General features: G+C 44.7%; 2 protein-coding genes and 1 non-coding gene across 3 annotated transcripts; 2 read left to right on the top strand and 1 right to left on the bottom strand.

Moving 5' to 3' along the window:
* The first annotated feature begins 7,874 nt into the window (after positions 1 to 7,874).
* NIPAL4 (NIPA like domain containing 4) lies at positions 7,875 to 22,373 on the top strand. The gene is made up of 6 exons (XM_023260156.2): positions 7,875 to 8,053; positions 11,421 to 11,660; positions 14,849 to 14,905; positions 16,072 to 16,162; positions 18,759 to 18,919; positions 19,945 to 22,373. The coding sequence occupies exons 1-6, from the start codon at positions 8,017 to 8,019 to the stop codon at positions 20,571 to 20,573; spliced, it is 1,215 nt and encodes a 404-aa protein (XP_023115924.1). The 5' UTR covers positions 7,875 to 8,016; the 3' UTR covers positions 20,574 to 22,373.
* A 1,961-nt stretch (positions 22,374 to 24,334) lies between these two features.
* On the bottom strand, positions 24,335 to 105,052 carry ADAM19 (ADAM metallopeptidase domain 19). The gene is made up of 23 exons (XM_011286766.3): positions 104,850 to 105,052; positions 101,765 to 101,850; positions 97,347 to 97,417; positions 72,742 to 72,820; positions 66,786 to 66,862; positions 57,634 to 57,826; positions 56,807 to 56,872; positions 52,216 to 52,287; positions 48,510 to 48,676; positions 46,052 to 46,136; positions 44,786 to 44,925; positions 42,854 to 43,031; positions 40,302 to 40,391; positions 37,955 to 38,150; positions 36,654 to 36,762; positions 35,130 to 35,334; positions 34,312 to 34,389; positions 34,068 to 34,176; positions 32,858 to 33,002; positions 31,940 to 32,024; positions 31,394 to 31,618; positions 28,743 to 28,895; positions 24,335 to 27,974 (listed from the first exon to the last, which is right to left on the bottom strand). Exons 1-23 carry the CDS (start codon positions 104,914 to 104,916, stop codon positions 27,921 to 27,923), a joined length of 2,730 nt encoding a protein of 909 aa, XP_011285068.2. The 5' UTR covers positions 104,917 to 105,052; the 3' UTR covers positions 24,335 to 27,920.
* Positions 105,053 to 120,693: 15,641 nt separating this feature from the next.
* On the top strand, positions 120,694 to 120,800 carry LOC111556735. Its single transcript, XR_002736454.2, has one exon. It is a non-coding gene; the product is annotated as a U6 spliceosomal RNA (small nuclear RNA).
* Positions 120,801 to 121,896: the final 1,096 nt, after the last annotated feature.

Here is a 121,896-nt window from a genome sequence, read left to right as displayed (position 1 = left end):
TCTCAAGATAAATAATTTTTTTTTTAAAGGCAGTATAATGTTGCAAGTGAAAATGTTGGCTTTGGGCTTGGATAAACAAGAGTTTGTGTCTTAGCTCTGCCACTTGATAGCTGGAGCTGTGCAAACTTGTGCAAGCCACCTACCTTTTCTGTGCCTCACTTTCTGTAGCTGTAAAACAGATAATACAGCACCTACCTCATATAGTAAAGTGAAGATCTGCTGTTATAGCATACAGAAGCACTTACATAGCATCTGCACGTAGCAAGTATTCAGTAGGAGGTAATTTTATTATCATTGTCATCATCATTATCCCTGTTTCACAAATAAGACAGATGAGGCCCAGGATAGGTAAGTAACTTGCTTAAGGCCACACAACCATTGTGTGTGGGGAAGTTGAGACCCATATGCAGCCCAAATCTGCTTTTCCTCCCCAGAAGCCCTGAAAGAGGCTGAGCTAGTCACAGGCTTGCAAATAAAACACTCTCCCGCCAGCCGTCTCACGTGGAGTGCCACTCGGGAGTGTGTGGGAGTTTCCCCCTTGGACACAGATGGTGTCACCATGCAGGAGTATTCAGACCCACTTGCAACAGTGTGACTGTGCCTCAGGACCCTTACAAAGGAGCCTGGAGAACTAGGGTCCTGGAGCCCACAGGCATCCCTTCAACAGCCTCCCCATACAAGAGCCTCTTCTGGCCTTTCTTCTGAACCCCAAACCAGTTCTGTGGGAGCATCCGTGAGAAGAATGACTGATGTGACCATTGTGTGCTCAAGAGGCCACACAGCCACCCCTCCCCCCCCCCCCCCCCCATCAACCTGGGATCTTCCAAGTCCTATCGTGGGTGGAGGATGTCTCAGTGGCTGCTACAGGGGAGGGGGCAGCAGGGAGACAACACGGAGGCCAAGGTGACAAGTTTCCAGGCTCCTGCCCTGAATCAATGAAAGAAACACCTCTTGAGAGACATTTTTATATTGTCCTTCCATGTAACTTTCTGTTGGGGAAAAAAGTTTGGTACCCACCCCATCTCATTTAAAAAAAAATAAGCTTTTAAATAAAAGCTTTACTTTTTTTTTTATTTTTTTAAGTTTATTTATTTATTTCGGGAGAGAGAGCGCAAGCACAAGTGGGGAAGGGACAGAGAGAGAGGGAGACACAGAATCCGAAGCAGGCTCCAGGCTCTGAGCTGTCAGCACAGAGCCTGATGCAGGGCTCAGACTCAGATCATGACCTGAGCCAAATTTGGACACTTAACCGACTGAGTCACCCAGGCACCCCTAAATGAAAGCTTTAAAAACCACTGATCTAGTCCATCATTTTCATTGCACATATTGGGGAAACGGAGACCCAGATTGGAAGGACCTGCCTCTGGTCCCAGTGTATTCATGGCAGAATGGGGTCTAGAACTCACATCACCTGACCCTTTAATCCTAACCTCTCAGATATCAAAGTCTGAGATGGGTTAATTTATTAAAACTCAAAAGGAAAAACAGAGGCTGTCTGTCCTTCCTTTTCAAGTTGGCTCTTCCCACTTTAAAAGCAGTTTTCCCTCTGTGCCCTTGTCCTCCCTGTTCCCTCATACCGAACGCTGCGGTTCCAAACAGGCACAGGAGAGGAGCATCACTACAGTCCCCCTGCCCCCATCCCCTACCTTGAGTTGCTGGCCTGAGCAGTGACTCAGAGGATCAAAAGGCAGAGAACGAGGAAGAGACTGAAGTAGAGCTTTGAGGACCTGCTCAAATCCCAGCCTAGCCACTTATTATCTGCATGACCTTGAGCAAGTTACCAAACCTCCCAGTGTCTCACTGTCATCAGGTGCAAAACTACAATAGCTCCATTGCCTCGTGGGGCTGCCATGAGGATTAGACTTAATTTGTACAACAGATGTTGGTGAGGATGTGGAGAAGTGGGAATCCTCTTGCACTGTTGGTGGGAATGCAAACTGGTACAGCCACTCTGCAAAACAGTGTGGAGGTTCCTCAAAAAATTAAAAATAGATCTACCCTACAACCCAGCAATTGCATTACTAAGAATTTACCCAAGGGATACAGGAGTGCTGATGCATAGGGGCACTTGTACCCCAATGTTTATAGCAGCACTATCAACAATAGCCAAATTATGGAAAGAGCCCAAATGTCCATCAACTGATGAATGTATAAAGAAGATGTGCTTTATACGTGCAATGGAATTCTACTTGGCAATGGAAACAATGAAATTCTGTCATTTGCAACAATGTGGATGGAACTGGAGGGTATTATGCTAAATGAAATAAGTCAGTCAGAGAAAGACAGACACCATATGTTTTCACTCATATGTGGAACTTGAGAAACTTAACAGAAGACCATGGGGGAAGGGAAGGGGAAAAAATAGTTTCAAACAAAGAGGGAGGCAAACCATAAGAGACTCTTAAATGCAGAGAACAAACTGAGGGTTGATGGGGAATGAGGGAAAGGGGAAAATGGGTGATGGGCATTGAGGAGGGCACTTGTTGGGATGAGCACTGGGTGTTGCAGGTAAGCAATGAATCACAGGAATCTACCCCTGAAACCAAGAGCACACTGTATACACTGTATGTTGGCTAACTTGACAATAAATTACATTATAAATAAACAAACAAACAAATAAATAAAAATAAAATCAAGGTGTAACATTAAAAAAATACGTGAAAAGAACCTGCAACATAGAAGTTGTGCAGCAAGTAATAGTTCATTTCAGTATTATTATGTTAACTATATTTTGATAAGATCTGCAGTTCTTTGCCATGAATTAAGTGCAGTAGGCTCTCTGCGCACCCACACTAAGGCCAAGCAATGCTGCACTTCGACATATATTCTTCATGGGGAGCTCTGCCCTATATAGGAATTTGAAACCTCTTCCACCTGTAGGCATACGCTGAGAGGGAATCCCATAAACACAGTATGACCAGCCTTGACTGAGAAGAGCAGTCAAGAAATGGCCCTAGAATCAGCATGCTGGGTTTTATCTTGGCCCCACTGTTTAACTGCAGACAACTTAGCCTTTCTGAGCCTCAATTTTTTCATCTCTAAAACAGGAATCATATCAGCACCTGACTCATAGGCTTATTGAGAGGAGCAAATGGGACAATGTATATGAAATCCTGGCTTGTCCTTAAAAAGTGGCCAAAAAATAATAGCTCTTATTATATTCCCTAGGCTTAGCTTTTTCTGCTCATGAAGAAAGTGTTGTAGGAGATAAAAGTGGTGATTCTGCCACAGAAAAAAGTTCTGATTCTGCCACAAGTTAGCACCTTTCCCCTATTCAGGCCTCAGTTTCTCCACCTGCAGACTAAGAGGGTTGGATTAGTTCAGCTCTAACTCCGAAGGAGAGCTGATGAGAAGGTGGCATGGCTGTCCATGTGGTTTCTGGATGGCCTCAGTCTTCCAAGCTACCCATATGGAGAAGGGCCAAGAAGACTACTGGAAAGAATGCTCTATCCTTCCTAAACCAGGGCCTTGGTTATGAGAGCTGCTCTGGGGACACACAAGCCCAGCTTGAAGTTCTGTCCTTACCATGGTGTGTGACCTTGGTAAAGTCACTTCACTCTCTGAGCTTTAGTTCCTTCATCTGTAAAATGGGACCTGAAATGGTACCCAGAGTAAGGGACTGCAATGACCATGTGAGCCAAAGCTTACAAAGTGCTTGACACACAAGAAGTCAGTAATGGTGTGTTGTTTAATAATCATTATTGATGCCAGTTGCATCAATTGGACTCATCCCTGGGCATGGCGCTCTTCTTAGAGCCAGTCTGAGTGCACCTGTGTCCATTCCAAGTATTATTTCTAGTGGCATTAAAGCTTTTTATGAGAATAGAAGCCATCCTGGGGACCCACCTAAAGAAGAGGAGTTGGCCGGTTTCTGCATGACGACACTTGAGATTCCCATGATTCCAGGTCAGCCTGAAGGAAGCGACAGCCATCAGTCCTTCCCCACCCTGCCAAGAAGACCAGCTCTGCAGGGTTGGAAAGGACCACAAGCTACATCTTGCCCAACCCTTCTACCTGGGGTAAGATGCCAGGAGGGGAAGTGACCTACCCAAGTGTCATGGCATGTTACTAAACCTAAGGCACTTAGTATATGCAGTATTGAAAAGCGTATCTGTGTTTGATTCTTGGCTTCTTGACTTACAGGCTCAGTGACCTCACTGAACTTCATTCCTCATCTGGAAAATGGGGATAATAATAAAACCTGTTTCCCAGAATTGCTGCAAAGATTAAATGAGCATGCATATACATATATGCATATAGGTAACTAACATGCATATAACATATAGCAAGCCCTCTATAAATCACAATGTCCAGCAGAAATATAATGTGAGCCACTACGTTTTAAATCGTTTTGTAGCCACCTTTACAAAAAGTAAAAAGAGGTAGAGAAAATTAATTTTGATAACGTATTTTATTTAACCCAATGTATCCAAGATATTATCATTTCAACATGTAACTAATAATAAAAGTTATTAATAGTTTACATTTTTTTCTTACTGAGTCTTTGAAATCTGGATGGGGTGCAACCTGGGGAGATTTGGGCAACCGGTTGTCACAACTAGGGGAGCCTGGAGATGGGCAGCAGTGTATACAACTGACATGAGACCAAGGATACTACCAAAAATCCTACAGTGCATAGGACAGCCTCCCCTGCCAAACAATTATGTGTCCCGAAATGTTAACAGTGTCTGTTTTACGTGTCTACTTCATGACTACTTCACATTAGCCCCTTTCCACATTCTCAATAGTCACATGGAGCTGGGGCCTACCACACTGGACAGTGCAGCTCTGTAACAGAACATTTGGACATGCACTTAGAAGGTCCAAATTTTTAGGGATTTGGGTTTTTGTAAATTAGTCTTCCTGTTCATCCTGGAATAACTGGCCAAATGAGATGTGACTGGTTCACTAGTGCCTGGCTGGCTAAGGACAGAGCCCATCTGTCTCTGGCTGGTCAGACCCTTCCAAAGTCACCGCCCTCCCCTGGTAGACGAGCCTGGGACAGACAGTGAGCCCTGTTGTTCTTTTCTGGGGAGACAATGCTACAGGCCCTGCTACCTGCCTGACAGTGCTATTGTGGCTCAGGGAGAAAAGGGCTTTGTCAGGAAAGCAGGCGGGGAGACTGCGGTTCAATGGGGCTCATTATATCTGCACTCCCGGGATGCTGATGCCAGCCCTGGGGAAGCCACGCCTCCTTCTAGAACAAATGGGGAGCCTGAGGCCCTGAGAGGGTTTAGAAGAACCATCAGTAGATCCCAGCTCCCTCCACCTCAGCCCACTGCCCTAAAACATGAAACTCACCTAACTCTGAAAAGCCTTGTCTCAAAGCACAGGGTGAACACAGGGCAAGGGAGTCCCTGCCCTGGACCACAAAATTTAGCAGCTCCACAAATCACAAACATATCCAAAAATATATGTATTAGGGAACATATGTGTGTACCTACCTCTCAAGATCTGGGTTCAGCTCTGGCACAATGAGACCATAACTGAAATATCCGCTCTTGTGATTAAAAAAGCCCTGGTCAGAAAGAAAGACCACAAATCTCTTGTTCCATGTCCTCGGAACAAATGCAATCAGGGTTTGAAGGCAGTGAGAGTTCGAGGGTCTTATTTCCACCAGCCTCAGAAATGGGCATTGTTTAGTAGCACACATTAAATCTAAGCAGCAGAAATGCTTAGCTAAGAGAAAAGACCAGTTAAATTTTCTTGTTCAATCCTCCCTCTCAGGTAGTGTAGATGCTGCTATAATGAACTATCATTTCCTAGTAGGACCAATCATCCAGTTTCCAGCTTCTCTGTGTTCCAATTTATACTGGACTTGGAGGTAATCACCTCCATTTGAACTCTGATGCTGCATCCCTCCAAGGTGAGGGGTAGGTCTGGGTGCATTACCTTGAACTCGGATGTGTAATGTTACCAATACCTGTGATTTCCCACTCCCTTCTACACTCTACCTTAACCACCTTGCCCCCAACCCCATGGTGATACAGACATACACACACACACACACACACACACACACACACAGAAAGCTGGAAGGACTGTCTTATTTGACAGATGAGGAAACCATTTCTCCTCAAGAGTAAGTGATTTGTTTAAAATCACCTGAAAGTTAGGGGAAGCCACATGCTGGGAGAACCCATCCCTTGGGGCCCAGCTAGAAGGTCACGTGTAGAAGGTAGAGAGTGATGTTGGAGAGGACAGGCTGGGGGGCAGCTCTGTTTACTCCTGGTGCCTTCACTAGTTGTGGGACCTTGGGGGCAAGTTTCTCACAGTATTTAAAATATGGCTTCTTCTATTCCTATACAAAATATTAACATTAAGGGAAGCTGGTGACAGGTATATGGGAACTTTCTGGGCTATTTTTGTAATTCTTCTGTAAATCTAAAATTATCTTATAACCAAAAAAAAATTTTTTTAAGTACAGTTTTCTCTCATCTGTACCATGGAGATAGTAATGATACCTGCCTTACAGGAGGCTCAAATAAGATAATATCTGGATAGGGATTAGCCCGGGGTCTGTCCCATAGCGAAGACTCCATAACTATTTTTAAAAGCTACCTCCTCCAGGAGGCCAGTGACCAACATTGCCAGAACTGACCACCTGCTTTCTTGGAGGTCCCACGTCTTCAGTTCTCAGGAGCCAGAGTGTATTTGAGTCTAAAATGCCAAGCATGTCCGTGCAGCCACTGGGAGCATGGGCTCTTCCACTTTCTAGCTGGGAACCCCAGCAAGTTCCTTGATCACTCTGTGCTTCAGTTTCCTTTCTGAAAATGATAAAAGTATGTCCTGTATATAGCTGTCATGAGGACTGAATGAACAGGAGTTTTTCAGCATTAACATTGCCTGCCCTGCGGCAAACACTGCACAAGTGTTCTTATGGTTCAAATCAGTGTTTCTCTAATTTATGTTTACTATTACCCATGGATGACAAACATACTTTCCATAACCACAGTTTTTTGAGTTTTGTTTTTTTTTTTAAGCTTATTTATTTATTCTGAGGGAGAGAGAATTCCAGGCAGACTCTGCACTGCCAGCACAGAGCCCAGCTTGGAGCCCCAACTCAGGAGCAGGGAGATCATGACCTGAGCAAAATCGAAAACCAGACACTCAACCGAATAAGCTACCCCAGGCACCCCATCCAGCTTTTTTTTTTTTTTAATGCTGATTTGGAAGACACCAGTTTCTAGGTAGTAGTAGATCCCATTTTGTTTCTCTCATTAATACATAAGGTTCTCCAGGGACAGAGAATATATCTGCCTCCTTCTGGTCTCCAGTCACTTGGAAGAAGAAATATACTTCTTTCACTGAATTTACCAAGCTTCTATCATCCATTCATTCCACAGACAAGTATGGACCATTTATCGGGCACCTACTTACTGTGTGCCTGTTGTGTGCGAGTGCCCAGCACAGATCAGACCTATGTTGAATGAATGAACCAGGCAGGGAGGCAGGGAAGGAGGAAGCCAAGAAGGCAGACAGGAAGGGAGAAACCCAGGGTCTTGGACCCCCTCCCGACCCGGGAGGACTCCATCTGGCAGCCGTGCCTCTTCCAACCTCCACTTTCCCCACTTCTTCCTCCGCCGGAAAAAACTCCCCCTCTCCCACCGTCTGAGGATCCATCATCTCTCTGACACTGGGGACACAACCGGGTGCAGTCCCGGCGTCGCGGAGGGGCGGCGCCCGGGGACCCGCCCCCCTTGCCTCCCGCCGGGGGCGCGACGCGGTGACTCTCTCTCCGGGAGCGCTGCAGCCTCCGCACCCCGGGAGGGCGTGCGCCCCTCTGCCGGCTGCTCGAGCGCTGGGCCCCCGGCCCAGCGAGTTGCCCAAGACTCTGGGTGACTCCTCCCCGAGGACCGTCCCCCTCTGGGGCGCGTCATTCTCTCCACCCCTGGGGCCGACCCCGGCAGCCTCTGGCACGCCGGCCACGCGGGGGACGAGTCTCGGCCACCTGCTCCGGCACCGGGGAACCCGGGGCGCCAGCAGCCCGCGCGTCGGTCCGTGCGCGCAGGGCCCATGGAGCTGCGGGCCAGCAACACCAGCTGCCAGAACGGTGCGTGCGGGCCGCGCTTCGCGCCTTCCCTTCGCCGCCGCTCCTTTCCTTCGCGTCTTCTCTGGCCGGGGCCCAAACCGAGGAGGGGTGGATCGCGCTCTGGCCAGTCTTGGTGAGAAGCGGGGTTCCGGCCGACTTCCCCCGTCTTCGGAGCTGGTAGCTGAGAGGGGGGTTGGGAGGAAAGGGACGCGTGGGGACGGAGGCGGCGGAGGCGGGCAGCACTGATTGCAACTGGTCAACCAGAGGGGGAGGGGGGGCTCGTGGTTGTTTCTCATATACAGTTGCTTCAGATTCTACTACCTGCCCGGGTCTGCCTGTCTCCCTGGGGCAAGGGAGAGGGGCGCAGAGACGCTTCACCCCCAAACCCACACACACCTTTTAGGGAAAGGAGGGAAAGAGCAACCCAGGAAGGGATAGGAAAGACCTTTAGCTTTATGTTAAGTTCTTGCTGGGAACTTGCTGGGTGGTAGACTAGGCCCTTTAGCTGCATTACTTCATTTATCCTTAACTCTAGAGGGCAGGTAGATATTATCACCTCGCCGTCTCCTTTCTGGAGAGAAAGAAACTGAAGTTCTGAAAAGCCTGATGATTTGCTCAAACTAATCCGCTGGGGGAAGTGGAATATAAAGCTAGAGCCCTTGGATCCTACAACCTGTACTCAGACTACTGTGCTCTCTTCCCGCTATGTCTCCATTTTCCTACAGCCTCTTGCAATTGTAACTGGTCCGATAGCCCTGTTTCTCTAATTTCTCTTCTCCAGCGAGTGTTTAAAGCCAGCTCTTTGGGTGTTGGCTGGCTTTGGTCTCCTGACCAACAATGCAGTCCATTTTCAGCCTCACCTTCCCCTGGGGAAGAATATGTTCCCCAGCCCTAGCATATTCTGGAAAAGAAGCCGGAATCACTGGGCCCAGCACCCGCTTGTCTAATGAGCATCCTTCTCAGAACTGGATGTCCTTTGGCCTTCAGCCTCTCTCATTTTCTTTTTGTCCCCCTGGGAAAACTTCATTCAGCGGAGGGTGCTTCCCAGAACAGGCAAGCTCACCCCGTGGCTCCACCTCCTGGAGATGCATCTTCAGGAGGGCAGGTGAAGGGCGTGGGGATGGGCTTGGCCTTCCTCTTGGGAGTCACCTTCCTTGGCCCATGTCCTCCCAGGTTCTGGCTCATTTCCTGAGTTCAGGGAACTCTCCAAACTAGACTGAGCTGAGGAACAGGAGCAAGAGGTCACACCAAATTTCATGAAGGATGGAAATGGCTTCATGTCTCATCTTCTCTTGATTGTGACACAGGTGTCAGGAAGAGAGATCTCCCACTGTGAAAGACACATGGATGTCCCCTGGTGGGTTCCAGGCCCAGCTCTGCCACTAGGTTTTTGTGAGACTCAAGCAAGTCCTTCCCCTTCTCTAGGCCCCAGTTTTCCCAGCTGCAAGTAAGAGGGTTAGACAGGCCATTCTGTGCCATGGAAGAAAGATCAGCATTGCCCTTATTTTATTCCACCAAGATGCTGCTCTATCCTCCAGATACACCAAAGCCAGAGCTGCATGACCTTGGGCTTTGGGGCCCGTCTAGTGGCTCGCCTGTAGTTGTAATTGGTATGAGGAGAAACCGGCCCAGGCTTACATCCTTGGCACAGCAGCCTGGAGCTTTGTGACCCACGGTTTGAAAAAGACCTTTGACCACCAGAGGTCACAAACTCAGATGCCTACAGGGGCTGAGCACATAACCAGAATGACTGAAGGGAGCCAGGTATGGACTCTGAGGAATTGCAAGGTGCATTTCCTAAGGGGGAACCACTCTCAACTGCAGCCAGTTGTCGGTTGGGATGGTGTACTCAACAAGGTGAACACAGGCAGCTCAAAAGCTGAATTTTCTTGGGAAATCAGATTTTTATTAAAAATTTTTAATGTTTATTTACTTTTGAGAAACAGAGAGAGAGAGAAAAAACAGGCAGGAGAGGGGCAGAGAGAGAGAGAGAGAGGGAGTCACAGAATCCAAAGGAGACTCCAGGTTCTGAGCTGTCAGCACAGAGCCTGACGCGGGGCTCGAACCCATGGACCGTGAGATCATGACCTGAGTGGAAGTCAGACGCTTAACTGACTGAGCCACCCAGGCACCCGGGGAAATTGGGTTTTTAAATGTTAGTAATAAGTTCATATTTTAAAATAACCCTCAAGAGGCCAAAGGAAACCCCACCCCACCCTTGCTGCCTGCTCTGTGGGGTACATGTGGCGGTTAAGAGCATGGTTTTGGCATTACACGGACTTGGGGAACAATTTGGCTTCTCTTCTTACCACGAGTGTAGTCTTACTCAGGTTACCAAACTTATCAGGGTCCCAGTTTCTCCAGCCAACACCCTGCACATGATCACTGTGCCATTTCTGTGGTAGGAATGTTCCTGAAAAGCCTCAGAGTAGAGGACCATGTGGGCACTGGAACTGGAGGATTATTGGCTGTGCTTTATATTGTTTCACTGAACTTAGGCAGCTTAGCTCTTCTGACTGAGGGTCTGCCCCTCACCCAAGTTTGTCGTATTGTCCTTGGTGTTTGTGCCAGAAAGGCGAGCAAGGGTTGGCCGGTTCTGGGGCATGAGGGCTGATTCAGACTCTCAGGATCTCAAGGACTTGGAAAGCAAACTGAAGATTCCACATGGAGTGACAGGGACACCAATGTCTCTGAGGCCTGAAGGAGGCCCAAGCCACTGACTGTCAGCACCAGAGGTCTTAAAATCTGGCTTAGGAATGGGCCATTTTAACAAACGGGATGCTTATATTTAGTCATCTTCAGGCCTAGAAGGGGCTATGGACCCGCAGGCCTCACTCCCTCATGTTACCTGTCAGAAGTCTCTGCTGCGGCTGGAGGTAGGGATATGGAAGTGACGAGGCCTCTTGGAGGAGAAAATCCCTGTGTGATCCTGAGCTATTGGAAGTCCAGAGACTGGGAGGAGATTCCTGTGGAGGGTGGGAAGTTGGAGTCAATGACACCTAAGACTTTGAGAGCCTGAGAACCCTGCTGGGTGTGGGGAGCATCAGTACACCTTAGGGGTTATGTGCTGGAGTTCTGGAGTCAGACAGTCTGTGTTCTTAGGTAAGGTGCCTGACCTCTCATGGCCTCCATTTCTACATCTATGAAATGGGAATTCAAAGCAGCACTTACCTGACAGATGGTTATGAAAATTGAATGAGTTCATGCAAATAAAGCCCCTAGCCTGGAGTAAGCACTTGGTGAATGTTAATTATTATTGTTAGGTTCAGGCCCATTGTGTGGGCCTTGGAAGCTGAAGTATGGGGTCTGAAAGAGCCGCCAATTCCAGTATCTTGAAAGCACCCAAGTGTACCCGGCATGACTCACTTACCATGGTCTTCCTGTCCAGGTTCCCTGATCAGCCTTTACTGCTCCTCCCAACAAGTCCTGTGCCAGATCGTCAGTGACCTCAGCCCCCAGGTGCCCAGCAATGTCACCTCTACCAGCTGGAAGGAGAGGTTCAGGCAGAGCTATGGCTTCTACATTGGTCTGGGCCTGGCCTTCTTGTCCAGCTTCCTCATCGGCAGCAGTGTCATCCTCAAGAAGAAAGGCCTTCAACGACTGGTGGCCTCGGGGGCCACACGGGCTGGTAGGGTCCTGAGGGAGAGGGTGGGCATGGGGTGCCGGGCAACTGGACCCTGGGCCAGGCCTGTGCACCTCCCTTCATAGGGGGGGCCACTGTAGCAGTTTCAGAGCCTGGCCTAAATGGTCACAAAAGACTCATTGTCAACTCCACCGGGAATCCAGTCCACCAGCAGGAGACGTTCCTTTAAAATCCAACATTTCTGGAGAATTTCAAGATAAGTTAATTGGGGGTACAGATAAGGAAAATCTCACAGCCGAGAATCAGAAACCCCAGATCTAGTCCAGTTTTATTTCTTACCAGCTAGGTCATCATAGGCAAGTCTCAACTTCCCTGCAAAATGGGCATACAAATACCTCTGCCCAGAGCATTGCCGCACACTAGTGTGCCCTATTAACTTCACACTGAAGCCGCTACAGGCTACAGAAAAATTACTGGGTCTCTGTCCACAAGGGACTTACTGTGAAAACATTCTGGAGAAAAGGAATCATGTGTAAAGGAATTCATTTATTTGCTCATGATTCACCGCAAGCCTGCTGGGTGCCAGATACCATGCTGGACACGGGGACACAGTGCCCTGTGGGACATTGAGGTGAGTGGGAGACACAGGCAAGTCAATAGGCAATCGTTCCATAGTAGGTTACTTGCTATCTGTCATGGCGAAAATACAGAATCCCTTGGGACTATTTTGGAGGAGCATGTAAAGCCCAGGCTTGGAAGGTTAGGGGAGGTTTTCTACAAAAGGTGATCTGGAAGCTGGGGCCTAAACGATGAGGTGGCAAGGTGGAGGAGAAGAGAAGAAGACATGGTGATGCAGGCAGAAAGGACAGCAAGTGCAAAGGCTCAGAGGCAAGAGAGGATGAGAGACATTGGAAGCCGAAAGTAGTTCAGGATGGCTGGAGCACCGAGGGGTAAGAGACGGGGGAAGGGCCAGATCGCGAAGGGTCTTGCAAACCGGGCTACGGAGTTTGGGTGCAATTGTAAGTGACAAAGGTTTTGGGCAGAGGAGTGGCATAGTTCGATTTACGATTTGAAAAAATTCCTGGTTGCTGGGTGGACGGTGGATTAGGGACAAGACTGGTGCCCAGGAGACCAGTTAGGGGAGAGGGACAGCATAACTTGGGCCTGGGAATGGAGACAGTGGTAGAGTCCCAAGAGAGCTTTCTGGGTTTGGTGTCGACTGGCTCCCAGGGGATGGTGAAAACAGAGTCGAGGCTGACTCAGCTTTCTGACTTGAGCAACTGAGGAGATGAGGGTGCTGTTTTCTTTGATAAAGAAGGCAGGAAGAGCGGGTTTATGGGAAGACGATGGTTCAAGTCTGGGCATGTTCAGTTTAGTGTTCTGTGGGACACTGTGCTTTGGAAGCAGACTCCTGGGGCTCTAATTCCAGCTCTTCAGTTCCTGGTGATGTGATCCTGGGCAAGGAAAGTGCTTTCTCTGTGCCTCAGTTTCCTCATCTGTAAAATGGGGATAAGACCAGTTCCAACCTCTAGTATTGTTGTGAAGATAGGTAGTGTCTTTACAAAAATGCTTGGCTCGAGTGTTGGTATCACTCTTCTCTAAGTGGGACGGCCCGGCAGACAGTTGGATATCCAGGGCTAGAGCCAGGTGCCCTCTGAAATGGAAAGCTGTGAGATGTGGGGAGGAAGTCAGGAGCAATGGTCTTTGTTGCTCTCTCCTTCACGTCCTGACAAGTGTTCAGAAGACCAGAGACCTCCCAAAGTGCCAGGAAAAGATTTGCTTGTGCCAGGAGAAAGCAGGGTAAATATCACTGATACCATTCAGAAAGGCAGCTTCTCTGGAATCCTTTTTTCCCTCCAATCTGCTGTTTCCTTATCTAATGAGATTTCAACCCTTAGCATAAAATGCTCTCAGTGCTCCTTTTATGGAAGATCCTAAGTCCTTTAGGAACCTGATGAGATCTAAAGACCTTCTTAGAAAAATAGACATTTACAAAAAGCGATACACAATCTCTGGATTTTCACATAACTGTCTAAAACCCATCTATTACCATCATAACCATCATCATCATAACTATTATTATTGAGTATTGACTGTGTGCCAGGCTCTGAGTCCACCATGTGAACAAGGCAGACACAATTCCTGACTTCCTGGGGTTTCCATTTTAGTGGGAGATATGCCAGAAAATAAATACATTAATTCAATTTATAAATAAATGTCATGAAGGAGAAAAGCTGGGTGTGATGAACGAGAATCCCAAGGAGAAATAATAGAGATAAGGGGGTCACAGAGGACATCTTAGGGGAAGAAACATTCAAGCAACGTCCTGTAGAGTGAGCAAATATATGTAAGCAAATATCGTTAAGACGACTGTTTCCAACATGGAAAAGCACATGCAAAGTTTTTAAAGCCAAAAAGAGCTCGTCATTTTGGACGAACTAAAAGAAAGCCTGAGTGAGTAGATACTAGTAAGAAGAGTGGTAGGAGATGCCTTTGGAGAGGTGAACAGGGACAAAACCACAAACTGGCTTATTTAGGATTTGGGGCTTTATCCTCTGAGTATTTGGAAGCTATTGGCCTGCTGCAAGCTTGAGGGGTGACTGTATGATTTACATTCTTAAAATTCATTGGCTGCTATGAAGGCAGTGGGTTATAAAGGGATGATGAGAGTGGAATCAGATGAACATAGAGGGCTATTGCCTCAGCCCAGGCCAGAGGTGGTAGTGCCTTGGAGTTGAGTGGTGGCAGTGGAGTGGACATATGTGTGATGCTCTTTGGAGAGGGAATTAGCAGAATGGATGGAATGCAGAAGGTGGAGGAATGGGAGGGTCAAGGGTGATTCTCTGGTTTGGGGCTTAAGCAACTGGGTGCATAGAGGTGCCATTTACTGACTTTCATTTGGTAGGTGGGTGGGTGGGGAGCATTTAAAATTAAGAGTTCTATTTAAGACAGAGTTTGGGACGCCTATAGGAGATCCAAGAGATGTCAACTAAGCAATTGAACATACATCTGGGCTCCAAAGAAAGGATCAGTATACACGTATGAAATAAGGATGCCTGCATAAAGATGGTATTTAAAACTTGGGGAATGGATAAGTTCACCCAGAAGCAAGCCCAGAGGACTAACCAGCTAACATATATTGAATCCTTCAAGACTGGGGAGTGAAGGTAGAGATAGGAAAGGTGCCTGAAAGAGCATGGCCAAGCTAACTTTGTGTCCATTCCTTTCTACAGTGGACGGAGGGTATGGCTACCTGAAGGATGCCATGTGGTGGGCTGGATTTCTCACCAGTAAGTGGGTTCTTTCTTACTAACAACAGTGACCCTTTGATGGCAGAGGTGGAGATGAAAGGAGGGGCGGAGGGGGGCCTTTCTGTCTCCATTGTGCCAAGTGTGAATCTGAGACCCAGATTCCCAAGGGGAACCTCTTGACCATCTTTGCAGGTTGAACATTTTACCTGTATTTCATATCTCTTTCTCAGCCCAAAGTCAGTCCTTCATCCATGAAACATTTAAGCCGAGAGAGGTTTGTAGAGAGCTGGTAATGATAAAGATGTCTTTTCTCAACTTCCCTTGAAACATAGAGAGTTATCACTCCTGGTTGGAGTCTCTTGGATCTCTACATGGGAGGCTGGGGTTCCTCAGCCAATTTTCCCATTCCACAGGCCATGTGTTGGCTCACTTTAGAACATGGCTGGTCTGCCACTTGCAGTTTGCCCAGATTTGCACATTCACACATTTCCCCCGCTTTCCACCCACCCTCTCTGGCTTTCAAACCCTAATTCTTTTGAATGGAAAATTATCCAGCTTTCCATTTATAAGTCAGGTTTTGACCCTAGTCATAGCCAGGGCTATAACATTCATCATCTACTTTCAAAGGGCAGACCCAGGTCATTCTCTACCAGCAGAGACAGAAAGGGCACTTTCAGGAGTCTGCAAACTAGAAACTCAAATGCAGAGAACTAGGCCCTTTGGGAATGTCAGACTTTCTAACCACCTGCCTGTCAATCTGGGAGAGATGGCCTCATGACCAACTGGTACCTGGAGAACCAATAATTAAATGTTTCTTTATTTGATAAATTAACATTTTCTAGAACTCAACTCATATATACAGATGAAACATCAACAGTCCCTGAGATACATTTAGCCGTGCCTGGACTAGAAGCCAAGAGACCTCAAGAACAAGAAAGCATCCTTCCACAAACATGTCCTGTGACCTTGGACTCTGGGCCTAGCTTGCCCATCTAAAATGGAAGGATTTGATCAGGATAATCTGGGCCTGGCCTTCTGATCAGATTGGCCATGGGGAGAGCATAAGGATCAAGACATTAAGGAATGATGGTCTGGGATCCTGTGAATGGTTGACCACTGAATGAAGCTGTCTCTGCCCAGGTTAAGTTGGGCTGGAGATGATGCATCAAAGCCACACTACCCTGTTTTCTCCCTTCATTTCCTAGTGGCTGCTGGAGAGGTTGCCAACTTCGGGGCCTACGCATTTGCTCCTGCGACAGTTGTCACGCCTCTGGGAGCGCTGAGCGTCCTCATAAGGTTATTGTCACCTCTCTTGCTGTCTCTGCCTCCTTCCTATTTTCAGTTTGTTGAGGTCTGGAACTGTCTAGTGGGGTCAACTGCCACTTGCAGTGAGGGACGTGGGTCGATATTAGCTCCCAGAAAGAGGCACTGTGCTGTTCAGAGCTCCTGATCCGTAGATTGTTTGCTGCTGGTTGCTCTAGCCTCTCCTCGAACGATGGGGCAATAGAAGGGCAGGCCAAACCCAGATCAGCTGGAAGGGCTCCCACTGCCACCAAGCTGACTGTCTCATGCCAATGCTTTCGTGCCCCAGTAGGAGCAGCATACAAGTTAAAAAGCATGAGCTCTGTATTAGCTGTCCCTGAGTTCTGACCTTAGCTCTGCCTAAGGTAGTAACTATACTACCATGGGCAAGTCATTTAACTTCTCTAAGCCTCAATTTCCCTGTCTGCTCAGTGGGGATGCTAATACTACCTACCTGAAGGCATTGCTTCAAGGACTAAATGAGATGATGCACAGAAAGCACATAGTGCAGGGGCGCCTGGCTGGCTCAGCGTCCAACTGCGGCTCAGGTCACAATCTCACAGTGTGTGGGTTCGAGCCCCGCGTCGAGTCAGGCTGTGTGGTGACAGCTCAGAGCCTGGAGCCTGATTCGGATTCTGTGTCTCCATCTCTCCCTGCCCCTCCCCAGCTCATGCTCTGTCTCTCAAAAATAAATGTGAAAGAAAGAAAAAGAAAGAAAGAAAGAAAGAAAGAAAGAAAGAAAGAAAGAAAGAAGAAAGAAAGGAAAGAAAGAAAGAAAGAAAGAAAGAAAGAAAGAAAGAAAGAACATAGTACAGAACTGGCAGTGAAGAATCACCATAGCCAACACATATGAGGGCTTACTATGTGCTAAATGTTCTAAATGTTTCCCATGTATTAACTCATTTAATCCTCACAGCCTCCCGACTAACTAGAAAGTAGAAGACACCTGAAGCCAAGACAGGTTAAGCAACTTGGTCAAGATCAGCCAGGTCCTAAGGGGCTAGGCCAGGATTCCCACCCAAGCAGTCTGATTTCAAAGACCACGTGCTCAAGCCACTAAGCCGTGTTGCCTGACAGACATCCAATAGTTTTTAAAATAACTGATACTAAGTATGTGTGCTTCGCATTGCCTCATTCCTCCTGAACTATAAGCATAGTTCCTCTGTGGGGGTCTTGGAGCCCCATTTGAAGCTGGCTGTGATTATTGGCTTAACCTGGGAGCCCTGGTAAATGCCAGCTGACCACACCCAGCACCCATAGTTTCCTGTTTTGTTTTACCATCTGGATGACAATTTTGTAACGTTTACACGATCAAAAACAAACAGAACCGTGACTCACATTGTATAGTTGGCTGATGTAGTTGTGATGCTTCTATTGTGTATCTGATTAACTTACAAATTCCTACTCCCAGGAAGTTGGGGGAGGAGAGGAATATTCCATCGCATGACGTCTGCCTGTGCTAATGCCACCAGACTCTCTTGAACACACATTCCGGGTAAAATGTTATGGGTAGTTTTAAAGGAGAGACAGAAGACATTCAAAGGAGCTTGGACATTAATCTCCCCTCTCTTCATATCTTTAACTAGGATTTGGGGGGAGGAATTCATTCCTAGATCAGCCACTGATTTTTACCTTAAGGTAATGTTACCTTTGTAAGGAAATAGAAACCTACCATGAGATCATACCTGTCTTGCCCCATTTCCCTCCCTTCTTCCCTCACCTCTGCCATCTGAGGATGTGAGGGGAATGAAAATCACATCACCAAGGAATAGCAAGGAACTGGAGGTGTTTTACCCACTTCAGGGAAGTCACAAGAATTCTCTTCAATGAAGTATAGAGGAAAAACCATAGGCTTTATAATTAGACAGAAATTCAGCTAAAATCCTGGCCTTGCTACTTACCAGTTGCATGAACTTGCCAAGTTATTTTAATTTCTATAAGACTCAGTTTTTTGTCTATAAAATGGGGATAATATATTTTACTTCTCAAAGAGTTGTGAGATGTGAGTGAGATATAATAAGTAGAAAATTCCTAGCCTAATACTTAGTACGTATTATATATGCCTAAGACACAGTGCCTCTAATTGTCATTGTGGTTGTTCATGTTGGCATATACAAACGGAAGGAGGAATAGATTTGTTCCATATAGCTCATGGAATAGAAATAGGACAATGAGTAGAAATTACCATATTTTTGACAATTAGAATGAACCTACAGTAGATCCATTTGCCTTGTGCAGGGGCGAGCTGCTTGCCACCAGTGGTTTACAAGCCATGTCTGAAAGCAGTCTGTAATGTTAAGAGAAGATGTGCTCATTGGTAGGAAGTTAGACAAGAGTGCTTTGAAGGACTTTTCCAACTCTTGTGTTTGGGGATCTTTTAGTCTCTAAAACGAAAGAACTCCACACATACGTCGATTCCTCCAGCACACGCCATAAGCCTCCCCTAAATAAGTTTCTATTTCAAATGTTTTTTGGAGGAGATCAGTGAGCCTTGATCTGTTCTCCATGAGCGCTTGCTCAGGCCCCATTTTCCTTCAGGACACTGGGACAAGTATGGCTTCTAATCTCTGTCTCCCACTTCCATGTGCAGTGCTGTCCTGTCCTCATACTTCCTGGGAGAGAGTCTGAATCTGCTGGGGAAGTTGGGCTGTGTGATCTGTGTGGCCGGCAGCACAGTGATGGTGATACACGCCCCCGAGGAAGAGAAGGTCTCCACCGTTGTTGAGATGGCTGCCAAGATGAAAGACACAGGTAGGCTCCGAGCCCCGTGAGTGGGAAGGTCTGGCTGCGTGCTGACCATGTCAGGTGCTGCCACCTGGAGGAGAGGGAAGCTAAAGAAAGAAAGTTGGGGGGCTGGTCCTAGGGTTAGCTCACAGGCTTCCCAGCCTGATGTGTATTGATGTCATTTATCATGTGTTTATTATGTGCCGGGCATGGTTCTAAATATTTTCCATGCATTGTCTTAGTATGTTCAGGCTGCTGTAACAGAATGTCATGGACTGGGTGGCTTATAAACAACGGAGATCTATTTCTCACAGTTCTGGAGGCTGGAAAATCCAAGATCAAAACCCTGGTAGATTTTGATTCATAAATGGCCATCTTCTCTCTGTGCCCTTACATGGTGGAAGGGGTGAAGGATCTCTCTGGGGTCTCTTTTATAGGGACACTAATCCCATTTATGAAAGTGCCACCCTCATGACCTAATCACCTCCCAAAGGCCCCATGTCCAAATACCATCACACTGGGAATTAGGTTTCAACATAGGAACTTGGGGGGACATAGTCTTGTAGCATGTATTATCTTATTAAATCCCACCAAAAAAGCTCTATGAGAAAGGTCCCATTCTTTTAACTTATTATTTTATTTTATTTTAGAGAGAGAGAGAGAGCAAGAGCAGGGGAAAGGGGCAGAGGGAGGGAGAGAGAGGGAGAGAGAGAGAGAGAGAGCAAATCCCAAGCAGGCTCCATGCTTAGCATGGAGCCCATCATGGTGCTTGATCCCACGACCCTGGGATCATGACCTGAGCCAAAATCAAGAGTCGATACTCAACTGACTGAGCCACCCAGGTACCCCGAGAAAGGTCCTATTCTTAGCCCTGTTTTACAAATGAGGAAATGGAGGTCTTGCGTTTTAATTAGTAACTTGTCCAAATTATTCAAAAGTTGTGTCATGGGGCTGGAACCCTACTGTGTTACATCCCACCACCATGGATAGGGGCTCTAGATACTAATTGCATCCTCCATAGCTCAGATTATCTATCTCTTCCCCTCCTGAAGGGTACATCGTGTTTGCTGTGCTTCTGCTGGTGTTCTGCCTCATCCTCATCTTCGTCATCGCCCCACGCTATGGACAAAGGAACATCCTCGTTTACATCATCATCTGCTCTGTGATTGGGTCCTTCTCCGTGTCTGCCGTCAAGGGTCTGGGCATCACCATTAAGAACTTCTTCCAGGGGATGCCAGTTGTGAGGCATCCCCTCCCCTACATCCTGTCCCTCATCCTGGCACTTTCTCTCAGCACTCAGGTCAACTTCCTGAACAGGGCACTGGACATTTTTAATACTTCCCTGGTGTTCCCCATCTACTATGTGTTCTTCACGACGGTGGTGGTTACCTCCTCTGTCATCCTCTTCAAGGAATGGTACAGCATGTCTGTAGTGGACATTGTGGGCACCCTCTCTGGCTTTGTCACCATCATTCTGGGTGTGTTCATGCTTCATGCTTTCAAAGACCTGGACATCAGCCAGACCAGCTTGCCCCACATGCACAAAAACCCAACCCCATCTCCCACCCCTGAGCCCACTGTCATTAGACTAGAAGACAAGAATGTCCTTGTGGACAATATAGAACTCTCCAGCACCCCATCACCAGAAGAGAAGCCCAAAGTATTTATAATCCATTCTTAAAGTGTGGAATATGAGAGTGAGAAGATGAGCACTACAGTACAGCCTGACTTCTCAATTCCAGAGCCACCTGGTTATTTTCAGAACAACTGTTACCGATGGGCTCTCTTTTCTTGAGATGTTCATTTATACCTCATCATTGTTTCCAGAAGGAAAATCCCTACCCAGTGAGCGGTGGTTGCAGAACTTCGTGGAAACAGCCTCAGTGACCAAATACCCTACTTGATGTTGGTGCCAGCAGGTCCCCTGGACCTTCCTTCCCACTTATTTCCTCAGTGCCATCTCTGTGTTGTTGGGAAGAAGATAGAATTTGACCCGTTGAATGTAGCACAGGCCAAGAACTTCCCTGAGATGCTGGTCATCAGGAAATACTTAGCACTGGTTCTCCTGAGACTGAATCCCATTCCTCAGCCCAAGGACAAAGTGCAGCTGGCTCCTGGAGGCCGCGAGAGCAATTCGTCACGCCTCCCATCCAGAGCTGACAACTAATGTGAGACGTCTTGCTGCTTTTGCTACTTCCTCTTCGGAGACAACAGCATGACCTCAGCTGACCTTCTTACTGTGAAAACCACCTGATGTCTCAGGGAACATTTCCACCAGCCCCATTCCCGGAGCACTCCAGCCGGGAGGTCAGCATCTTCACTTCCGTCCACTCTACCCCCATCCCTGCCCCTTCTGTCTCTCTCTCTGTCCTAAGGAGTTGTCACTGAGACATTCAGGCAATTACCTTAGAACTCAAAAAACAAAATGATAAGGACAATGATCCTCTACAGCCAAGCTCTGCTGGCCCAACCCAGTGTTTCATTTTGCTTCCCTCTGGAAAGAGAACAGCATTTGCACTGCTCTTAAAAGTAGTCTGGCTGTCAAAATAGCATTTGGCAGAATGCACTTTCCTTTTCCTCAAGGAGTAAACCAAAATATGATTTGGGGAGATGGGGAGAATTAGGGGCAATGTCAGAATTTGGCAAAAAGCGGCCACAGGCCCTTTAGAAACCAGGGATGGCTTTTGTGTTTACTCTGGTGCCCAAGAACCCAGGTGGAAAGGGCTCTGGGTACTTTCTGGGCTATAGCCTTAGAGGCTTGAGCAGTGGGATCAGCTTTGAACTTCCGTGACCGAGTGGGGTGTAGGCTTGGCATGGGTGTTTTCTGGCTGTTGATCAGATGGCCACCAAGTCCTCAATGCCACTGATGAGCTACCCACCTTGGGAAGCAGCAGGTCGTGGCTGCTCCAACACCATCTACTTTGGGGACTGCCTTTGGTCCCCTCACATTTGGCCAGACGCATTTAAAAAACAAGAGCAGCTGGAGAGAGGGAGAGAGATAATTCCCTTCCTGTCTTCTTTCTAACTGCAAGAGTGTGGGAGTTGGTAGAAGGGCCATTGAAGGGGAAGTAAGAGAGCCAGTATATCTATAAAGAGGGAAGGCTTGATCCTCAGCCCCCAAGTGGGTGCAGAGCCTCCCCTGTATAACCCCGTACCTGTGTCCTGCATTGATGTCCCATGCCCTAAGCACAGCCAAGCCCGGCCCAGACTCTTGCTGGCCTTGAAGCTCTAAAGGCTCGGCTGACCAATACACTAGCTTCCTGCACCTCCAGCCTCAAATTTCCAGTTTTCAATGAATGTGGATTTCTGTCTGTAACTAAAATCAGTGCAACATGTTGGATCTTGAGAGTGGCAGTAATCTAAGGGCCCTGAGAGCGTGGTTTACAGGGTCAAGATAAAAGACCTCTGGGTATGTTTACTTGATACTTGTGTCTTGGCCTTCATAGGACACAGAACAATTAAATTGGTTTGTCTAATGCTGGGGGGCTGGTGTCTGATCTCTGGAGGGTTGTGACTGCCAAGTAAGTCCCTACAGTAACTTTCACAGGCACACTCTCACTACAGTGGGAAAGGCTGTTTGGGGAACAGTCGGTTGAAAATATTCATCCCTTGTTAATACCTGAGCCCATACTGGGAGCCAGGCACAGTATGAACAGCTTTATGTGGATTCTTTAAGTCCTCACAAATCCCCCAGGTAGATTTTTTTTTTTAACTTTTAATGTTTATCTATTTTTGAGAGAGAGAGAGAGAGAGAGAGCACGAACAGAGAGGGGCAGAGAGAGAGGAGGAGACCCAGAATCTGAAGCACACTCCAGGCCCTGCGCTGTTAGCATGGAGCCCGATGCAGGGCTCGAACCCACAAACCGTGAGATCATGACCTGAGCCGAAGTCAGATGCTTTGCTGACTGAGTCACCCAGGCGCCCCAAGGTAGATATATTTTTAAGCCCCATTTTTGAGGAAAGTGTCTCAGGGAGGTTATGTAATCGCCCAAGGTCACACAGCCAGGAAGAGTCCAAGTTGATATCTGGCTCTGGGTCTATAGTCTTACCCACCAGGCAATGCGTCTCTCCGAAGCACTAAACTAAGTCTGGCACTACTTTGCTCATTCCTTTTCCTGTGATCCGTGCTGTTTCCCCTGTCTGGGTATAAGCCTCATGGGAGCTGGTCTTTATTTGCTGCTTGTTTTCAATGCCGAACACATAGTTGGCACTCATAAAAATCATCTGTTGAATAAAGGAGCAATACTGTTCCTTTGCCCAAACTGTCTTGGGAGCCAACTCTCAGTCCAGAGCAGATATAAATAAAACCCTGGCATGTTCAGCAGGGCAACTCAAAAACTGATGTAGTCAGCAGTCGCTGAGCACTTAGCCCAGGCTAGGCACAGGTGGGTGCTTTCACACGGAGCACTTCGCGTATGATCACACTTTTGAGGTATGTATTACTCCCGCCATGTAGCAAAAAAAGGCCCCAGGTTCTGGAATTTATCCATTTCCACACATCTAGTAAGCAGCAGAGCTGGGATTTGAACCAGGTCTGTCCAACCAGGCTTTGCGTATTGCATTGCTGATCAATCTATGACTATCAACCCAGAGATCGGCTGGCAGAGTAGACACAGTGGGTAGTTTAGATGATGGATGTTAAACAGGCAGGGGTGTTTGGGTGGGGGCTGATTTCATGAGGAAGCATTTTAGTAGTCAAAGCATTTGATATCCTCAGGCAGTCTCAAAATCCTGAGAAGTTAGAAAAATATCAGATACCAAAGACCTCCCAGGGCTTTTGTGAAGATTCAATGAGGTAATGTACAGAAAGACAGTAACATACAATGCCTAGCATAATTTAAGTACTCGGTAATGTTACCTCCTAGCATGGTTATTATGATTCTCTCTTAGAGAACCTCAAAACCAAGGCAGGGATCAAATGAGAGAATAAGGGTGGGATCTTTCTGCGGACTCAGGGGCACTAATGGATGGCAGTTGTTATCACATAGGGCTCTGGAATCAGAAAGCATACTCAACCCTAGCCTTGGCTCTGCACCTGCCCACCCAGCCCAACAGACCTTGAGCAAGACTCTCCCCATTTGGAAGTGCGTGTTACCCAGCAATAAGATGAGGAGGCTGACCAAGGGTCTTCGCTGTCTCCAAGTACAATAGTGTAGCCTGAGGAGAAACAGAGCAGACGATCCCAGGATCATTCTTTCGTGCCTCTAGTGACCCCAAACCTAATTAAACTAGACTAGCCTGTGTCCAGATACAAAGGTAAGCAGCCCTTCTCAACTGGTCATGGGAAAACCCTTTGCTGTGGCTTTGGGTCTTTCATTGTGGCCTCACAGATGGACTGGTGGTCTCTGTGGGAACTCTTCTGAGGAGTCCTCATGAGATGGACCCTATCCAGGCTGAGCAGTGGGAGATTAACACCAACAAAAAAGAACTGCCAAACCAGACAACATTTCGAATGACAATTTATTTTAATTAAATACAAACAAGGGGGGAAAAAGGCACCATGGCCCATTCAAGTATTTTGCATAGATGTACAAATATTGTAAACAATTAATAGGTGGACAAGAGAGAAGAGGATCTGTTTTCCGTGAACAATCTCCAAATAAAAAGAAAATTCACATGCCCTAGATCCCAGACACAGACGTACACACAGCGGATGGTGTGAGAGGATGAGCAGAAGGGTGGCTCTGGGGACACTGGCTTGGATTCTGCAGAACCCCTCTTAGCAAGCTTCCCTAGGGATGGGGCACCTTTCCAGTTGGCGTTCCCTTGGCTTTCTTGGGTGGCCAGCAGAGCTGTTATATACACATTTAACACAATCCTGACTTTAGAGCTGGTCCCCCATTTAAATCACACAAGTCTTCCATACCCTTTGCCAAAAAAGAACAAATTTGGACATAGGTAAGAGGAGGTTTTATTCAAAAGGATTATGGCAAGAGACAGCGAGGAGCTACTGCAGTATGGAGAAGGGGCTCTCACAACACTATAGGATCTGCAGGCATCTCAGAGCTGGGGCAGAAAAGGGCTTTTACAGGGAGAAGTAAACAATGCTAAAAACAACCGGCAGCAAGTCGGTTCCTGGGTAAAATTCCCACTGAGACAGGCGGATGGGGATGCTAGCTCCCTTGCGGTCCCTTGAGGTTTACTTTTCAGAGATGGCTCCCAGGTTCTTAAGAAAAACATATACAGGGCTGTAAAACTGGCAGGTTAAGTTAGCTTTTAAAAAGATTTCCATACAGCTCCATCTGAACAAAGGACTGGTTAACTCCACCAGCTTTAGCTAGGCTCGTCTCCCCACCAGACTCTGAACTTGGGCCCACCCTCAGCCTGAGCCAACCTACGGCCCTTCTGTAGCAGCCCCCCACAAGGAGGCTGAGTGCAAGGATGCTCCAACTGCAGTTCTTTCTAGTCACATCCACTCCATCCTATCAAATAAAAGGCCCCTTTATGAGCTTTGAGATACTTGCAGATCTTACAAGAGCTCACTTGAGCATTCCCCCCACTGCCAGCACCCTGCCCCGAATGCAAGTTCCCTTGTCTTGTCTTGCAGTAATCCTTTCAAATAAAATCCCTTTTAACCTAAGGCCATATTTGTTTTTATTTGTCACCTCAAAGCAGCACAGGGGCACAGGAAGGAAAAGGGAGCACGCAGTGGTCAGTCTCACTCTTGGGCAGCCTGCTCAGCCTGCCAATACGGTGACTCCCAGTCCCTGGACACAGCCAGAAGTGAAACAGTAAATAGAACCGGCCGCCAAAAGTCTCCATCAAATATAAAAAATTCGACCTTCTTCCAGTTCACAGTACAATTTTATGGGATAGAGGTGGTATTAAAATAACGGAAAACAAAAACAGAAAAAAAAGAAAACACAACCCAGGACTCTTTCTGGTATGGCTCCAGGGAGAGTGGATTTCAGGTTCAAAAGGCTCATGCAGCCACAATGGCTATGGCATTTTCACTTCAGAGCCTTCGACCTCCTGGTATGTGGGAAAAAAGCTAGACATACCACAGGAACGTCTGTGAAGCATGCAGGTGGGCATAAGGGTGACTTTTTTTTTTTTTTTTTGGCCAGGGTGTTTTCACCTTTACTTTTCTGGGACCCAACCTTGAGGCCTGGGGCATTTGGAGTAGCACAATTACATGGAAGGCTGTCCCCTGACCTAATCAGGCAGCAAGGAAGGTGGAAACTGGCTATGGGGATCAACCAGGGCCCTTGTCTGGGAGACAGACGCATGAATATCAGACTACCTGAGGGAAAGGAAACTCATTTTCCTGAGATCTTTCTAAATCTACCTCATGTGTGTCCCCAGGGGTACATTCCAAATCTCCCACTTGTCTAAAACCCGAGAACACATATCGAGCACCTGTTGTGTGCAGAGAACTGTAAGGGGGCCCTGGGTTGGTGGCTGGGGAGTAAAAGCTCAAGCTTCTTCCTTGTATTGAGGTTTTCAAGCGTGAACAACGGCTCACTGCAGGAGGTGGGGACAGCACAGCACCCTTCTGGGGGTGGAGACCGCCACCAGAGAACATCTCCAGTGACAAGTTGTCCAATTTAGCAGAGCACCACAAAGCCTTCCTTTCCTGCTCTGGGGAGGGCAGTACCCGATGCAGTGGCATTTTCCCAGCTGCTCCGAGTTCTTCCTATAAAAGTCAGATAAAGGCAGTGACCAGAAGAAAGAACACGAGGAAGTGGATGATAAAAAGCCTGGTGGCTCCAGCTCTGACTCTGTTCCATCAAGACTGCTGACTGCTACTTCTCTACAGATCTCTAGGGACAGGTCAGCTCTTTGCTCAGAGGGCAACAACCGTGACTCCAATCAGTAACCAGACCTAGGGACAGGCTGGGGTTCTGCCCCCTTTGCTGCCCTCCCTGAGGACCTTACTTAGATTTCCACCAGGGAGTAGAGGGTAAGACACCCTCACTCTGCCTAGGTCACAAAACCCAATGGGAAAAAAAAGCTTCGACCCCCACAGCCATGGCCTGAGTGTCCTCTGGTCAAGAGCCGTGAGAACCACATAGGAAATCCAGTAGCCAACCCTTGCAGCAGGACCCTCACTTGTAACTCACAAGCACCAGGTCTCTGGGAGGCTGGGACTGCTGAAGACCCACTCACCGCAGCACCACACCTTAGGTAGATCTGAGTGGGGAAGGAGAAATTTCTGAAGGGAGAAATCAAAAGCGCCGGGCACTTATTAAGACAAGGAAACAAAAGGCAACCAAGAATGATCCCGAGGTGAGAGCCACAACCTTTGGCATTGGCTCAGAGGAGGCCCAAGCCTGGTGCTCCCTCTGCTGTCTATACTGCCCACAAATAGTACCTGTTGGAGTCAGGGCGACCCGTGTGAATAAGGGGAGGTGGGGGTTTAGAGGGGTGGGAGGGGAGCAGACTTCACTTGCTCACATGTGGCCACAGAGCCAGGAGTGGTGGCCTCGACCAGGCCCTGGACAGGGCCACGGTGGAGGCTGGCCTGACCCCTCTCAATCTTAGAGCTAAAAGGGATGAGTAACTGCCCAGCCTCTGTCAAGCCTGGGACCTTCAAGAGAGATAGAAGAAATGGAAAGCTCTCATGTATTCCCTCCACCACAGGATGTGGATGAATGGCTTCTCCAAGCCAAGTCGTGGGCTGAAGGGCTGAACAGGACTTTTCCCAGCTGGGCCTGTATGGTCATACAGCCCAGACCATCCCCACTGGCACCTCTGAGGTGACAGGCCAACCCAAGGGAGGTTGGAGGAGAAGCTTCCATTTGTCTTCATCTGTGTTCTCTCCTCCCTTCCCTGGGGCAGTATATTGCACAAAACAACATTTTGATGCCACTGGACAGTAGTCTCTCTGGGCCTCCCAGGAAGCCAAGGAGGCACTGAGTCAAGAAGCAGATTTTTGGAGATGCGGTGGTTCTGGGAGGAAGGAAAGAGGGGAGGAGGAGCTTGGAGGTGGCCAGACATGCTTTTTCCAGGTTCCATGGCCACGGATCCTTTGGGATGAGGTGGGGTTCAGAGTCCTCAAGGAAAGGCAGAAACCCCTTTAGAGGGGTTAGATCTTCGGGCCAATCATCCCCCCAGCCCTCTGTGATCTGTATTCAGGAAACTGTGGAAACAAAGAAAGGGGAGGGAGAGAGAGATCAGCCAAATGTTGACCAATGGGGTCAACGGGATCTGTCCTCTTGCTTTTGACAGGTCAGGAGGATAGACCGTCAGCTAGGAGTGGTTTCCCGTAGAAATGTGTCGCCGTGCCTGTGCGTCCAGACTATCAACCCTCCAGTGAGAGGTGAGGTGGTGCCCCCAACCTGAGCTGCAGTTCAGTTTACACATTTCCCAGGCCTGGTGGGAACAGAGGGCAGTGGGCCAGCTTCCTCGCCTCCTCCCCTCTCCCCCAACTTCCAGGACTGGCAGCCTGAGAACATGTCAGCCCCAGGGGAGAGGGAAGAAGATGGGCCATTTGTAAATAGCCTTTCACTAGCCAGCAGTGTATATAAACTAACTGCCTTGACCTTCGCAGCAGCCTGATGGGGCAGACTACTGCTGCGTCTTATTGCCTCTTTCCAGAGAAGGAAGCTGAGACTCAAGAATGATTTGCTCAGGGCTATTCGGCTGGCCAGTTGCAGATCCAGGTTTGAAGGCACCACAGTTCAGACTCCTAAGCATCACCTTTCATATGAAAGAAAAAAAACTCTAACCCTAATTTAACGGATAGTCATGCAGGCACCAGGAAACACTAAGGTTTGGTCCTTGGCTTTTGCTCTGGAAATTCATCCCTGCAAAAAGGAGCATGAATTGGTCTGTTTTCTCAACCACATTCTTGCCTCTTGGAGCCCTCTGACTCCAGCTTATACCTTGAGGGTTTCCACAGACTCACCTTTGGGACAGGTGCTGCCAGAGGCCGGGACTGAAGAGGGGTAGTGGCAGTGGGCCGCAGCATGGAGGCGCCACCTGGCCTGGGGAGGCTCTTACGGCCTGGCACAGGGTTAGCCGGCAGTGCCTTCTGCGGCGGCCGCGGCCTAGAAACATCCTGGGGAGAAAGTCACAAGTCTTACTCAAAGGCCGGAGGGGCCTGTTTGAAAGAAAATGCTCCCGATATATTACAGATCAAAATCAGTTGAGAAAAAAAGGATATACTTTATGGTCTTATTTTTTTTTTAATTTTTTTAAATATTAAACCTTTCATTTTCTTAAACCAGTTTTGTAAAGTGGAAGTGTAATATACATACAAAAATGTGAATCATAAATATACAACTAGATGAATAATCACAAAGGGAGCACACTTTTATAATCCCTACCCGGGGCATGAAATAGAAGATTAACAGCCCCAGAAGCATCTACAGGCCCCTCCGAGGCACTGCACTCCCCTCCTCCCTAAAGGTAGCCCAAAGGGAATCCTTGTAAACGGCAAAGTGGATTATGTCACCATGCCCCCACCACTGCCCCCTTCCCATGGAATGCAGAGCAAAGCCTTGACCAAAGCCTGTGGCACAGTCTGGCCCCTCCTGATTCTCTAGCCTCATCTAACTCCTCAGGCCCCAGAGCCATGACCTTGATGCTCCTTTCTTCTGCGGGACTCTCTGCCATCATAAAACCTCCTATCAGCAGGTTCTTGGACCAGGAAAACTCTCTCCTCTCTCAACCCTCACGGTCTGCCAACTCCTGCTCATCCTTCAGCTCTCACTTCAAATGTCACCTCCTCAGGGAAACTTTCCTAGATTTCTTAGAGTAGATCAACTCTTGCTGTAATTCCTTCTGAGCACCCTGGACCTCTCCTTTATAGCATTGATCACCACTGTAACTACACATGTCTGAGTCCCTTCCCTAGCAGAATATGGGCCCTGGGAGGCACAGATGGCATCTGTTTTGCCCACCAGGGCCTGGTATAGATTAGAAGCTCCTAAATATTTGTAGGGCATAGAGGAGGCTACAAAGTTTCACCACTACCTCTCGAAGGGTGGTCCCTAGAGACCTCCAGAGTGATTACCTAGCTAGAAATGGTGCAGCTGAGATCTGGACTGTGAATGCCCCCAAGACAAGATGATGTTCCCCTCAGCTCGGGGGATCCCAGGGCCTAAGCCAGGACCTGGCACACAGGGTGGTGAAGGGTTTGGAGTCAGACCCGGGTTTGAAGCCTGGCTCTTCCACTTACAAATTCATATGTTGCAGCCGTAAGCCCCAGGACCTCAGAATGTGACTATATTTGGAAATAGGAACTTTAAAGAGGCAATTAAGTTAAAATGAAGCTGTTAGTATGGGACCTAATCCAATCTGACTGGTGTCCTTGTGAGAAGAGGAAATTTGGACACAGGGACATTGGGGCCCAAAGGAAGGACCAATAGAGGGCATGGGAGAAGGGGGTCATCTGCAGACCAGAAACAACCAACCCTACAGAACCCTGATCTTGGGATTTCTAGCCTCCAGAACTGTGGGAAAATAACTTTCTGCTGTTTAAGCCCTTGCTCAGGGGGTCAGTGGGACTCAGGGTCTCTCCAGCTGACGAATGCACTTGCCGCCTCTGCTTGTCATTTCTGACCTCTTGCTCTTCTCCCTTCTTCCCTCTCCTCTTGCTGCCTGTCCTTCCCCTCCCTTTCTGCATGGATATTTTCCATCCCACCCTTGACTCAGATGAGAAAAATGGGAGACAGGCAGATTCACATCATTGGCGACCCAAACCTGATGCTCTCAACTCTGCCGAACCGTGATCCTGCCCTGTGTCCCAGGGAACCTCCCAGAGCTGGTGCCAAACCCACAGATGGGGTCAGCCGGGGTCCCAGTGAAGCCCAAGGAAAGCAGTCCCAGAAGGAAAATAAACAGGTCCTCTGCCCCACTTGAAGGGTCACACCAGAACACACAGGACAGCTCTGGAAGGTACCGTGCTGGGACACTGCCTGGGAAAGATTTGTGCCTATGCCGTGGGAACTCCTGCAAGACAGGCACAGACAGGCCAGGTGAACAGGCTGCTGGCAGGATGACTCACACCTTCCAGGGGCCTCTGTCCCTGACTGCCCTTGAATTAGCATCCTTCGGTAAGACTTCCCGACTAGTGGAAAACTCAATTTGGTGGAATAAGTACTGTGATGAGAGAGGTACAGGGGCACGAAACTCAGGCTTGGGGGTCAGAGAGGGCTTCTGGGGAGGGGGGAGTGACAAGTAGGAGGAGATCTGAGGATGAACAGGGCTGGCCATGCAAAAGGAGGAAAGAGTGTGCCAGTCAGAAGACAAAGCATTCCCAAAGGCCTAGAGGAGAGAAAAAGCACAGCAAACTGAAAGAAGTTCATTGAGGGCACTGGGTAGGTAGTGGCGTGTCAGAAAACAAGCCAACCAGGAAGGAAATCCTCTGCAGTTCAGGGGCTTCCTGGGGAGTAAACTTCCCCAAGGTCACCTCTCTCACCCTCTGTGTGCCCCTGCATTCACCAGGATGCAGGGGAAGTGGCCGCTCACGACTCAGTGAGCTCCATCTTCACAGCCTCTGTCATTCCTTGCTGCCAGTGGCCTTGAAAACAGCATTGCTGAGAATCTGCTTACCTGGGAGAGGATGCAATTTGGTGCCGGGGGAACTGGCCGGCTGGGAGGAGGCCTCCTGGATGACTCTTTCCTCTCTACTTGGGACCCGGCCCCTGGGGAGCTCCTAGCAGCCCTGCTGAGGTGCGTTGGCAATGGTGCAGGTGGGGATCCACCATGAAGATAGTCTGGAGGGGGCCGAGGAGGAGGTTGGGAGGGCTTCCGTGGGGTTTCAGGGGTGTTGGTCACCTGTATGCATAAGACAAGGAATGTCTGAGAAACAGGAGCCCTCAAGATACTGAAAAAACTCAAGGAAGGGTGTCCCTGTGTGTCTCACTGAGAAGACCAGAGACCAAAGGAAGGACATGCTGACCTGCCAAATCTCCAGGTTCCCAGAGGTCAGGTACAAATCTTTAAAGTCATTAGGGGATGTCGGAACCAACTGAATCTCTCTCAAGCCAAGTTTGGCTTTTTTACCAATCCCACAGGCCCACAGAGCCTTAGGAAAATCCAGCAGGGTACTGAGGGATAAAGGAAAAGCGGCAAAATTCAATGGTACAGAGCCCTTACCTTTCGCTTGCCCTGGGGAGTCTGCAACTTAAACGTTGGGTTAGCATGGCCAGTTCCACTGTTCTGAGACACCCTGAAGGGACAACTGGTAACAAGGAATGGGGGAGAAGGAAAAGGGGAAATGTTCATCAAGGGTCACTGCCTGAGTTCCCTCTGGCTCAGAATGGTCCAGCAAGCAGCTAAATCTCCCCAAGTCTTCTCTGGAGAAGTGAAGACTCCCTACATATGGAGACACTGTGTGGCCAGTGGAGAACTCTCACGTAAAGAGTTGCCCCTTACAAAACAGAGTTTTCCTCATCACCTTCTCTTTACCCTTTTAAGAACTTGCTCCCTCAAGGAGACACAAGGATGTCACCAGCCATCAACCAATTCCCTTCAGGCATAGATCCAGAAAGACTTGGGATTTTTAAATCCTTCCATGAAAAGTATAATTTAATAGGGGACTCAAAAAGTACACATCCCCAGGATCCAAAGGAATGAATCACTGGGAGGAAAAGAAAGCCTTTGTCTTGAGTCGATATCCAGCCACCCCCCCATCCCCCCCCCCCCCCCCCCCCGCCTGACTTAGGTTAGTCCACCTGTATTGCCTCAGTTTTCTGCTCTTTAAAATGGAAATCAAATCAATTACAAAAAAGATGGCAAACAGATTTCATTTTACATTTCAACTTGAACTGGTTAGGGGCAGTCTGATGAAAAGGATTCTGAAGTGACAACCAGTAGAGAATATTTAGAGTAAGATCAATTAGTAATGTTTGCCACATTGGTGAAGCAAGGCAGAAGGGAAGATGGCGGCATGTACTGTTCATTTGCCTTCCCTGACTTAGACCCACTATCACCAGTTGTTTTTACCCGGTTCTGCTTACAGAAAGCTTTATGGTCCATCAATGGACCCAAGTCCTTCATGGCACCCCATCATACCTGAACTGTTGCCTCAACTTGGAAGGGAGGGCTAGAGGCTTGAGCTGGCCCAGTTTGTTGTTCTGTTTACAGTAGTGGTACATCAGCATAAGGAATGCCAGCACAAATATGGCCGTGAACACTCCAGCTATCACAGGACCAGCACCTTCCAGAAAGAGAACCCAAATTAGAAATTTAGAAGCTATTTGGGCTGCAGCAGTGGAATTCAAACACTGTATTCCTGATTCTTCTTCAGATATTTTATTTGCACCCAATTTGTATTATTTATTTTAACTTACGAAGTATAATAAACACACACACATTATGTACCCCTAGAAAACCGCTAATATTAGCTTAAACAGCCAGGTCAACTTGCTTTGTGCAGACCTCATAGTGAAGCTTCTTCAGACACTTCTGTTTAATTTAAAAGTTCCTTTTGAGGCAAGGAGTTCAAGTTCTATTATTATTTACCACTAGCTTTTAGCCTGAATCATGGTTTTTCTGGACACAAAGCAACCAACCCCAAATGCTGAGAGGCTGAGACCAACCTAGGACTAAAAGTCTCATGGATAATCCACAATTTCATATTTGGTTTTATCAAAGCTGCCTCAATTGTCACAAATTACAAATTTAAATGTACAATGTACATTTAAATGTACAATTTAAATGTACAGACACACTACTTTTGTCTGTTTTATAAACTAGAGTTTCTTCTGTAAGAGATTTTGTTCACACAAAAGTACTTTGGTATTAAAAAAAAAAAAAACAAAAAACTTGGAAACCAAAGGGCTAGAATCTCTGTGGTTTACACTAAAAACTGTAGTACATTTTTTCTGGTTGTCTGTTTCTCCATTTGAAGCTTGTTCATCCAGGGAATCTGAACCATTATCATGTGCCCCAGGTTCATGATTGTTTTTATGTGGCTGAGAAGGACAGGTTGTCACTCCACTATCCAAAACTAGATGAGATCATTCAGTAACCTCTGATCTGTCTCAATCTCTCTTACAACCAAGCAGTGTTGCCCTCCTCAGTAGAAATGAGAGAGAAAGAGCAACTGACATGAGCCCCACAGCAGGCTGCCAGCCTTAGCCACTCTCCCACTTGGCCCTTCTTTTGTGTTCCTTCGTCTACAAAATCAGGATAATGGAGCTGACTCATTCTTTCTCTACAACAGGCCACCCACCCAACCTCACAAAAATGGGCAGAGGCTCTGAGCAGGCCAGGCACTCACTCTCAGGGGGCATGGGCCCACTGTCGATGCTGCCCCCCTGGCCGGGGGTGTTGCAGAAGGGTGGGGCCCAGCCTCGGAAGCAGTGGCAGTTCTGGTTGTTGTTGCAAACCTGAAGCGAGGGAAGGGCACAGGTGTCAGCACCCTGGAGAGGTCCGGCCTCCCCTAGGGCCTGCCCCCCACCCCCGCCCCGCCCCAGTGGACATCAGTGCAGGGGAACCCCGGAATCCCCCGGGGGCACACGCACCCCATGGCCATTGCACTTCTTCCCACAGCCTTCCGTTTCAAAGAAGGAGGTGTTCCTGCACTGCCCCTCGAAGCAAATCTGTATTGAGGAGGAAACCAAACTGTCAGTGCCATAGAAGGGACACTGGTTAGCAATCAGGAGATGGGGGTTTTACACTTAGGACATACGGGACTCGAAAATGCAACTCACTTCAGGTTATTTATTACACTGAAAAATTGAAAATGACCTCAAAACCAAGGACAGGATGATAGTTAACTAAATTCTGCTATTAATTTTGTGATGAGGGAGAAAATAATAAACATTATATTATTAAGACATTATATTTAATATAACAAATAGATGTTATTACATTCTATATTAATATGTTGGTTATATGTTACTTAAGTGTATATTAATATGCATTAATTTTAATATTGTCCTTAAAAATAATGATGGTGACAGCAGTCTACTCTGTGCTATACCAAATAAATGCTTCACATGTTTTTTCTAATTTCCTTCTCAGTTAACTCTGAGATAGGTGCCTTTATCTTCCCAAGGCTCCTGGACTAGAGTCTAGTCCATTTCTTAAGTCATATAATAATTCATGATGAGGACAAAAGTGATAACAGCTAGCCCTTCTAAGTGGTTTACAGGGATTATCTCATTTAATCCTTACAACAGTTCTCTGGGGTGGGTCATGCTATTACTGACATGTCTTATAATGGAAGCCATGGAGACACAGAGAGGCTGGGAAGCTGGGATTTGAGCCCAGGCACCTTTCCTCCAGAGCTCACATCTCTCAGTCACTCCCCTCTCCCTTGAGTGAGACTGGGACTCACATGGTTGTAGCCACACTTGGTCCCGGTCATCACCAGGCCCGGGTCCAGCATGTCCCCCTCCTCCTCAGGACCACGGTAGACATGGGTGCCCCGGCATCGGATCTGCCTCCCGTTCAAGATGATAGTGGTGTCGATGGGCACTGCATTGGACTCCAGGGGCCGGGCCTCAGAGCTTTGACACTGGATCTTCCCACACTTGGCATCTCTGAGCCCAAGAGAGAGGGGGAGGGAAGGAGGTAGAATCAGAGGAGGGGAAGAACTGGGGGACAGAAGAGCTTCAATCTTTCATTGCTCAGGAGAGCAGGCGTGGATAGGGGAGGGGCCGAGGAGCAACGAGTGTGCCCTAGGGACCCAGCAGGAGAGATCTCATGTGAACTTAGACTAACGATAGAAAATTAGATCCTTGTCCCCAAGCAGATCTGTGCCAGAGAGCTGGCCTTGGGAAGTCCTCTTTACTGCAAGGACAACAGCCTTACCTGAGCAACCTGCCCCTTATGCTCCACCCACCCCCCTGCACCCAGGAGCTACAGCCAGAAGCCTGGTGTCATCTCCACTCCCCATTCTCCCTCACTCCTGCATTCAAGTAATTCCCAAGCCCTGTCAATCCTCCCTCATATATATTTACCCCAAATCATATCTCCATCCTTTTGTCACCTGGACACCAAGAAACTGATCTCCCTGCTTTCAGCCTTGCCTCCACTGATGTCTAATTTCCAAACTCCTCTCAAGCTAAAGTCCAAATTCCCCTAGTCATGCATTCAAGGCTTTTCATGATCTGGTCCCCCTGCTCAACTGTCCAGGTTTGTTTCTCAGTAGCTCCCTCTCCACTGTACCCCAACATTGTACTTGAACTATAACAAAGTTATCAGCTGCTTTTCCCACCAGTTTTCCTCTACTCATCTATCTACTCTCCCTCGTACCAGCACAAATCCTTATCTTGTTCAACTGGATAATTTCTCCAGATCTCAGCTTAAGCACAGTTTCCCTTGGGACACCACCTTGACCTCCTAAGACCAGATTGGGTGGCTCTCTCCACATTTCCATTATCATACAGTATCATTTATTAAAAGTTCCATGTACTCAGCATAGTATCTGGCACACAGCAAACCTTCAACAGATAGATGGATGGATGGATGGATGGATGGAGGATTGGGTGGATAGTTGGTGGAAGGAAGGAAGGAAGGAAGGAAGGAAGGAAGGAAGGAAGGAAATGAATGACAGGGTATTCAGATGAGGGTATAATTAGCATTCCACAGAAATGACCCAAGAGAGCTGATTCCCTGCTCAACTGTAAGAAGGATCCAAAAGGAAGTCTGACCAGCTTTCTAGGAAGCACTGCCATTGATACCCTCCCTTTGACTTCCTTAGGCTGAATGGTATATCATCCAAGAACAGGCCTGGAACAGCTGTCTGACTCTGACAATTTACTTAAAGACCCAAGTGGCTGAGGTGGACAGGAGTGAGGACAGAACAGAAACTGCTCTGTCACTCCTCATCTTATGGGGTCAGCCCTATGGTCATCACCTCATGTTGCACTTCTTGTGTTCCCCATTCATGTCCTTCCCGCAGTTTCCAAAGGTGTCCCCTGCCACATTCACCTTCTCAAAGCAGAGATCGGGAGCGGGCCGGGCTCCTGGGTGGGCAAGAAACATTTATCAGCACACTAGCCAACTTTAGGAGAAGTCAGAAGCCCCTTAAAGTACAAAGCTAGCCCTTGGTAAAATCATGAAGTTAAGAACATTTTTTGGGTGGGGAGGGAATGTTGAGCTTTTTCTTCCTGTATCCCCATCAGATTATTCCACCCCCAACTTCTCATCAAGACCTACTCATAGAAAAGGATGTTATATCAATTCTTTATACCTTACTGAGATTGTATACCTGTGGGCGGTTTGTGTGCTAAACCTACTGTCTAATTAAAAAGCCCTGTTCCATTTTAGATTTTAAAATAGGTAATATACGCACAAAATTATAAAGAAATAAAGCATGTCTTGATATTTCTAACTAGCCATTCCAGCTCCTACTTCCCCACAACCTGGAGAAGCCATCACAATTAACAATGTATCTTCTATCTTGTATCTATCTTGTGTATCTTCCAGAGATATCTATCTAATTAAAAATGGCAGCAGTGTTTTTTTCACTTAATCTATTGTACGAAATGGGTTTATTCAGTACATATAGAGTTGCCTCTTTCTTTCATTCAGCTGCACAGGGTTCCACTACAGGGATGTACCAGACTTAATTGGTCCCTACCGGAGGATATATAGGTTGCTATTGCTATTACTAACAATGTTGCAGTGAATATCCTTATAAACCTATCTTCACATACATGTGCAAATAGAAGTGTAGGGTATACTCTTAAGTAGCAGAATAGATTGGTCCAGTTGTATGGTACCTATAATTATTATTAAATTAATTTGATTAATTAAATAATTATGTTAATTTTTCAGTCTTTGTCAATCTGATATATGAAAAATCTCATTTCATAGTAGTTATAATCTGCTTAATATGAGTGAGGTTAAATATCTTTTCATAGCTAAGGGTCATTTGCATTTCCTTTTCTGTCTCCATGATCTGCGCATTCTTCTGTTGGGTTATTCTTACGCATTTACCCACTATGAGAATTTAAAGCATCAAGGAACTAGTAAGAACACTGTCCACTGTCTCTCTCTGAAAGCCTACCCTGAGTCAAGGGGAAATAAAAAGGGAGTATCTAGAGATGCGATTTTGAAACCAAGGATCTAAGCTATGCTGAGGGCATGAAGGGGGAGGCTGGCTTGGAAGTGGTGAGGCAGGAGGAGGGACATTCCCTGTAGGAGAGTCCTTACCAGGCCCCCACAACTGCTGGCACTGCTCCTGGTAGGTGAGGCACATGCCATTGTAGCAGTAGGCCTGGCCGCCCTCGCAGGGAGTGCCGTCCATCTGGTAGAAGTTGGTGGGGCATTGGGGAGACTTGCCCGTGCAGAATTCTGGGAGATCACACTGCCGTGCCTGTTCACGGCACAGGGTCCCAGGGGCCAGCAGCTGGATCGAGGAAAGAGAGGGGAAAAACAGTCAATTTCCCACAGGACCTCAACCCTATAGCAAAGGATTCATGAGCATCACTTTTGTGGAACACAATTCCCCATTTCCATTATTCCAGAGACCGTTATTTTGCATGACCTCGTTAGCTCAAATCATCATCATCAAACTTACAATATGAATAACGACTCAGAGTTTTCATGGTGTTTTCACAAATGCTAGCTCATTTTCTCTTCTAAGTTTTAAGAAGTAGATAAGAAAAAAAAAAGAAGTAGATAAGAATCATATATATGCGACAACTTACAGTTTACTAAGTAAACTGCTTTACTAATAACAGCTACTTTTATGGAGCTCCCATGTTTAAGTGCCCAGTACAAATATTCCCTCATTTACTTTTCATGAGAGTCCTAGGTAATATGATATAATTATCCCTATTTTACAGATGATGAAACCTGAGGCAGACGAGGTTAAGCAATGTATCAAAAGTCTCATGGGTAGTGAGTGACTGAAGAGCCAGGCCCACTAATATATACACACAAATGTGTGTCCACACATGCACATACACGCACTAAGCTAGTATTCACAACATCTCTGAATTTACAAAGCACTTTAGCAATAATATATCCCCATTATGGAGCCAAGCACTGGGCTAAGTTATACATACTTATCCTATGTGATCCTCACAATATCCATGAGGCAGAAGCTGCTATTTGCCTCTTTCTGAAGATAAAATAACCCAATCAATAGCACACCTTGGGCAAATGGTAAAGACTAAGTTTCCAGCTTCCCTTTGGATTTTTCAGCTTCCCTTCCACTGGGTGCTCAGATGGTTAGTAGGCTGCCACCAAATTGCATTACCAGAGCTTGGACTGAAGGTCTCAGACTCTAAGCCTCATCTTTCTGCACACGCTTCTCTCCAGAGAATCCTTTCTGAGACTCAAACTGAATGGGCACTGTCCATACATACTTATTCTTCAGGCCAACGTCCAAGACTCAAAGGGCCCCGCCCAGCACAACCTCCATGGGGAGACACCAGGTCTACTCTAGAGTCAAACCTAATGGTGAGTTTCCCCAGGCCTGCAAAGAAAGGTTCATCTGAGAATAGTGCCCTCCCTACTTCCAGGCGACCCCACGCAGGGGAGAGAGAAGGCAGAGAATGGGCCCAGCTGAGCAGCTTGGCAAAAGCATGGAGCCTCAGCTGCAAGGGTGGGCACTGGCCGTGTGTGGAGGAGGAAGACGCAGGACAAATCTCTACCACCAAGGAGCAGGATGGAGATGGAGAGGACCCACCTGGAGCCAGCCTGCCTAGATTCAAATCCCAGCTCCTTAATCAGCAGTGGGACCTGGGGCAGCTACTTAACCTCTCTGGGCTAGGACAGAGTAAATGGGGATAATAACTTTCTCATGGGATTGTTAGAATGAATGCATTCAAACAGAGCACTTGAACAGCATCTAGCACATAATGAGCACTTAGCAAGTGGTAAGTGGAAACATTAAGTCCACAATTCCTAGTCAAAACTTTGGGGCCAGATGGGCTCAGACTCCTCAGATTTCAGAAAGCAGACATAACACATATGTACATACACATGTATGTATATGTATATACATGCTTTCATTACATATGTATATTATATAACCCCCAGCAGGGCCTGGGGTTATACTTTATAACCAAACACATTAATATTTCTGCGACATTATAAATATTCACTTTAAGTGTGTCTTTTTTCTTAAGTTTATTTATTTTGAGAGAGAGAGGCACAGAGAGAGAGGGAGATAGACAATCCCAAGCAGGCTCCACACTGCCAGTGCAGAGCTTGAGCCAGGGCTCGATCTCACCAACTGAGAGATCATGACCTGAGCTGAAATCAAGGGTCAGACACTTAACCAACTGAGCCACCCAGACACCCCTGGACACTTATTTTTAGAAGAAACATCTTCCAGGTGGTACAGCCCTCTGAGCTGATTTGAACCCAGTGAGGCATGGCACAGGAAATGGTAAACTTGGACCAAGTGGCATCCCAGCTCCATGTTTCTGAAACTTTGATGCCATCATTTCCCCACCATGGAGGCTGAATTCTGGCCACCAGCTCCCAGCAGAGCAATGGGCTGTCCGGTCAGAACCCCGGGCAGGGGGCAGTGGGGAGGGCCTCCTACCTTACACTGGTGACAGCAGGCACCGTGGGCACACTCCGCGCCTTCTCTCAGGGTGCAATTAGAGGCATTGCAGCAAGGGTTGTTACATTCCTAAGGAGGCAAGGGGGAGTGGCCGTGAACCTCGGGGGCAGCAGGGCAGGGAGACAGGGGTCAGGGTGCGGTGAGGCCTCTCACCCACCTCCCACATTTCCTCACCCTTCCCCCATATGCCCCTGGGGCCCAAGCTCCCCAGAAAGTCTTTACCAATAATTTCACTTTATAAGTTTATCATGAAGGCAACGTATACTGATCACAGAAAATACGCAAATGCATAATCATCAATAACATCACAACTCAGACACAACTACATTTTGAGTGTGAATATTTACCCAGGCCTTTTCCCTTTCACATATATAGATATATACTTATTTTGCAAAATCCTAGTATCCATACTGCTTTTTAACGTAATACAATATGTACATTTCTTCCTGAAATCCTATAATCTTCAAAAACATGATTTGTAGCATAAACTTATACTACATAGGAATACTGAGATTTTTCTCATCCCCAATAGAACAGTCAGAGACCCTGTCTTCTATTGCTGCCCTCTGGGTCCCCACACATTCCCAGCGGCTTTAATCTCATTTAAAAAATGGCCATCAAAAGCAAGGGCATGCGGGAACAACTTCCGAACACAGTTTATGTCAGTCCTGGGGCCTGCTTCCTCAGACTTCTCTCACTATCTGCAGCTCTTCCTCAGCCCGCACTGGCCCAGATCTTTCTGGGAAAGAAGGTCTCCAGGGGTTCCATGTTCTCCTCTCTTCCTTCTTGCCTTATGGGTCCTGATTTGCTGATGTATAACATGAGACTTAAAAAGATGATGAGACACCCCAATGACTCTAAGTGTCCTTATCCCACTCCTACTATGTTCACAGGCCTATTCTAAACCATTTCTTGACAATGTGCCAGGCTCCACATGCACAGGTCCATCACAGCCTTGTGAGGAAGGATTGCTCCCAATTCATAGACGGGGAAATGCAGCTCAGACAGGTCCTATGGCTGGTCAGGGCACACACCCGGCAAGTGGTGAAGCTGAATTCAAGCCATGTCTGCCTGGGGCTTGTCCCATGCTTATGAACCATATCATAACCATAATGGTCCAGGTGTAGCATGTCGGAGACATGCATCCCATGCTTGGCTATGATGCTCATCTGCTTGTTTCCCTAGGAGAAGGAATAAGGACACTTTCCTTCCATTAACCTCCTACCATCCTGGGCCCCAGGCAGACTGTGCTTCTCCCGCTTCAGGGCATGCTACCTCCTCTAGCTGAAATGTGCCTTCTCTCCTTGTGCTCCTTAGTAACTCCTAACTGGGCCTTCAGATATGGAGTCAGAAGTCACACTCCTACCTGAGTAGGGCAGCTCCTCTCATACTGCAAGTGCTCACAGCACAATGGCATTGGCCCTCCTAAGCCTTTAGCACGGATTGTACTCATACACTTTCACAATTATTTGGTCAGTGTGTGTTTCCTCCAATAGACGATGTGTTCCACAAGGACAGGAACCACATCTATTTTTGCTATCCATCCTATCCCTAGCACCCAACATAGTATCCCACACTCAGTAAATATTTGCTGAATAAGCAGCTGCTCTGAACATAAGCCAAGTGGCTGAGCACACTCCATGATGATGGAGAGGGGCAACTCCCTCCTTTCTGATGGGTCTGGACTGATCTCTTTGAACTATGGTGGTGAGAGTGGCAGAGCCTTTAACTAATTCTTGATTTATTATGAAAGTTACGTGCTGACGTTAAGAACAAAAATCAAACCACAGAGAAGGCTATAAAATCAAATAGTCTTACACACACCCTCAGTCTCCCCTCCACACTTTACTGTTTTGCATATGTTAACGTACATATTTCATCCTTCAGAAAATAGACATGAAACTATCCAGTTCTGCTTTTTGCAGAACAACACACATCTGCCAAAAATGATAGAGCTATGCTGCATGCCCCCGACTCATCTGGAAGATCAGAAGGAAGGAAAGAGCCCATACACAAACAGTTCTGTTCCTTCTTCCTCCTAGCAGCCCTTTCCAGACCTAACGGTACTTCCTACATCTCCTTTCAATTACCTCTTCTTCAGGATACGCAGTACATAATGAGCATTTAGCAAGTGCAAGCTTGTTATTTTAAGCAACCTCAAGGCCCAGGTTCAAGTTCATATATCCAGCTATGTGGTCTCCAGAAGAAATTCAGTGCAGCTGGAGGACCAAGGGTTCCATCTGTAACTCTACTGGGGAGATTATGGGTTTTGGTTAGACCACACTCTCACAGGAAGAACTCCACCCTGACTTGGACACCAACAGTGCCAACCTCAAACTGAGAGAGTCTACATAAATAGTCCCTATTGAAAGCTTACTCTCCACATCTTATTTGTGATGGGGTCTTTGATAGCCATGTGTATGTGGGAGATGCCTATGACTAAGAAGTATTCAGTTGCATTCTCTTTGGCTTTAAGATTTAAAACCAATGCACATTCTTCCCTTCCCACTAGCACTACAAAGACACCTTACCTCTTCCTCCCCACAGTCACATTCTTCCCCATCTTCCAGGTACCCATTCCCACACCTCCGGCCTCCATACAGCGTCCTGGTGTCTGGCATATTGGAGAGACACATCCCACCGCCTGACTGTAGATACCTGTCCAGCTCCTTCCTGTTGCATCTATTGAACACTCTTGGAAAGGGGTGCCTGGCAGAGAATAAGGGTGGAGTTAGTTGGGAATCTGGGCATCAAGCAGCCAGAACAGTGTTAATCCTGCTGCCCATAAGGTTGATTCCACCTAGACTCAGACCCCTATAGTCCCCTACATGCATTCTGTTCCCTCAGAACATCACTGATACATTATCTTACAATTTTTTCTAAGCATTAAGAAATATTAACCACCCCATAATGTTCTTTTTTTTCCCCCTCACTGTGCATGGAGGAGGTATTTGAGAATCAGAAGCAGCGATTTCTGCCCTTTGTAGGAAGGGGTTGAAGTAAATAAAGGGTTATGAATATGTTACAATAGGTCTGAGCCTTAGAGCTGAATAAAATACTAGCCAACTCAAATTTTTCCTAAAGCTGATATTAAACGGAGATTTTCTTGGGATGGAAGACCAAACCAAAAAAGGCCAAGATCATGGGTTAGATTTCTTCATTAGGTCAGTGATCTGATGACCTCTATTCTAAGGATGCAGGGCAACACTCCAAACTCAACCAGCCAGTTCACAAATGGATAGTTTTTATCACAAGATCATGAAAGGTTCTGAGTCCTGCTATTGGAAAAAAAGAATCAGAAGTCATATATTCTCTAGTGGCAGGTCAGTACCGCAATGTGAGTCTAAAGGAAGAGTTATCTAATTCTCCAAACCAATTAAAAGTTAAACAGTGGAGGGTCCCCTTCAGTTGTCAGCTGTGTCACAAGGAATTTGTTGCCAACAGTTTTTAAACTACTTTAGTAGTTTTTAAACTACTTTAGTAGTATATTTGCACATAGTTTAAAAATGAATTAGAGTCATAATTAGTATAACTCTCAACCATATGACTACAAATATGCTTTTTAGATTGAGAAAGGGATAAACTTAACCATGAGCTCTTAGGGATTTGAGCATGACCCATGGAGTTGTATCCTGCATGTCACCATCATCCTTTGTATGTCACAGCTAAGAAGTGATGGACAAACACTGGCAATGAAACTCCAAGAAAACTGCATTTCCTCTTGGAGACACTGGAACACCGTTCTCTAAGAAGCACAAGCAGGCTCTAATGGTTTGGGGTACAGGGAACACAAACTCCCATCATGATGCCTTCCAAAGAGTGACTCAGGTCTTAGAAGAACCCAGTGCTCTCCACTGTATGAGCCCAGATACTAAATATTAAGAGTTGTGACTAAGAGTTGTGGCTGCTACCAGAATTCTCTCTCAAAGGCTTGGGTTAAAAAAATCCTTCACTGTAAAATACAGGGAGACAGAGCTGGCTTGTTCTTCTTCCTCACGGTACATGCAGTCTGTAAATTCCCTGAGGAGTCATTATGTGGGCATGGATGCTCCCCTTCCTTTCTCTTGTTGTGGAGGCTACCTCAGAACTTTCAGTCACCACTGCCCAAATTCCCTTGGGACAGAGGGACTTAAGTTTTGGGGCTGTTCAAAATGGGTCCTCTTCAAAAATTCATGAAGTGAAAAAGACACATGTGGTCGAGCCAATTTTACAGCTAAAGACCCTAAGACAGAAATGAAGTCTGTCTACGGTTTCACCAGCACCAAATCACCTGCTACAGACCTAGTGCTCCTTGCACACATTTACTTTCCTGGTTCTCTTCCAAGTTCTTTGTTGTCAACCGCACTTCTCTCCAAGGCCCCCACAAGAGGTATAACAGAGGCTCTTAGGGCCAACTGGGAGGAACACTTGGGTTGTACCATCCTCACACGCTCTTGCTCTCCTCACCTTGCTGCTTGACTCACCCAGTGGCAGCTGCCATGATGCACCCGCCATCAGCTGCGCTGGCCGAGCAGCAATCCGCAGAATCATGGCTCATGCCGAAGTTGTGGCCCATCTCGTGGGCCATGGTGGCAGCCACGCCAATGGCATTCTCAGAGTGGTCCTGCCCAAGGGGAGAGTTCAGGTCAAGAAGACAGCTCTCCTTACTCCCTATTCCTGTCTTTTCTTAGCCGGGCCTCAAAGCTCTCCACTGATGCCATGATCAGCACAAACAAGCTTGGTTATGAAAGCCTGTGCTTTTAACTGTCATGCTACATCTGTGTATAAATACGGGATGGATAAAGGGGTGGACAAACAGATGGGTGGACAAACTCCCCACAGGTTAGAAGTGAATATTCAAAACAGTCCCACAAAGCCAGAGGGAATTTCAAAAGAAGGCAGTAATTTCCTAACCAGGACTTTGAGACAAGCTCTTGTTTCATAATGATATGCATAAAAACACAAGACCTAGGATAAATAATATTTATCTCTATTATCTTACTATTCTCCAGCCCCTGGTTTGGAACACATGAGGGATCTAGTGACATCACTAGATGTAACATAATCACTTACAGGGTTTTCTTGAGTTTGAAAATTGGGGATAAAGTATAATAAATGAAAATTCAGGGGCACAAGGGTGGCTCAGTTGGTTAAACATCTGACCCTTGATTTCACCTGAGGTTATGATCTCAGGGTTGTGAGATCAAGCCTCATGCAGGCTCTGCTGACAGTGTGGAGCCTGCTTGGGGTTCTCTCTCTCCCTCTGTTCCCTTCCACCACTCACACCCCACTCTCACTCTAATAAAAAATTGACTAAAAAAAATAAGTAAATGAAAATTCATCCTTGGGTACCTCCATCTCTTAGAACTTAATGACTTCATTTTAAACAATTGCCTTACTAGGGGCACCTAGGTGGCTCAGTCAGTTAAGCATCCGACTTTGGCTCAGGTCATGATCTCACAGTTCATGAGTTTGAGTCCCGTGTCAGGCTCTATGCTGACAGCTCAGAGCCTGGAGCCTGCTTCGGATTCTGTGTGTCTCTCTCTCCCCCTCCCCTGCTCATAGTTTGTCTCTCTCTTTCTCTCAAAAATAAATAAAACATTTTAAAAAAATTTTTAAGTAACTGCTCTACTTGATCAACTGTTTTTCCTGAAATAATAAATATAAATTTTTTTTCACAAGATGACCTCCTATCCTATGAGGCAGTTTTCTGCCTTCTGCAGCATCAATATATTGGTTGATCAACTCACCATGTTGACTCCTCCAGACTGGTACACGGAGCACATGGCCATGAGGGGGGCCAGCCCAATGGTGGTGCCATGGAAGGACATACCCCTGGACGAGGGAACAAGAGAAGGCCATTCAGATGGGAGTTGAGAGGGCTGTTCCACTGTGCCCAGGAGCAGGTGGCCATCACGGTTGTTCCTTGGCCCTGCTGACATCTCCAGATCACTCCCAAGGAGAGAGATCCTGGTATTCTAAGCCAACTGGACAACTTCCAGGTCACCACACCTCTCGCTTCCTCTCACCTATTCTCTTACTGCTCCAGAGAAGTGGAAAGAGCAAAAGGTCCTTTCCCACAAATATGCCCAGAGCCCCATTCCCTGGAAGGAAATGGGCAGGTCTTGTAAAGCTGCATCCCATTCCTGCTGCAGAGGAAAAGGTCAGAGGGAGGGGTTGAGGGAAGAGTGGCACAGGTTCTGATGCTGAAGTGACTCATGACCACTTCCGCCAGCTGCCAGGTCCTGTGCCATATCCCCAGCTCTGTGGTATGCACATGGGGGTAGGGTGGGGGGATTGGGCAGCAGCTGTGGGGGCTGATGCTTCATTTCCACATCACTTCGAGCCAAGGAAACAGATGTGTCCCATCAGGAGCCTCACAAAGTGCAGCTGGGTGCAAAGATGAGCTGTTTCTGCCTTTGTTTTGCAATTTGTGATCCTAATCTTCCAACAGCCAGCTACATTCCCCCAGTTCAATACATCCCTCTCTCGGCTGTATCCATCCAGGGCAGGGGAGAAGGGATGAATAAAACACTGGTATTCTCATGCATGCTATAAATATGTAATTTATTTAAAGGTCTACAGAGAAATTCATTATGTGGTACTTTCATATTGTCATGTTTGTCTTCTCATCTAGACCATGATATCTTTGAGAGCCAAGATGGCCTTATTTATTTTGGGGTCACCAGAACTTAGCATAGAATCTGACACATAGGGTGTACTTAATAAATGTCTGCTGTATTGAAGCCAAATTCTTCTTCAGAGAAACAATCTGCAAAAGAATACATAAAATAGGGGCGCCTGGGTGTCTCAGTTGGTTGAGCATCCCACTCTTGGTCTTGGCTCAGGTCATGATCCCATGGTTTGTGGGATCGAGCCCCAACTTGGGCTTTGACCTGACAGCATGAAGCCTGCTTGGGATTCTCTCTCTCCCTCTCTCTACCCCTCCCGCCACTCTCTCTCTCAAAATAAATACACATTAAGCAAAATTAAAGAGGGGTGCCTTGGTGGCTCAGTCAGTTGAGCATCCCATTTCAGCTCAGGTCATGACCTCACTGTTTGTGAGTTCAAGCCCCACATTGGGCTCTCTGCTGTCAGAGCAAAGCCTGCTTTGAATCCTCTGTCTCCCTCTCTCTCTCCTTCTTTCTGTCTCTCTCTTACAATAAATAAATAAACTTAAAAAAATTAAAAATTAAAAATATTATAAGAAAAGAATACATAAAATACATGCAAATTGATATGAAGCCCCACAGGTTATTTTATAAACTTAGACATAGCTCTAAGGAAGTCCTACTGGATTCAAGATCTTTCCCAAAGCAGGACATCAGGCTTCCAAAATTCAGGCAAAACCCAAAAACTTCCTAGGTGAATGTATCATTGTGAATAACCAGAGTCCAGATTTTTGGTAGTTATTTCTCCATTTCTTTTAAAGAGTGAACAAATGTTTAAATGATTGTTGATTCAGAGAGATTTTTTAGGGAACAAAAGGAAAATAGTTTTATTATGTATGTGCCTTTTGTTATAATGGTGTCAGAATACCTTTGGATGCCAACACTAAAAATACCGGATAATCACCCCCTGGGGGACATCAGGTATCACCACGACCCCTGTACAGGTTCTATTCTTTTGGGGATTGAAGATATTCCGACACAACTCCCCCACCCCACCCCAATGTCTCCCTCCCACCAATCGCACAGCTCCTGCACTGTCTGCCACTTGCATGAGTTCAGGCTGTCAGCCCTGGGCCCCTGGGAACAAAGTGTAGGACGACCTAAGGAAGGCTCCCTCCTGCTACTGCTTTGGGAGATTAGTATGCGTACGGAAACAAAGCACCAAGAAGACCACAGTGAGTCCCTTAGAAAGTCTGTTTGAGAGCAGCCAATGAGAGTCCCAAATACACACCCAATCGGTTCTAATGTTCAACTGAATATGTGTAAATCTAATTTTTTTCATCTAGATTGTAAACACTTCTTGGGGTTGTTATGCCTCTCAGGGTTTTAATATTTTGCTGGGTGTGCTGGGGGCAGAGCACAGGTATGAGAAATAAGTAATTATCTGGACCAGAGATGCAAAATGGCCAGTATTCCCAGTACTCAGCACTGGGGGGAGGGGGAGGGCAGACAGCATACACACACACACACACACACACACCGAAGGCAGGGGGTGCAGCCGGGGCTGAGGCAACCTATATGGAAAAGGGCTACTCACGTGATTAACTGTGCATTGTCGTGGTTCTTCTGGGTGAGCAGCTTGCGCCTCCAACTGAGAAATGACCAGAGAGTAGAGTAGGGGTTCTCCGAAACTTCACACATATTCCCATGAGTCCATACTTCCAAGCCCACAAGGGCAATCCGGATGTTCAAGGATCGGTAAAACTGAAAGCACACACAGAAAAGCCACAGCCTCCTCCGTCAGCACCACCTGAGATTTATAAGCCCCTTCCTAGCCTAAGCACTCAGATACCAGATTCCTCTTCTGCACATTCCTCTAAGGACAGGGAGGCAACAGGTGTGGCTATTCACATTTTTTCAGGAGGGATCAGTGAGATTCTGAGCACAATGTGCAACATTCTGGTGGCAGAGCTGGGGTGACTTAGCTTAGAGACAGGACAGGACACAGACTTGCTTTCAAACATGTACAGGGCTTTCACGCACAGATAGGATCAGCGCTGTTTCACTCAATCCTACAGTGGGGCTCATCCAGTAGGTAAAACACATAAGACCCCTTTCATTTTAAAATAGGAAAAAAGCTTTTAAATGAAGTTAGTCATGAGTAAGCTCAGAGCTAAGCTCTGCCATTGTCTGTAAATAAGCACCTATGGTCCAGCTGCCTGGGAGTCATCTCCCCCAATTCCTTACATGGTACTTACCTGTTTTATACGTGTCTAGAAAGTTCTCTCATACCAAATTCCTCTTGTATGCTGAGGTATAATTTAAATACCATCAAATCCACCCATTTGGGGGTATACAGCTCAATATTTTTAGTTTATTTACCAAGAAGTAAAGTGATCACCATAATCCAATTTGAGAGTATTTTCATCATACCAATAAGGCCCCTCATGTCTATTTATAGTAATTTCCCATTTTCACCCTCAGAACCAAACAATCACAAATCTATTTTTTGTCTCTGTAGATCTACCTTTTCTAGACATTTCCTATAAATAGAATTACAGAATATGTGGTCTTTTGTGTCTGCGGCTTCTTTCGCTTAGCATGTTTTTGAGATTCATCCATCTCACGGCCTGTATCAGTTTATCATTCTTTTAAATTACTAAATAGTATTTCGCTGTATGGATATGCCAAATTGTATATGGATTATTGTGTGATGTCTCCCACTCCTTTTGGAAGTGAATGGGTGTAAATGATATACAAGTAGAGAGAGAACGCTTATTCTCAAAAGTTTCCTTTCCCATCACTGGAGGTGTTCAGGCTTTGTCAACAATACCACAAACATGTTGCCAGCATTGGTCCACAAAGGTCCAGATAACCTTCAGAGTTCTGACCAACCCAGAGAGCCTAAGAGTCTATAAATGACACCTGACTCTCAGGATCCTTCAGATTAGAGCTACACCTTACCTTTGTGACACAGTGTCTTTCATCTCACGTACGTAAACAGGAAGAGGGTTTTCTTTAAAGCTAAGCACTACTGGAAGGCGTATGTTCAAGGGATTCTTTGGCCTACCCTAGAGATCACTTGAGGCAGTAACTTTGAAAAAAAAAACAACAACGCATGTAAACCCGGATCACATGAACAGAAGATACTATCTTAATCCAAAACCCGCGGGGGCTGCAGCAACTAAAAACAATCCTAACACCAATGTTTATCAAGCACATTCTATGTACCAAGCACAGAAGCTTAGAAAAAGTCAGTAACTTGCCCAAAGTCTCAGAGGGAGGACTGTGGAGGCAGGATTAAGGCCCAGGTTATCAGATCAGGTCTCAGAGTCACTCAAGACCCTCACTGGTTAAGTGCTGGCATATTAACACATCCAGAGAATCATCTTGCTCCCGGCTGGAAGTTGTGCTGTAAGATGGGCTCCAGATTCAGTGAAATATCAGTAGATTTCAAAGGAAATTTTGATTTTCCAGTTTTGTGCCAGGTCGATCATTACAGAAAACAAAGGGTTTGGATTCCAATTTGAACTTGCTTTGTGAGGGAGCTTTTAAGGACTTAAACTTGGCTTTTTCACAGTTAAGGAAAAAACATTTTGGACTGGGTTCATGATTCAGCAAATTAGTGTGATTCATTCCAGTTTTAGTTCAACAACAGTTCAGTTCAAGTAGCTGGGTCAGCAAGCCTCAGAGAAGTGGGTTTGCCTTCCCTCACCCCAGTTGGAGTGACTAAAGTCAGCTGCTGAGGAGAAAACCAAGAGTGCTCGACAGAAGGGACCAGCTAGCAAGGCTAGGGGCTTTGAGTAAGGGCTGGGGCTTGGTGTCCCCTCTTTTCCACTTTTCATCTGCACTCCTGGTTCTACCACCCAGACCAGCTGGAGAGTCCACGAAGGGGAGACCCAGCCAGGCCTCCCACCTGCTGAGTCTCCAGAACAATAGATGTCACGTGAGTGATGGCAGGATCTGCCTCCTTGGTATCCCCCCCAGGAAACAAGCTTTTCTTGTTTTCCCAGATGTTGAGTGTTTGGGATGTAGAATCATTTGAATGTTATTGTTGAGTGAATTAAGAGCTAGAAAGAGGACTGAACTGTGTCCCTGGAGTCCTTCCTTCCAGGAAATGCTGATGTTTGACTTTCACCTGTCACTGACCAGTGTTTTTGGAGCCATCTAGGCCAAAACAAAAACACAGACCCCAGACCCTCTCACCTGATGACTTCAGAACACTAGCAAATTTGCTTGAAAATCCATAAAAAAAATTTAAGTTATCTTCTTTATCTATTAGTGGCCAAAAAAATAATAATAATTTCCCCTGTAGACTTGGGATCCATGAATCCCTAACAGGCCCAGAATTAAGCTTCAGAAGTGCTATGAGTGCCCTGAAACCATACAATAAATGTTTTCAGATTCTCGAGAGACCTGTGACCCCAAACATATTAAAATCTACTTTTAAAAATTATTTACTACTAGCCTATCAAGAGGTTTACCTTTTCCACTGCAGTTTGTAGTTTCACATAAAGTATTTCCAAGTCCCCGACCAGCCTGCTCTAGGAAAATTCAAGAATTTGGGTATTTCCTAAGGACATGTTTAAAAGGGCCTGATCAAGGAAAGTTAACCATTCACAAAGACTTTCTAAGAGACAAATAATTTTAGAATCATTTTACAGATGGAGACTATACAGATTGCCCAAAACAACCCACTCAACTTTTAAGGCCCTGTACTTTTCCCATGCTGACCTACCTCAATTCTCCCCTAAGTCAGAAAATTTCTGGGCTTTATACCTGGAAGGAACCTCAGAGAACCTTAAAGCAGTCTTTTTTTTTTTTTTTTTTTTTTTTTGAACCTTAAAGCATTCTTAAACTAGGTTACCCAGCAACCATTGCAGGGGTGAGGGGAAGAAGCAAGAGGACATCACTTCAGATCCTCACCCTTGCTTTGGTTTAGAGCAGTCTGTTTTCGTCTGATTTTTATATTAGACATCGTCCTAAGATTTCATTTAAAAGAAGGATTCCAGCAGAAAAACAAAAATAATTGCAGGCCATTGGTTTAAGCCATGCCCTCTACTTTGTAAATTAAAAACAGAACAAAACAAAACTGCAAACCAAAGAAGGTAAGTTACCTGGCTAAGGTCACGTAGTTGAGGGCTTTGTCATGACCACCCTGAGCCTCTATACCATTGCTATTGCCTCTCAGAAACTGGCTGGGTGACCAATCCACGAGGCAGCTCAGGGGCCGTGTGATCTCCTACCCTGCAGCACCTCTAAGGTGCTGGCACCTTTCCCACAAAGTACACACCTGGTCTCACCTTATCAACGTAATTGGCGATCTCCATGAGCTTGTGTTTGGTGGCATCCTGGTCTCGGCGATTCTTCTGAAACTAAATGGAATAAGCAGAGCTAGGTGAGACCCCAGGACCCCTTCCTGTGCCCCATTTCTTGTCTTTCAATTAGCTTTTATTTTCTCCAGTCTTCTATGAGCAGTTATTTTTATATAACTTCCTCCTCCCTGCCCCTACATACAGTTTCAGCTCAGGGATGGTAGAACCTGGGTCACATTCATCTTGGTATCCCCAACTATCAGTTCAGTGCCAGGCACACAGTAGGCATGTAATAGTTGTGTAGTGAACTGAATTATCTTCCTCCAGCCCTTGAAATCAAATCTGTTCTTCTGTCCTCCAAATTAACAGGTCTCCTGCAAACTCTCACTGGGGCTTAGAAGTGGGACCAATCTGATCCTTGCTTTGGTCATCACCCCAACATGAAGCCATCATCACAGGGATCTCATGAGGACTCCCTACATGTGATCAATCAACACTGATCAAATAGCTGCTGAATGTCTTTGATGACAAGGCATTGTGTTTGGGACGAGGTAGGACACAGTGTGTGAGATCCTGGTACTGGTCTAGAGGACCTTAAATTAAAACAGAAAGAGAGCCAGAAATAACAACAATGGCAGATTCTGTATTTAAGGAGTACACAATTAAAATGGGCACATAAATACCGCATGAGGCCACGTGAACGACACACATGGGTGCTGGCAACCAGGACTATAAGCCCTTGGAAAACAGGCTTCATCTGGCATGCCACTCAGACTGATGGCAGTGCCTTTCTACAAAAATTCTGAGACTGCATGGGGTTCAGTAGGAAAGAGTGCTGTGCTCGATTATAAATGTCTGCCATGGGTACCAGGAGGGAGACATTTCAGTGTGTAGCCTCACATTTATCATTCCTGCCTGAATGGGATAGATCTCTTTCAGCTGCAATGATGAAGGAAAGCTTCACAATGTAAAGATAAAATTTGCGACAATTGCAACCTAAATTTGCAAATTATGGGCATGTCCTGTACACTGCTATTGTTGTATAAAAACCTATGTGATTTATCTTATATACACACTTATATACGTTACTTCAATTCCAACCCTTCACATCCTTCCTCCACCCCATCCTGCAAAAATATCCAAGCAAAAAACACAAAGAACAGACAAATAAAACACTCTGGGGTATTTGTTGGCACGGGCGTGTGTCCCAGCCATGATACAGGGGAGAAACCCACCATTTCTTATTCTCCCACTGCTTTTGGACTTTCCTGGGCTTCCTTAGGACTGTTACTCATCAGAACAGTCAATCATCTCACCTCACCGTTGCCTTCTACAGAGATAAATTTAATGCAAAGCCCCATGACTTGGACCTATGACTTGTGAATCCTGAAGTTTCTCTTTATGGAGTCTTCCCATTTCTAAATTGGTCTTCCTGCAGAGAAAGTGTTGTAGCATTTACCGAATATTTATTAGAACATCAGATTCCATTGTTTTTCACATATATTAATATTCAAATATATTAATCCTATCTTCAAACAGCTGCCTGATGTTACCACGGTAGTTTAAGTAATGTACCATGTTGTCTAAGAGTCTCAAGCAGGAGTAGCAAACTTTTTGCAAATGGCCAGATTGTAAATATTTGAGGCTTTGCAAGACACATTGTGTCATCTCAACTACTCCACTGTGCCACTGCAGTTCAAAAGCAGCCATGGACAATACACACAGCAGGGAGCATTTGCTCCAGTAGAACTCTATTTACAAAAATATGTGGTGGGCTGGTTTTGGCAATAGGCTATAATTTGCGGACCCCTGATCTAAAGAAAGAAATATCGCAATACTTTCTAGGGTGACACAGGAAGTAAAACAGGGTCATCACCTGGCCTTTCCCAACTACCCCACATTCTGACCAGAATATGAAAGCACTTTGCATGCCTGTTTTTACAACTATCCTGCATCATCTTGCAACATCCTATCTTGCACTTTCCCCGCCTAGATTTCCCATTTCACTTGAGGACTGAATAAACAGAGAACCACCCCAGGCCCTCCCACCTAGGCCCAGGGAGTGAGCAGCTGCCTGGTCATTTTTACTGCAACAACTCTCTCTCTGCGGCTCTGCTCCCTGCACTGAGTTCAGAGCCCAGAGAAGGAGCCTGGCCTGTCTCAGCATCAGGTTGTAAATCACAGATAAGGCAGCCCTGCCCTGCCTTGTCTTCCCAACCTCTCAGATTAATTAATTGTCAGGGATACATTTCTGCCTGCAGAGGGTGAGAGATCACTTGAAAAGGGAGTCAGGAAGGAGTGGTGTGGGGAGGCGGGGGGTTTGTGAGCCTGTGAACCCAGCCTGGCTGATTACGTCCCACTCCAGTGAATCATTCAAAGCCTAGGACGCTGAGAAATGAGCATATTCCCGATCCACAGGCTGCACGAATCACCGCCTATCATCAATGCCTATGAGACTGGTGCTGGAGGCTCTCTACTCTGGAACAGGAAGATGGCTCTAGACCACACCCCAGTCCTAGATGCACCTTGGGAGCCACTTTTCCTCTTGGGGGTTTGCTGTGACCCTGAAGGTCAGGAGACTAAAGGTGCCCACCCAATACCTACCCCACCCCCACTTCTTCAGCTTCCAGAGTTTTGCACCTAGTAGGTTTTAGAACCCTGAAGCAAGATTCCACTGTGGCGAGTGCAGGGCCAGAGGGGAGGATCACCCCACCTTTACATTCGAGCAGCAGGGTACCAGGAGCTTTCATCTGAACAAAAGATTCTGTGGCTAAAAAAAAAAAAACTTTCAAGACCACTGTATTAGATGATCTCAGATCATCTAATAAAAGCTTAAATGGAAACATGTCCTGGAGTCAGGAACTCAGCTCTTTTCCAGCGGCCCTCTCACTATAAGGCAGTCCTGCTGGGCAGGGGCCAGCATCTGTTACCTCTCCCCATGACGGCGGAGCCTCAGTTTTTAAACCAGCTTTAGATTTTTCTCCCCACACTGCTCTCCTACCCTACACATACACCAGTCTTTGGAAAGGAAAACAAAAAGAAAAGAAAAAAGAAAAAAAAAAAAAAAGGAAAGGCTGCTGGAGAAACCAATACTGACATCAGTTACAAAGCTAAATTCTTCTCAAAGCAGAACATGATGTCCCCTTGGCCTGGAATGCCCTTCACCTCCACTTGTCTGCCCCGTTAACAACTCCTTGTCCTTTAAGGCAGGGCAAGGCCACCTGCTCCTGCCACTAATGCTCTTGAAGGCGGCTCTTCAGGCCTGAAGCCTAGTGTTCTTCCCATAACCTGCACGGCTCCACAATCTGTGCTCTGGGATTATGGACTAGGTAAAGCCACCTTGGGATGAGTTCTTTCCGGGGAGCTGGTAACTGCACCATCTGGATGGGGAATGAGACAGACAGAGCTCTGGGGGATCCCCGGGCAAGGCGGCAGTGTTAGAACATGGGGAGTACTCAGCTCGCCGTGCCTTTCCATACCCAGATGGCTTAGCTGTGGGTGAGTCACTACATGAACTGAGAACTGGGGGTGAAATATGACGAATTTAGGCAAATATGGGTTCTAAAACCTGAACCCATTCTTCAGGTGTCAGCTTCAACATCACCACGTGGGAGCTTACCCCAATTCCCAAACCATGGGGCACTTCTCATTATCTTGGCTCTGATCCTCTATAAAGACCGATCCTGGCAGTTACCACACTTGAAACTATAGAGTTCTTGTGCTCCTACCATAAACTCTGATGTCAGGGGCAGGTCTGTCTTAATCTCCTGGGGCCAAGCACTGTGCTTGACATATAAGAGAAAATCATGATATCGCTGATGAACAAATGAAATGAAAGAGTGAGAGAGACAAGTGTTCACCAAATCTTAGAAGCCAAGGCCCATGAAAACCTGGCGTGATTTGAGAAATATAGAATTAGGCAGACAGCTTTTCCTTAGGTCAGCAGTTCTCAAACTTGCCTGTGTACAGAGTCACCCAGAGGGCTTGTTAAAACATTGGATTCCTGGACCCCGGTCCCATAGATTAGGACTCAGCAGGTCTGGGGTGGGGCCCAAGAATTAGCACCTCACAAGTTCCCAGGTGCCGCTGATGCTTTGGGAACCATGGTTCTCATTTGGCACGAACACGATTACAAAAATGGACCCACACATGGGCTGGAAAATTATATTCAATCAGATGATTGCAAATACACTTTTTGTCTTTGCAAAAAAAAAAAAAATTTTTTTTAATTTCTATAGAGAATTTATGGACTCCCTAAGATTAAGCACCAAAACCTAAAGATATTCAGACTCAGTTTAAAAAATGTTCATCTAAATAACACTAGTTGCCTGATTTTCTATCTGATTAATGTATGGAGCCAGAAGAGATTTTTCCTTTTTCCCCCCAGCCCCCCAACTGTTCAAAATAGCAAAAACAGCCCTTGGTCAGATTTAAGGCCAAAATCACATGACAAACTGGGGAAAGATCAACGTTTCAGCATTTCCCCCAAAGTGGTTTGAAGCCTGGAATGGAAGCTATCAAAAGAGTGCTTTTCTGTAAAAAAACAAAACCAAAACCAAAAACCCTGTCTCCCTCTTACCTCTGCATAATCAGCCACAAGGTAAAGTTCCACGTACTTCATGGAGTGTAAATCTTCCCTTTTCATCTAAGAAAGAGATAAATGCAGATCAGAGCTGTAGAAATGATGAACGTTTCCTCATTTTGAAAAACTACTAAGATATTGAGGAGGGCACCTTTTGGGATGAGCACTGGGTGTTGTATGGAAACCAATTTGACAATAAATTTCATATATTGAAAAAAAAAAAAACTACTAAGAAATAGTGCTAGTTGATAAGCAGTGCTGGTTACTAACTTTACACCCGGCACTAGAGCCATTCTGGCTGCAGTCGCCATTACTCTCACTACACCTTCTGCCTGCCATCTTGGTTATCATTGGGGCTGCTCTGAGACTATCAGTCCAGTCCTTTATATTCAAAAAGTAATGAGCTGGGCTTGCTAGTGCATAGGCCAACATACTGTGAGGGAACATGCTGAAACTCAAGTTCCCAAAAAGCATTTAAACCACATAGCTCTATTTTCAGTATACATAAATACAAGCATTTTGTGCATATGGTTAAGTGGCTATTCCAAAAAGGGAGGCATAAATTCTTTTCTCACATTTTAAAGTTTCTGAAGTCGGCATCTCAGGGTATTTTAAATGTCATAGTGTTTTTCCCATCCAATTTATCCCATCCCATACAAGAGTATCTCACAGCAGTGAACAAGATAATAACTTAGACTATAAAAAAAAGGTAATTTCCTCCTTCTTGGCCATCTCTTTTAATTTAGAAATACCCCTGGATCCAAAGTAAGGATCCTCAGAGGGGACAAGCCTACCCCCAGGTTGACTCTTGCACTGAGACTCACCCTGCGAGGTCTTTTCTTGGTCTGGTTCGTAAACTCAAGGACCCAGTCCCTGGTGGTGGACTTGTAGTGTTCAAACCCACAGTTCCCCAGGGGCAGCTTGAGATGTTCAGATCTGTAAATGAGGTGGTGGCCCTCACTGCCAGGAAGGGGCTCGATGATGTAGCTGAGGTTACTTCTCACCATAATCAGTCCTCTGTCAATGGGAGAAACAGAATCTCTGGTCAAAGATTATGGTCCTGGAAAAGTCTCTTGCTCAGGCCTCAGTTTCCCCATATGCGAAATGACATGTTGGTTTTGATCGTTGGTTTTTAACCTTATTATGGGTCATGCATAATGCCTTCTGGTGAGAATCTGATGCAAACTTAGACTTCCTCTCCAGAGAAATGCACATGCATATGAAAGGTGGCACACAATTTCAGGTTTTAAAAGCTTATTATGAAAAAGCTCAAAGATTCCAAAAAGGCTCACCTGGGACAGTTAATAATAGAAAGGATGGTGATGGTGAGACCAGGATTCCCAAAAGCCTCCCAAACTCAAACATGGCATATGACAAATCAAAAGTCAAAACTTTATAGACTCAGAAAAAAATGGTATGGTGACCGGAAAGGAAACACTGGTCTAGGGGTGAGGAGGCCCAAGTTCTGGTCTCAGCACCAACATTAAGCTGTCAGATGGACTTCAACAAACCTCTTAAAAAAATAAAATCACTCCAAGCCTCAGTTTCCCCATGTATAAATGCAAATAATTTAATAATTTAACAGGACTCCAGATGATTAAATGGATTAAATTTTTGTGTACAGAAACCAAAGCTAGAGGCATTACCGATGGCATTCCTACTAGCCACAACAAGGCCTCTCTTTAGTGAAGTGATGTCCACAACCAAGGACATGTGATTACTCTTTTCTCTTGGTTAGAGAAACAATGATTGAACTCAGAATAAGGACATGTGTTCATTCATTATATTCTTTCACTCAATGAATCCTTAATCTGTACTAGATGTGATTTGGATATAATCCCTGTCCTTGAGTAATTCACAGCTCACTGGAGGGCAGTCATTCATTCCACAAGTATTTCCTGAGCTCCTGCTATGTGCCAGGCATCAGACTAGTTGATGAGGATGGAAAAGTGAACGAGACAGACAAAGTGCTTGCCCCCACGGAGCTTAGATTCTGAACATGGGAATAAATCACTAGAGTATATAACAGAGAGCGCAAAAAGATTTCATCGCTCCTAACACTGATGGATTAGACACAGCTGCCTGGGAGTGCTACGTCAATGAGGCTTCTGAGAGCTTTATCTCCACAAGGGGAGAAAGAGTGCCATGACTTATTATCAATCACTATCACAAATAATCAATGGAAGGGTGAGTAGAGGTCCACATAGCAGGTATTTGCCATCCTTGATGCAGTGAGATGAATACTATAGCAAGAGAATGCACTCCGTCAGGACTCTGGGGGAGGAAGGAGCTCAGCAAGAGGTCCTGAGGCATCAGCAGCATTTCATGAGCTCCAAAACCTCAGGTCCTCCTCTCTCCAGAATGTTCAAAAGCTAAAGTATCTCCAAGTCAGTCTTTGCCACTCCAAACTGGCAGGACCTCTCTCTGGCTGTCCTGGCTTCCACCTCCGCCTCCACCCCATCAAAGCCCTGCCCAGGTTTTGCCCTTTGGGAAGAGCCCGTGATGCTTGTGGGAGAGATAGAGCCAGCCTCTGATCAGCAGCAGCCTTCCTGGAATCCATCCCTGGCTGACCTCACTCCGGTGCCAGGGAGCCTGATGACTTCCCGTCGGCCTCACCCAGGCTGACGCAGCAATCCTGGACCAGCCCCACAGCAGGACACCCAAGGTGCCCCCTGAACAGCTGGGGGTGGGAGTGGGGTGAAGAGCAAGGGTCACATCCGCTCTTGAGTCCAGACAGGAAAGGGCAGAGGGCAGAGCCACTGCGGGCATCCTGTTCCCAAGCTTTCTTCTCATCTCAACTGACCAAGGCCCCTCCCGTCACCTCAGTTTCTCCCAATGGCTCCAAACATTGGAAACAGAGGGCTTGACCGCAAATCTGATGATGGTTTTGTGTGCATCAGTTTGTGGCTATGAAGATAATACCCAGTGAGTGGAAAGTTCCACACAGGAACCAGTGAAAGTTCCAGTGTAGTTGACCAGGCATCATTTGAACAAGCCTCTGGGCCAAATAGAACAGAGATCAAGTCAAAGATTGGTGCATGGTGAATAATAATAATCATGGTGGCTATATAGAGGCTTTGCTATAGTCCAGGCACTGTGCTGAGTATTTTATTATTCACACCAACATTTCTGATCTTTACAAATGTTATCCCTGTTGTACAAATAAGAAACTAAGGCTAGGTGAGGATAATAAACCGACCCAAAGTCACACAGAGAGTAAGAACCTAAGCAGTCTGGTTCCCACAACCTTAACCATAATCTCACACTGCCTCTGTCACAACAGCCCTGTAGAGTGGATCAGAAAGATATTCCCAGTTAAGTAACAGGCACCAGAAACTCTCCCTGAGGTGTGCTTGGCCTGTCTGAAGTAAGATATCAGTCTGCTGGCAGATAAGAAGACAAAGGAGGCATTTAGTCTAGTTTTCATTTTTAGATGCCATTTTTTGAGAGTTAACCATATGCCAGGCATTGTGCATACAATCATCATTTTCATTTCATCAGTGTTATAAGGTACCATCATGAGTCCCATTTTATAGATGAGGAAACTGAGTCCCAGGGAAGTTAGATAGCCAGGTCTGGCAGACTCTGGACCCCATGCCCTTAACCTCTATGCCGTCTGCCTCCATCGTCTGCCTCCATCAGCAAGTTCCAAACCTATGGGTCAGAGACCTCAAGGATCAGAGCTCTCAGAGCTATCTATTAGAATATTCTACAGAGTGTATTAAAAATACAGATGGAGGAGACTCAGATTCTGTAGGCCAGAGCTTCTGCACTGTAAACAAGTCCCCCGGTAATTCCCTGTGCAGTTACACTCAGGAAGTTTGGCCCGCAGCCCAGGCTTGGGGGCAGGAGCCTGTCTTTTCACAAAGCCCCAGGCGATTCTGCTTCAGGGAGTGAGCAGATTACACTTTGAGAAACACAGGCTCAGAAGGACACCAAAGGTCCTTGCAGCAGTAAGACTCCTGGCCACTTCCCTCCCCTTCTCCCTACTGTGTTCCTTGGTAACTCACCCCGTGGCACGGTTGCAATCCTCCCAGACTGCCTGGTTTGGAGGAGAAGCTGGCACAAGCCCGAGCACTTTATAGTGAGCACCAGCTTTGAAGATGGTGGGGGAGGGGGGTTCTGAGACTCTAGTTTCTGGGGCCTCCCCTATCACCACCCCCAAATCCTGCTAGCTACTCTCCCCTGAGCACCTATGGGTCATTTATCTTTCCAGGAGCCTCAGTTGATCTAATTTGCTAAATGTAAGCACTGGCAGAGCTTAGCCAGAGGGCACGGGAGGCGGGCCCAGGAGGCCGGGTGGCTGGGACCTCACACACTATCCTCCATTCCATTCTCCAGCCTATTTCTCATTGTTAGGAGCTTGATATAAATGAAATTATACAGAGGAACCAGGCAAGGCAGGACAGGCAGGCAGCAGCGAACGATTCATGTTTAACTCCTGAACAACCACAGGACTTACCCAAATGCACCCTTGAAGGAACCAGGCACAAACTGCTTCCTGGGAACGTGTCCATTCGGAGCCTAACCCAAGGGGACACATCCCACGTCCTTACATCCAGAGCTGCTCTAAGAGGTAACCACCCTGTTACCCTGCTTTCCCTTTTCCCTCCCCAGTCTCCATCCAAGGAGAAAAAGTTACTGGGAACATCAAAGGCAGCACAGTAGGCAGAAGGCATATAGGTGACATGCGCCCTCCGGGATAGGGTGTCAAGGCACAAGTGGAGAGTGTGGGCTCAGGAGGGAGACACATCTGGATTTGAATTCTGGCTCTGCTGTCTACTAGCATTATGCTAAGTCAATAATGCTGGCTGGCTCACACTGTGGCTGGGATAATTGACTGAACGAATAGGCAGCCATTCGGTAGCCCTTCAACACAGGTATATTGAACCTACTATGTGCCAGGAGCTGTTTTAGGTGCTGGGGATGCAACATGATCAGAGAGTCCCTGCTCTCAAGGAGCTTGCACTCATCACCTAATGCAAATCCATGAATGATGTCATGATTATTCCCATTTTATAAGCGAGAAAACTGACACTAGAGAATTAAAGTGAGTTGTCAGGTTTTTTTAAATTTTTTTAATGTTTATTTATTTTTGAGAGAGAGAGATCAAGAGAGAAAGATAGTGGGGGAAGGGCAGACAGAGAGGGAGACAGAGGATCTGAAGCAGGCTCCGTGCTGACAGCAGAGACCCCAATGCAGAGCTTGAACTCACAAACCGTGAGATCATGACCTTTGCCGAAGTTGGACACTTAACTGACTGAGTCACCCAGCTGCCCTGAGTTGTCAGGTTTTAAAACAGGAATGGCTTGAGTCCCGAATCTACACCTGTCATGACTGAACGGTACTGCCCTGTGAAGACTTACTCTGTGCCTGATACACAGGTAGCATTTATTGTCTGTTCTTCAGAAGGAAGGCCAGATATTCAAAAGGGAAAGGCCATGCCACTCCTTGGCAAAGCGAAGACAAGGATGGACTGCCATGTACTTATGAGCCACCTCCTCCTGCCCCAGGTGCCCAGCTCCCTGAGACTGTCCACTGTCTCTGCAACACAGAACTTCCAACACGGAAGAGCCCTTTGCGTGATCTGATCTACCTTCCTTTTTCAGATGAGAGGAACCAAAGCCCAGAGAAGAAGGAACTGGTCAAGGTCAGTAGCTAGAGCCAGGGGGAAGAGCCCAGTCTTGTGATCAACAGGCTCCTCACTCCCCAGTGGGATCCTGACACCAGCCCCCACCCCCACCGCCCACCCGCAGCCCTTGCACCATGAGCAACGTCTGCAAAACTGAGTAAGGCCCATGGGAGGTGCCAGCCCAGCCAAGGTAAAGCCAAGGAGAAAATGATTTGGGGAGGGGAAAGCTTGAGATCACACAGCCAGGAGGCGTGGAGCTAGGTCTCAAACACAGGTTCCTTGACTCTCAGTTCTGAGCTCCTTCCAGGCCATCATGCACACATAATCTTGCATTCACTTTTAATCTCATATTCTTTCTCTCTGGCCTCTCTCACAGACTTGAGTCCTGGGCAGGAGTAAGGTATAACCACAGTCAGTGGGGGCCCCAGAGTTTTGAGGACAGAGCCACTGCAGGAGTGAAGCATCAGATAAAAACCACAGATGATTTATTGTATATCCTTCTCTGTATATGAACTTGCCAGACACACGTACATATGCAGCCATGCAAAGAATGAGGTAGATCTACATGTGTCTAAGACATAGTGTTAAGTTGGAAAACAATTACAGAATGTTATGTACCGGGTAACCTCGTTTGGATTAAGAAACACCAGGTATGCACACGGGTGTGCCTTGCATTTCTGTACACCCCCAACAGTGATTATACATGGAGATGCAATTGTATGGAACCGTGGAACAGGATACAGAACTTGCACTTCTTTTAACTGGATATTTCTGGATTATTTGAATGCTTAACACACTAGTTGTACAAGAATAATTTTTAATAAGCATTTTCTTTAAAAATAAACAACTTACCACTGAGGTAAAAAAATGTTTTGGGGTGCCTGGGTGTCTCAGCCGATTGAGTGTCCAACTCCTGATCTTGGCTCTGGTCGTGATCTCACAATTGGTGTGATTGAGCCCCAAATGGAGCCTGCTTAAGACTCTCCCTCGCTCTCTGCACCCCTCGCTTTCACTCTCAAAATAAATAAATAAACTTAAAAAAATGTTTTTTTGCAATCAATACCTCTCTTGATGACAGTGAGCTAGGGACACACACACACACACACACACACACACACACACACACACAGTGTATCTCCCAGAACCCACAGACTCACTCACGATCACTTCATCTCAGTACTTTCTAGATTTCTTCACAAATAATCATCCCTCCTCACATTTATACTGTGTTACTTTGCAAAGCATTTGTACATGTGAAAAGTCAGGTAGACATCTAGAGGATGAGTCGTTGATCAGAGACAGGCTTCGGGGGCATGGACACCCAGCATCCCTAGTGAAATGGTATTTCACTTGTGTATTTTATGAGTATCCACAGCTGCCACGTGATTCTCAAAGGTGTCAGTGGCCCAAATGGGATTACAAAACACTATATTACATATCAATGTTCTTTTTTTGAAAAAAGTATTTCTAAAAGGATAAATAAGATAACTGGTAACAAAGGCTGCCTCTGGGGAGGGAGGAACCCGAAAATCCTGGGTGAAAAAGAAACCTGTCCTTCATTATACCCTCTTTTATACTATTTGAATTTGCTTTTACTATGATCATGTATTACTGCTTCAATTAAAGTCACCCAAAGTACTGTTTTGGAGAGACGAGGGGGCCCAGCAACAATCTGGAAACTCAGGTGAGCTCCTCTGTATTTGTATTATCAGCCTGAAGGTTCCATTTGGTATAAGTCCTACCTATTTTCTCCAATCACGAGGGGCATGTTCCCAGGAGGGAAGCACAATCACGATGGAGATTTTTTCCATTGCAGCATCGTTTTATGAGCCTGGGGAGTGACTTGGGGGTTACGTGGGTTAGAAGGCTGCTGCAGCCTCTCCTTCTCTAGAGTCTGAATCGAGACATCTGGCACGCGTCTCTGGCTCTGAGGTCAGCCGGGCCCACAGACACCCGTAAGTTCTTAAGGTGCGCAGTGAGAAGGCTGGAAAAGTCAGATGGGTGGACTGCACCAGAGGGAAGCATGCAAAATAGAAACACATGGACGGCTCACCCGGTTTCCCCCTGTCAGCACGGCTGCAGGAATGATTTGCAAGAGTCCAAGCCAAGTTCCCACTGCTCCAGACCATGGAGACAGAGGAAGAGAGAAGCAAGTCACACCTGCATGTTCCGTTTCTTCCTTCTTGGGAGCCACATTGTTTACTTGCAGACTGCAGGTGGTGGTGGCTGGGCCTGTAAACACCACTGGGAGACCAGTTGGTTTGGCTCAACCAGGTCATCCGAGCAGGGGATCTGGAGCCACAGTTATGGTCTCCCAGCCAAAGCTTGTTTCCTGCCTAATTCCCTCCGGCAGACTCAACACGAGGCCTTACAGAGGAGACATGGTCCAGTTTATAAACAAACACATGGGATCTACAGCATGAGGGGCCTTGCACTTGCATGTGAGCCTGGGGTAAGTCTTAGTTAGCATGGCTTCCTGTTGTAAAATGATAATAATCCCGTATGTCTGTAGAGTGCTATAGAGCTAACACAGCACTTAACATGGTCTACCATGCCTATCATCAACGTCCATTTTACAGATTAGGAAACTGAGGGCCCAGAAAATTACTTTTCAATGTCTGTCTTTCCTCTACCTGTGTAGGACATGGGCTTAGAGTAGGCACCCGAAATTAATTTGAATGAAAGAAACAGTCACTGAATGAACTGACCAACATAGAGGAAGGGTACACAGTGGAAACGCCTCCTACTAATTCATGGGAGCCCATCGTGTGCATACCTCCCAATGCTGCCTTCAGTAACGTCATGTTCATAGCTTTAAATTGGTTATGGTGGGAGTAGTTCTACCAGCATATTGGCAGATACTACAACTCAGGGCTTTTTTGCCCCTTTTTTCCCCCATAGTGCCAATTCATCAACACACTGGGTATAGGTGCCACATAGTATAGGCAATTAAAACCCAATTGTAAAACAAGTAGTATTGGCAATTAGAATACAGGTTTTTCAGATCCTCATCTCTTTTCCAAAAGAAGGAGAGAGTGGGAAGAGTCTAAATGAATGATATTTATTACTTCAACATACATGAGTAGATCCTACTATATGCCAAGCACTAGCATAGGCTGGAGGAGAGAAACAAGTATTTGAGAAACATGTATTCTCAGGTACAAACTGTAATGTGCACACGAATCCCCTGGGGATCTTGGTAAAATGTAGATTGTGATCCACTTGTTCTGGGTGGGACCTGAGATACTGCATTTTGAAGAGGCTCCCAGGTGGTGTCAATATCGCCCCTCTAACGGGGCACACCTAGGAAGCAAGGGGCCAGGAGGCTGTTGAGTGCTACTTTATGCCAGCCAGTTCTGAACGTTAGAGATCTATTAACACATTCAATCCTTGTGACACTAGGGACATTTCCCCCTTATCCACATGTTACACAGGAGACCACTGAGGCCCAGGGTCACCCAGCTGGTCAACTGCTCCTGGCTCAAACCCAGGAGTCTGGCTCAGAGAATGAAGAGCCATTCTCTTTCCAGTGGACCTTTCCAAGGACCTAGCTGGACCTTCTTGAAAGTGACCTTGCTTTCCCTTTCTCTTCTCCTCTCCTCTTCCATTTCCTTTCTTACCGCCTACAAGTACTTCTACCAGAGAAGAGCAAAGGAGAAGTGGGAATAAGTGCTCACACTCATTTCAAGTGTATGAACCCTGTCTTTTATTTTCGATATTCTGATTCTTTGACAGCTGAGGCCTTGCCCTTCTCAGGATCGGCCCATTCCCAGGATGGTAAACAAGTTTCAAATTCAGGCTCTCACCCTCTGGGCCCCTGTCCCCCTACCCTGGTCACCCCAGGGCCAGGTTCCAGACAACTGGGAAGAGCCCCTGTGCCTCAGATCCCACTGAATTATTCCAAGTAGCCAATACTAAACATACTTACCCTGCTTTGCCTGTTTCTTCCTGTAGAAACCACAGTAAAGACTCTTGCCCACATCCTCCCATCTCCCACACCCTGCCCCCTGACTGACCCGTATGCTTCCCTATGCGGTGGGCCCCTCCTCTTGGGATCTTGAGTACAATAAACTATTTTTTCAATGGCAGTCATCTCCTGGCCTGTTGGCTTCACCATCCCTAAATAATAACAAATTCAAGTTCCTCAGGAAAGAGAGAGCTCAATCCAAGTGAAAATGTGGATCATCAAGGATTCCCCTCTTCTCTCCCAAGCTCAGCCCTTCTTAGAACTGGCTGGCATACACTCTCAACGGACAGCTTCTCAAGGACCCTGCCCAGGGCCAGCCCTACCACTTGTCTAGAGAGAGGGCCAGGTGCTCCGCCAGCACTGTCAGGGCCTCTTACCTTATTCCCCGGCAGGTGCTGAGTGTGACACTGGACTGTTCTGCCTTCCTCACCGTCCCGTGGTAAAAGCAGTGGTCCTAGCAAGGAGAAAAGGGGGGTGGTCAGGCCAAAGGACGCTGATAAGCATGGCGATGTTAATGTCTCATGAAGGTCAGGGATGATTATATAGATCTTAACTTACACTCTGCAAAGAGCTTTCCAAGCCACCATTTTATTTCATCCTCATAATAGTCCTGGGAGGTGGGACATCATCCCGACTGAACAGATGAAGCAGCCGAGATTCAGAGAAGCAAAAAGATTTTCCAAAGGTTTCCCTGCTAGTCAGAGAAGCCAGGACTTCAGGTCTAGTTCAGAGCTCTTTCCAGGACATGTGACCACAGGAAACACTGGCTGGGGTCACCTCTGTGGCTGCCCCGCAGAGTTGAAATGTGTGTCCACCCAGAACCTTAGTGTGATCTTATTTGGAATGGGGTCTTTATAGATGTCATTAAATTAAGATGAAGTCACACTGGACTTTATCATTTTTCTTTATTAGAAAAAGAGGAGAGGACACAGAGAGACAGACAAACAGACGGACAGAGAAGAGGCCACTGGAAGACAGTGGCAGAGATTAGACAGATGCAGCTACAAGCCAAGCAGCACCACAGACTCTGCCAGGAGCCACCAGAAGCTAGAAAAGGCAAGGAAGCATTCCTCCCAAGGGACTACAGCGGAAGCCTGGCCCCTGCTGACACTGTGATTTTGGACTTGCAGCCTCCGGAACTGCGTTTTACACTCCCGAGTTCACACTGCTTTGCTATGGCAGCCCTGGGAATCCAACAGCCCCCCTTCTTCCCCACCTCCCCTGAGTCCCTGTGTGTCTGGACCAGACTTGACTTGGCACCTGCATCCATGGATGCATGGAGCTCTGATGCTCTTCTCTCACTGCTGTGTCTCACAGCCATCTGGTCTTCCCGACCTGGCTGGACTCCTTGTGACTACAGACAGCTGCTGAGCACCGCACCATGCGCCAGGCCCCCCAGCCAGGCCCGGGAGACACAGCAAGGAGCGAACAGACACAGCTCCAGCCTTCCTGGGGCTTACAGGCTTGTGAGAGCCAATCTTAATTAAAAAGCCATACAAAGATTTAATTACAAACTGTGAAGAGAGGCTTGAAGTAAAAGTTGGGAGGTGCCAGCAGAGTGTTTCATAAGTAGGCTCACCAGAGCATCTACGAGGCCAACACAGCTGTGGGAGCACTGAAGCACAAACCACGACTTTCCCCTACAGGGTGATAACGAGGGACGCGCTCCTCCAAGCCTCTTCCCAGATAGTTCAAAAGAGAGAAGCTGGTCAGAACAGAGAGAAGGGAAAATCCCCAGGGCAGAGCCAGGTTCTGCAAAGGTCTTAGGAAGGGTACAAGCTATGTAGCTGCAGACCCAGGAGCTCTCTCTTTCCCCCCCCAATGCAGAGTGGGGCCAATCAGAAATCTCGGGCATCAAGGGATGCCATGCTGACTCAGTCAGTGAAGCGCGTGACATTTGATCTTGGGGTTGTGGGTTTGAGCCCCACGTTGGGCGTAGATAGAATCTTTAAAAAAAAAGAAATCTCGGGCATCAGCCTACAGAACAATCCAAGTGATCTATCACCAGGACCACACTTGCTTGTAGTTGTTCTTTGATCCCCAGCCGGCAAGGATGTGACCCAGGAGATAGCTAACCCATTCCTGCATATTCTCTGGCTCCACCTTCCACCCACCCTTGAGGCAGGACAGCCCAATAATTAAATTCAAGCATTTTGGCACAGCCAGGCCAGATTTAAACACAAGCTCCCACACCTGCCAGTGATGCAAACAGTTCACAATGTCTTTCAGACCTCCAGTGTCTTCAGTCTCTACCTCACGAGGTGGCTGTGAGAATACAGTACATCAAGGACCTAGTGCAGGGCGCCTGGCCCAGAGTGGCCGGCAATAAACCTTAGTGATCATGTTATAGGCGTTAAATTCTCCTTGTCAAAGGCAAAATGTGGCCTCGAGAGAGCTGGAAGCCAACCAAGAGCCTGAATCCTCAGTCATCGCCACACCAGTTCTATGTCCCATGCAGCTGAGCCACGCAGTCAGATCACAGGACATGGGCCAGGCTGGCACTCAGGTCAGGGTCAGTCCCCAGACCACTGGTGGGTGCCCTTCCACCTGGCGACAACCCACTGGCCAGCAGCGAGGCTCCTCCATCCATTTGGGCTCAGGCCCTCCGGACGAGGGACAGGCAGCAGCCCCTCTCTGCATCAAACTCTCCTGGACATCAAACAAGTCAGATTCTGACCAGAGGTGCACAAAGGAAAGCCACTGTGTTGCACCTATGAGACAAGGTGAGGCAGGGACAACCTTTTTTCCAGCCACGATTGCATCTGCTTGCAAATGCCAGACTATCACATGGTTTCTCCCTCCATCCCCAGATTCCAAGACCTGGAGACGCATCATCAAATGCTCGGATTCTGAACCTGATCCTTAGAACTCAGCTACAGGGCCATGAACTCCACGGCCCAGGATCATTCACAAGTGGAAGAGGGGGCCTGGCTTTTATGGAGTAAAAGGGGTTCGCAGATGTTGGAATGACGGGGAGTCAAGAAGTTCAGAATGGGGGTCAGCTAGTTTCAAAAATCTAAGTACCTCTACAGATAAAGAGAATTCAGATCCAGGGATGGGACTGAAGGATCCCTGTACCTCTTTGTACATCTTTGGACTGATGTGTTCACTGAGTGCTCTCTGAAATAGCATTAACAACTGACTTTTGTAACATGCTTTAAATTTACCAGGGGCTTTCACACACATCATCGTGTATGATAATGATCCCACCATTTCCTGTTACAAACAGTAAGGGCTAACATCTATCCAGCCCTTACTACTGGATAAAAAAACTGATGTCGAGTTTTTTCTTTTAATTCTGACAATGTCACAGCCTTAGGAGGTAGATATTATTATTCCCATTTTTTAAAAAGGGAAACTAGGGGCACCTGGGTAGCTCAGTCAGTTAAGCATCCGAGTCCTGATTTCAGCTCGGGTCATGATTTCACGGTTTTGTGGGTTCAAGTCCCACATCAGGCTCTGTGCTGACAGTGTGGAGCTTGCTTGGTATTCTCTCTCTCTCTCCCTCTCTGCCCCTCTCCCACTCATGCTCTGTCTCTCTCAAAATAAATTAATTAAAAAAAAAAAAGGAGGTGGGGGGAGGAAACTAAAGGTTGGAGAGGTTTCAAGTCTTTCCCAAGGTCACACACCCAGGTGGAGACTGGAATGATAGCAGCCTGACTCCAGACTCCATAGCCACCCCTGGCAAAAGCAGCCCCAGGAAAGTGCACAGGGCTTCATTTGTTACAGCTCTTCTCTCTTCTAGCACCAAGGAGGACTGAGCTCTAGTCTAAGCCTTGCCATTTACTGGTTATCTGAAGGTAAGCATGTTACTTTTTCTCTTCTCTCCATTTCCTCATGAATAAAATGTGGTGTTGGGAGAGATGTTTATAAATTCTCATAAAACCAGTGATTCATTGTACCCTTCTACAGCTCTGAGAGTCAGATCTTAGCGTATCCAGTTTTCTGATGAAGAAACTCAACACTAGTGTGGTCAAAGGGTTGCTGAAGGTCACATAGCTAGTTAAAGCCAAGGCTACAACCCTGGCTTTAGACCCCAAACTCTGTAACTCCTACAGGCCTGGCTGATGAGTTTGAGGAAGTTCCCAGAGCTCCAGAGCTCCCACTATCCCAGGCCCAGGCTGGTAGCAGGGCGTGGCTCTCAACATTGGGGTCAAGGACAGCCAAATGGTTTATTCTATTCTCATTTCTCTTTGAAGTCCTCAGCTCCCAGATAAGAAAGCTGACTAGGAGCTCCCTGAGGCCGGGTGGGGGCTTTGCAAGAGTCCTGCAGGAGGGGATATAAGAAAACAATGGGTTATCCTATACTTCAGCTAGGATGTGCTTTGGTCAACAAGACCTTCCGGAAGAAGGAGAGTTCTGGGAATGAGGGGAAGTTCTCTTCCATCTGAAAGGCCCTCACAGCATCTCTGCCTGACTCTGAGAGCACAAAGAACAAGTAAATGAACAGTCATGAAGTCATCGCATTCCTTCTCAGCTTCTCGGCCTGAGGGGGCCACCCAAGGGGGCTTTCATAGCAGGAAGTATGAGCTCATGGTAAACTTGTGCACTGAGACCCATTCTTGAGCTGTGGGTAGAGAAGTGCAGGAGCCAAACTGAGAGGACCGTGCTTTGTGAGGTCCTTATGTGTAGGGGCTTTCGAGGCGTGCCTGCCCTCTCCCTCCCTCCCTGGAGGCACAGAACTTTAGTCTCAATGATGGAAGAGGTTTTGACCAGGGATACTGAAGAAGGTGGGGAGCCACAGCTGGATAGCCTCCCCAGAGATGAGAAGACATAGTCAACTTGCCTGTTGTGGGTAGTGGCCACACTGCCAATTCCTTCCCTATCCAGGAAGGTCTTGGTGAGTAAGATTGCATTAATCTTCACATGCAGCAATCCAACACAGCATCTCAGCCACCTGATTACTATGCTCCAGACCTCTTAGATCTATTAAAACTTAGCTGTCCTGAGTCTCTTTCCCCATCCAAGGCTAAGCTGATAAACTAATCTGAGCTTTTACTGACTGATGGTGGCTGCCATGGCCTTTTGGACATCTACCCTCTAACAGGGATATTTTAAAGATGGGTCATGCAGGAATCTAAGATTCCATGGGAAGCTGCCAGAGGAGCACTGAGGCAGAGGGACCTACCCTGTGGCCCTATACACCACACCTCCACATCTATATGCCACAAAAGTGCGTGATGTCCTGACCCAAAGGCAGAAGACCACCGGTGTTCCATCTTCCCTTCTTCACCCCATCTCATCTGCATGGTCCGAGAAGGGTCACTCTAATCCAGAGTGTCTCACCTTGGGCACTGTTGACATTTGGGGCCAGATAATCCTCTGTTGTGGAGAGGCTGCCTTATGCACTGTAGGACACTTAGCAGGATCCCTGGCTTCTACCCACCAGATGCTGGTAGTGTCCACCTCCCAGTCATGACAGTCAAAAACTGGCTCCAGACATTGCCAAGTGTCCCCCAAGCCTTTGCTGGCCAAAATGGTCAAAGAAACAAATAGAATATTTTAGGGTAACTGCATCTGATTAAAATTGATATAAATCATCCCGAATCCTATTTTCCTTGCATTATGTGAGTTACCCACATGTTAACAAAAGTTTAAATAAAAGAAACACTTTAAACAAAATCACTCCCAGCTGAGAACCACTGATCTGACCCCATGAACACTAGCAGGTACCTCAGTAGGAAAAGCTAGCAGACCATGAAACGTGTACAATTCACTACCTTAAGTGCCCACCAGTGGGGTGTGGTGAAGCAGACTAAAATTCATCCTTTTGAGAAACCATTTGAAAGACCATTTTTTAAATGACAAATCTTTTTGCAAATAGCCAAACTCAAAAACACTTTTGAGGGGGAAAATATCCAATATGAAGATGGCAGCAAAACAAGAAAATCTATGAAACCTAAAATCCCATTAAAAAAGGCAGACTACAAAACCTTATACATCCATATGGAAAAGTCTCAATTAAACATCTAATTAAGTGCAATGGCAGGATTACCAGTAAATCATTCCTTTTACTTAAACTTTTGTTAATATGTGGGTGATTAACATACAACAGAGAAAATGTCTGCTTTGTAATGATTTATGCCAATTGTAGTCAGAGGCACTTACCCTAAAATATTCTGTTTGCCTGATCATTTTAGTCAGCAGAAGAGAGGGAGCCTTTATGAAACAACAAATTCACATTTTGCTTTTCCTGCTCATGCCCTGGGTCTGGGGTCAGGGCAAACAATCCCTCCAGAGGAGGGACTGTGCCCACCACATATCTCCTCACTTCCCGGGGGTGGGACCAGGACAGGCCAGCTGCTTGACAGATCCCTGCTGACCTGAACTCACCTCAGATTTCAGCATGGTGGTTTGAGCGTTGCCACTTGGAGTATAATGGGTTTCTGTGTAGGCTGGAGCAAAAAGGTACCTGCAAAGAATAAACATAGACATTTGTCTCTTTAGGTGCTGGCCTCCACCCTCCTGGAAACAGTGGGCAGTCATTCTAAATGACCCAGGAAGAACCACCCAAGCATCTCTGTGCAGAAGAAAATGAGCAGCCCTAAGGGCCTACGGAACAAAAAGAAAACCAGGAGGAAGTTTATTAATTTTGTTCTTAATGGGATCATCACTTAGTATGGACACAACCAGATGAAGGAGACAAAATGACAGCAGTGGTCGCAACTTTTTCTGGGTCCTGGGAATACACACAAGCGAACCCATATTCAAAATTTCCCAAGGTCTTTGGACGCTCTTTTGTACCTATAATTATGCTAGCACTGCATCCACCAACTTGCAGTATTGGCTCGCCAATTTTTCTTCATGGGAATCCTTCCATCCTGTTGCATGTTCTTGTGAGACTGCCAATCAAGGTGTCCTACCTGGCCCTGGCCAAGAGTGGCCCATGTTCCAAGCTAAGCCAATGGAGTGATGTTGCAAAAACCAAACAGATGGAAGCAACTCATCTGTTCCTTTGTTCCTGCTGCCTCGATTCCCAAAGTTGCCTTTGTCTGCCTTTGCTGAGACCTAGTGGTCCAGATGTCCTGAGACCTGGTAGTTCTGTGTTACCCTTACAACAAATTCTTATTTTCTTTTCTTTTCTAAAACTTCACATTGGTTTCTCTCTTGCCACAGACCCCTTGAAGCTGAAGTTAAGAATCTCTCATCAAAGGCAAGGCAACACCAAACAAGGTTCTTAGCATTTCTCTAAAAGTTAAAAGAAAAATAAAAGAGCCAAATGGAAGTTTCAACTAGCTCAGCCACATTAAAAGCAAAATGCATCTATAGAAAGTTGAAGTCTAAGGGCAAAAAAAGTGTCTCATGGAAGAGAAATTGAAGTCTAACAAAACAAGAATTAAGAGGATCTAGATGTACTAACGGAAAAAAATGTTTAAAAATGGAGTTAGATCAAAACAATACATTTCAGGAAAATACACATTTTAAAAATCCCTCCTAATGAAAAACTGATAACAATACACACAAGTGTAGGCATTGAGAACACATGGAGAAGCAAATGCCCATTGTTAATGGTGGTTCTCTCAGGGCATTGCAGATGTTCACAATCTAAGTTGCATATTTCTAAAAACTGGTTGATTTTTTTAAAAAATAATTATTTATTTTGAAACCTGAAAACCTAATTTGAAACTGCTTTTAGGAAGAAGAAAGTATAGACTGAGGCCAGCACAGAGAGCCAAAGGAATGTGCAGAGACAACCCTGGTTTTGGAAGAGAGGACATTTCCCAGCAAGATGAGGTCCATTGAAGAGGGTCTCCAGAGTCACTTCTGGCTGTAAGTTCTGGGACTCCTGACTGAGATTCCTCTCCACTCCGGAGTGCAGCCAGAAGGCAAATGTCACAAGAACTGTCTCTTCTACTACATCAAGCCCTTCAACATCAAGGCTTGGACAAGAAGAAAAGAAACCCAACAGAAAAATGTAAAAATAAAGTGAAGTACAAAACCCAGCTTGTGTAGAGAAACTCTCATTCACATGAAAACTCTGGGTCTGTAGCTCACTTGGCAGGGTCTGTCTCCCAGCCCTATGTCTTTCTCCTTAGCACCTAATAAGCCAAGGATCCAAGGAAGGAGTCACCCATTTGTCTGCGGGAGATAAACCATAGGCCCCAGGAGGACTGAGGCCAAGCTGTTTAGTGCACCAGTACATACCAGTGCTTAACATTTATTTAATGAAAGAATGACTTAACTAGTAATTGAATGAATGAGTTGTTTTCAGGATTAGGAGCTTGGAGCATGGTCTGGAGTCTGAGAGAATGAAGTTTACATTCCAGCTCTGACATCTACTGTCTCCATGGCCATGAGTGAGTTACTTTACCTCTCTGAACCTTTGTTTCCTCTCCTTGCAAATATGAGGATAATATGCCTACTTGATAGGGCTATATTAAGAGTATCATAACAAAATGCACAAAAAGGGCTTAACACCAGGCCTGGCATAGAGTAAGCTCTGTAAAGGTCAGCAATTATCATTATTGCTTTCACCAGGGATTATGATGGAAGAACCCAGAAAAACTGATATAATCTACCCATTTTCCCCTAACTCTCCCCAGCCATTAATGTTCCAGTTTATCACTTGAGAGAGATGAAAAGGCAATTAGCTTATTCTCGCAGGCCCACTCCCTAGATCTGCCTTCACAGATGGCATCATGGACAGCTAGAAAAGGGTTCAGAGTTTAATGGTCTGTTCCCAGTGCCAGTGGGGAGATGTGAATTTTCCCAGAGGAAATGCACCCCTGGTAAATACATTCTCAGCCTAGTCTGAGTCTCAGGGGGGAAAAAAAAATCATTCATTCAGTGACATTAAGATGCTCCAAAGAGAACATTCCAGATTGAACCTCAGAGGTGTCCACATTATGGTCAGTCCCCAGCCATACCTTCAGAAGGGTAAGCATCTTTCTGCAGCTTCTTTTTCTGAGGATCTGACACCATTATCATAGGACTCCCAGAGCCTCAGGGTTGAAAGGGACTTTCGTAATCATTTAGCCAAACTCACTAAACTGTGGGCTCCCTAAGAGCAAGGGCACAGGTGCTTCATTCAGGGCTTCTCCCCAGCTCCCAGCACGTACCAGGCAGGCAGTACATGTTTATTCTGTGAGTAAGTGGGAGAAGGAATAAGCGAAGGAACGAATGAACAAATGAACCTTCTACCTAGCGTAGGAATCTGCCAGATGGCCCTTCAGGATTGGACATCTCCAGTGACAGGGAACTCATGAGACCACCCACTCCATTTTAGACCACATACAACAGTTAACGTTCTTACAATGAACCAAAATCTATCTCTGTCACTGGCACCCACTGGCCTCATTCTGTCTTCTGAATCTACATGGAACAATCTGCTTCCTCTTCTACCTAACTGCCATTTCAAGACCAGCAGCATCAGCATCACCTAGGAATTCGTTAAAAATGCAGACTGTTGGACCCCAGCCCAAATGTACTGGGGCGGACAGAAACTCTGGGGTTAGGGCCCAACTATCCATTGTAATAACTCTCTCAGTGATTTTGATGCAGAACCACCGCCCTAGACCACAAGTCCTCAAAATATTTTTAAGGTAGGCGAACTTCAGAAATATCAAAGTGTCTCATTCTCCAAGCCCCTATCACCTTCCTGCCTCTACCAGATCCTGGATCATTCTGAGTTTGAAAAAAACAGATAAGTTGCATCACAACAGTTCACACATATTGAAGTGTTAAACCATTTAACACACCTATGTACAACATGCCTATGAGGTAGGTCCTAATTGTTTCCCCGTTTTATAATTGAGGACACTGGGAATTCAGACATTTAACTTGTCCAAGTTCTCATGGCATGATGTCAGGGCCAGGTTTCAGACCCAGGTCTGTTGGCCCTGACTATGCTTCTTAAGCACTTTTCTGCTCTGTCTCCCTTAGAAGGCAGAAGCATAAAAATAGAGCGCTTCCAAGAACCAGCAGTCCAAACCACAATTTGATGGTAATGATAGTTGCCTTGCAGACACACGGGATGTCACAAAAATGTCATGAACTGTTAGATGTGAATATATGCAAGAAAAATATAGTAAGCAAAGCACATGGCAGGAGAAAGGGGATGGATGGATATGTTAAGAATTTCAGGGCTAGTTTTTTGAAACAACAACCTTTTCTCCAAATAGGGTTACAGATGTTGGCCAGGAAGGTCTTTCTTTCTAGAAGCAAAAGAAAGGGTCATGTTTCATCACCACCATCTGTGCAATTCTACCGATAGACAAAACACAACTTCCAAATCCTCTCCACTGCCCCGAGCCAGGCCTATCTATGCCTGCGTGCCCATGGGGTGCCCTGGCAGTGTTCTCAGGACTCAGAGAGAGGGCCACAGGGCCACTGAGCAGCACGGCTTGGCCCACCCGCCCCTTCTTCAGCCACATCTTGTTCTCATCTCCTCCCTGACAAGGGGCTGGCTCAGCATATCAGCAGGAAGCCATCTCTCACCACTGGAGTGTATTAGGATTTTCAGGAAACAAGTTGTGAGTGATGTGAGTCCAGGAAGAGAGAAGGACTGTCCAAGATTTCCCACCCCACCCCCTCCTTTTACTGGCTTTGATAGAAAAGCAGTTTCTACAAAGTGTCCCCCCACCCCATACACACACCGTCCAGGCTCACAAGCCCACAAAGCAGGTAGACAGTATTCCTATACTAACAGCAGCTAGCACAGAAATGCTCACTGTGGGCAAAACCCAGGTCGCTCAGACCCCCATGTCCTCTACCAAAACCTGCATCTACTGAATCCCACCTGGGAAAATAAGCTTTTTCTCAAATACTAGACATAAGGTCGCTCTCCAGGGAAGGACAATAGAGCTGCCTGTGGTGGCCAGGGCCCTGTTTGTACGTGCAGCCAGACCCCAAAAGCACACTGCAGTCTGAAACAGCCCTGACCCACCTCTGCTAGAGCCCAGTGCCTTCAAAACCAGAACAATCCCTCTAAGGACTATTTACTATCAGACAAATTTCAAATGCCTCTCTAAACTTCAATCTCTACAACTCCCTCTGGAAAGAGAAGCAGCAGGGCTAAAACAAATTTGCAAAACGTCTCTGAGTTCAGTCCTCCTTCCTCTGCTTCAGATAAGCACGTGGTGAAGATAAAGTGATAATAATTTCCAAACTACCTTGAAAAACAACCAATGCAGCCATGCTCAGTATAAGTAAACGTTACTTAGCTCATGCCACAGTGGCTATTTTTACTGACACCTCCTCCCCCAGATCTTGCTCCCTCTAGGTCCTTCAAGAAAGAGTATCCTAGCTCTTAAACACCAGTGATGCTTGGGGAGGTATAGCCTTGCTGAGCCCTCTTATTTCCCTTGGAAGACCTTCACCATGCCCACCCATGCTGATGATCATGCAAGCCTCTGTCATTTCTCGCTCATACTCCCAATGCCGTAGCCATGGGACTTAGCCCAGTAACTGCACAACACCCGGAAACACTGAAAAAATATAAAATCTCAAGCCCCAGCCCAGCCCCAATGAGAATTATATTCTCTAGAGAAGGACTAAGAAATCTGTATTTTAAATAGTTTTTCCAGGTGATACTGGGATTTTCAGGTTCTGGGAATTCTCCTATCCCACTGGATCAATGCATAGCACAGAAGAAAAGTCCAGGGCTCAGAAAGCTTCACTACCAGCTGCACTACTCTCTAGGTAACTGTTCTTTCAAACCCCAGAAATGAGGCAAAAGATGACTATGGTTTTTTTTCAATTTCGTACAAGAGCACCATGGCGTGGCAGGCTCTGGGAGGCCAGGCTAAGGGTCTTCCGACTCTGTAGGGGGGAGATGTAGCTTTGAAAGACTATTTACGATTAATTAAGGCAGCTCTTGTACAAGTCTGTAAAATGAGCCGTTAACTTGTAAAATGCTAATAAGATACAATAGAGGAAATGCAAATGATTTCCACCCAGTAGAAAAGATAACTCCAAACGTTATGGTTTCATCATCTCTAGGATGATATTAACCAGTTTTATGTCTAACTTAGCAATCTTATCTCAACATTCATTTTTTTCACTATTAAAAAAATACATACATACATATTTCCCTTATCCAACTTTTAAGCCAGTTATCATCTTGCTGTTTCCCCCATCAATGCATTAATGAGATAAATCGAACTTTGACATGTGCTCACCAGTATTTGTATGAGAACTACTTCACTTGAGCCACCGAAACCTTTACCCTCCGTTTCCTAGACCACAAAATAACAGAGTAATAATTGCTACCTCACAGCATCACTGAAAGGACCAAATGAGAAACATACATTCAAACACTGATACTTCAAGTTCCGGTGAGCTTGGGCAAGTCAGTTAAACTCTCTGTGCCTGTTTTCTTACCTATAAAATGGGAACAATTTTAGAATCTACTTCACAGGGCTGTTGTCAAATGCCTATGAAATTTTGTTAAGTAAAATCAACAAATGTGAAAGAACTCTTCTTAAAGTATACAGTTTTGTGTTCTACAATTCACTGTTATCATTTTCTCTGGGAACAGCTATGTGCACAGGTGGCAAAATCTTGATAATTGGTAAATCCAGATAATGAGTATCTGAGGGTTCATAATACTCTTTTCGGGTATTAATATTTTTTAACTAGCGAGGGGACACTATGCCAGTTACAAGCTACTTGGCCTTAGTCTCCCTTCTACCAAATGGAAATAGTGATGCCCAGGACAGGCAGACACTGGAAGGGTTTCTGAAAAGCAGAGAGTGCTATTCTAATGTAATAGCCTACGTTTACCCATATTTGGGACAAAAAAAAACAAACTCAGTAAGTATTGTTTTGTTTTCTTTTGTTTTCGAAGAAGGAGAAAGTAAAGGGGAGAAGAGACAGCTGTCTCAGAACCAAGATTTCTAAACCAGTGCTCATTCCACCTCTGACTCCAAAGGAATGGAAACAAACCAACACGCCAAAGGCACGGCCCTAAAGCCAAATAAGGATTGACAAGTCCAGGGGCCCACAGGCATAGGCATTCCTTTTTGAGGGAACAGAAAGGCCAAGGAAGGAGGGACTTTAAACATCATTCCTAATCTAAAGAGTGGGGATCCCCTCCTACCCCAAGGACTTTCTTGAACAAGTATCATTACTGCCAGAGGACCAGCTCCAGAAGCAACACTTTGAAGCAAGATGGCGCTACCCATAATCCTGGCAAAAAGCCAAAGCTACATGGCATGTTTTCTTTAACCTTTTATTAAGGAAGTTTCCCGACAGTGCATTAAACCAACACTCTTTTTCACCAACCACTTCCCATTACATCTTCTCCCAGTCCCTATAAGACCTGGCATCCTTCCCACCAGCTCCTGGTTCTATGTTTTGCTTTTATATACCAAAGGATGTTTGGATGAGCACTGTTTACTCCTTTGACCAGCAGGGCATTTCTTTAATCCTCTCCATGCCTCCCTCTTGGCTAACTCCACAAAAACGAGTAACTTCTCTGTGCAAACATGGCTGATTTCTTGGGATCAGGGAGCTTAAGTGTTAGAGACCTGAGATAAGGGACCTCAAAATGTGTCACCCAAGAGTCTAGAGATTTGTTCTGCAGTGTCCTGAAGAGCCTGTTATGAGTATTTATTGGAGCTGGATAAGAATAGTTAAAAGAAATGGGGTACTATCTCTACCACTTCTCAGAAAATTTTTAAAAATGAAAACATCACCTGATAGCAGTCTCTCTGGCAACCAGATTTTGATAAACAACCACAGTGCTTGTTTAACAGATCAACCTGAAGGGAAGGGCCAAAACAAGAGGTACCAGGCATATTTCAGAGATTTACTTGGTGAATAAGACAAAGGGGAAGGGAAGAAAAGGAACCTCTAAGATCACTGGGCCTACGAAAATATGTTAGGAAAGAGGACCATTTCATTTTTCCTATGAAAAAAAGCATACAAAAAGCAGGTGGGTGAAGACAAGAAACCAACCCACCTTAAATGTGGGTGCTTTGTCCCTTTTAGACTCTGATTAAATATCCCAATAACTCTGCCCCAGGTTTTTTAACATCCTAAAGCACAAATCACAGCTATGATGCAGCCAAGAAGGTCGGATGTTGGCGAGCCCTTCTAGATCGTAATGGACAACTGTCCCAGCCTCTAGCATCTTTGCCACCTTCTTGGAGTAAGATTGCCCCGATTTGCATTCAGACAAATGCTCCCCTGTCCCTGCATACTGACTGTGGGCACCTGGAGTCAGTAGTGACAAGCCAAGACAATCAAATCTCATTTCGCCAAATTCCATGATGGGTGACATCTGGTGAAAATGGCTGGAGCAGAGTCACCCCAGTGGTGGCACCTGAAAAGACTAACTATGAATTCCTAAATCCTTCCTGTTCAAACCCTAGTTCTTCAGCTGTTTTTTTTTTTTTCCCCAACACATTCTATCTGTTGTCCCATATCCTTTCCGTAAAGTTTTTTTTTGGGGGGGGACGGGGTGGGGGGAGATCAGTATACAAACTGCAGAGTTGACTGCAACAAAAGAATCTTTTTATGCCACCCTATCTGTCTAATGCTTCTCCTCAATCCACTTTTTTTTAAGTTTATTTATTTTTGAGAGAGAGAGACAGGTAGAGCGTGAGTGGGGGAGGGGCAGAGAGAGAGGGAGACACAGAATGTGAAGCAGGCTCTAAGCTCTGAGCTGTCAGCACAGAGCCTGATGTAGGGCTCAAACCCACAAACTGTGAGATCATGGCCTGAGTCAAAGTCAGACGCTTAACCGACTGAGCCACCCAGGCACCCCAACCCTCGATCCACTTTTACATTTTTTTAATGTTTATGTATTTATTTTGAGGGGAAGGTGGAGGAGGGACAGAGAGAGAAAGAGAGTATCCCAAGCAGGCTCCACACTGTCAGTGCAGAGCCCGACATGGGTCTCGATCTCACAAACCATGAGATCATGACCTGAGCCAAAATCAAGAGTCAGACACTTAACTGACTGAGCCACCCAGGAGCCCCTCAATCCACTTTTATAGATGAATAATTTGAAAAAGAGCAAAAGCAACTTACCCAACATCACATAGTTATATTTTGCTTCTAAGCTCATCAGTCTAAATAAACAAAAATAAGCTAAAAGTCAGTGGTAGATAATCCAAGAGTTAGGCCATCCAGATACTCCCAGAAGGCAGAGAGGAAGGATGTTCGTGTCATCTTATCAATAACTGCTTATTAAGCAGCATCATATAGTACAAACTGTGGGGCACATGGCATCAGGGAGACCAAGTTCCTCCTGGCTTGAATCCATCATGTATTTGTTCTGGGTCCTCAGCCAAGCTGCAGTACCTCTTCTGAGGCTCAGGCTCTGCCTCTGCAAACCTGTTTACTCATTCCACAAATACTGACTGAGACCGTGGTGTGCCAGGCACTGTGCTAGGATGCTAAGGGAGTTGAGTGAGTGGCACAAGCACAGTTTTCCTGCCCTCCCCAGCACCTGCATCTCTATTATGAAGATCAGAGTAGGCTGAAGGGTGGCGGAATGTGCCAAGTAAGCATACAGATAATTTTGCACCAAAGGCAATTGAAAAGAAACAGATACAAAAAACATGCTCTCTGCCCTCTACCTATTTGCCTAAAATCAGGACAAAAATTTTCAAAAGCGTCCCTCCTCCCCTCTCTACCAGGAAGGACAAAAGTTAATCACCAGAGACAACTTCAGACCCTATCCGCCTGGTGAAGGCACCAGAGGAATCTGCACAACAACTTTTACTGACTAGCTTTTGTCTCCCATTAGTTTGCCATGTATTACCTTCCCACAGCTTACCATCTTTGGAAGTGTAACTGTTTTCCTCTGTCCTGTCATTTCTCTACAAATTTACTGTTCTTTGGGAAAGATGCTACATAAGCCTGAATTCTAACTCTTTGAGTTACTCCTCATTTTTCCCTGGCTATCTCTTATGTATACATGTTAATAAACTTCTGTCTGTTTTTCTCTTGTTAATCTGCCTTTGTTTACAGGGTTCCCAGCTGAGAACTTAGAAAGGTAGAGGGTAAATTATTTTTCCTCCCCTACAAGGTCAGCTGTGAAAGCACTTTGCAAACCAGGCCACACAGAAGGCGGGTATGACCATCTGGTCCCAGGAGGCCAAATCACTGTTAAACAGCCCATCTTCCTTCCTTCCTAGAACTTTTGCAAACCAGTCAGGCAACAAGTAGCAAGTACCCGTAACAAGCTGCTTACATAGCTATGGAGGAAGGGCGCATCAGTATTTAGGTGTGTGTGTGCATGTGTGTGTGTGTGTGTGTGTGTGTGTGTGTGTGTGTGTGTTGAGGACAAACAGGAAGAATGGCGTAGAGAATAGGAACTAAGGGTCCTTACTCAACATTGCTGATCTCCTTTTCCCCAGCCATATTCCTATCACCGCATAACTGAAAGGCTTGCTTAATCTTTGCACTCTTACCCAAGCCCCATATTTAGCATCAAGAAGTCAGGAGATAAAGTGCTTCTAGCATACCAGGAGCCTGATATCTTTCCCAACACTTAGATCACCTTTTTTCCCTAGCATTCCAGTCTCCCTTCAAAAGAATCCCTTACTTTCTGTGTGACTTGCCTTTCCTTTCAGTGGAGGAGGGGGCTTGGAAAAAGAAACTATGCCTGATATAATGCAGCCATTATAGCCCCTTGGCCCATCTGGACTTCTCTCCAGGGAGGCTGATGCAAGAGGAGAAAATGTGGAGGCTGCCAGTTTTCCACAAATCTGTAACCTCAGGGGAGAGAGAAGAAAAGGGGGCAGTGGGGTACATGGGAGCTATGGAAGGGACTGGAAAAGAGCCATAAGTACAGAAGTCATAAAGACCCCATTTCTCCTGAAACTGACTAAGAAAAGCCTAACCCAGCTCCACCCACTCAATGATATCATTGTTTTCAACAAAAGCTGGTTTGAGACCACCCCCTCCAGCCACCCCCCCCCCCCCCCCAGAGAGGCTCCCAGTGAGGTCTCAGCTGCTGGACCAGGCAGAAGGCTCACCAGTTCCTGGGAGATTAAGTGCTTAGAATTGCAGATAAGGGGGGAAACCATGTAAAAGCCCAAATTACAAAGATAGCCAGGGTAAGGACAGACTTTGCTTCTGCCCAGCCTTTTAGGGTCATGGAAAGAGAACAGGACACTACTTTACACTTGGATTTTATCAGTGAATCTCCACCATGATCCTGCCAAGTTGGTGCCTGGGGATTATTACCTTCATCTAATGAGAAAACTAAAGATTGAAAAAAGAAGTGACTTGTCTGAGGTCCTATGGCAAGCTAAGGACAAACCCAGGGGCCGGCAGCCCTGTCCCACTACCTACACATGCAGGAAACTCACATTGGTCTTTGACTCCATCCCCTTCCTCAGCGCTTAGTCAACCCACCTCCCAGTCTCCACGATTCTACCCTATAAACATGCCTGTAACGCATCCCCTTCTCTCCTTATCAGCTACCTCTTCCCTAAATTCAATCACCTTAATTTCTCACTCAGTTATAATAAAACTCTTGAATGGGTCTTAGTACCTCTCTGGTCTTGCCCCTTCCAACCCATCCTACACTTCAGTTGAAGTAGTCTTTGTCAAATGCATTTGGGAGGCTGTTACTATCTGGCTTTTAAAATATTCTTCATCAGCTCCCCATTGCCCTAAAGATAAATGGCCCACCCCTTTAAGGAACCTAAAACACTCTTCAAAGATTCACCCCTGCTTACCTAGCCAACTTCCTCTCTCACCATTTCCTCCTGCCCTCCTCCCTCTGCTATAACCACAAAGAACTTATTTTCATCTCCACGTTACTCTTACCTTCAGGCCTTTGTTTCTTCTACCACTGCAGCTTGAATAGACCAACTCTACCACCCTGCTCCCTACTCCTTCCTTCCTTCACTTCCTCCCAGAAGCCTTCTCTTACCTCCAGTCCAGGGTAGGCTCCCCCTCCCCATACTCCCACAGTAGCCTCTACGTCCTCCATTACAGCCCTACATTGTTTCAGAAAAGTTTCATTCCCTGGCTCCTCCACTAAGCTCTAAGCCCCACCATGGCAGAGACTGTGCTTTGCCTGCCACTGCTCTCCAAGGAACACCCAGGACCTAGCCCAATACCTGCCACGTGGTTGGCACTCACAATATCTGTTGAATGAAGGAAGAGAAGGAAGGAAAGACAAGAAGTGAAGAGTTACCAATGAGTAGACCAGAGCTCAGGCCCAATACAACAGAGATTCCCATCAGTAAAGCCAGAGATTCAGGGTGCCTGGCTGGCTCAGTCAGTAGAACATGTGACTCTTGATCTCAGGGTCATGTGTTCAAGCCCCAAGCTGGGCATAGAGCCTACTTAAAAAAAAGAAAAAAGAAAAAAAAAGCCAGGGATTCTCTGACCCAATGTCCACCTCCAGCTAAGTTTGAACAAGATCTATGATGTGCTCCAGGGTGCCCAAGAGCCTATTTATTTAGTATTCAAGGTGTCAGCTAAAGGTCTGTGTATGGCACTAAATTCTACATAGAGAAAGAGTAAGCTCATTTTCTTAAAATCAAAATATTTCCTGGGTGAAATGTAAACGCAGTTTCATTCTCAGAACAGAACCAACCAGTCCAGAGGCTCTAGTATTGACCTCCTCCTCCCTTAGATTTTTCCTGAGCTAGTCATGCAACAGGGCACAAACACAAAGGCTGTGGAGTGGAAACATCCTCCACCTTCTAGGGAGTCTAGATGAAGAGCCTCGACAAATCCTAGAAGCTAGGGAGAAAACAGAGGTCCTGAAGGTGGCACTTCCACACATCTCCCAAGTCCAAAAGTATATCCACATACCCTTCTGCATCCCACCCAGCATGCCCTCCTTCTCAGGAGGCTTTCCTTGCCTCCCTAAATTGTGAAGAAGCCACCCTCTGCCTTATGCTCAGCCTCTTGCAATCAGTCTATGGCTCCCTCCACCAGGTACACTTTGATCCACTAGACTCAGACCAAAGTTCCCTTCAATGGGGAGGGGTGGGGCAAGAGCTTCTTCTCATCCGATGTGTTAAAAAAAAAAAATGCAGCCTAGCTTTGGAGTGTACCTCAAGGATCTTTCCTAGAGGTACCCCATCTACCTCCCTGACCACATGGTTTTACCTGAGGGAAGAGAGCCCAACTCAAAGTAAAAAAAAAATTAATAATAACAATAAAATTAAAAAGAGAGAGAATAAAAAATTGAGCTTTAGGGCACTGAAATCCTGGGGTAGCAAGCTGTGGAAGGAAAATAAACCCTTTCCCTAGTCCCCACATAATACCCTTCTGAGTCAAAATGATCTGGCTAGTTGGAATACTGAATTCCTAAGAGATTTTTAGCACTACAGCTCTGGTGCTCCTTGATCCAGACCAAATATTTATATATTAATTTCAGTCTGAATTCCTTTCTCATTTTTCCACACACCTCTCCTCCCTCCCTCATCCAAAGCCTCCCCTCCTTTGGATGGACCCAGAAAGCATAATGCTAAATGAAATAAATCGGACAGAGAAAGATAAACACTGTGTGATCTCACTTATACGTGGAATCTAAAAACCAAAACAAACGAATAAACAGGATAAGACTCATAGATATAAGAAACAAATTATTCGTTATTGGAGGAGGGACAGAGTGGGGCGGGGGGCATGAAATAAGTGAAGGGGATTAAGAGGTACAAACTTCCAGTTACAAAATAAATAAGTCATGGGGATGTAAGGTACAGCATAGGGAATATAGTCAACAATATCAACATAACTTTGCATGGTGACAGATGGTAACTAAACTTATCATGGGGATCATTTCATAATGTATAAAAATATCAAATCATGTACCCCTGAAATCAATAGGATATTGTCTGTCAATTATACTTCAATAAAAAAACAACAACAACAACAACCCACAGCCTTTTCTCCTTGCTCCTGCAAGACAGAGCTCCAAGTAACCGTCCTTAGGGAAGTTTTCTCTGTGCCCCAGTCAGCAAGTCTCTATTCCCACCTGCTTCCTCAGCACTGTACTTGCAACCTTATTAAGTTTGTAATCTACTTTGAATTATGTATGCTCTTTGCATGTTTTCTCTCCCACAGACAGTAAACTGCCAGAGGGCAAGGCCACTGTGTTTGCATCTCTTCCCTACAGCACTTGCATAGTATTTTACACATACATGCTCTATAACATTTGCTGAAATCAACCTTGTGGAATGGAGACAAGTTAGCTCTGGCTTAAAATGCAAGAGATCCGGGGCGCTTGGGTGGCTCAGTCGGTTAAGCATCCGACTTCGGCTCTGGTCATGATCTCACAGTTCATGAGTTTAAGTCCCGTATCAGGCTCCGTGTTCACAGCTTGGAGCCGGGAGCCTGCTTTGGATTCTGTGTCTCCCTCTCTCTCTCTGCTCCTCCCCTGCTTGCATTCTGTCTCTGTCTCTCTCTCTAAAATAAATAAACATTAAAAAAACACTTTTTTTAAAAGCAGGATATCCATCAGCTGATGAATGAATAAACAAAATGTGGTATATCCATACAATGGACTACTATATAGGAATAAAAAGGAATAAACTACTGATACATGCTATTCAACATGGATCAAACTCACAGATATTATGCTAAGTGAAAAAGGCCAGTCACAAAAAAAAAAAAAAAAGCAAAAAACAAAAACACCAAAACAACACATGTTGTATAATCTCCTTTACATGAAATATCTCAAAAGCGGAAAACTATAGAGACAGAGAGCAGAGTAGTGGTTGCCTATTGCTGAGGGGGGTGGGGAAAAAGGAGCTCCTGCTCACATCAGTGTGCGAGCGCTGCCTTCACAAAGTACCACAAACTGAATGGCTTAAAAAACAAATTTATTATCTCACAGTTCTGGAGGCTAGAAGTCTAAGATCAAGGGGTTGGCTGAGCTATGCTTCCTCTGAAAGTTTTAGGGAAGGATCTGCTCCAGGCCTCTCTCCCAGCTTCTGGTAGTTCCTTGGTTAGTCCATGACCTCAATCTTCACACAGCGTTCTCCCTGTGTGCATGCCTGTGGCCAAATTTCCCCTTTTTATAAGGACACCAGTCATATTGGATTATCCCAGTATGATTTCATTTTAACTGATTAAATCCACAATGACTGTATTTCCAAATAAGGTTGTTCTGAGGTCCTGCTAGGACTTCAACATGTGAATTTCGGGGACACATTCAACCCGTAACACTGCTAATGGCTTCTTTTTGGAGTGATGAATTGTTCAAAAGCTAGGACATGTGGGGTTATACAACTCTAAAAAACATTCAGTTGTATATTTTAAATAGATAAACTATATGGTTTATGAGTTATTTATCAATAAAGCTTTTTTTAAAAAATGGAAGGAGAGTTGGGTTTGAAGAGTGTGCCCAAGCTCAAAACTCGACCCATTGGTGACAGTGTGTGAAAAGTTGGCTCCACAAGGGCTGTAGGATGTAACTTAGAGGGAAGTCAAAGGCAATGTGCGTTTATCCACGTGTTCCACATAAAGTCCCCTGATCCAGTGATTGAAACCTAGAAGGTGATCTTCTAGAAGTACCCTCCAAAGAATACAGGGGCGTTCACTTCAGCACTGTTTGTAAAAATGAAAAAAAAGAAGAAACAGCATGAATGCCTATCCATATGGGGTAATTAAGTTAATCGTGGCATCTTTATCATTATTGAATCTGGACGATGGGCATATGGGGATTCATTATATTATTCTACTTCGTAAGCATTTGATAACTTTTCATTATAAGAAATTTACAATTACGCCATATATATACAATTTAATATCACATAGCCATTAAAAGTTACCTGATAAAAAATCATCTGATAAATTTACATGGAAATGTGTCTATAATATGCTCTCATATTCTGCTGCATGACTATAAAAAGGTACAGCCTTCGGGGGTAGAAGCTGTAGAGTGAGAGGTACAACTGATCAAAATCCAAACCATTTTAAACGTATATGCTAAATGACCTTGCAACTCTACCTGTAGGTATCAATCCTACAGAAATGTCAGCAAGTGTTCTTAAAGATAATGTGTATGCTAATTACTGCAGCATTACTTGAAATAGCAAGAATTGGAAACCTAACTGTCCATTAATAAGGATACTAATTTTGATCTATCCATTTAGTGGAATCCTATGTCACCATTAAAAAGAATGAGACAGACCTATAAATATGCTAATATGAAAAGATACTGAAGATAAATAATAAAAAAGCAAATTACAGAATAATATATACAGTATGATCTCATTTATTTTGAAACTCTATTTCTTGTGTAATTTTTTTCTAGAATTTTATTATCAAAGTTTTCAAACACTCCAAAACTTTCTTGTGTAAATTTTTTTAATGATTTGATGATTGTCCATGCTATATTTCCAACTGAAAAAAATTTATAAAACTGAGGATGTAGTATAACCCTATTTGGGTAAATTTACATGGAGATTTACAAAGGGCTTTAAAAAAATCTATGTAAGATACTAAGTTCAGCATCAATGTGCACACGCTGGATGCCGGCTATCGTTGTGACCTTAAGGTAAACAGCCTGATGGTAAAGGGATCCTTAAACTCAAGAATCAACTCCTGACTTCCTCCAAGTGCAGTACTTCCCTTTGCTCTGACAAGGGTCCATCTAAGGCCAACAGGGCAGCTGACAGCTTCCTCCCATTCATTTTACCCCGTGCTCCTGCTGAAGGGCCGCCAGGAGAAATAAGCTTGAGACAAAAGAAAACCATGGACATCCTTCCTGGCTACACAGGCAGCCCTGGCTGTGGATCCCTGGAAGGAGATAGAGCCGGAACCGGCAAACAAATCCTGACCTCCATATCGGACAGTTCAGGGTTTTGCCAAGGGAGTGGCTGGGCACTGATTGTGCAGGCACAGAAAAGAGGTACAGTTTGGCTGGCTAGAGAACCCTGCAAAGCTGTATTCTTGAGATACAGTTAGGTCAAACTGGGCATGCCTGGAGAGCAGAAGTGAATTTCCTCTCAGGGGCAATGGGTTCTAAGGTCAACTCCTCCAAATTACATTTGGAAACCAACCCAGGGGAATTCCCTCTTACTTCATTCTTAACTGTTTTTCCGACCCTGAGAATTACAAATAATAGCGACTATTTATTACACTTTCATGGTGCACCAGGCCTTGTGCACATCCTCTAAGAGCATTACGTTATTGAACTCACACAACATCCAGCGAGGTGGCCACTATTATTAGCCCCATTAAGTGGATGAGAAAACTGAGACTCAACAAGCTTACATCATCAGTGGGTGCAAAGAGCCAAGCTCTAAATCCATACCATACACTGAAACCCAGATCCTAATCAAGGCCTAGGACAGACAGAAGGAAAGGGAAGAGGGAAGGTAGAATGGGGAAGTAATGCCAGTTCTAACTGAGATAGAACATATCGAGCAAGGGCAAGGCATCTGAGAAGCAATACAAGGCCATGGCTAAGAGCCTGGGCTTTGAAATCAAACAGATCTAGCTTCACATCCTGGCTCTGCCCTTCCAACCCAGGTGACCTTGAGCAAGTCACACTGTTCCGTGTCTCAAGGTCTCCATCTGCCAAATAAGGCTAATACAGGTACCTACACCTCAGAGTTGTTGTGAGGATTCACTTAGATGAACCACATAGAGACCTCTGAACAGTGCCTGCTATGTAAGCATCTTTTACATGGTAACAGCTATAATTACCATGGTTGTTGACACCATTATTAATATCTGACCATCATTCCTCAGCCAGAAGTTACCTGAAGGCAGACTGAGCATCAGAGTACATGACCTGGAACTTAGGAAATGCTGATAAGTGATAACCACACAACACTATTTCTCAATATGTTTTTCTCTTGTCGCTTCATGCATGAAGACAGTCACAGGGGCCATGTGCAATGTTATTCATTACCAAGGCACTTTAGAAAACATTTGTTCTTGATTTTGCATTAATGAAAGTTAGTGTGTATTGAAACCTGCTTGTTATGTGCTAGGCACTGTACTGAGCACCTCCTAATACATTACCACTAAACTCATGAGCCCTGGGTATTCATTTCCTGTGGTTGCTGTATATTACCATAAACTTGGTGGCTTTAAACATTACAGGAAATTTTTCTTTCCTGATTTTGGAGGCCAGAAGAATGAAATCCGTCTTACATGGGAACTGTAGATGAAATCCATCTCAGTCTACAAAGCTACAGTTGGAAACAACATCTCCAACAGGACCACTGAGCCAAAATCAAGGTGACAACAGGCCTGCACTCCCCCTGGGAGACTCCATTCCTTGCCCCATCAAGCTTCCAGTGGCTGCCTGCATTCCATGGCTTGTGGCCACGTTACTCCAGTCTCTACCTCCATGGTTATACACTGCCTTCTCCTGTCTACGATCAAGTCTCCCTCTGCCTCCCTCTTATAAATGTATTTGTGATTTCACTGAGGGCCACCTAGATAATCCAGGATAATCTCCCCTTCTCAAGATCTTTAATTTATTCGCATTTACAAAGACTCTTTTTTTGCCATATAAAGTAACATAGTCTCATGTTCCCAGGATTAGAATGTGAATATGTTGGGGTGGGGAGCAATTTTCAATTTACCTCACCCTGCAATGAAGGTATTAATATCTATTTTCTATGCATGTGGTAGAATATAGTAAGAGGCAGATGGTTCTGAGTTTGGCTCCTGGCTCTGCCTGACATTGGGTAAATTACTTAAACATCCTTACACTTGAGTTTCCTTATTCATAAAATATGAATAACAATAATACCTCCTTCAAAGGGTTGCCATGAGGATTAAATAGAACAGTGTGTGAAGTGTCTCTGCACAGTGACTGGCTCTCAGCACATGCTCACCAAGGACTGAGTATTATTATGAATATAGATAAAGAAAATATTCAGAAGGCAGGTGACTTGCTAAAGGCCACCTAACCGGGAAGTGTCAGTGCCTGGAACTGAATGTGGGTCTCTGTGCACCAAAGCCTGAGTCTGTTCTACTCTATGGATTATGATGTTCTGGGTGTATGGGCTCACTCGCGGCCTTCAAAATCAACACTTCTAGGTTATTTCAATTCCAGATGCTCCCCGATACTCTCTTCTGGCAACTGTATAGCTACCTCCCTTCAGATCAGCTCTCCTAATTACTGAAACTGAATTTATGCAACGGACCCTAAGAAAGCGGTATCAAGTCCCCAATCATTTAGAAATAATAAAGACGCTGCTTATGTGAGAATTTGACTTGCAAAAAGATCACATCAGATTGGCTGGCGATCCATTCGGTCTGCAACTCTAGGGGTTCTGGGCAACGTGGGAATTGTAGATGAAATCCATCTCCGTCTACAAAGCTACAACTGGAAACTACATCTCCAGCAGGACCACAGGTGTCTCTGGGGCAAGGTGCCTAATGTGATATTTGGAATTTGTATCCGCTTCTGCCTCCGCTGCCTCAGAGTCAACGCAGCAGGGTTAATGGAGTTCCTGGTACTTCAGAAAACATTTGAAGAAGACTGCAGACACTTACAGGCAGCTCTCATCAAATTCTGGTGTCCCCGCCCATCCACTCAACCATTTCCTCAGCACCAGCTTCCTTCAGTTATTCAGTCTCAGCTGTGGGGAATGGGGAGCCCAGCTGCATGCCGACTTTGGAAAAACATTTTGAATACTTTAGATCTGCCAAATACTTGGTTAAAGAACGATATCCTCTAATTTCTTAAGCCATGTGTATTTTAAGTGAAATGTAATCCATATGTCTGTTGACTCATTTAAATGCAACTCAGTGAAGCATGGTTTACCAAGCGGACTGGGATAGCATCTAAGCCTTTCTTAAGCTGGTCTTTGATCCAGGGAAATTGAAGTTTGCCAACAACAAATGAAGCTCCTGACAATAGAGGGTCAGACAGAGCTGTCCTTTATCCTAGATAAGATGTTAAAGTCTACTCTCAACTCAAGAGGAAGCTGGGAAGGTGGAGAGAGCAGAGAGCACAGTGGCCTGGGTGTATTCAGGGTTTTGGTCTGGATCAGCTATATATTTCTCCCAGGCCTCCTTGGAAGGGAAGTGTGGCACTAAGAGGTGCTTAACTAATCCAGCCTGTCTCTTACTGAAAAACTCCTTTCCTGATTGCTAATTCTCCCCTTCTCCAACCCTCCAGTATTATATAATTCAAATAGAATTGAGGGGAAAAAGGACAAAACTAGGGCACTAGATCACTCCATTAGCAGTGAATGTTAATTTTCCAGGTTGTCACCTCTTTCCCAAGCCACAATCTAAATCTTATCATCATTTGGACTCAAGGAAAGACAGTATACCGACGAAATTAAGAGTTCCAGAATGTGCTCAAGATACCAGCAGGGAGAAGTACATGGCCAAAGGTCCTCTGGGCAGAGTGCCCACTAGTTGAGCTACTCATGTGCTTTTGAAGGTGACCTTGTAACCTAGTGATCCTGCCCTTGGGTGCAACCCAATGAGCATCGAGCATCCTGCAAGCTGATTCAACAGTTCAGTGGGCTCTCCTCTTGGGAAAAAGTGCAGAAAGGAGAAGGGGGTGAACCAAAGCCTACATGTCCTGGAGGTGTTCATCTCCCTAGATGCTTACAGCTAAGGAAGAGTCCGTTTGATTTCAGCAAACAGATTTTTGTCCAATACAGTTTCTGGGTTGATGAGGCAGTCCTCAGGGAATGGGGGAAATTATATGCAGAAAAATTATTACGGATTTATGACTCAAAATTTTGGGTTGTGAAAATAACAGCCTATAATTTCTTCCCTGTTGTTTCCCTTTTCCTGTTTATGTTGCCTAAATGGTGAGTCCTGAGCTGGAAGTTCAAACTCTACTTCAAGGTCTGTGGTTTTGGGGCACTTGCTTTTATCCCACTGCCTTATTTTCAAGGATGTTTCTTTAACTGGAGAGCAAACTCCCTAAGGAAGGGACTTATTTTCCATTTTTCTACTTACACCACATCCTTTAAATATGTAGTGAAGGAAAAAGCTCTTAGAGCCCAATGGGGACAAAATCCCCATTTTACAGATGAGAAAATTGAGGCCCAGGAGAGCCAATTGGCTTATTGTTCACCTCTACATCATGTGTCTCTGAGCTCAGTACTCTCTCCACCGGACCGCTATGCCTCAATCGCAAGTAAGATTCTCTTAATAACAGCTATGCACCAACATTTGCAAATCATGTGTAGATGTGTGAGTTAATGTAAAAGAACATAATATACACTTTATTGGAGTAGAGTACTACTTCAGACATACAGTTAAGTCTAAATAAACAAGCATGGAACAATGTATATAGTATAATCTCATTTCTGCTCCTCCCTCCCCAACAAAAATAGCAGCCGGTATATGTGCTTCTGTGCAACTGTGTTTATGCATATCTGTGCGTGTGTTCTCACACACACAGAAAAGGTCCTGGGTAGGCCCACCAAAGAGTGGATTCACCTTGAGCCTGTGAGGCTCTCGTTCCTTAACTTACCATATTTTGGTATTGCTAAATGTTTTACCATGAGCATGTATTGCTTTTGCAATTAAAAAACCATGAGCAAGAAATAATAGTAGCTGCCATTTACTGAGTATGGAATATAAGCCAGGCACAATGCTGGGCCCTTTACACATACCATCTCATTTCATCCTCCCTATGGCTCATGGCACAGCACTATCATTATACCCTGGATAGGGAAACTGAGACTTAAAGAGAATACACAGTTAGTTAAGTAGCAGAGCCAGGATCTGAACCCAGAACTGTCGAACATGAAAGCCATATTGTGGTTAGCCCTACAATGTCACTCCTTTTCACTTGCACTCTATGAAAGATGTGTGTCTCCCATGGGCATACAGCCATTTATCCTGAGCTGCTTCACAGCAGGAAAAGGCTGCCAGTTGTGACGTTATTGAACTAAGGCAACTCTCAGTGTCTGAGCTGAAAGCCTGTTTGCTACACCCCGACTCTCCCGGCCCACCCCCTGCTCCTCCATCCCCACCATTCTTGGAAATCTCTCCATGTGTGAATTCCATTAAAGGCCTGCTCACTGCTATTTTGGGCCATGCATTAGCACATGGGCTTTGACTTGATGGGAGAAGGCCAGACACCTCAGGATGATGAAAAATAAATTAGAAATGTCCTCTCCCTTCCCTCAGAATCCCAGAAGCCCTTGCCCACAGTCCTTGCCCTGGGAGGCCTCAGAATCCAATATGTGGGGAAATGTATGGGGATGGAGGAAGCCTTCATAACCTATCAGGATTTAAACTTGGCTGTTGCTTCTCCTTGGAATTGTCATCTCTTAGTTGTCCACATGGCTCACTTCCTCACCTCCTTTAGGTCTTCACCCCAATATCAAAACACCACCAAAGCCTTTTCTGACCGCCATTCTGAAAAGCACCTCCGTCCTGACCCCTCCTGCCTCCCCCAACTTTGTTTCCTCCATAGCACTTGTCATCGGACATACCACAGTTTACTTGTTTACTTGTGTACTGTTCTTGCCACTAGAATATAAGCTCCATAGGGCAGAACTGTTCTGTTCACCCAGCCATGTCCCCAGTACCAACACTGGTGGCTGCAATGCTGCAGGTACATAATAGATGCATGACAGTGAATGAATCGGTGGGGGATATGAAGAACCAGAGACTGAGAAGTCACCAGGCATAGGGCCTAGCCTCCCCTCAAATATCACTGGATTACAAAAACTTTAACACAGCAATTTGAAAAATCAGAAAAGCATCATTCCCCCACTTCCCCCAGCTCCCCTCCCCCCGCCCCCAGCTGTTTTGAATCCAGATTCACAAGCACCATGAATGAGAAGGCTTTGGGAAATAAACACACTAGGAAGTCGTGTGCAGTTAGAGTTCCGCTTGCTAACACATGTTCAAAAACAAAAAACCCAATTTGGACGAAAATAGCAGGAAGCTGTCCCCTAGGGATACCTGGTGAGGTCATATTGTTTGGCTCTGCTGCTTCCATTTTTGTCAAGCCTCCTGCCTTCTGCCAACTCAAGGAGGCCAGGAACCACATCCAGCACCCCCCCGCCCCCACCCCTGCTGTTCACTGGGAAACCAAAGAGCTGCCTGGAGTAGCAGACAGTAGAGCTGTGTGCCAGGCTCTCCTCTGGAACCTCTCAGTGTGGGACAATAAAAATCACAACAGTGGTTGATCACCATGTGTTTTATAAGCACTTCACGAGCACCACCTCATTCAGTCCTCACAATCACCCTAAGAAGTTAGTCAGCGTCACATTCTGCATTTTATAGATAAGGGCACTGAGTTTCCAAAAGTGGCAACAATTTGCCCCAGGTTACACAGCTCGTAAGCCGAACCTGGATTTCTGTGACTCTAGAACCAAGCCAAGAACACAAATGATCCTACTTTCACCTCTCTCATTTACTTGCTGTGTGACCTTAGACAAGTGCCTAACCCTCTCTGATTCAAAGTTTCTACAACCACACATAAGACGGTTGCACTCAGTGTTTTTCTAAGATGTCTTTCTGCTCTAACTTCCAATGACCTCTTGCACAGGTTCCAAAACATGAGGGAAGGATGACTCCTGGGATCCCATTTACCCATGACATCACCCCCATCACTTGTACTATCCAGAGGAAGTTGAAGGTCCAAATGCTTCACTTGGGGCCAAATAGGACAGATGAGGCTCAGGTGGCAATAGCAAATATTCAGACTGGAGCTGGAAGGCTGGGGTCATGGGAAGCTAAAGCAGGCTCCTGAGAGACAGTCAAGAACAGACCCTCTGAAGGCATTTCCTGCAGGACGAAAGGAAGACAATGCAAGGAGAAATCCCAGTCATGCAGAGCCTATGCCTTCTGAGGACATAGCCAGCCAAATCTGCTCCAGGAAAATGGGACAAAAGGAACCCATTCTTGGGGTGGTTTCACTGTAGGAGGAAAGTAGCAAAAATGTTTGAGTTGCCCATCTGTTTAGCTTCCCGAAGGCCACCATATATATACTGGAGACAGAGGAAAGGTGTGGATGAAGTCCATTACTGTGCATGCTGCTTAAGGCATACATTTGCCACACTTCCAACACCATTCACCCTCCTTTGCAAGTGTCCAAAGCCCAAATTTGGAATAATTTATATTCTTGCTTTCCACCCAAGCTCAGCAGCCATTCCCATCCTTCTGGATACGGGAAGGTCCCTATCCATCCCTTTCTTGGCAGTGATGCGTTTGATTACTCATCTGCTTCTAGGGGACTCAAGAGGCTGCCAAGAGGAGGCAGGCAGTTCCCTGAGCCATTCAGCCTTATCTGTGAGGTCTGTGAGGCAGAACTGGTTAGTGGGAAAACACCAAAGGCCTCAGCATCCCCCAGCCAAGTGAGCAGAGCTCTCCAGTGGCCAAGCAGATTGGGAACGGCGAAAAAGCAGCCATGCTTTATGTCTATTCACCTGCTCAATAACATGAATCAAGATACAACTGCACTTGATGGCAAATCAATGTGGAAATATTCCTGAGCCAGGCAGCCACCCAAGATGAATGAGGTTAGGAAGATGGAAGAATCAGCCTGATTAAGCCAGGGGACTGCTGACCATGCCCTTATTGGCAGAATCTCAGACTTAGCTGACCCAGAACAGATGGAGCAGCCCGCGTGTGAGGTGCAAAATCCCAGAACACTCCACCCTGCCTCTCTGCTCTCTGCTGTTTTCCTCTAATCTCCTTCACTTCCTGCCATGCGCTGTGCTGGAGCTAGTAAGACAGCTGCCAAAGTCCTCCAGTCCATCCCTCCCTTTGTCTCTCTCTCTCTCTCTCTCTCTCTCTCTCTCTCTCTCTCTCACACACACACACACACACACACACACACACACACACGCGCGCCCCTGTGAGCCTGCAGTGAACTCTAAGAGCCCCGGAAATACAACCAGAGGAAATTCAAGGAAGACGTTAAACGGTCCAGTAATTTCACAGCAAATCAAGAGACTGTGGATATGCTGTCTTTGCAAGACATTCCCTACAAAGGAACCACAGATTGAGAGCCTGGGTCATTTAACAAACTGCTTCTTTCCAAAACAATGGCACCTGCATCCGGCATTGACAGGGAAGTGAATTGTTTCATTTTAGACAAGGAAGAGTCCACTTACTCATTCTTCTTTAGGTCCACGATCAATTCTTGCCCCTCAGCCATTACCCTGAGCTCAGCTTTGAGTGGATGCTAGAAGCAACAACAAAAGAATGTCAGTTCCTAAAAGCAGGGACAAGGCTCCCAGGAACAGACACAGGATCCAGCACAGTGCTCTCACATTGATCCACAGGAAGTGAACGAGAAAGGGTCAATTGCACTTCCAGCCCAAACATGAAATTACTTCAGTCCCCGCAGGACCCAATTCCCCTCCCCCATCCACCTCTCTTCAAACACAAAGGAAAGAAACTTCAAGCTGAGATGTGATGGAAGTGCTCACGTACAGGTCTGGGAAAGGCAAACACCCAACAACACAATCTTCAGTGGTAAATTCTGTGTAGAGTCACATCTGGATTCAAGTGCTAGCTCTGAGCTCTGACACTGTAGTTGTGCCAACCTGGGCGTGTTCCTGAACCTCCCACTAGCTCAGTTTCCTCATTTATAAAATAGAGATAATAATAGTCATCCTTATGGGAACCTTGTAGGGATAAAGTGACACAGTAAATGTAAAAACTTTGTCTCAGGGCCTGGCACACTGAAAGCCCCTGATACATGTTGGCTATTATCTAAAATACCAGGAGAACTCTCTTCATAGTGAGTTCTTATTTTATGTTATTTTGGCTCTTGGTTTGGATGCCCCACTCACCCACCCATTTCAGAGGAGACAACTAGAAGAGCCTCTAACTAAGGTTTTATAAGGTACATTTTAAGCCCATAAGAACTTACAGATAGCCAAATTAGCAACACACTCAGAATAAATTATTTGAGATATCATGGCCAATAAGCACACACACACACACACACACACACACACACACACACACAAACATGTTCAACATCACTGGTAACTGCTCCCGCCAAAAAATAAAATTTTTTAAAGATACATTTTAAAAAATCACAGTGACAAATATTTTTTAGGACCCATAAATCACAAGGCAGTGGGGCATAATGAAAAATGGGCACTCTCGTACCCTACCAGTGAGAATTTAAATTGATACAAACTCACTGGGAAATAATTTGAAAGTTGGACCAAGAGTTTTTGAATGTTTAGACCCTCTGACTCAGTAAAATTCTATATTAAAAGAGCAAATGGAAGCACAAGTAAAGTTTTATATACAAGGATGCTCATTACCTACAATAAGGATTAATGAAATATGACTTGAATGTCCAATAATAGAATGGTTAAATAAATTATAATCAATCATATGGCAAAACACTAGACAGTCATTAAAAACGACTTTAAATAATTTTTAAACTATCAAGAAAGTACACATGATAATTATTAAGTACACAAAGGCTCAAAACAACACTGTTTATTTTATTTTATTTAAATATGCTTTTGTAGAGAGAAATATATCAAAAGGTTACCACAGTTACTTCTCAGCAATAGGATCATGGGTTAATTTTATTTTCTTTGTGCATCTTTCCATGTTTTTAGAATTGCTTTTATATTTTACGTGATGGGCTTTTAATCTGTTTTTACCTTATTATCATGGAAAATTTCAAAGAAATTAAAAATTCAAGTCATAATAAGCTTCCATGCTTCAACAATTCAACTTAAGGTGCTTCCTTAATAATAAGCTTCCATGCTTCAACCACCAACTTAAGGTGGTTGAACTTATTTCAAAGGAAAAAATTGTTTATTTGAAATGAGATATTTACATATTTAAACATATCGAAAACAGGACCAAGGGCACCTGAGTAGCTCAGTCAGTTAAGCAGTTAAGCGTCCAACTCACGATCTCACGGTTGTGAGATCAAGCCCTGAGTCAAGCTTCACATTGACCACATGGAACCTGCTTGGGATTCTCTCTCCCTGTCCTCTCTCTCTCTTTCTGCCCTTCCCCCACTCATGCATATGCTCGCTCGCTCTCTCTCTCTCTCTCTCTCTCTCAAAATTAAATAAACTTAAAAAAAAAAACAGGATCAATTCTTTGGTGTGCTTTAAATGCACACTCTCTAAGTTGGGACCAAGGAACTGAGAAACTCTTGAAGTCTTTTTTCAATCCACAGGAGCTCTTGATAGAGTGGAGCTTCTGTCCCTTTTAAGGTTGATCTCAAAGCTTAGTTTCAGCATCTGAGAAAGTGGGCCAACTGCTTTGCCACCTCTGGTTGGGGACCTTCCTCTGCCAAGTACATTCCTCTTCTCATTTGCCCCAAACTGCATCTGCCGTTAGGGTCCTGGGCATCCCTGGGACAGTCACACCACCAAGGGCTCTGATGAGATCTGAACGTTCTGATACAGGAAGCTTGGGCAACCCTGTCCTTTGCTATTTTTGCACTAATTCATCCTACTGACTTCTCTTAAAAAGGGACATTTCAAAATCATGGGGAGAGGAAGCTAGGTGGATGTTTGCACAATAACTTCACTACGGGATCCACATCTCTGTTTCTGATGCCCTGATGCAGCTCTGTTAACACCCATTCTGGTTGCTGATCCTTTGCCGCTTTACTCTGGGATGTTCCAGAGCAAGAACCCTGCCCAATGACACTAAGCATCAGGACACAGTCCCAAGTGGGCATTTGAGGAAAAGTACACACCAACAGAGCTGTAGCAATTCCCTCATTCAAGGAGTAGACGGCCATGTGACAGTCCAGACAAAAAAGGCAAGTTGACACACATCTAAGCACTGTCACGTCTCCTCCAAAGAGACACAAGCTGCAACATGAGTATGAGTATTTATAAGTGGGCACTCCAAAAATATTTCCCTCTGGTGTGGAAGATGCTCAGACACTGATATTTATACTTCCTGCAGGAAAGGGTTAAAATTCCTTTCTCTTTAGAGGTAGATTAAATAAATAAAATAAATATAAATAAATAAACAAACAAATAAATAAATAAGTAAATATATCTTCAGCTCCATAGGGTATCAGAAATCTGTCCTGTGTATGTGCAGCCCCCATACGATCTGGTACGATATTTAGTATACAGTGAATGTTCAATGAATGTTTGATGAATGAATTACATAAATGAGAATAAGAGGCCTGAGTGAAACCTACCTTCTACTCTCTCTCTCTCTGACATTCATTCATTTGTTCATTCAATGGATACTTATGGCACAGGGCACTGTGCCGACTAATCCTACAAAATATTTTGACCCAGATTCAGGGCAGACAATGGCTAGGAATAAAGACAGGATCTAGAGCTCCACTTTGTTTCCCAGGCCCTTCCTGAAGATGCTACGCATCCCACATCTAAAAGGAACACAGAACCTCTACAAAAAGTATCGGATCCATTCCTTGAGCAATAATGGATAAATTGGACTATCCAAGATCCTGTTTTTTAAAAATAACCTGCTCTAGGATAGCCATCCATCAATCTGTCTAGACTTTCCCTGAAGCTATTTTTAGCCTTTCCTACTTTTTGATGAAATGAATTCCATGCATTTATTGTCTTTAGGATAAAATGTTACTTACTTTCATTTCTCCTAAAATTTTTGCAGGAAGTTCCCTTAATAAATTCAAACTGAAGCATTTTTGGACATGTCTGTATTACTCTAGCCATAACTTCAAGGATTCCAAGCATTTCTCCACCCCCAGCCCCCATTTACCTTTCCAGACTCAAAAGCCACAAAGTCTGAAGTCTTTCCTGCTTTTATATGCTGCCCAATAAATCATGAGCCCAAAGGACCTTATTAACTCTCCCTTCTCCACAGTCCTCTTTCTTCCTATCCCCTCTAAGCCCTATTTTATAAATGAGGAAACTGAAGTTCAGAAAGTAGAAAGTCCCATAGCTGGTTACTGGCACGCAGCAATCATGTCTTACTTTCTAGCCCTTTCATGACTCACTTGAACTATAAAGACCAGAACCACAAAGAATATCCTAGATGTACAGGTCCTCTCTGCATAACAGGATAATATTTTCTGTCTTGCTCCCAATCCCCTTGAGAAAGCCTGTGCATTTTTCTGGTGTTATGGCCCAAGGAGCCCTACTGCATTTTAAGATGTATTTCCCAGTACTAGATCCCTCCCTGACTCTTAAAAATAGCTTGAATTATTATTTTTCTCTTCAAGTAAATTATGTCATCAATAAAATAAAGCATGTATATATAGACAAAATATAGCAATGACAATATTTAATCAATTCCATTTGAGAGATGGTGATTTTTGTGACTATTTGCACTTAGCTTGTGTCAGCATCAATAATTTTCATTTCCTCAACTAATAGCATTTGAAAGTGTTCTACAAGTTTTTCACACAATGAAGGAAAGTCCCATCTGGGATTTTCAAAACCAATACACAGAGAGGATGTAGAGTGGGTCAGAAACAGAACTTATAATGATGACTGGGCTTCCAGGAACATTAAGAAGGTGGCCCGCCACTTCACAGAATGGAGCTGTCAGCTCCTGCCTTTGAAAATAAGATATTTTGGGGTCTTACCTTTTCTTTCGTGGGGTTTTCTGCAACCTTCCACTGAGGTATTATTAGTTCATGCTGCAGCTGGGGGCTGCCTTCCCCGTTTTCTCCTGCCAATACAGGATGCACAACCATTGGTATCCCAGGAGTTTGCAACCTAGCTAAGCTAGGCATGCATTGCCAACTGGAAAGAACACCTTATTGGGTCATTAGGAGACCTGCTGGATGCCAGGCTCTTGGCACTTCCTATGAGTGAAGCACTCTGCTAGTTGTTGGCCATATAGTGGTACACAGGGCTTACCAAGGTCTCTGTACTCCCCACAGTTTACTTTCTAGAGGTGAGAGATGCACAATCCACAAATATTCTCAAATGGTCCAACAGGGTCATAGAATAAAGAGACACTGAAGAGGAAGTGCCTATTTTAGACAGGTTGATCAGCAAAGATGGCATTTAAGATCTGAGAGACCAGAAGGCAGCCATGCAAAGATCTGGGGGAAGAGTGCCCCAGGGAGAGGGGCTAGCAAGAGCAATCAATGGTCATGCGTGAGCAGAAGTGGACTTGCCCCATTTAAGGAGCAAGCAGAAGGTAGAGGTAGAATCTAGTAAATGAGTGGGGAAGTTGGTAGGAGATGTGGTTGATTGGTAGGAGATTTACTAGGTAGAATTTAGTCAATGAGTAGCAAAGTTGGTAGGAGATGTGGTCAGCAGGAGAGCCACAGGTCTGTATCACAGAAGCCATGGAAAGTGTCTGGATTTTATTATAAATAGACTTGGAGGGGCACCTGGGTGGCCCTGGGTTAAGCATCCAACTCTTGATTTCAGCTCAGATCATGATCTCATGGTTCACAAGATGGAGTCCCTAATGGGGCTCTGCACTGACAGTGCAGAGCCTGCTTGGGATTTCTCTCTTTCTCCTTCTCTCTCTGCCCCTCCCCAACTCACACGTGCAGTCATGCGCGCGCTCTCTCTCTCTCTCTGTCCGTCTCTCTCTCAAAATAAACAGATCAGTAGGCACTGGAGTGTTTAGACACAGAGCAATATGATCTGTATTCAGTTTTTAAAAGATCATTTTGCCAGCTGGGTGGAGATGGGGGGTATGGTGGGGGAGGGTGTGGGAGTGAGAGTAGAAGCAAGATGGCCAGGCTGGAGACCTGGTGAGTGATGATGGTGGCTCAGACTAAAATGACCTCAGTGGAGAAGAATGAAGTGGTCGGATTCTGGGTATGTTCAGAATCATGGGTCAGATTCAGGCCCACGGGTGATTCCCACTGAGCTTCAGCTTGCTCATCTGTAAAATGAAGACCATGATACCCGCCTGCCTATGTCACAGCGTTACTGGGGACAGTCACCGTGAAATTGCTCCCAGAACCACAAAGCATAGTGGCATTACCTTGAGCTTCCTAATGGCAAGTTTGCATTTGCAGATCACTTCCTACTTTCCAAATCACTATCACCACTTGGTTCTCCTTCATCCTCAAGACAAGATAAGCAGCAGGATTCCCATTTTGCAAAAAAAAGGTGAATTGAAACTTGTTTGAGGAGACATTTGTTCTAGGCACTGCAGACCTCACTTTTGCAGATAACCTCGATAAACTGGTAGTTTCCCAAAACCTAAACAAATTAGTCTCCACAAGAATAGGTTAAATCCATAGGACTCCTGGGGTGGGGGACCTAGATTTTGGAAGACTCCAAAAATCTATTCTTTCTAAACCAACCACATCAATCACATAGAATACAATGAGCGATATGAAAGATAGCCACAGCTGTTCTGTTAGAGTGGCAAAATTATGAGTGATTGATGTTCCTTTCAGATTATTGATATAGTGTATTCTCAATCAAAATATATCTGAAAAAATAATCTCATTAGACTAGCATTAGAATCGTCATACTGGTAAAAATCAGAAGCAATGCATTCATTTACTCATGTTTTCTGAATGCTTAACTATTTACCAAGTACTATGCTAGGTGCTTGATATTCATGGGGAAACCAGAGGCATAGTCCCTGCTCCAGTGGCTCTCATAAGTCTGGATTCTTTGCAACAAAAAGGAATTATACGATATTTAATGGAATATTTAAAGGAATGAAATTATCTTTATGATTGCAAAAAAAAAAAATGCTGAAAGCAAGTCTAAATAATAGAGGAACACAGTATATCTTAAGAAAAATTGTTCAAAACTTGCAAATGAGGCAAAAAGCAAGCAGGATGTCCTTTCAATGTCACACTGGAGCACTATTTAACAGGCCCTCTCATACATCACCAAATTTTTCTAGGGGAATGCACATTTGTTTGACTTTTTTTTTTAATTTACAATGAATTAAAAAACCATACTCTGTGAACTTACCATGTTAACTGTAAATTTTTGTCTGGTAGAGAGGCAAATGACTTTAGTATGGGAGAAAGATAACTAAGGATTATGGTTGTTTCCCTGGATGGGGCATTGACCACTTTTACATCTGTCCCAGCACATGATTTCATGAATTCCTGGATACCTGCACCACCCCTGTTCCTCTAATGCTTTCAACCAGCTACACCATCCTACTCGCCGCCTCGTTAATGAATTGAAGGAATCTTTGCCACCCATTCATCCTATATTTGTAGGAGTCATGTTTTTAACTTTTTGAAGATTACACTTCTGCGATTTCTTGATATAATCTATAGTCATTAAAGTCATGTTTTTGCAGAATGTAACGATGTGGCAAACGCTCACACTGTGAAGTGAAGAATGCAAGACACGAAACTGTGCATATGGTACGGTTCCGATTTTATCGATATATATTTATAGGAACACACACACAAAGACTGGAGAAAGGAGGAGAGACTAGGAAAGCAGCGGAAAGAAGCCAAAAGCAGAAAAACAGTGGGAAAAGAGAAAGAGGGAGAGGGAGGCAAGCCAGGGAGAGGACCGGCTGTTTTCTGCCTGCTCTGGGTCTCCCGGACCCCCACCACCTCCCGGGGTGCACAACGTGGGAACAAAGCCCGGGCTCCCAGGCTGAGGGACAGCGGGGGAACAGCCCCGCGGAGTTGCAGTGGGCGACTCCCACGTCCTCCGGCCACCCAGCCCACCCATCTCCATCCTCACCCAGCGCCCCCGCACCCCGCCACTTACTTCTGGTCCACGCCGGCAGGGCGAGCGCCAGCAGGCAGAGCCGGACGGCGCCCACGCCCCCGGGCATGGTGGCAGCGGCCCCTCGCGCGCTCGGCGCTCACAAGCACGCGGCCATGCCAGCCCCCCGGCCAGGCGGCGGCGCGTCTGGAACCCACTGCTCTCCCAGCGCCTCCCAGCCCGGCTCCCAGCCATCGGCGACGACGCTCCGCCCTCAGCTCCGCAGGGCTCCGCCGCGGGGTGGAGGAGGGGACGCGCCCGCCAGGAGGGGGCGGAGGGACCGCGGAGGAGGAGCCTGGGGGACCCCTGGGCAGCCCGGTCGGCTCAGGTAATGGGGACCGGGGGAGGGAGGGTCGGAGCCCGAGGAGGGGCAGGCTTCACGGTGGGCAAGGCCTAGGGAGGGTCGGGGGGCTCGGGCTTCTAGGAGTTAAAACTGGACCCCTGTCTGCACAAGGGTCCGTTTCCTCTGTCCCACACTGTGCTAAGACGTCTTGGGTGACACCCAGAGGCTACTCACCCAGCACCGTGCCCTTAGAGGCCGCCACTCTTGGAGGCAGGCTCTGAAAGAGTTAACCGAATCACCGAGCACAAAAGAACTAAGTGCTATATGGAGTTGTTTTCTTAGCAGGACACAAATCTAGGAGCCATTCCTCTGACTGGGAGGAGGGGGGTGTCGGAGAGAGGATTCCCAGAAGAGAAGACATCTGAGCTCCGGAGGAGGAGAAATGGAGCACCACGCAGAGAAAACGGAATAGACAAATGTACTAGGGCGGGAAAGCCCACGGGCTGTATTTGGGGAAAAACCGAAATTAGCTATAGTTAGGAGTTAGGCCTTTGGACAGAAATGAAGGGAGATGAGCCTCCAAAATAATAATAAGGACCTCACTTACTGAGGACCTACTCTCTGTTCAAGTAAGAAGAAAAAAAAAAAGTAACTAAACTGGATACAGCCCTTACCAAGTGCCAGACACTGTCCTCACCACTTTACATGCATTAACTTAATTAATTAATTAACTAATCTAGGAAGAGAACTACTTGTATTGTCCTTTAAAATGTGCCAGGGACTCTGCACATCATCTTTCAGTTAGCCCAGTAATACCCTGGGCTAACGCTTATCCTGTTTTAGAGATGGGAAAACTAAATCTGAGGGGCCAAGTAATATGTGCAAGGTCACACAGCTAATGTCAGAGTCTGGATTCAAGCCCACATGTGTATAACTCCAGAGTCTGATGCATCATACCTTATTTTATAGATGGGTAACTGATAACCAGAGGGAAGTGGCTTGCCCAAGATCCCTTGGCAAGGTTTGGCAAAGCCTGGTTCTAGAAACCAAGCCTCAGACCTCTTGTCATCTGTTCCTTGACAGCACCTCTTTCTTCAGACCCAGGTTTGTACAACTCAACAAAATACTCTGTATTGGGAAGGTGATGAGTAGGTAGGTCTATCAAAACCATTAGGTACCCATGGGATAAATAAAGTATATGGTCTTGCCATTGATGTATTTTTTAAGTTTATTTATTTAATTATTGAGTGAGAGAGAATGAGAGCAGGGTAGGGGCAGAGAGAGAGAGGGAGAGAGAGAGAATCCCAAGCAGGCTTTACACTGTCAGTGTGGAGCCCCACTCCAGACTTGATCCCATGAACTGAAAGGCGAGATCAGGACCCGAGCCCAAATCAAGAGTCAGATGCTTAACTGACTGAGCCACCCAGGCACCCCAGCCATTGATGTATTTAGAGGCTATAATCATCTGCTTGAGCTGCCGTAACAAAATACCTTGGACTGGGTGGATTGACACTTTTTTCACAGTTCTGGGGGCTAGAAGTTCAAGATAAAGATGCTGGCTTGGTTGTTTTCCATAAGATCTTTTTTCCCAGCCTGTAGAAGGCCACCTTCTCACTGAGTTCTCACATGGTGTCTTCTCTCCTTGTGTGAAGAGACCAAGCTCTTCTCTCTTCTCCTTCTTATAAGGACACTAATCCCATCAGGTCAGAGCCCCATCCTTATGATCTCACTTAATCTTTATTACCTCTTTATAGGCCCTGTCTCCAAAGACAGTCACTCTGATAGTTGGGCTTCAGCATATGAATTTGACAGAGACACAGTTCAGTCCTTAATATTCTTTCCTTTGACCCCTCCAAAATCCATGTGCTTATTGTACACAAAATACATTCATACCATCCCAACAATCCCCAAAGTCTTAACCCATTCAAGCATCATTTCCAAGTTCAAAGTCTTATCGAAGTATCACCTAAATCAGATATGGGTGAGGCTCCAAGTATGACCTATCCTGAGGCAAAATTCTTCTCTACCTAGATACCAGACAAGTTCCATGCTTCCAAAATACAGGTATAGGATAGATATTCCCATTCCAAAAGGGGGAAATCAACAGGAAGGAAGGGATGATAGGTCCCAGGCAAATTCAAAACCTAGCAAGGAAAATTCCACTAAGTCTTAAAGCTCTAGAATAATCCTCTCGAGGAATGCTCTGCCTTCTGGACCCACTTGGTCAGTAGTGTCATCCTCACTAGGCAGTAGCCTTGCCTCCTCTGCTGGGGGCAGAGCCCCACCCTGTGGCTTTTTGCTGTAGCCCTGCCCCTGAGGCACTAAGCAGGGACAGCCCAGAGCCCTGAAACCAAGAGGAGGCCTACCCTCTGAAACCCAGAAATAAATAGTCTTGCTCTCTGGGCTGTATGCTTTAGGCATATAGTGGGAATGGCAGCCCTGATGATCTGTGAATCACCTTCAGGGTCAATCCTCTTTTCTTAAAGGATAAAGCATATTCACAGCCAAACAGCTTTATTATCCTGTCCTGTAGAATCCCAGAAATCCAATAGCCTTCCTTTATCTTATCCCATCTCTGTTCCCTTTGGTCTAAACTGACAATGTCTGTGCTGGTATAAATCCCATCTCTATTCTTGGTTTCTGCTGAGATGGCTGATACACTGCATGGGTGACCTCCTTATAGAGTGATTTGCCAGACACACCCTAGAACATGCACTCCTGTTTTGTGCAACATGGATGGGCTGAGAATTTTGCAAATCTTCACACTCTGGTTTGTTTTTGCTTACCAATCCCTTCCATTTGCCTCTCTCATTTGCCTCATGTTTTACTATGAACAGCAAGGAGAAACCAGGCCACACCTTCAACACTTTGCTTAGGAATCTCTTTAGCTAAATTTCCAAGTTCATCACTTGCAATTTCTACTTTCCATGAAACACTAGAACACGATTTAGCCAAGTTCTTTGCTGCTTCCTGACAAGGATCATCTTTCTCCAGTTTCCATTCCCATGTTTTGCATTTCCATCTGAAGCCTCACCAGAATCACCTTTAATGTTCGCAGTTCTACCAACATTCTGTCCATGATGATATGTGTCTTCTCTAAAATAAGAGATGCTTTCTTTAATAGCTCTTCTCGTTCCTTCCTCAGCCCTCACCAGAATTGCCTTTAACATTCAATTTCTACCAACCGTCCCTTCAAGGCAACCTAGGATTTTTTTTTTCTAGCATGCACCCCACAGCTTATCCAGTCTCTCCCTATTACCCAGTTCCAGAAACAATTTCCACATTTTTTAGGCAAACCACCCCCCTCCCCACACTTCTTCCCCCACCCCCCACTTCTCGATACCAGAATCTGTATTAGTCTGCTAGGGCTGCCATAGCAGAATACCACAAATGCGGTGACTTAAACAACACAAATTTATTTTCTCACAGTTCTGGAAGCTGGAAGTCCACAATCAGTGTGTCAGCAAGGTGGTGAGGTCTCTTTTCCTTGCTTGTAGACAACCCCCTTCTGCTGTGTCCTGACATGGCTACTTCTCTGTGCGTGTGCAGAGAGCTCTGGTCTTCCTCTTCTTATAAGGGCACTAATCTTAGGAGATCAGGGCCCCACCCTTATGACTTCTTTTAACCTTTATTACCCCCTTATAGGCCCTGTCTCCAAATATAGTAACATTGCAGGTCAGGGCTCCAACATATGAATGGGTGATGTGGGTTTGGGGGGTGGGGAGACATAATTCTGTTTGTAACAGGGGCTTTTACCCTAGAAGCATGAGAGTAGAATTCTAGTCCCAACTCTCTCCAACCAGCTCTGTAACTTTGGGTAAGTCACTTCTTTCTGTGCCTCAGTTTCTAACCAATGACCTGAGAATGGTAATGGCTGTTCCAACCCATTTCACCCAGGAGCTATGAGAACGCTTGACGAAATGGTGGTGAAGGTGCTGCCCAGTGAAAAACACTGAGGTGCCAAGTCTCACTGATTCTATGGACAATATACTTGCAAAAGGTATACAAACTCTGTACATGAAATTTGCTTCCATTTGCTGGCACTCAGTGATCAATATTTAACCATCATGGGCCCCTGACAATTGGAAAGTAGCTCACAAAAGAAAAAGTCAAGTGGTTACTGCACTGACCAAGTACTGAGAAAGTTCCCAATTCTGTCTCTCATCACCCCCTCAACTCCATACTTATACACAGAAACAAACATACAAATGACTTTTGACCCCATGGAAGCCTTTCCATTTATTTGTAAAGAATGTATTTGTATTTGTAAAGAATACTACATCTCTGTGTAATCTTTAAAATATTCTTGACATTTAACCTAGTAATTACATTTCTGGGAAACTATCCTAAAAAAATAATCTGCAAGATTTATGGACTAGAATGTTAATAGTGGTGTTATTTATAATAGTAAAAATATTGGAAATTACCTAAATATCCAACTGTGAAGGAATAGTTAATAAATTGTAGAGTATCTATATGATAGATTACTATACAATCATTTAAAATAGCGTTTACAAAGAGTTTATGCTCTGATTTTAAGTGAAAAAAAGCAGGGTCCAAAATTACATTTAAGTTTTATCTCAGCTATGTAAATAAAAGACATTTCTTAAAAAGACTAGAAGGAAATGTGCCAAAATGCTAGAGTATTTGCCTCTAGGTGGTGAGACTATGGGTGGATGAAGGTTTATTTGTTTGTTTTTTGCATTTTGTTTATCTTTTTTTTTTTTGCTTCCATTTTTTATAATTACATATTATTTTAGTAATGGGGGTGGACAGGTTAAATGGTAAACACAGGAAAGGATCACAAGAGGAATAGTGGTTTACCCTGGTGTCTTACACAGAGAGTTTTGCATGCTTGACTCTCTCCTCCAATGTTAGGAAAACTGAGGCAGAGTTAGAGCAACCGGTTCCAAATTTTGGGAGTCCAAGTGACCCAGGTCACTGTTTCTCTGTAGCCACAGTATACTGTCATGTTTAGGAGGTGACCATCATACCAGGGTTTAAATCCCTGTGCTACCCTTTACAACTGTGTGACCATGGGAAAATAAACTTTCCTATGACTTTGTTGCCTTATCTATAAAGGACAGTGATAATGATGGTTCCTAGATCACAGGGTTTTTGTGAGGCTTAAATGGTTGCTTAGAATAACACCTCTCACGTAGTAAGCAGTCAATGAGTGCTAGTTTTTATTATCCTCATTCTACTGCTATTAAGTACAGGGGTGAGGAGTGTATAATGCTTAGCTTGTGCTTTTAATTGTGTGATGTGTGAAGAGTCTAATTATATACTGATTCTTTAATTATTATCAAAGATAATGATCCTGTTATACTGTAATTTTCTTTTTCTTACCCCACTCCCACTACATTGTGAGCCTTTTGTGAATAGGAGGTATACCTTGTTCTTCTTTTGTCCCACCAGCATTTAGAAGGTATCATAAATGTTTAATTAGATAAATTATAAATTAAATAATTAATTGTTATTATTTCATTCGGGCTCAGCACACTTCCAAGTTGCTCTTAGGAGAATTTTCTTCACTGGCCCTTACTATGGGAATAATGTTGGCCCAGTGACAACTTTGCTTTGTAAACCATTTTTCCAGCAACTAGCTCTTTTTTTAAAGTCCAGTTTGGGTATAATTTACATAATTAATACTCTCCATTTTTTTTAGTGTACATGACTATGAATTTTGATAAATGCATACAGTTTGAACAACCACTTCTGCAATTAGGATCGCCCCCAAAACTTCACTCCTGCTTCCTATCACTCCCAACTACTAGCAATCATTGATTGGCTTTCTGTCCTTTTAGCATTACCTTTTCCAGAATGCCACATAAATGGAACCATACAGAATTTAGCTTTTTGAGTCTGGCTTCTTTCATCCAGCATAATGTATTTAAGATTCATCCACGTTGTTGCATGTATCAATAGTTCCCACCTTTTTATTGTTCAGTAATATTCCATTGTGTGGATATACCACAGTTAGTTTATCCATTCACCTGTTGAACGACATTGGGTGTTTCCAGTTTTTGACAATTATGAATGAAGTCACTATAAATATTCAAGTTTTATGTGAACCTATGTTTTCATTTCTCTAGGGTTAATAATTAGGAGTGAAATTGCTAGGTCTTGTGGTTAAATATGTTTCACTTCATAAGAAACTACAAAAAAGTACTTTTAAAAGTGGTTGTATGGTGTTGCATTCCTCCCAGCAATATATGAGAGTTCCAATTGGTCCACATCCTTGGCAGGACTTAGTATTGTCAGTTGTTTTGATTTTAGCCATTTTAATATATGTGTTGCTTCCCAGCAACACGTTTGCATTTCAAGTACTCTGTGAGGGGACCAGATTAGGATTATTGGATCCATTTTGACAGAAGCAATTAAACCCTAAATGGGTCTTTTACTCAAGTTCTTTGGTTATGTTCAAGATTTTAGTCTTTAGTTCCTTTTTTTCTCTTAGTAATCCACAGGAGAAGCAAATCCCTCCAACCCCTGGGAAACCCATAAAGCTCTTGGAATCACTCATTCAACAGCATTTCTTGAGCAGTTAATTATGTATCTAGCATTTGCTAGAATCTAAAAACACAAAGATTCTCTTTTAAAACAATTTTTTTTTTATTATTTTAGAAACAGAGAGCCCAACATGGGGCTTGAGCCCATGATCCTGGTATCATGACCTGAGCTGAACCCAAGAGTCGGACGCTCAACTAACTGAGCCACCCAGGTGCCCCTACAAATACAAAGATTTCTAAGACAAGGTCTCTACTGTAACAATTAGGGTAGGGGGAGGTGAGGAAAAAGAGAGATGGGAATAGGAACTGACAAGTAAATGAAATGACAGTTACAGAGCATGATCAAGTTTCTTGATGTGTCTTGGGCCTTTGAATTCTCAACACCAGGTACTGTCCCCAGAATTGTGGATAATAATAATAATCACTATCATGTGATGGTAGCAAGTACAGTGCCTGTATTATCTCATTCAGTGCCCATAATAGTTCCATAAAAGATATAAGGTTAAAGCATACAGAATTGTTGATTTTGTAGATCAGAAAGGGTCAAACTTTGGCAATGTAATATGGTTCACCTAATAATAATAGTCATAACTGGTTACACAAAGCATACAGTGTAACCAGTGCATTATCACATTTTATCCTTAGGACAACTCTCTACCGTAGGTACTACTGATATTCCTACAGAGGAGGCAACTGAGACTGAAGGTGGTGATAGAAGCATGTTCATGAAGCTGCCAGATTGGAGACAAAGCTTGAATTCACAACTGAAGTATGAGGAACTTCAGAGCCACTGAAACCGTAATGGTCTGTAACCACTATGCTACTCTGATATTATTACAGATAAGCAAACTGAGGCTTGAAGAGGTGAAGTTGCCTGAGGTGGCTGTGGGATCTACCATGCCCCAAGTTCACAGGGCATCCCAGCTTCAAACTCCTGGCCAAATCACCTTTTTTTCTCATCTCCTCCTTGTCACTCTGGAAATCGGGCTGAATTCAGGCCATGCTCAGAAACACAGGGTGTTGCTTCCACAGCTGGCAGAACAGCTAGGAAAGAGGCTTTGATACTTGCTTGCTCCTACTTGACCCTAAAGGAAGTACATAGTTTTAAATTAACAAACTTTATTTTTTAGAGAAGCTTTAGGTTCGCAATAAAATTGAACAGAAAGCATAACGAATTCACTACTCCCCTTCCCCACACATGCACCACCTGCCCCACTATTGACATCCCCCCCCCCCCGCCAGAGTAATATGTTTGTTATGGTTGATGTTATGAGCCTACCCTGATATATCATTATCACCCAAAGTTCATAGTTTACATTAAGGTTCACTGTTAGTGTTATACACTCTACGGGTTTTAGCAAATGTGTAACTATATGTATCCACCATTATAAATACCATACCGAATAGTTTCACTGCCTTAAAAATCCTCTGTGATCTGCCTATTCATCTCTCACCCCAAACCCCAAACTTCCAATCACTGATCTTTTTACTGTCTCCATAGTTTTGTCTTTTCTGGAGTGTCAAATATTTGAAATCATATGATATGTAGCCTTTTCAGATTGGTTTCTTTCACTGGGCATATATCCAGTTAAGGTTCCTCCATGTCTTTACATAGCTTGATAGCTCCTTTCTTTTTATCACTGAATACTATTGTGTCGTTTTGGTTTACGGCAGTTTCTTTATCTGAAGGACATCTTGATTGCTTCCCAGTTTGGGCAATTATGAATAAATATGCTATATATACCATGTGCAGGTTTTTGTGTGGACGGACATAAGTTTTGAATTCATTTGAGTTAATATCCAGGAGCATGATTGGTAGACTGTATGTTAAGATTATGTTTAGTTTTTAAAATAAAAATAAAAATAAATTAAAAGGTATGTGTAGTTTGTAAGAAACTGCCAAACTGTCTTCCAAAGTAGTTGTACCATTTTGCATTCTCACCAGCAATGAATGAGAGTTCCTGCTGCTCCACACTGTTGCCAGCATTTGGTGTTGTCAGTGTTTTGGATTTTAGCTATTCTAATAGGTGTGTAGTGCTATCTCATTTTAATTTGCCATTTTCTAATAAAATATGATGTCAAAGTATTTTCATATATTTATTAGCCATCTATATATCTTTTTTGGTTAGGTATCTTAAAATTTTTGGCCCATTTTTTAATCAGGCTGTTTGCTTTCTTTTTGTTGAATTTTATGTGTTCTTTGTGTACTTTGGAGAACAGTCCTTTACCAAATGTGTCTTTTGCAAACATTTTCTCCCAGTCTGTAACCTTATCTTTCCATTCCAATGACATTGTCTTTCACAGAGCAAAAGTTTTTTTTTAATTTTGATAAGTCGACCTTACCAATTATCTTATTCATGGATTGTGCCTTTAGTGTTGTATCTAAAAAGTTGCTGCATTCCCAAGGTCATATAGGTTTTCTTCTATATTACCCTCCAGGAGTTTTCTAGTTTTACATTTACATAGTCCGTGACCCATTTTTAGCTAATTTATGTGAAGAATGTAAGGCCTTTGTCTAAATTCCTTTTTTTTTTTTTTTTTTTTTTTTTGTATGTGGTTGTCCAGTTGTTCCAGTGCCACTTGTGGAAAGGAAAAATCTTTGCTCAATTGTACAGCATTTTGCTCCTTTGTCAAAGATTAATTGACTATATTTATGTGAGTCTATTTCTGGGAACTTAATTCTATTCCATTGATCTATTTGTCTATTCTTTTGCCAATACCACACTGTCTTGATTAGTGTAGCTTTATAGTAAGTCTTAAAGTTGTCCAACTTTGTTCTCCTTCAATATTGTGTTGGTCATGCTGGGTCTTTTGCCTCTTTATGTAAACTTTAGAGTGACTTTGTTGATATCCATAATATAACTTGCTGATATTTTGATAAGGATTGCATTAAATCTATAGATTAAATTGGGAAGAACGGACTTTCTTTCTTTCTTTCTTTCTTTCTTTCTTTCTTTCTTTCTTTCTTTTCTTTCTTTCAAGAGCACATGTGATTACAGGAGGGCAGAGGGAGAAAAAGAGAGAGAATCCTAAGCAGGTTCCTTGCCCAGTGCAGAACCCAATGTGGGGCTTAACATGGGGCTCGATCTCCCAACTGTGAGATCATGACTTGAGCTGAAATCACGAGTTGGACATTTAACCAACTGAGCCACCCAGGCATTCCAAGGGAAGAACTGACATCTTGACAATAGTAAATCTTCCTATCCATGAACATGGGATCTCTCTCCATTTATTTAGTTCTTCTTTTATTTCATTCATCAAAGGTTATAGTTTTTCTCATCTATATCTTGTACATATTTTGTTAAACGTATGCCTAAGTATTTCATTTTGGGGGGTGCTAATATAAATGATGTTGAATTTTTAATTTCAAATTCCATTTGTTCATTGTTAGTATATAGGAAAGTGATTGACTTTTGTATATTAACCTTGTATATCTTGTAACCTTGCTAAAATTACTAGTTCCAGAAGCTTTTTGGTCTGCCTTTCAGATTTTTTTACATAGATGGTTATGACATCTGCAAAGGAAAACAATTTTCTTTCTCCCTTCCAAATCTGTACATATTTTATTTTCTTTCCTTATTGCATTAGCTAGAATTTCCTGTGTGATGTTGCAAAAGAGTGGTGAGAAGGTGCATCCTTTCTTTGTACCTCATCTTAGCGGAAAAGGTTTAAGTTTCTCACCATTAAGTATGATATGATATGATATGATATGATATGATATGATATTATTATATTATGATATTATATTAGCTCTAGTTTTTTTCCTTTATCAAGTTAAGGAAATTCCTAGTTTACTGAGAGTTTTTATAATGAATGGGTGTTGGATTTTGTCAAAAGCTTTTTCTGTATCTATTGATATGATCATGTGATTTTTCTTTTTTAATCTGTTGATGTGACAGATTATATTAATCGATTTTTGAGTGTTAAACCAGTCTTGCATACTTGAGAGAGACCCCACTTGGTCATTGTATATAATTCTCTTTGTGCATTGCTGGATTCAATTTGCTAATATTTTATTGAGAATTTTTGCATCAATTTTCATGAGAGATTTTGATCTGTAGTTTTCTTTTCTTATAATATCTTTACCTGGTTTTGATATAAGAGTAATGCTGGCCTCGTATAATGAGTTAGGAAGTATTTCTTCTGCTTCTATCTTCTGAAACAGATTGTAGAGAATTGGTATAATTTCATCCTTAAATGTTTGGTAGAATTTACCAGTGAATCCATCTGCGTCTGGTGCTTTCTGTTTTGGAAGGTTATTAATTATTGATTCAATTTTTTTAATGGATATAGGCCTATTCACTTTGCCTATTTGTTTTTGTGTCAGTTTTGGCAAATTGGGTCTTTCAAGGAATTGGTCCATTTCATCTAGGTTATCAAATGTGTGGGTATAGAGTTGTTCATAGTATTCTTTTATTAGCCTTTTAATGTCCATAGCATCTGTGCTAATGTACCCTCTTTCATTTCTTTTCTTTTCTTTTCTTTTCTTTTCTTTTCTTTTCTTTTCTTTTCTTTTCTTTTCTTTTCTTTTCTTTTCTTTTTCTTATTTTAAAATCTTTCTTTTTCAGTAGGCTTCATGCCCAGTGGAAAACCCAATGTGGAGCTTGAACTCACGATCCTGAGATTAAGACCTGAGCTGAGATTAAGAGTTGGATGCTTAACCAGCTGACCCACCCAGCTGCCCCTCCCTTCGTTTGCTTCAGATATTAGTAATCTGTGTCTTCGGTATTCTTTTCATAGTTAACCTGGCTAGAGGCTTACTGACTTACTGATCTTTTCAAATAACCAGTTTTGGCTTAATTGACTTTGTGTATTGATTTCTTGTTTTCATTTTCATAGATTTCTGCTCTAATTTTTATTATTTATTTTCCTCTGCTTACTTTGTATTTAATTTACTCATCTTTTTCTTGTTTCATAAGGTGGATGCTTAAATTACTATTTTTTAATTTTCTTCCTTCTAATATACACATTCAATAAATTTCCATTTATGCACTACATTCACTATACCTCATAAATTTCATGAGCTGGTTTTCATTTTTATTTAACCCAAAATAGTATCAAATTATTCTTGAGATTTCTTCTTTGACCCATGTCTTATTTAGAAGTGTATTATTTAATCTTCATGTATTTTGAAATTTTCCATTTATCCTTTTGTTATTGCTTTCTGGTTTAATTCTGTTATGGTATGAGAGCTGACATGGTATAATTTCTATTCTTTTTAACTTGTTAAGGTCTGTTTTATGGCTCTGAATATGGCCTATAGTGAAGAATGTTCTATGTGATCTTGAGGAAAATATGTTTTCTGTTATTGTTGGATCAACTAGTCTATAGATGTCAATTATATCCAGTTGATTGATGGTGTTGTTGAGTTCAACTATATCCTTACTGATTTTCTGCCTGTTGAATCTGTCCCTTTGTGATAGAGGGGTGTTGAAGTCTCCAACTATAATAGTGGTTTCATCTATTTCTCTTTGCAATTCTATTAGTTTTTGCCTTACATAGTTTTATGCTCTGTTGTTAGGTATAGACATATTAAGGATTGTTATGTCTTCTTGAAATATTGACCCCTTTATCATTATGTAATGCCCTACTTTATCCCCAGTAACTTTCCTTGCTTTGATATCTACTCTCTCTCTGAATTTAATATAGCTGCTCTTGCTTTCATTTGAACATTGTTAGCATGGTATATTTTTCTTCATCCATTAACTTTTCATGTATAACTGTCTTTATATTTAAAGTGAGTTTCTTGTACACAACATGTAATTGGGTCTTTTTTTATCCGCCCTGACAATCTCTCTCTCTCTCTTTTTTTAATTGGTGCATTTAGACTATTGACATTCCACGTGATTATTGATATAGTTGGGTAAATATCTATTATATTTGTTATTGTTTTCTACTTGTCTTTGTTTGTTCTTGTTTTTATCTTCCACTCTTTTTGTGCCTTTTGTGGTTTTATTCGAACATCTTCTATGACTCCATTTTCTCTCTTAGCATATGGATTATACTTCCCTTTTTTAAACTTTTTTAAAAAGTTTGTAATATACCACAGCTAATCCAAGTCCACTTTCAAATAACACTATACCACTTCAAGGGTACTGTGAGTACCTTATAAGAACAAAATAATCTCAATTTCTCCCTCCTGTCCTTTGCATCATTGCTTTTATTCATGCTACTTATATATAAGCATGTTTATGCTAATGCCTTGTGATACTAATGCTGTTGATTGGAAAGCACATTTTCAGAACCACTGCTCTCAGATGCCATTAAAAGAAATTGCAATTATCCTTTTGCCTCATTCCCAAATTTTAGATAATTTTTCTCAACAGTTACCAACATTAAAAAAAAAAATCAGGGGGCGGCTGGGTGGCTCAGTTGTTTGAGCATCCCAGTCTTGGTCTTGGCTCAGGTCATGATCTCACGGTTTGTGGGTTCGAGCCCCACATTCGGCTCTGTGCCGACAGATTCTGTATCTGCTTTGGATTCTGTGTGTGTCTCTCTGTCCCTCCCCTGCTCATGCTTTCTCTCTCTCTCTCTCTCTCTCAAAAATAAACATTTAAGAAAAATCAGGAGGTTTTGTTTGTTTGTTTGTTTTGGTTTTTTGGTTTTTTATCCTGACCCTGGCTTCTTTTCAAACATTAAAAGATTGTACAGTAATAAGCCTAAATTCTCCCATGATGACAATTGGCGGACAATATTAGCTGCTCCCTTTAGGGAGAATATTTGTTCTCTCCGTTTTGTCACAGTCACCACCACCCCCAGCCCACATCACTCATTTATTTTATTTGATTTTTCTATCCTTGCAAAAGACAGTGGACATATAATGCAGAATTTTGAGGAGGGGCGTCAGCGTGGCTGGTTAATCCTATCTAATTAATTCCGGCATCTGTGGCTGACTTCACGGAAGTGCTACCCAGGCAGTTGCACAGGATCCCACTCTCAGAAGGACCCCATACTTGGCTAAATGCTCTGCTGTTGCTATCTTGAAATTCTTGATACTTTTTGGAAAAGGGGGACCTACATTTTCATTTTGTATGGGAATCCACAAATCATGTGGCTGATCCTGAAGCCACCTCACATTTAACGGTAACCTTCTCATCACCAGATTACAAAGGAGAGGCAGGGAAAGGTAATTCCGGGATCAGAGATCATCTTCAGAAATCATCTTATTCAGCAGACGAGGTAATTATTTCATTTTATAGCTAGAGCTACCAAGGTCCAGAAAGAGGGAATTGACTTCTTCAAGGTCATGGACAAACCCTGAAAAAGGAGCCAAATTGGAAATCTAAAGTGATGAGTCTGCAAGGCAGTGAATACTAAAGACTGCCAGTGAGTTTATGTATCTGATGTACCTCTGCATACCAATGAGAAAATCCCTATTTGTCACTTAGCTCAGTCAACATTAGGCTGATCCAACTGAAACAGGTGAAGGAGGTGAATAAACCCTAAGGGTGGGGGTGTGAGATTTAAGCCGATCAAGAAAACCGTATAAACAGACTCAGTTTAGAATAAGGACTGGGAAGAAAGAAAATGTTATATACAAATTCTACCCCTATGTTTTGTTACAGAGGGCAGACCTCCACCTAAATCCCAAATAAATTGGAAAGGGAGAAGGCATTCAGGGAATGCCAATATACTGCCTAATTAAAAATGGCAATCAAAGTTCAAGGAAGCACTTAATTTTAGCTGGCCCCACTTAGCTGGAAAATAGCTCAATTACTTCTAGGTCTCAGCTGCCTGGTTTCAGTTAATGGCTGCATACACCCACTGAGAGAGCTGAGTCCCTGCAGCTAATCAAGTGGTAAGTTGGACTGGGAGTTAGGCAACTAAGTTGGCCCCCGGTGGTCTTACACCTCTCCACATCAGCGCTTGTGGTTTGGATGGGACAGAGACTCCGCTCCCACCCATCCAGCCCCTCAGAGACAGTCAAGGAACCAAGGCCTGGGTATAGAACTCTGCCTCCATACCCACTGAGCTTGGCTCAGTGGTGGGTATGTGTCCCTGAGCTTGACAATCCTCCCCAAGACTCTTGACAGGCCTATCAGAAAGTTTCCTCCTTTTCTTCAGAGATGGTTAGCCATGTACGTTTGGGGCTGGTGAGGAGTTCTTTTGCTACTATGTAAGGAAACAACCTGGCCTAATAATATTATTTGAACCTGTGGATCCAGGCATGTCTGAAATTGTTTATTTATACCCCTTGAATTTCTCAATTACATGAACCAAAAAATTTTCTTCTTCTTCTTCTTCTTCTTCTTCTTCTTCTTCTTCTTCTTCTTCTTCGGTTAAGTCCATCTGAGTTAGGAGTTTGTCCCTTGTGGCCAAAAATGCCTAACATAAAGGCCTTCTCCATCCTAGGCACTATGCTAGGTAGGTGCTGGAGTTAAAATAGTGGACAAGACATATGTCATTCCTATCTTCGTGGTACTTAGAGTCCAGTGGGAGAATGGCAATAAGCAAGCAACTACACAAATAAATCAGATATAATAATTATGCATTGAGATTGGTAAACAAGAGGAGCTAAGACAGAATAAGAATGGAGGACTACTTTAGACAGCATGGTTAGGGAAGCCTCTTATTTGAGTGTCTTTTAAGCTGACAGTCAGCAGTATGACGAACAGGGAGAAGAGATTTCTGGGAAGAGCAAATAGGAACTGCTCTTAGTCTTGAAAAAGTCTGCTTCATTCAAGGAATTGAAAGAAGTACGTCATTTATTCATTTGGTCACATCAATTAGTCAGTGGCTTGGTGCTAGGCACAGGGAGACAAGATAAATAAAAGCGGTCCCTGACAAGTTGACAAGATGTATTGTAAGCTGTAAAAATGTTCATACCATTTCATTTAGCAATCCCACATCTAGGAATTCAGTCAAAAGAGAAAGAAACAGAGATATCTGCAAAAACATCACTACAAGGATGTTCACTGAAACATTTTTTCAACTTTGGATTGATGTACAACATACATGCATGTATTGAATGCACAGGTAATAAGGATACCACTCAATTATTTTCACAACCGAAACACAGATGATTGGTACCCAGATCAAGAAGGAAGATATGGTGCTTACTTGGGCAGCACATATACTAAAATTGGAACAACACAGAGAAGGTCAGCACAGCCCCTGTGCAAGGATGACACGCACATTCGTGAAGCTTCTGTATTTTTTATGGAAGCCAATTTGACAATAAATTATATTTATAAATAAATAAATAAATAAAACAAGAAAGAAAGAAAGAAAGAAAGAAAGAAAGAAAGAAAGAAAGAAAGAAAGAAAGAAAGGAAGAAAGAAAGAGAAAGAAAGAAAGAAAGAAAGAAAGAAAGAAAGAAAGAAAGAAAGAAAGAAAGAAAGAAAGAAAAAGAAAGAAAGAAAGAAAAGACATGACCAGCACTCCAGAAGCCCTCTTTTGCTCCTTTCTGCTCTCAGATCCCCTTCCTACCAAGGGGAACTTTTAGTCTGACTTCTAACATATAGACTAATTTTACCTTTTTTGTATTTTATATAAATGGAATCACACAGTATGTGGTTTACCTTGTGGGAGTAGGGAAAGGTGGGGGACAGTTGGAATGGCTTCTTTTGTGAGATTCCACATTATTTATGTAGTTATAAGTTGCTTATTCTATATAGTACTCCATTATGGGAAGATACCACTAGTTATTTATCTATTCTGCTATTTATAGACATTTGGGTAGTTTCCAGTCTCAGACTATTATAAACAGTGCTGTTGTGAACATATTTTGGTTAATAAATATCTGCATTTCCTTGGGGTATATACCCAAGAATGATCCACCTTAGTAGATAGTGCTAAACAGTTTAACAATATGATTGTACCTGTTTACACCCCACCAGCTTTATAAGAGAGTTCTGGTTTGTTCACATCCTTGATAACACTTTTAAAAATTTTAGCCATCTGGTGGGTGTGTCAGTATCGAGCTGTGATTTCAATTTTCATTTCCCTGATGATTAATGAGGTTGAAAACTTCTTTATACGATTATTGGTCATTGGATATCCTCTTTTCTGAAGAGTGTGTTCAAGTCTATTTCCTGTTTTTCTACTGAGTAGTCTTTTTTTTATTGGTTTGTAGGCACTCTTTAAACATCCTGGCTACAAGCTATTAGCCAGATATATGTATACAGATACCTTATTCCACCTTATAAAGTGCCTTTTCACTCACTTGATGAAAAGAAATTCTTGTATTAGGGAGCCTGGGTGGCTCAGTTGGTTAAGTGTCTGACTTTGGCTCGGGTCATGGTCTCACAGTTC

The sequence above is a fragment of the Felis catus genome, chromosome A1 (genome assembly GCF_018350175.1).
Source record: "Felis catus isolate Fca126 chromosome A1, F.catus_Fca126_mat1.0, whole genome shotgun sequence".
NCBI lineage: Eukaryota > Metazoa > Chordata > Mammalia > Carnivora > Felidae > Felis > Felis catus.
The sequence above is the reverse complement of the archived record's forward strand: the minus strand, read 5'-3'. Positions and strand labels throughout refer to the sequence as shown.

What these genes read in the sequence shown, in the direction of transcription:
- NIPAL4 (XM_023260156.2), top strand. Translation starts at nt 8,017, where the DNA reads ATGGAGCTGCGGGCCAGCAACACCAGCTGCCAGAACG. An exon ending in CTCGGGGGCCACACGGGCTG is followed by an intron (nt 11,661 to 14,848) that starts GTAGGGTCCTGA and finishes TCCTTTCTACAG; the next exon opens with TGGACGGAGGGTATGGCTAC. An exon ending in GTGGGCTGGATTTCTCACCA is followed by an intron (nt 14,906 to 16,071) that starts GTAAGTGGGTTC and finishes TTCATTTCCTAG; the next exon opens with TGGCTGCTGGAGAGGTTGCC.
- ADAM19 (XM_011286766.3), bottom strand. Translation starts at nt 104,916, where the DNA reads ATGCCCGGGGGCGTGGGCGCCGTCCGGCTCTGCCTGCTGGCGCTCGCC. An exon ending in TTGTGGCTGATTATGCAGAG is followed by an intron (nt 52,288 to 56,806) that starts GTAAGAGGGAGA and finishes TATTCCATTTAG; the next exon opens with TTTCAGAAGAATCGCCGAGA. An exon ending in CCTGCTGTCACCAGTGTAAG is followed by an intron (nt 38,151 to 40,301) that starts GTAGGAGGCCCT and finishes TCCTCGATCCAG; the next exon opens with CTGCTGGCCCCTGGGACCCT.